Source organism: Callospermophilus lateralis, chromosome 2 (genome assembly GCF_048772815.1).
Source record: "Callospermophilus lateralis isolate mCalLat2 chromosome 2, mCalLat2.hap1, whole genome shotgun sequence".
In the NCBI taxonomy this organism is placed as follows: Eukaryota; Metazoa; Chordata; class Mammalia; order Rodentia; family Sciuridae; genus Callospermophilus; species Callospermophilus lateralis.
In genome coordinates, this window is record NC_135306.1 from 168,306,172 (window position 1) to 168,450,350 (window position 144,179).

Here is a 144,179-nt window from a genome sequence, read left to right on the forward strand (position 1 = left end):
TGACTTTCTGACACTGGCTTCTTTCTTTACCATGATATTCTCCAGTTTCATTGTTTTACCAGCAAATGCTATAATTTCATTATTCTTTATGATTGAGTAAAACTCCATATATTATATGATATATATCTCACATTTTCTTGAACCATTCATCTGTTTAGGGAAAGGCATCAGGGGCTAGTTCCATAAACTTTCTATTGTGGATTCTATCAATATTTTTAGGAAGGAATCCCACATTGTGTTTTCCCATTTCCTAAGTGCAAATGATTTTTTTAAAGAGTTGAAATCATTGACTGGTTATTCATTGTGGGGGGATATGAACTGCAGAAGGCTTTGACTGTCTTGAGAGTCATCCTAACATTCCACAGGTAGAAGGATCAATTTTGTATCCTACAATACAAAGCATACTATTGACAATTTGGAGTCACAGTTAGGCATTTGCTATGAAAATTTTAAGTCACTTCTATTTCCATATCATTTTTAGGAGATTTGTTTCCTAAAGAAAACCACTCCTTGATCCTTGCCCTGTCAGAACTGTGTGGCCTCTATAACAACTTTGGTCACAGTAGTCAAGTTTTTCTAATAATTTTGCTAATGTGCTACAAATAAAAATTTGAGTATATAGTATATATTACATAAAATTGTGCACTAGTGGGACTTCATTACAACTTATCAACACTAGAAGATAATGAGACATACGGAAAATTAGTCTCCATATTTGAAGCTGGAAAGTCACTAGAGTAATTACTGTAAAAGAATCACAATGCAAGGCTTCTTAGATTTTGGGTTTATGTGTTAAGAATTGTATACAAATTGAAAACTCTACATACTAATTAACCAAAAAATTTTCAATTATAAAAAATGCATCACTTCTATCCATTCATACAGTCATTTATTTCATTAATACAATAAACACTAATCAAGCCACAGAGATTTTCTAAACCTTGCCACAATTAAAGAAGACTGTTCTTTGGAGGTTAAACTGAAATTTAAGTTCTTAATTTTAATCAGACAAGGAACAGAAAATGAAACTTGTCCAAAATATAACCTTCATTTAGTCTCTATCAGGTACAGTAACCAAAGAAATTTAGACTTTTCTTGCTCTACTTTCTGTCTCCTTCTGAGGAAGGGATTCAACAAAAGTAAAGCAGTCCTGGACTCAGACCTGGTGAAGGCACCAAGCTAATGGGGTAAAAGTCCTAAGGCAGTTCAAGATATCCTAATCAATGTTTGTTTAACAGACCTTGTCTCACTTAAGTCTCATGAGGTTGATGATTATCTTAACTATTTTAAGATCAGAGGTCAAGGATGTGAGAAGTTAAGAAAATGTCCCAACATGGTATGGGAGAAGTTGGGTCTTAGAGCCAATCTGTCTGATCAAAGCAGAGGCTCTTCATCACCATCTCCTCTGCTGCCTGACATCTCCAGGACTTCCTGAGAATGCTGCCTCCACATTCATCTTCCTTGGGAGAGTCCTGCAAAGCCACTGGAGAATCAGCTGGAGAGTCTGCCACGGAAGAAGTCACTGCCTAAAGGAGCCAATGAGGAAGTAAATGATGAGGCTGGTGGAGCTGTTGACAGAGGACAGGAGAGATGGAAGTGGAAGAACATATGACAAGAACATACCTATGTTGGTCCCAACCCAGGTAACTAGGAAACCTTGGATCCCTAAGGGAAGACCACAAAAAAAGAAGACAACCACTGTGAGCAGGATGGTCACATACAGCCTGGTCATCAGCCTTTGCCTGGAGCTACAGAACATCCTGACCAGCAGGGCCAAGTTAGACCCAGAGAGAACAACAAATTTTAAAAAATAGCTAAGCGACTGTGAAGAAATCAAATGCCTGACACCAAACACAATCAAAATCCTTAAATAAGTAGTCACAGTGGTATCCTTCCAAGATGCTAAACAGCAGGGACATGACCCAGAGTAGGGCACACATGACAATTGGTATGTGTCTAGGGCCGTGGCAGCGCTATCATGCCATGGGACACACAGCGCTCAGTGCTAATGGCACTGAGCATGTTCAAGCCTGCAATATAGACAAAGATCCACAGAATGACAAAGAAAGTATAGATGTGGATAGATACAGAATAAAATATGATGGCAAAATACAGCAGGGTATCTATAATGTGGCAGCAAAGAAAAGAAAGTCCTGCAGCAGCCAGGTTTAGAATGAAGACAGACAAGGTGTTCCTGCGCAAGCGGAAATCCAGAAACCAAAGCACTGTCACGTTTCCTGCCAGCCCAACCTGGGTAATAATGAGCATCAGCAACTTCATAGTCAAGAGTCTTCTTGAGCAAATATAAGGGACTGTCTTCATCTTTTTTATTGATTATTGTGAAATCAGTCCCACAGGCTGTGGGAGTTGGATACATGCTCAGTAACTCTCCACCAGTGCCCCTGCAAACACAAATAAGATTTCAGAACCTGCCATGTGAACTTGGATTCTAAGGACCACCCCACTATATGGGAGATACTGGCTCTCTGTATCAGGGAAGGATACAGAAGCTTGGAGAGCTTAAGTAATTTATTGAAGTCAGAGGGTTCTGAAACTTGGATAAAACACAGTGCTTTCTGATTCTAAAACATGGCCTGTCTGTTACTGACATGGGAAAGTTCTATGATGCCAGCACTCTCACTGAATGTCCTAGACCATGTCATGACCCCAAAGCAGGAGGAAGAAAGGCTGGGACAGAATGTGTGGGACAGAAATGGAGGTAACCCGCAGAATTTCTCTGCACAGGGGTTTCCTTTCAGGAGCAAGAATTCAGAGGCCTCAGTAATGACAAATGGCCACCCACAGTGGTTTAGTGTGGTTCTTCTACCAGGCATCAAGAATGTCATTCAGAGTCATGAAGGAAATGTGACATTTTACAAGGGGAGGTAGGAACAGTTAGGTCTCTTCAGAAAGAAATATTTCAATTAATCAGTTTTATGAATACAGGAAGCACTTTATTCTTGTCCATGCTGCTTCCCAGTGCCCAGCTCCTTGTGAAAGACACAGTTGAGTAGTCAAGACGTCTGTAATCCACAAGTGAATGAACAAATAGGAAGCATAAGCATACTTAAATTTGGGTTAAATGAAACACAAATTTTTAAGTGGAATTAGTCATTGGGAAACACATATAGAATTGAATGAAGCAAATGCATTCCTTATGAACCCTTCTGTGTAAAACATAGATGTATTGGAAAGAATGCCCCATGTAAATAAAAGAGTAATAATGGTGACTGTTGTGTCTTCATCTCAAGGAAACTAATGTCTGACTTTACTGAGCATGGAGAAGGATTTAAGGCAAGAGTTTAGAGACTTGACTCAGGGATGAACTGAACTTCCAGTGCTTTTGAGAAGTAAAAAGAAAGTTTGAGAAAGGAGAGAGAGAGAGAGAAAGGGAGAGATTTGGAAATGAGGCTGAGTTTGGTCATGGAAATATCTAAGAGGGGTTAGTAAGTGACTTGCTGTGAGAAACAAAAAACCTGTTCATTACCCTCTGTTTATGGGGCAGACCGCTCAGAAAACATATCAAGTCCATTTTGTCCAAATTGGAGAGTATTTATTAAACTGGCCAAACAGCAACTGTTCCCCACAGGACCCATACCTGTCTCTGCAAGGAACAGCATGGAGCCTGAGCATTTCAGGGTCTTTAAAGGCAAAAACCACATCCAAGTTGAGGTAGCTGAAAGCAAGAAGGGGTAATGAAGCTGAATTGAGCAGTGAGCAAAACAATGGAATACATTGGTATTTCCCATGAGACTTTCCAGGTTGGCATAGCAGTAAGCAAGCAGAAGGGAAGTGGGTCAAAATGACCCTAATTGAGTACAAGCTAGAGAATGGTTACTAATGTCTAGAAAATCAAACTCTGACAGGGTACATTGTCAAAAAAAAAGGGAAACAAGGAGAGGACAATTTTACATTGTATAAGAATTGCCATTTTGTGTTGCCAAACATATTATTCTGAGCAACTATTGATAGGTATAGAGGCAGAGGGTTCCCCTGGGAGAAACATTTCTTATATGACATAGAATCTCAGGGTAAAGTGGAGTCTGTTTCAGCCTCATTGCCCAAATAGTCTGGCCCAAAACACCCTCCCCCACTTATTCTAAAGAGTTTTCTTTCTAAAGTTAAGTATTATTTTGGTAGAGTTCTTTAAGGGGGGGATTTTTTAAGGCTCACTGATGTAGGACTTTGGGTGAAAAAAAAAGATATTTACGCACAATTCAGGTGGAAAACAAGGAACTATGCGCAGACTAGTTAAAATGTAGCAGCTGGTTGATTAATATGAGATGTATCTTTTGATTCTGTAAATAACCACATGATGTATTACTATTCCCTCCTTCCATTGGAGGAAGCAGAAGCACAAGAAGGTTGAGTGTTTTGCCCCAGGTTTGATGCATAACAGTGACAGAGCCTGGATTTGAGCCCCCAGATCAGCACCAATGTTGCTGCCCTCTCCGACCCAGAAGTTCCTCTGCCATGTGAGGTACATAGGGAAAGAAATGGAAGATAAAAGCTTGTATTCTCAGAGATTGTTAAGTAGCAATTTATACTTTTTTATAACAGAATATGCAAAGTTTGAAACAACAAGGAAAACAAGTCCATGAAAAACAGAACACAGAAGAAGTAGGTAGAGGACAATGGATAACAGATTCCAGCCCAGGACCACTACCTGCCTCTGCAAAAGCACCAGTCAATGCACAAGAAATTCACACAGGAAATGAGGATCTGAGGAAAAGATTGCAGGAGGCCCTGGGCATTAAGGGCCAAATGAGCAAGTTATAGTTCTCTCTTAGCAACTGTCTAGGAACTGTCTCCTTAGGTGGCCTGACAAGGATATGGAGTAGAACCACAACCTCTATCATATTTCCTCAGTGTTCCATTATCTTTTTGGTAATGGCACTAAACACAATTTGAACTCTATTTTTAAGTCCATTTGTATTTTTTTCTTTTGTCTTCTTTATCAAACTCAAATCTCCAAAATGTCTAAACTTGCTGGGTTTTGTCATTGTTGTTCACTTTTGTATCCCCACCATCTAGCACAAGTCTTTCAGAGACCAATTGTAATCTCCACATTTATCACAGGAAGGACCTGAAACATAATGAGCACAAAAGATATTTTAATCACATGGTAAAGAGCAAGTCCAATACCTGCCCTGATCTCAAACCCTCTCCAGTTCTTTCTCACTCTTCTCTATCTCATTATTCACTATGTTAGGAACTCCCAAGAAACTATTTCTTGAATAATGGGATATTAAAATGCAAAAGAGAAGCCAGGTGCAGTGGCATATGCCTGTAATCCCAGTGGCTCGGGAGGCCTAGATGGGAGGATCAGGAGTTCAAAGCCAGCCTCAGCAAAAGTGAGGCATTAAGCAACTCAGTGAGACCCTGTCACTAAAAAAAATACAAAATAGGGCTGGGGTTGTGGCTCAGTGGCTGAGTGCCCCTGAGTTAAATCACTGATACAAAAAGAATAAATAAAATGCAAAGGAGAATCATGGTTTAGAAACTGTTATTACTCCAGTTATATTTCTCCTTTATCATATAAGTTGGATAGATTTAGATCAGAGAAAGGACCCTAATCTCAACCTTCTTTGATAATGTTGGCCCTATATGACTAGGCACTGGCCAGTGGAAGATGAGCAGAAGTGTCCCAACTCTTGGATTGTGCTCTCCCTGCTACTTTTCCTCCAGTGTAGCATGCTAGAAGCCAGGTATGATCAAGAAGTTGAAAGGACATCTCTAGGGAATGATGAGGTTACCAAACTGAAAAGATCTCTGGTGTTGAACATCTTCAAAAACCCAATCCTGCTCTAATAAACTCTCTGGTTTAAGTAACTATGATCACTGGTATCTCTTTATACTAGCAATTTTAATAAACTTAAAATATTTATAAATACCTATGGACCTTCTACTTTTTAAAACTGCATCCCATTCTTTTGTGTTTTGTTTTAGTTTATGTGTATGTTTTTCATTAGTGTATTGTAGCTATACATAATATTGGGGTTCATTTTGACAATAATAAGAGCAGGGAATACAGTTAGCTCTAGTTTGGTCCCCAGGACTTACCCTTTCCCTCCTGTCCTCCCTCCCCTATTCCTTTTCCTCTATTCCTCCTGCCTTTCTTGTATTTCTTTACAGTTTTCTTCATTAGTGCATAATAGATATGTAAAGGTGAAGTTCACTATGTGTGTTCATATACGTCCATGAGAAAGTTTCATTCTATCACTCCTCCCTTCCCATCCCTCCTCTCTCCCCCTGAACCCTCTTTCTCTTCTTCACTGATTTCTCTTTTATTTTCATTACTTCCCATTCTTAATTGTCTTATGATCTTAGTGAGAGATTATTCAAAGGATATGATACAAGATAAGGAGGTTAGAACAAACAAGAGTCAAGCAAACTGGGAGGAGATGAAATGAAAATGTATCCAATCACATTGGGATAGAGAAGGTCTTAGAAAAATACAAATAGTAGGGAGGCTACCAGAGGAAATAGATCTTTCACATTTTCCTGCAACATTGCATGTCTTCTCTTCCTCACCTCTTCTGAATCCTGGGAAGAGACATATTTATGCCTCATCAATAAGATTTCTTTTGCTCTGCCTCCTGATTACATCTGGCCAAAGGGATGTATTGACCAAAGATTGAACAGCAATGGGACAGCAAATGGGCCTATTTAATTTCCTTTCTGTCTCTTGCTAGACTCTAAGTTGGCAATGACAATATTACTGTACCTCAGGACATACCATCCATCAAGTCGCCATTTCCTACAACCACAGAAACAACAATAGCTACAGTTTCAACCAGCTCTGAATTCTGATAACGTTTTCCTCTCATTGTCTTTTAAAACCTAATCATGTTAAACTCCCCAAACCATTATTTTCCTTGCTGGTGAGAGGATTACACCATCCCATGTAATTTTCCCTAAACCCACCCAAGTATTAGATCAGGTATTTCATGCTGACATGCTGACAGATACACAAGGAAAAGAAACTTTGTAAAGTAAGCAAAACAGATGGGAGGTGTCTTCACAGCACTTTGTTTGAGGGAACATGCATGTACACTATCTTGCTTCCTAAGGTAAGGAGTGAAGCAGATTTTCCAATAAGTCAGCAATTTGAGTAATTGGAATAAAGTTTCTGCTGGGGAGAAGATTAAGGAAGAAGGAACATTCTTGATTCACAGCTGTCATATATCCCCACAGACAAGACTGCTACCAACCAAATTTGCCAGGAGGATGTCACCTATCTCTTCCTCTTGGAGCCCCTGTGGTTTCTGGATGCTCCGTCCCAAGGTGAAAGGATGTGGTTTGGGACTAAGAGAAAAAAAAAATACAATGGAGACGTTAAAAATAATCTCTTGAAAAAGTCTTACCTTTCCTCCATTCTTCTTACTGGAGGTGGTAATCTGTCCTGTGCTGAGGGAAAACCACCTGGGTTGAAAGTCTCTACAGGATACTTCTCAACCCTGCAAAGGTCACTGCAAGAGTAAAATCTGATGATCAAGTGAAGCCTATCAAGATGCTGGGCAGCCTCGTGGTTTCCTGTCCTCGGACCTACTGGCCAGCGAGAGTGTGGAGTATATATATCCAGTCAGGTCTCCTCCCATATAAATGATTTTCACCTCTTTCTTTAGTGGTCCTAAGGATCAAACCCAGGCCCTTAGCATGATAAGAAACCACTCTACCTCTGAGCCAAACCTCAACCCCTGTTTTGGAACATCATGCTGCCAGCTGGCCAGCAATGGCAACCAGCTGGATCTTGTATAACCAAGAATGAAGCACTTTTTAAAATTTATTTAAATTTTTAAAATTTATTGTTTAAGGACCTCTATGATCTTGTCTACAAATTTTCGTTAGCATAGCAGCTACAGGTTTGTTTATATGTTCTTGAAAATTCTGATATATGCTAAACTATAAGACCTCTTTCTTTTTTAATTATATGTTTAATTATTTTGTTATATATGACAGCATAATATCTTACAATTCATGTTATACATATAGATCACAGTTTTTCATATCTCTGGATGTATACAAAGTAGAGACACACCATTCATATCTTCAAGTACTTAGGGTAATGATGTCTATCTCATTCCACAGTCTTTTCGACCTCCATCCCCACCTTCCTCTCCCTCCCCTTTGCCCTATCTAGAGTTCCTTTAATCCTCCCATGCCCCCCTCCCAACCACATTATGAATCAGCCTCCTTATATCAGTGAAAACATTTGGCATTTGGTTTTGGGGGATTGGCTGCCTTCACTTAGCATTATATTCTCCAACTCCATCCATTTACCTGCAAATGCCATGATTTTATTCTCTTTTAATGCTAAATAATATTCCATTGTGTGTATATATATATATATATATATATATATATATATATATATATATCACATTTTCTTTATCCATTCATCTACTGAAGAGCATCTAGGTTGCTTCCACAGTTTAGCTATTGTGAATTGGGCTGCTATAAACATTGATGTGGCTGTGTCCCTGTATTACGCTGTTTTTAAGTCCTTTGGGTATAAACTGAGGAGTGGGATAGCTGGGTCAGATGGTAGTTCCATTCCAAGTTTTCCAAGAATTTTCCATACAGCTTTCCAAATTGACTACACCAATTTGCAGTCCCACCAGCAATGTATAAGTGTGCCTTTTTCCCCACATCCTCGCCAACACTTATTGTTGTTTGTATTCTTAATAGCTGCCATTTTGACTGGAATGAGATGAAATCTTAGTTTTGATTTACGTTTCTCTAATTGCTAGAGACATTGAACATTTTTTATATATTTATTGATTGATTGTATATCTTCTTCTGAGAGGTGTCTGTTCAGTTCCTTGGCCCATTTATTGATTGGGTTATTTGTTTGGTGTTAAGATTTTTGAGTTCTTTATATATCCTAGAGATGAGTGTTCTATCTGATGTGTGTGTGGTAAAAATTTGTTCCCAAATTGTAGACTCATTCACCTAACTGATTGTTTCTTTTGCTGAGAAGAAACTTTTTAGTTTGAATAAATCCCATTTATTGATTCTTTTTTTAATATTTATTTTTAGTTGTAATTGAACACAACATCTTTGATTTATTTATGTTTATGTGGTGCTGAGGTTCCAACCCAGGGCCTCACATGTGCAAGGCGAGTTATACCGCTGAGCCACAACCTCAGCCACCATTTATTGATTCTTGATTTTAATTCTTGTGCTATTAAGGAAGTTAGGGCCTAATCCAACATGATGGAGATTTGGACCTACTTTTTCTTCTATTAGATGCAAGGTCTGTGGTTTCATTCCTAGGCACTTGATCCACTTTGAGTTGATTTTTGTGCATGGTAAGAGATAGGGGCTTAATTTTATTTTGTTGCATATAGATTTCCAGTTTTCCCAGCACCATTCATTGAAGATAACCAGCTAAATATTAACCAAAACAAATATAATGTAGTTTTATTCATATTACATGATTATAAGATGAATATCCAGTTATTTGTTATTTTTATTATAAAATGTTCATTATGTTTCCTATATTAGAAAAATGTCAAACACAATATTAAAAAGAGGCACAACTTATAACACCAAAAATGTACCTGGAATAAATCTAAAAAGAAAAAATATGTATAACATCTTATGTATAAAAATGACAAAAAAATGATGACATTAAAGAATATCTAAATGAAGAGATAGCACATATTTATGGATAGAAAAGTTTAACATTGTAAAGATTTGAATTCTTTCTAATTTTCCCTTTATATATTTAATGTAGTTCCAGTAAAGTCTTAGCAGGATTTATTTGCAACTTGGGCTAGTTTTAAATTTTAAAAGAAACATCAAGGAAAGATAATAGGATTCTGAAAGATAAGCATGTGGAGAAAAACATGCACTTTTACCCTGAAACTATGCTATTAAGACTATCCATACCAACCTAGGGATTTTCACATTGATCAGTAGATGAGAAAAGTTTCCAGAATGACCTAAACACCAAACTTTGACATGTGATAGAGTTAGCATGAGTTAGGTGGATAAAGCAGGGATTTTTATTGAACAAAACCAACATAAAAGTGTTAATGTGGCAAAAGTGTTTAGCTATCCACAAATACCAAATAATAAAATAACTTATTCAAGGTCACACTTTCAGAAAATGATGCTCAGAATTCAAATATAAATTCCAATGCTTGACTTGTTTGTAATACTCATTGTGTGATCTTTAAGAAGTTGCTTAACTTTCCTGGGTCTCTTTCCCTCATTCCTAAAATAAGACTAACATTTACTTGTATTTAGTTCACCAAGCATGTAGTAAGAATCATTGGTACATTATACACATTTCAAATTAAGAAATTGGTGAGCCATGAGTCTCTTGCATACTAACTGTTTGACACTAAGTAAGTCATTTAACCTCTGAGAGCCCCAGTTTTGAAATCTATTAAATATGTGTAACACATTCCTCATAGAGTTATTGAATTAAAATGTAAAGCACCTGGTAACAATGGCTGACTCATATATGCTCCTAAGTTGTAGCTGTTATTGTCTCAAATTTCACTGTTAACCCTCAAGCTAAATTTAGAGCCAATGCTGAAAGTTTCACCAACATTTTGCTACTGTTATATACCTGAGTTATGAACTTCCTATCATTTGGGTTTTTTTAATTGACACATAAAAATAGTACATATTTCTGAGATACCATGTGATATTTGAAGACTGTGTCATCTTCAAAATAGTGCAAGCATGTCTATTTCCCCATTTATCATCTTTTTGTGGTAAAAACATTCAAGATTTCTTCTAGCTTTTTTGAAATGTACAGTATACAACCAATATCTGTAGTCACCCTACTGTGCAATAAATAACACACCAGAACTCACTAGAACTCACTGGCCAGCATTTCCCCAATACCAACCTCCCTGCTACTATTCTGGACCCCTCCTAACCCATATTCTACTCTCAACTTCTGGGACATCAAACATTTTTAGATTCTACAGATGAGTGAGATTGTAAAGTATTTATGTTCCTGTGCCTGACTTGTTTGAGTGAGGAATTTTTTGAGGGATACTGTAGCCAGGTGAAGCAAAGAGCATGCTTTTAACATGCTTTTAACATGCTTTGAACTAGAGCACACTTCTAGTTCTTGAAGTATCACATCTTATGACTAAGGTACAGAAAAGAGACGTGACATGAACGCATTATGCCACTAGGTGGCAGTCAATGACCTTGCAAGAACTGTGTAACCCTTCACTGGCCAGTAGGGGGCCCATGTGTCACTAGAAAAAAAGTCACTGGAAAAAAATCTGGTTTTCAAGTTGTGTGTGTGTGTGTGTGTGTGTGTGTAAGAGGATGAATCAAAGTAAGAAGAATGTATTTAAAGTCGAGGAAGAGAAACCCACTGCCCACCTACCCACTTAAATTTGAAGTAGAAGAGTGAAGGAGACCCCTATTATTTCTGCATTCATGGATCACAGTGAGTACACCAGCTCCTTCCAGTGTAGGGCAGTGTCTCTGAAATTAACTATTGAAATTCTAGTCTCAAATCCTGGATCTACTAAATCTACAAGTCCTAGTTGGAATTACTAACTTATTCTTACAGTTGAGCTACTTAACCTTAACCTTGCCTATTTCATAAGCTTCCCCACTTGAGCAATATTGTAAGGCACTGGAGCAGCACAGGGGAGGGTTTAGCACATGCAAAAGCCACATGATGTTAAGACCACGCTGCCCTTTTCCTCTTTGTTATTTTAATTCTTGCATCCTTATCAGGAATAGAAATCTCCATGGCCAGCAAGGCTGAAGCCACTCAGCACAAGTCTGCCACCAACAGGATGGGAGGCAGAGCAGCAAACTGGCACCAGTAAATAAGATAAGGGCCATGGCTCTTCCACATGCCTCTGTGTGGCTGGGGGAAGCCCAGGTTCCATCCCTGCTCCTATTCTCTCTGAGTGCAAACACCTCATGTAGATGTGGACTGGAGGCTGCAAGGGCCTACAGAGTTGAAAAGGATCATTACAGCTGGTTTAATTTTCTCAACTCTTCTGGGACATTTGTTAGGGAGCAGAAAATGGAGACTTTCTGCCCCTTAAATCTCAGCAGACAGCAGCTCTCTTCTCCCTGTCTTCTGAATTTCAGAGAGTCCAAGTATCCCCCTGTGTTACCCTCTTTTCCCCATTTCCTGCAGACCTGGCTGCAACTAGGTGAGGCCTGCCAATCTGGTTTTCCCCAGCTGCCCTTTGCCTCTGCCAGTGTTTGGCCAGGGTGGGACAGGGATAAGTGTCAAGGACTAGCTGCCAGGGAGTGGGTCTGAACTCCATGGCAGAGGGTGGGGCAACTCATCAGGAGAGCAAAGGTTCAGATGTAGACCTGGGCTCCACTTAGGCCTACCCTTCAGGAGGCTAAGGACCGACTCCTTGAGGGCTGAGTGGATCCAGGATTTGCTTGTTGGGTAGAGAAGCCTATGGAGCCTCTGTGGCAAGCCAGCTCCTTGTGTCCTGCCCAACTTAGCAAACTAGTATTAGGAAGCAAGACCATCCATTTACAGATAACTGTTTAGTTTGAAGTTATGCTTTGGAAGAATGGAGGGCAAGGACTTACTGAGCAGACTATGGCCAGAACAGAAGGATCTCTACCATCCGGGCAATCTTCTCACACCCCTTTTAGATGCCAACCTGCCTTGCCTCTCCACCCCTGCTCAGAAGGCCTCTGTCTTCTGTGTCCTTCCCTCTTCTTTTCCTCCTGGAATCCTCTTGCCCTTAGGTCCAATCAGGTTCCTCTGTGAGGAGATACCAGCCCCAGGATGCTCTCCTCAGCTTCTGCTGCCACGTCTGAGGCAGGATGTACTGCTCTTCATTGATGTCTATGGGGCTGTCCATCTCCTCCTTTGGCTGGAAACTCCCTGGGAGCAGGGACAGTGCTCTTGCATTGGCTCACTCATCCATCTGTTCCACAAATCTCTATTGAAGACCCATTATCAGGAGGCCTGTTTGGGTTGCTAGCTTTGGCACAGAGAGCCAGGCCTGAATCTAGCTCCCGGCTCTTACTCAGTGCTCTTTCCAACAGAACCCCCTGCCCTCCCACTTTACCCAGACCCCTACTGCATGTCAGGGGAGCAATGTGCAGGGCCCTGCTCTGAGCTGTGACAGGTGATCACCTGCAGCATTTGGGGCGGTTACAGGGAGCTGGGAGGCACCACTCTGCTGTCTGTCTCTTCCCACTGGACAATAACAATCAGATAATGACCAGGGACATCATCTCCCCTTTCCCACCTCTGTAGTCTCCCAGAGTGGTTACAGGGACCAGGACCACCCTCACTGGGCCAGGTTGTAGCCCTGAATCATCCACCAACACAAATTTAGGTAACTCCTGTAACTGCTCTAAGGCTTGACTTCCTTTTCTCTAAAGGGAGTTAGCAAGAGTATCTTTGTCCTGAGGTGTTGGGAGAATTCTAAGATTCTGTTCCATCAATGAGCAGTAGTTCCTATCTTCCCTGCCCCAGCTCTTTTCCACAGATCTGAGGATGAACATGGACTCCCAACCAAAGCAAGTCAGGCTCTCACATAACAGACTCTGATCTAGGAATCCTGGTCTCCCTCCTCTAGCACTCAGGCCTAGATAGTGTAAGAATAATAATAACCACTCCTATAGTGATCATCATCAACACTGCTGATCTTTTTTATATCATTGCTTTGTGCTAGGCACTGTTAGAGGCACTTTACATTTATTAACTCATATAATATTCAATACAATCACATGAAATGGGTGTCATTATCTTCCTCTTTTCAAGACAATGAAACTGAAACAGAAAGGTTAAGCAATTTGCCAAAGATCACACAGTTGAGTAGCCATCAGAAAGCAAGATATTCTGTGCAGCTTTCAGGCTTCACTTATGCACAGCTGGTTGTTCCAGCAATGGCCAAAGTGAAAAAGTGAACTGGAGCATGAAAGATGTCAACACACCTAAGAACCTTCCCAGAATGCTAGACGTGAGACCCCTGCTGACTCATCCTCCCCTGGTGCCCACTGGCTTCTTGTGTCAGGAGTGGCTGCAGCAATATCCTAGAGAAGGAAAGAGTCACATGGGAAGGGCTGGCTTGTCACTCACTGGACTTTGAAGTAAAAAAAATAAAATTTAAAAATAGAGTTTATGCACACCCAGGAGTGAATCATCGGGTTCCCAAATACATTTTCTTGTGAAATTTTTCCCTAGTTCCCATATTGTTCATGACGATGTAAATGCCATTCTCCATTCTACCTCTGTTCTATGGGTCAGAACAGGGCTGGGCTGAAGAATTCATGACAGCTCAGTCACCTGGGAGTGCAACTGGATTTCTAGCTGAAATGACAGTAACTCTGTGATGTGAGCCCAGGTCCTGCTTGTGAGGCTGACCACACTCCAGTGGGTACAGTAGTGCTGGTCATGCAGTCGGTGGTGGTAGAATGGGGCACGATTGTAACTGCTGCTAGCAAGATAGTGTGAGACCAGTGCCCCTGAAATGTGGAAGTGAAAGGGGAGCCGAGGAGTGTCTGAATGGATCACCCAAAGAAGGAAGAGAGCCTGAAGCCAGTGAGGGAGCTGGGAATCCAGGATCTGGGAGAAGTAGCACAAGAGAGGTTAGGTCAGGCAGAGGAGTGATTCTGGAAGAATATTTGTAATGACTATTTCCTGTTGTGCGAACAGTGCAGGCACAGGCAGGTTGATTTTAATAGCCAGGAGTAAAGTGAGCATTTTCTGAATTTCCTAATAGAAAGTATATCAGATTTAATAGGAAGCTAAAAAAATTATTCACCATTCGTGGGTGCTTTGATTATTTTTCAAATCATCCTGGTCTTTTTTATAGTCTTTTGCTCTTTACTCATTCTTAATTCTCCATTTTATTTCTTTAAATATATTAAACATAATTGTTTTACAGTCTGTATATATCTCAGCATCTGAGTCTTTGCTGGCCTGGTTCTGTGGTTTGCTGTTTCTGTTGCCACTTTACTCATGGTGGTCTGTTTCCTTATATGTATTGTGGGTTTTCATTATGAGCATATAGTTTAGGGGATCTACATGGTCTGGCTTAAAGGTATGTTCCTTCAGGGCGGGTTTGTGATCACTCCTGTCAGGTATCAGGACATACTGATGAAAGACCAAAGACCTCTGTAATTTTTTTTTTCAGAGACCACTGCAAATTCAATGGATCATTTTGGGATCTTTAGGCCATGCTTTAATAGAAGTTATGACAGAATGGTCAGTCAGGAGCTCTGAAATCTCAGGGGACTAATTATTTCTTCGTCTACCCCAAATCAGGGATGTCACATATTCTTTTCCTTGTTGCTTACCAGTGTTGTGCAGGTGTTTTCCTATGATGCCCTTTTTTATGAGGATATAACTCCTCCTGGGTCCTGGCTTTATTCAGAGGATTCTAATTTGACTCTCTACTCTGCCTCAATATGAGGATCAGTTCAGAGTACCTGGCCTCAATTCCCAGTAAAGTTCTAGGTCAAGAGATGATGTAGAATCCCAGAGTGGATCTTCACATTGTTTTTGCTTGGGTCTACCTTCATTCCTGCTCTTAACTTCCCTTTCCTTGAAGTCTCCCACGGATTGAAAAATGTGCTTTAAAAGGGTTTGTTGTTTTGTTTTGTTTTTATGTTTCTTATGTTCTATAGGCAGAGAGTTTCAGGACAGCCTCAGCATCACCTGGAGCTTATTAAAAATGTAGAACCTTGGGCTCCACCCCCACCCCCAAGACCCACTGAATCAGAATCTGCATTTTTATAAGCAGATTCTTGTAAGTCAACTGGGTGACTTAGTTAGGTTGGCAAGCGCACATGATCTAAAGCAGAAGTAGGACAGGCATTTTACATGGGTATTCTGGTCTCAGGAAGAATTGTCTTAGAGTTGGCACCAATGGTTCTGCATGGCTCTGTGACTCCAGAGGACAGACCTCTGGGCAATGGATAAGAATTACATGGAGATAGATGGTGGCTGGACTCACACAGCAACTTCCAGAAAGTGTCTGATGATGTGAGAGGGAGTCCACCATCACTGGGGATGTTAGACATTGATCTCCCCAGAAGGCCCAAAGAAATCCCTGCCTGGGATGACTGGCAGAGTGAATGACCTCTTAGTCAACTTTGCTCTGACAGTCTTGGGCACTGTCATTCTCTTGGGCAGCCCTGGCTGTCTCTTAAAGGGTGACTCAGCCACCCATTCTGAGCAGGGTGATTCAGAAGCACACACCCCTGGTTATTCCAGTTTCTAGGAGGTATTAGGGAAAGCCTTGGTTGATGAGGAAATTGTAAGGGATTGATTAACGACTCTCGATCAGTTTCTTCTTCCTTTTCCAGCCTCACCCAGTGGCCTTTCCCAAGGGCCTGGTACCTTCCACTCACAGAGAAGTAGAGAATGTGACATGGCAGGTTCTGGCCTTTGTTTTCAGGTGGGGTAAAAAAACAAAACCTGAAACAAATGAAGTCCATTCCTGTTTTCAATTGAATTGCAAAGGGCTGGTCTCCTAAAATTACCTCTTCCAATTAAACCATCTGAGCTCAGAGCTATGACTGCTCTGGACTGTGCTTTGAAAAGAAATGATGTGTTTTGTCTCTGACCTGCTAAGCGTGTTGAGCAAGTTTCCCTAAAGTCCACCTGGCTGGGGCTTCCAGCCACCACCCTTTTCATACTGGAAACCTCAACTCCAAATGGTGACAGTAATTATTTACACTTATACAGAGTTGCAATTGACAGAATACTTCCAGCATCACTCCCTTTGAGCCTAGGAAAACCCTAGATGAGGGATATATTTGGGAAAAGCACCCATCTTCTGCATTATGCACATGAGACAGAGGTCAAAGCACATGGTTTCTAAGAACAGAACCAAGACCTGAAAATCCAGCCAGATTCTTGATTCCAAATTCAGTTATACATAGTGACCATCCTTCTGGGAGGAGGTCATTTAACTTCCTCCATCAGTGCAGCCATATGAAATAAGAGTTTCTCAGCAACTTAACAAGACCCTGTCTCAAAAAAATAAAAAGAACTGAGGATATGACTCAATGGTAAAGCGCCCCTAGGTTCAATCCCCATTACAGAGTTTGGCATATAATATGTGCTTAACAAATATAGACTGATCACAGCTATACAAAGCAAGGACTGGAGAGCAAACCCAAGACTCTTCATTCAAGCAGCATAGGCTGAACACATGATCCATGCCAATGATTCTGTGTACGTTACCTACTGATTCCTCACAACAACCAAGTGAGCAAATATTATTATGTCCATTTTCTACATGAGGCAACTGAACTTTACTTGCCAGTTACTGTCTTTCATACATGTCAGAGCTGGGAATTGAATTTAATAGAGTGCTCTCATACCAGCACTCTGTTCTGTGGTTAAAGGTCACCAGTATGTAGAGACTGGATAGCATGCATTATTGGTTAGGAATGGTGGCCAGGGACCACAGCTTCAAAACTGTGGCTCTGCCACACTTACTGTGCAGCTTTGAGCTGCATAGCACATCACCTCTCTGGGCCTCAGTAGCTTCATCTGCCATCCACACAGTTTGGACAGATCATCTCAAGGGTGCTTTCCGGCTCTAATCTGCTGCAATGCTCCTTAATTTTCAGAAGAAAAACTCAGGAACAGAGAGATAGCTCAGGGTAGGACACCTACCTAGAATGCACAAGGCCTTGAGTTCCATCCTCAGCGTGGCAAAAAAAAAGAGCAGACCCATGATAGTGGAACAGAAGAAGCATAACGGTGGTCCCAAAATCTCAAATCCATTTTGCTTTTTGAACCCATGCATTTCTGCATGAATTCAGAATCTGACAGAAGAAAACTCTCTAATTATCCTACAAGGACTAGCCTGGCTAGTAATTACCCCTATTATTTTTAATTGTATTTTATAAGGTGCCTTTCATCCAAGATCTCAAAGGACTCTCAAACATTCATTAACTGAGCCCCACCCCCTCCCTGTGTGGATATGAAAGGCAGAGATGATTTTAATGCCAGAAAGAAGAGGTGGAAGGAGGGGGTAGAGAAAGGAGTTGAGATCCTGGAAGTAATTTCACCTCTGAGTTCAAAGAGAGAAGAGCAGAAATATGCCAGGGAAATGTTCACCTTTGGAGGGAGTTCATGGGATGCTGAGGTTTTCAGATGAATCAGAAAATATTCCTACTTTTTAAAAAATCAACTGCTTTCTGTGTCTAGGAGAAAGACATTCAGTTTGTCTCAGCTCAGTTCCTTTAGCTTTACTTCACTGTAGACTTAATCATCAGCTGTCCTTTGAGATCATCTCCATCATACAGACCTATGTAGGTGATGTTTAGGTTATAAGTGAAGCAAAGATTTTGGAGCATACCTATTGCAGATGTGGGCACATTCATGTAGGCAGCAAGGAGAGCCCTGATTGGTTGCCTTAAACACTAGCTGAAGCCAAGGCTAAGATGCTCCAGCAAGTGACCAGTGGTAGTAGGTGTAGGGAGAGTGTGTCTGATGCATACTCTTAAGTACAGGGAACTAACTGACAAATGGCATAGACCATTTTGAGCAGCTCATTATTAAGACCATCTTTCTCTTTCCCTCTTGACTTTTCTCCCAAAAGCACCTAGGTTACTGATACTAAGTAACCCTATCATCCCTTGTTTCAATGGATGGAGAGAGGGGATCACAATGGAGCCTGAGAAGTTTCACTCCCTCAGGATTGGGGCCAACAGTCTTTCCTGCTGGTGTGTAAACTCCTAGAAGTGACCTGCCTAGTTACCAGTCTTTCCCCAGCATATTTGCTGGACATAGGCTGTTGGATGCTCAGACCATATTTGTAGACTAACAAAGCAAATCACACTCTATTTCTAGACTTGTAAGATGATCTGAAGCAGACTATTCCTCATCCTGGAGACAGCTAGATCCAAAGGATACCAGGACCATGCAGCACTGATAACAAGAGCCAAAAGCAGAAGTCTTTGCTAAGCTGTGACTGAGGGTATCAATGATGGGGTGACTAAGGGTCCTGGGGTGAGGTAGCATGGAAAAGCAAGACAGGTGCTGTAAGCTAGCAAAGAAAATGACTCCATCCTGACTTCTGGGTCTTTTAGCAAGGTGGGACCTATGGAGTAGGGCTTCCACCAATTTTACTAATAGGGGTTCCCAGGGCCCTGGTTCTCTTGATCAGTGTTTGCAGAATGAAACAGCCTGGAGATATATGGGTGACATGAAAGAAGGATGAGACATGGCCTTGCTGTTGAGGAGTCTGTAGTTTTTTGTTGTTGTTGTTTGGAGATTACACTTACTCTGAGAGCAATTAGAGAACAATGCAAGAAATATATTTGTCATTAATTGTGAGTTCCTTGTGTAGAGAGAGAAGGTCTTGTTTACTGCAATATTTCTTGTTGGTTCTAACAAAGTCTGGGCACTTGGTGACTAGCTGTTAGGTTGGATGGTATTAAAGGCTGAATATCTTAGGTCAAAAAAAGGGAAGAACCTGGAGGCCAGATGATGGGGAGGAGACATGGTGGATACTGAGTGAAGGATAAGTGAAAAGAAAAGAAAAAAAAGCTCTGTCAAAGAGTTTTCACATCAGAAGAAGGCTAAGCATGATGGCATTCAGGGGAGGAATCAAGAGATTCCAATGGCAAAGGGACTGCCTTCTGGACATTAAATGAGAGGACATCTGATGTTTTCTTCCCAGCATCTCCTTTCTCTTCTGGGAATGACACCCTGCTTCACTGAAGATGACATCACCTCTGGATTTTGTGGGGTGGGCCCAGCACCCAGCCGGTAAGTACCCAGCATCCTCCTGGCCATGGGATTTGTTTAGGGATGAGCATGAGCCCAAGCTGCATGACGAGAACTCTCTTAAGGACTTTTCTCTAGAACTCCTTAGGGAAAGGACATTGTACTTTGGGGTTGCAAAACTAGAAGGACATAAGACTTGAGCTGCTGGACGTGAACTTGGCCATTGGGTGGAGAAAGTCTGTCTAAGGATGAAGCTAACATGGAAGAAACTAGAGCGGTAGGAAAGGGAGTCTTTTGCAGACTTTCCATAATTTTTCCACTCTATTATTCAAGATGATTATTTTTCCCTCATAAGTCACCTTAAGTTTCTGCCACTCATTATTGAAAAAAGTCTGATGAGTGATGTGGTGGAACAGATCCTGAATCTCCTGATATCGTCAGACTTCCTCCTTGATTTTCCTTGTCTGTCATCTCTCTATCCATCCATCATCCATCCACTCATGCATTTATCCACTCACCTACCCAACATATACCTTTAATGAATATAAAAGTTGCTCCATGCACATTTTTGATAAATGAATGAATGGCTAATTTGTCATAATACATTCAATGACAAAGATACAGTCACCTTCCATTAATCTTATATGGAGGTTGCTTGACAAAGGGAAAACCAAGTTATGAATTCAGAAGTTGGAACTCAGTCAGGAACTCAGTCCCTCAAGGCAATACTAAGTTTCATCAATGTCATCAGAACAAATTTGCACTTAAGCCTTACCTTGTGAAATGTGATTCAGACATAGTAATGCCACAGCCCAAGTGGGAGGGTCCAGAAGGTCACTGGGAAGCATGTGAGATTTCCTGTTGGACCTGATACTAGTACTGTGAGCTCTCCAGTGACATGAATGAAGTCCTCCCAGGAGGACTTCCTTGCTTAACCTTTATGAGACCTGTTTTGCCCCTTGGACCTCAATGACCACATTAATACAGAGCTGTCCCAAACCGGAAATGAATGCTGACTCTTTCAGATGACTCTGTAATGTTCAAGAATGAGAACATGTGGAAGAAACCAGTAACTTATTTCAAACTCTTATTTGTCCAAGAAAAACTGTAACTCATAGAGAAGAAAAGATATGTCCACAGGCACAATAAGAATTATAAGGAAAGGCAAGATCTGAACTCCTGTCTCCCAAGCTGGTGCTTTTCCTGCAAAGTCTCTTTCCCACCTTGGGCCATATTTCAAAATAGGTGTACTTTTTTTCTCAAAAGGCCTATTTCCTCTTTTATCAACTTTAAGTGTTAATAAGATATGCTGAAGGCTCTAGACTGTTTAAAAGATATTCTTCAGGGCTGGGGTTGTAGCTCAGTGGTAGAACACTTGCCTAGCATGTATGAGGCACCACTGGGTTCAATTCTCAGCACCACATATAAATAAATAAAATAAATAAAGATCCATTGACAATTAAAAAAAAATGTTCTTCACATTTTCTGCCATCATCACTTGCTGGTGAACCATGTGGCACAATAAGAATTCACAGACATGCTGGATTGGTGGGCAAGAACCCGAAAAGTCAACCTTTCCCAACCAATCTTCTCTAATGTATATTTCCTCTACATGTTCTGCAATATACTTGTCATATTTGCAGGTGGCAGGACTTGGGGTGGGGGGAAGCTCTGTTCTTGACCCCTTTCTCTCTTTACTCCTTCAGAACATTAATTCATCAATTGCTTCCTCTCTCTGTCTACAAAATCTTCAGCCTTTTCACACGTTTTCTCCCTCTCTTTCCTCTTGGTTAACAAATGACTCTTTTTTTTTTTTTTGTCATGTGACTAGAGGCCTCCAATTTTCTGGAACCAACTTCAGTGGAACCAAGTTTCTTGAAAACTCATTTATGCCTACTGTCCACACGTCTCCATGATGCACCCAAATTCTCAGCAGTCATTAGACAATTAATTAGAAAATCTGGTCTTTCTTTGGTCTTACATTTTCTGTTGCCTTTGCTTTGTTTGAGATGTTGGTCATCTGGTACTCGATCTCCCTTGGTGCTTCTGATTATGTCCTTGTTTTTTATTTCTTTGGCCTACACTTTTTAAAAGTTTCTCCCCCAATACCTCATCCATGCCTTAATAACTCTGATCATTGAACTCTTAATTGATGGGAGTTACTGTGCTAGGAACTGGAGATTCAGAGGTGGATCACACATAATTCTTGACCTTAGAGGGCTTGACAGACACCACCAGGTTCGTTCTAGCACCGTGTGATACTAAGTGCCTGACAATTAGTTTCAAAAAAATGCAGAATAGAGAGCTGAAAAAAACTTACAGATTTACTGGTCCAATACTCACATTTTACAGAAGAGGAAACTGAAACACAGAGAAAGGAAGTCAGTTGCCTGGGGCCTACATAGATTTGACAGAAAAGCTAATAGACCTGAAGTCTCTTCAACCCCCATTCTTCCAAGAATGGCCAAAGATGACTTTTCTAGTGAAACAAGAAGGTGTTGTGATGCAAAAAGTATGGCAGAGGGGGGGTGATCTGAGATGCAAATGTATCTTCTTCTCAGACAAAAAGTCATCAGCAGGAGTCCAAGTCTTCCTTCAGATATTCCAGCAAGAAACCATGCTGTAGAGATCCTAGAACTGGCCTTCTTTATGGAAAGGGAGGGAAAAAAATCTGCTAAACACTTAATATGAACCAGAAAGCTAAGACCAAGAGTTAAATGATTTATATAACTTTTGAAGCAATTCCAGGATTAAAATTCAGAGTCCCTGCCCCTGTCTATTGTTCTTTTCAGGATCTCTACACTAACTATATGAGCTGGAATTCTGAGTTTCCACTTGCCCAAGTCAGAGAGAGAGAGAGAAATGACTGGCTATAAGTCTTCAGGATATGACAGCCTCCTTCAGCTCCATTACATATATTTGGTTAAGAACCTGCCCTCATCTTTACTCCCAGATGGCAAGCATCAGGAGTATGCAACCAGTCATATTGCATGGGCCCCATACTTGAAGGCCACTGTGCTTGGCTTAATGTTACCATCTTGAAATTTTTAATAATTTGTGAATAAGAGGCCCTGAAAATTATGTAGTCAGTTTGCTTCCAGATTTCAAGTCTTATTGTTGCTTCTCAAAACTCTTTTCAGGTTACTTATTTGAATGACTTGCTCTTCTCTCTGTCAGTGTACCGTAAGAGTGGCTGGCTACTGAGAGCGAGCTAAGGCTATACCCCACAGATGCCTCTCTGCATTCCCTGAACCACTTCCTAGAAGGGTGTTATCCTCCCTGGAAATTACAAAGCTCTGTTCTCCTGGGACCATCAGAGTATAGGATTGATTTCCCAGGTTCACCAGACTCAGATACCACACCATCCACCATTATAATCATCTCCTTCTCAGGTTTGTGAGCACTTGGTGGCTCTCCCATCCTGTAGGAGAGTTCAGCCTCTATAATTGCTGCCTTAATATGGTTCCAGTCTATCTTTGCAGCATTCTCCTTCAATATTCACCTACATAGAGTCTCTGCTGTGAACACAGTGTCTTCTTTTCCTTTCCTAGGTCTTCCTTAGATGCTCTGATCTCTTCACCTTCATTTTCCCATCCTTGTGCTCTGTTTTTATTTTTCTCATCAGCTGATGATTCCCCTATTCTTCAAGGTCAAGTTGTGGCCCTATCTTCTATATAAAGGGCCTTCTCTGAATACCCCTTCTGTATCCTCTCTACCAATTAGGATGCAAGCTTCTAGAAGACATCCAGTGTTCCCACTTTGTGCTCTGCTCCCCACCTCCACCCCAAGTCACATACCCAACAGTGGTCAATGAATAATTGCTGATGCCTTGATTCTAACTGGAAGGTAAAATTCTGGAAATCCACTTCCTAGTGAGGCTGGGTCACATATTTCCAGATCCTTCTTCCCTGCTATTGGGGACTGAGTCAGTGAGAGCTTCGTCAAACCTATTTCCTCAGCTGAGATTCTGGGCTCAGGCCGGTCTCCCGTGCCCAATGTGGCCACTGATCTCACTGCGGGGAGATGGCTGGCCCAAATATCCACAGAAGGGAAGTAGTTTCCCTGACAAGGGAAGAAATGTGTGTGGATGATAGAGAATTCCAGGCTCCAAATGGAGAGTCCTTCTGTTGTCTGACTAATCGGACATTATCCAAAGTTTGGGTGCTACATGATTAAATTAAAAGTGATATGTGGAAAGGCTACTGGGAAGAACCAGGATCAGGAAGCCATGCCAAAAGGAAAGTGACTGTAGGAAACTGAGGGTGAGTTAAGCTGGAGAAAAGGAAGCAAGAGAGAATGTGCCCCATGTCTTCAAGACTGTGGAAGGGACACTATGGACTAGCAGAGGTGTTCCAGTTCTGTGTGGTCTCTTCAGAACAAAGTTGGACCAAAGTAGTAAAGTTACAGAGGCAGAGTTTCTCAACAGGAATGTCCAAGCAAGCATTCCAACCTCAACTGCTCCTCCTACACAGTCCTTCAGTTCCTCTGTATGACTCTCCCCCTACCCCAGTTTCTCAAAACAATCTTGAAATCCTCACCCTCCCTCTTTAAACCTCAGATGCAGCCCCAGTAAATGCATCAACTGTTCTCCATCCCCATGGCCCTCTGATTTCATCATCTCTGGCAACTCTCAGCCTGATGTCTGGATCCCCACCATTCTGCCTCTGTGTTGCCAAAGTAGGATTTCTAAAATACAAATCTGGATCTGCTAGATTCTTACTCAAAGTTTTCCAGTGGATTCTTGCTGTTCTCATGAATGGAGGTCCTTTATGGCCTGACCCACCGGATCTCACCCCTCGTCCCTTACACACCAGCAATACCAGATGTTTAGGATTCCATGTTCTATCCTGCTTGCTGTCACCCCTGGGCCTTTTCATATGTTGTTTTCCCCTAGAACTCCCACCCAGCCTTCTCCTCTACCTAGCTCTCTGTTATTTATCTATGAGGTTTCCTGTTCAGTGTCACTTCTTCTAGGAAGCTTTCCTGTATTTCCCAAGCCTGGGCTAGGCATCCCTATCATGTATTCCCTCCACATCCTATTACAGGCTTATGGGCAGATAGTATTGCATGTGTTTATGTAATGACTTGTACTCCACCTCCCTCCCCTACTGTTCTGTTCACTTTCATCTACATAGCCTAATTCCTGACGTGAAGAAACTTTTCAGCATGTATTAGTTGAATCAAAGATTGCCCTTTGCAGAGAGACTATTGGTTGCTTTCTACCTCAAGGGCCATAATTATACAAGCACGCTTTTTCCTACCCTTAAATGATATGTTATCATGTATAACAGGAATTTCCAATGTTCCCTTTCTGCTTCAAACAGAAATACCCTCAAGCTGTGATACAAGGAGCAGCAGGAGTTTCCTTAGAACCCAGTATACACAGTATTTGGTTGCCACAATATGATTCCAGAAGAAAGACTCACTGGTCTGTTTGGTTTCTATAGCATCAAGGTGTACATGTGAGGACAATTAATTCCCTACAAGGGACTGTACAGACATCCTAGCTCCTGTGACTCCTGTAAAACTGATGCTATTATCTCTCTTGCAGAAACAAAAGGATCGAAAGTCAATAATCAATGGAATGAATATTAACCTGCCCCCCACATCTTGCACATGGACTCCAAATAGATCATATATCTAAATGTAAAAGGTAAACTTTAAAATACTTAGATGAAAACATAGGACACAATGTTTGTGATCTAAATTTAAGAGAAGAGTTTTTAGATATGGCAGCAAGACACAATCCAAAAAGAAAAAATAATTAGACTTCATTAAAATTAGAACCTTTTGTTTATTCTGTGAAAGATACTAAATTAAGAAGATGAAATGAAAACTGCCAACAGAGAGAAAATATTTGCAAATGACATACCTGACAAAGGACTTGTTTTCAGAATTAAAAACTCCCTAGCCTCAACAAACGCTGCAATTTAAAAATGAGCAAAAGATTTGTACACTTGGACCAGAGAAAATATGTGGATAGCAAATAAACATGTGAAAATGTTCAACAATGCTAATTATTAGGGAAATGCAAATTAAAAAGGCACCACCACACACCTATTAAATGTCAATTTAAAAATACCAACAAAGCAAAGATGCAGAGAAACTGGATCTTATATACACTCTTGGTGGGCATGTAAGATGGTAGAATCACTATGGAAATCTGTCTGGAAATTTCTTTAAAAACTTAAAGGTAACTGGGCATAGTGGTGCTAGCTTGTAATCCCAGTGCCTTGGGAAGCTTGAGGCAGAAGAATCTCAGTGTAGGAAGGAGGTTCCTAAGTTCAAAGCCAGCCTTAGCAACTTAGAGAGGTCCTAAGCAACTTAGCAAGACCCTGTTTCAAAATAAAATATTGGGGATAGGGTTGTGGCTCAGTGGGTAGAGCGCCCGCCTAGCATGCATGGGGCACTGGGTTCAATCCTCAGCACCACATAATTGTAAAATAAAGATATTTTGTCCACCTAAAGCTAAAAAATAAACATTTGAAAGAAAGAAAGAGAAAGAAAGGAAGGAAAGAAGGAAGGAAGGAAGGAAGGAAGGAAGGAAGGAAGGAAGGAAGGAAGGAAGAAAAATGGGCTTGGGATGTGGTTTCATGGTTGAATACCCCTGGTCAAATCCTTGGTATCAAGGATATATTTACCATATGACCTATCAATCACAATCTTGGGCATTAAACTCAGAGAAAAGAAAACTGATGTTCACACAAGAACCTGAACACAGGTGTTCATAGCCACTTTCTTTGAAATAGCCAAACATTGAAACAACTTGTATGTCCCTTGATAAGTACAGTTAAAACAAACTGTGGTACATGCACACCATAGAATACCACCCCCACCCAGAAATAAAAAGGAACCAATTTTTGGTACATGAAACAACTTGGATGCATTTTAAGAGTTTTGTGATGAGTATAAAAAAGAGAATGTCAAAAGCTAGATACTGAGTGAATTCAATTATGAAACATTCTTGAAATGACAAGTTATAAATGTAGAAAAGAAATAAGTGGTTATCAGGGGTAAGGGAAGGGGGTGGATGTAAATATAAAGGGGCAACACTAGAGATCTCTTTTTGGTGGTGTCTTGATTGTGGAGTGTGAGACCAACTTATACATATGCAAAGACATACACATGCAGAAACTGATGAAACTATATTGTACCGATCAGTTGGTGATGCACTACAGATATGTAGGATATCAGCATTGCAGGTAGCTGGGTGATGGGTACATGGGAATTTTCCATACTATTTTTGTAATTTCTTGTGAATATATACTTATTTCAAAATAAAATTTTAAAAAGTAGATTTTGGGGGGAAAAAGGCTAGTGACCCCCATACTTATTAAACATCTATTTTGTGCTAAGTGCCTTAAGTTCATTCCTTTATTCAATGCATTTATTGAATGTGTTCTGAATACCAAATACTCTGCCTAAGGAAACAAATGGTTACTGCCTTTTTAATATTAAAATCCTAGTTCAGAAAGTTTAAGTAAAATGCCCAAGATCACATACTAGTAAGTAACAAAATTGGATTCAAACCTGTGGTCCCTACCCTCACAAAGTTAATGCTGCCTCAAGGATATTTTAAGTATCATGTGGTTCCACAGCTCTCTTCCCCTTTGAGCTGCTGCTAACTCCAACTCCTGAGAATGACCTTAAACAATTAGTAATCCTATTTCTAAGAGCAGGATTTCAACCCTCTCAGTAGTTTTGTTTTGATTTGTTTTTCTGCAAGATTGTCCCAAACTTCCCAGAGCTGAAGCAGAGGGTATCATAGAAATGTCACCTGGGAATGTCCATCTCTCTTTCCTGGAGTCTTAACCTGCTGAGTCCCTGCACTCTCTTCTCATAGAAATTAAGTGTATTGAAATGTCTGCACACTAAGGTCACCTGCCCTCAGGATGGGGCGGAACCAAGGAGCCAAACTATCACTATTCAAATGTTAAAAAAAAAAAAAGAAAAATTAAAAAAAATGGTGCCCTGATGGGGAAAGACAGATGGGTCTCCCCATAGCACTCTGAAAGTGTCAGCATGTCATTCCCCTAATCATGAAGTTTCTCTTTCTGTTTTCCCTTCCCTTGATGGTGTTGGTGTTGTGATATTTTCTTACAATTAAAGTAATAGACAACCTTATTTTAAAAAAAGAAAAAAGATGTGGCTGTGTCCCTGTAGTGTGCTCTTTTTAGGTCTTTTGGGTATAGTCCGAGAAGGGAAATAGCTGGGTCAAATGGTGATTCCATTCCCAGCTTTCCAAGGAATCTCCATACTGCTTTCCAAATTGGCTGCACCAATTTGCAGTGCCACCAGCAATGTATGAGTGTACCTTTTCCCCCACATCCCTCGCCAGCACTTGTTGTTGTTTGACTTCATAATGGCTGCTATTCTTACTAGAGTGAGATGGTATCTTAGAGTGGTTTTAATTTGCATTTCTCTGATTGCTAGAGATGGTGAGCATTTTTTTGTGTATTTGTAGATTGATTGTATGTCCTCCTCTGAGAAGTGTCTGTTCAGATCCTTGGCCCATTTGTTGATTGGGTTATTTGGGTTTTTTTTGTTGTTGTTGTTTGTTTGTTTGTTTAACTTTCTGAGTTCTTTGTATACTCTAGAGATTAGAGCTCCATCTGAAGTGTGAGAGGTAAAAATTTGTTCCCAGAATGTAGGCTCCCTATTTACCTCACTTATTATTTCTCTTGCTGAGAAGAAACTTTTTAGTTTGAATACGTCCCATTTGTTGATTCTTGATTTTAACTCTTGTCCTATTGGTGTCCTATTAAGGAATTTGGAGCCCAACCCCATGAGATGGAGATTAGGGCCAACTTTTTCTTCTGTTAGACGCAGAGTCTCTGGTTTCCAATGTTCATAGCAGCATAATTCACAATAGCTAGACTGTGGAACCAACCTATATGCCCTTTTACAGATGAATGGATAAAAAAAATGTGGCATTTATACACAATGGAATATTACTAGCACTAAAAAATAACAAAATAATGGCATTTGCAGGGAAATGGATGGCATTAAGCAAATTATGCTAAGTAAAGTTAGCCAATCCCTAAAAAACAAATGCCGAATGTCTTCTCTGATATAAGTGGGGTGACTCAAAATAGAGTAGGGGGGAAGAGCATGAGAAGAAGATTTCCACTAAACAGGGAAGAGAGGTGGAAGGGAACGGGAGGGAGAAGGGGAATTGCACGGAAGATGGAAGGAGACCCTCATTGTTATACAAAATACATATATGATGGTGTGAGGGGGAAGGAAAAAAGAGAGAAATGTGTCACAGTAGATTGGGTAGAGAGAGGTGATGGGAGGGGATGGGAGGGGAGGGGGGGATAGGAAGGGCAGAAGAATACAATAGACACTAGTATTGCTGTATGTATATATGTGGCCGTATAACCAATGTGATCCTGCAATCTGTTCACGTGAAAAATGAGAATTCATACCCCATTTGAATCAAATGTATGATATGTCAAGATCACTGTATTGTCATGAGCAACTAATTTAAAAAAAAAGAAAAAAATAAATGTATAAAAAAGAATAAAAATCAACCATAATTTCATTATATTCTGCGAGATAATCACTCTATCATTCCTTTTTCTAGACCTATATAATATCCTTTTTCTAAACCTATGTAATATTATTGAAACCAGTATTTAGAGGGTTAAGCAAAAAAAATTGACTGAAATATGAAATAATAATATATGTATGTGTATATTTTAAGTCTTTTAACTTAATTTACATCAATGGTTTAATGTAGCCATTTTTGTGGTTGTCAGTCAGAGAATTCACCTTTGTCTTTCTTTATAAAGGCATAATATTTTGCTTTCAAATCCTTGTTTCAGCTTCTTTAGAGAAAAAAAGAGAGAGTTTAAAAATATTTTGAAGAATTCTGAGAAGTAAATCTTGAATTTTAATGACTCCCCCCAACCCCCTTTAGAGCTGTCTTACCTACTTACCTGTAATAAAATAACTGTTGAGTTCTTTAAATCATTCAACTTCATTTTCATAACAACTTTTTTGTTTTCAGTATTTTTCAATTTGTGCAATATCTAGCTATGAAATCACAATAAAAATAAATTGATATAAAGAGAAGTACACAGACAACTACAATAGTGATTATAGCTAAGTCTAGTGGAGTGAGAATAGATGGGTCCAAAACTCAGCCTTTCATCCAGAGCCTTTAGTAGCCTAAGCATCAGTCCTAAAGGCTTTCCAGATGGAAGGGGAAGGATTGACTCACTTGGTGAGTCAACTAAGTGGTTGGTAGTTGATTAGGAAATTTCACACTGTATACAAATACACACCACCCAAATATAATTCACTTACAAAAGACAGGATCACACTATTTTTTTCTGATTTATCATATATAATAAATACAGGTCCAGAAGGGGCTAAACCTGTGTCCGTAACCCAGGACCTGTTGAGCTTCTAAGAACAAGTGCTTACTTGCTTTCATAGTTGGGGGTCTCCACTTTATACTTGACAATCACATTGTCCATACTACCAATCAGGGTGGATCCAGAAACAGAGTGAGGGAAGAGTGGGGAGAAAATTCTTCCCTGAATGTGAAGGCACAATGACATCACTTTGAATGATTGCATAATATTTCATATTGTAAGAATACACCATCTTTACCTAGTCCCTTATTAAGATCTCTCAAATCTTTTTGTTTTGTTTTGTACTTGTTCGAATATTTATAATGCTTGTTTGATTATTTCCTCCAAATAAATTCTAGTAGTGTAATTGCTGCATTAAAGCATATCCACGTTATTAAGACTTTTTTATATACATTGCTAGCAACTCTCCAGAAAATATGTCCCAATTTACATATTTCCTATTTGCCCCATATCTTCTTCCCTCCTAGCCCTGCCTTTGTGTGAGCAATAAAGACTCTTAAGAGGAAAAAGTTTGAAGGTAAGGTAAGGCTCCCCAGTAGAGACTGCAAATGAGATGAACAGTGGTATCAAAGTGGTTAATCCATTATAGACAGAATGCTGGTGGCCAGGGGGAGGGGTTGGAGTGAGACTACTTCCTTTTCTGGGATATCAGTGCAACATGATGTGGTAGATACTACTTGGACGAGGCCCCAAAAGACCTGAACACAATGGATAGCTGTCACTTACAGGCTGTACAGCCTTCAAGCAAGTTATTTAGCCTCTCTGAGCCTCAGTTTCTTCAGCTATAAAATAGCATTATCCTCTATTAGAGCATTCTGTTTTGTATCACAGCTAGACATGTTCTAGCCTGACTTCCAGCTGATTCCCAGGGAATCACTACCTCAGTGTCCAGAAGGGGCTAAACCTGTGTCTGTAACCCAGGACCTGTTGAGCTTCTAAGAACAAGTGCTGGCTTGCTTTCATAGTTGGAGTCTCCACTTTATACTTGATAATCACATTGTCCATACTACCAATCACATTGTCCATACTACCAGAAATAGAGCTGGAGACCAGGATAAAGTGAGGGAAGAGTGGGGAGAAAAATCTTCCTTGAATGTGAAGGCACAATGTTGATGTGAGGGTGGTAAACACCATGATGGAAAGACATCCAAGGAAACCAGATAAAAACAGGACTAAAGTGGAGCACTTTAAAATTGCATCTTCCTCTAAGAATTAAACTTCATTGACTATGCAGATTCAATTTGCATGCCCTTCTAGGTGCTAGACAGTTCTTCCCTGTATCAAGTGCTGGTACTCAATTATCTCACAAACCCCAATCTTATCTGTCCTTCTTGGTGTGTAACCATGAGTGGGAACCATTTTCCCTATCTCTCATAAAATTTGAGGGAGTGGTCCCTGACCCCTTTTCAAGGGCTTTCCCAGATCTCCCTAACATCCTTTTTCCAAATCTGATAACACTGGGGCAGACAAACAAGACTGGAACAAGGCAAGTGCTCACTAAGGGAATGGGATGCCATCAAACACTTCTATTGGTTCATTTGAGGTGCAACAGATATTATCCATTATCTGCCTAATAGCCTTTCCATTTCCTGTTTTAATTCACATGAGTAGTGGCTAGTGACCATTATCTGGAAGGTGGACACTTACTCCAAGGGAATGAATCTTGGGGATGAATCTTGACTGGTCAAAGTCAGTTATAGTACTCTCATGCCTCTTGGCCACTGATTGGTCTACGAGCAAGAAGTGGCCCAATACTGGCCAATGAAACATAAGAAGCAGGAGAGATAACCTCTCTTTTCAAGCCCTGCAATCTCCAGAGGTCATCTTGTCTTCATTCCCAGGGCTCCTATTGTCCATGTGTGGGGGTGGTGATGGCAGGATAGGGGATGATGCCAGTTCTGTTGCCTAGACCCTTTCAACCAACTCTGGAATGGAAGTGGGAAGTGGTTGACTTTAAACTTAGAATATGGGACAGCTGGAGTTTTTTACTCTCAATAAGGGTTTACTAGCTAATTACCAATAACTGGCACGGCTTCACTTTTTGTTTCATCTCTTGATGAAAGATGGCCAAACCATCATACTTTCAGCATGCTCACCATCTGCCATTCTGTGGAACATTCCTATCCCCAAGGTTATACCAGTGACGCTCTTGCTTTTCCATCAGGGACAGGAAGTAACAAGTGATGGACACCTGTTCTCTGGCCAATACAGTGCTAGGAACCTTATATATGCATTTTTACCTCATAGTTAAGAGCAAGGACAATGAGAGCAGACAGACTTGGGTTCAAAGCCCCGATATCTTCTGTTACCTCGTTCAAGTCACTTGACTTCTTTGAGCCTCTTTTTCCTCTCCTATAAATGAATATAATACTACTTAACCAATAAGGTTGCTGAGGGGTTAAATAAGTTTGTATATGAAAATGCTAGAACAGTTCCATCATGCATATTCATAATCATTATGATTATTCTAACACACCCTGCCTGATCTTGAGCTTCAGACTGCAAAATCTCTGTTTCCTGGGACAACTGTCCAGACTTTACACATGCCTGCTCCTTGGCTCCCCACCTGGTGCAAGTTATTTCCTTAATGACCTAAAGGTGACATGAAAATGGAATAGAGAGAGATGTATCCATAAGCTGAGGAATGCTGATAGCCGCCATAAGTTGGAAGAGCAAGGAATGAATTATCCCCTAGATTCTTTGGAGGACCTGCAGCCCAGCTGATGCCTTGATTTTATCCCAACAATGACTGATTCCAGACATTTGCCCTCTAATAATATAAAAAATAAATTTCTGTTGTTTTGTGGTAATAAATTGGTTATAGCAGTCACAGGAAACTAATACACTCATTACTTTTACCTCTTTTCACAATATCTCAGAGCTCTGTAAACACACACACAATATAACAATATGTACTTCATATTATATACACACACACATACATACATATATATTCCATTGCCAACAGGAAAGATTTCTATTAGGAACAGATATGCTTTAAGCAGAATCTAAAGTTTATTAAAGCTGTGCTTTGATGCTTACTACATAAAGATATTTATTCTAAATGGATACTAATTGAGAATTAACCAGTCTCCTGCATTTCCTATCTGTAAGTTATCTGTCTGATATTTCCTTCAGCCCATTTCAACAGCCTCAAAATAGGATAATAGCATTTTGAGCAAACATGAGCTTTTCTTTTTAACAGAAAGGTTTTTTGTTGTTTTTTGTTTTGAAGGTGTTAGGGCTACAAATTTCTCCTCTGGAAGAAGCTGGTAAAGAAGCAGAAGTTTGGAGTGCCATAAAATTAGCACACAGGAAGAACAATTCAAGGCCAGAAAACTAAAAGCAATAAATCATGTAATCTCAGCTCTTGCCCGTGGAGCCTAAGTTAGAAAAGAAAATCCATTATAAGAAATGAAATTCTTAATAATGAAATCATCTCCATGGATGGATGTGTGTTAGGGAGGCTATGAAATATGACTCAGAGAGGTTTGGAATGTTAATATCTGAGGATTCAGAAGATGGCTGTCATAGATATTTACAACACAGATATTAAACCATGAGTTGATGTGCCACAATGTTTTATTAATATTCCACACATGCCATGCTTCCTGCAATACCTGCTGCACGTTGACACAGAGAACATGGAGACTTCTAAAAAACCCATGTCAAAACAGCCTCAGTGAAGATTTCCAGCAGGCTAGACATGCTGGATGGCTGGTTGTTCTTAGTGCAGCATTTGGTATGGAAGAGATTCCAGAAGGTATTTAACCCAATGCCTCCTCATCCCATTCACAGACTACAAGCTCCGACTTAAGTTTGGTGGTCTATAGTGAATTAATGTGTGATAGAAACCCTACTCCGAGGCCTGTGCCTATCCCATTCACACCCCACCCACATACACACACACTAAGATGCACTAAGTTCCTTATCAGAGCCAGCATGAGCCTCATCTCCAGCCGACTACTGCACTGCTGAATTAAGTTCATCTATTACAGGTATTAACTGGGTGGAACTGAGAACTTGGCACTTTCCATTTGGCTAGGAAGATAAAAGTACTATTCAGGGAGGATTTATCTGGTCTATTAGGCCTTGTTGATTACCCTTGGGAAACAAGGTTCCAGTTAGAGCACCAGAATGCTGGAGAATAAGCAGGACTTCTACAGTCCTTTAGTTGAGCCATACCTTTTCCAGCATAACATAACTTCAAATAACTATTGTCTTTATGTAAAGGACCCCTAGGGAACCTTACTTGAGCATCACACAACTTCATTACCATCCCAACAAGATCAAACTTCTCCATCCCAAGCAAATAAAATATTTTATTGAACAAACTAGTGAGCATTCTGCTTTTGAGACTGGATGAATTTCTGAAAACATCAACAACTACTTTGTCAATGTGGTTATGGCGAATTCTGGGGAAGGGCAGCTAATGAAGTCCAAGTCAGGTAGGTGCAAAGCAATTGCTTAGGAAGGTTCTCAGGTAGTCAAGTTGGCAATTGAGGGGGATCTTAGCATGTAAAATCAATGCTGATGCTGTCATCCATTGTTCTCTCTAGCCAGGCCTGATGATGATGGTGATAGTGGGCACCCTCTACTCTGCCAACAGCTCCAGCCTCCACAATGAATGATCAAATGATAAAGAATGAGCAGCACTAACACTATTGATTGATTCATTCATTCACTCAGTCATTTCTGGAAGTTCTCCTTTCCCCTGACTTTGGGTTTTCTTGTAGAAAGAAGTTGAAGTAACACTTTTCTCTCCTATCTACTTCTCCCTCCTCCATTTACTACCCTTATTTCAGAGAAAGAGTGAATAGAGAATTTGAGAGACACGCTTTGAGCACTCAGCAGTCTCTTGCTCTCCGGGAACTGCCTGCCCGCAGGGAGCACTGCTTTTGCTCCATTCCATATGTTCAGATACTCAGATTCCCACAGTCATCCAGGACTACTGAGAATTATGATTGGGCAAGCACCTAATTAAGGGAGTGGAGCTTTAGAACCACTGGCTAAAAGACCTAAGCCCCTTGTTCAACAATAGTCTTCATCACTAGTAAAGTCAGCACTTTTCTCTCTGTGCATCTGGATTTTCTGTGTGTCCATCCTAATGCGTTCTGAAAAAAAAAAAAAAAAAGAGGATATTATCTCTTGACTTCCACAACACTAAAAACATTGGAGCATCTACTTTGTATAAGAACTGCTCAGCAACAATTATCTTTCTGAGTAGGATGAGATCCCATATCTCCAAGGATCCATGGTTAGTAAAAGACAAAGAGAAGTAGGGTGACCAACTGTCTCAGCTTTTTCACTGAGAATTCAGTGTCCCAGGAAGCCTCCTCAGTCCAAAGAAAACTGGGGTGTTTTTCCTAAAAGTGAAGAGTTTTTATTGGATTACTTAATAAGAAAGGGTCACTAAGAACTCTAAAGGAGCATATAGAAGGAAGTGTATCACTTCCCAGAGATCAGGGAAGCTTCCAGAGGAAGCACCACTTACCTGATCGTGAAGGTCAGGGATATGGGGGTGTTAGTGGGAGAACTGGTTTGAAAGGAACTAGTTACTGCCCTGGCTAGCCCTCTGGTATACCCAGGAAGTCAAGTTCAAAGAAGGCAAGCACTTTTTTAAAGATCACATGGTGAGTTAGCCAAGCTGGATCCTAAAACCAGATCTCCTATATCCTTAAGCCAAGCTCCATATCCATTGAGGCCTACAGCTAGTTTTCTAACTAAAGAAATATTTCCTAATTTGTCAATGGATGTTGAAGTTATTATACACTGTTCCTATTATTCCTCCCTGGAGTATATGTGACCTTCTGGAATTAAAATATGATGCCTTAAAACACACAAAGAAAAATATGTCAATCATGTGTGTACACCCATGACCTTCTCTGGAGGATTGCCTGGGGACTAACTGATACACATCTATAAAGCCCAGTTCAAGGGTGAGTTTATATCCAGAGTTGCCAGAGGCATAAGGCTGAGATTAGACCTTGACTGAAATCACATCCTCCTTCTCCTGCCAGTATTAATCAAGGTTCTCCAGAGAAACAGCCAGAAGAAAAGAGGGAGGAAGTGGGGGGGGGGGGGAGAGGGGGAGAGGGAAAGGGAGAGATAGAAAGAGACAGAAAGAGAAAGGCAGAGGGAGAGGGAGAAGGAGGGGGGAGGGGAGAGAGAGAGAGAGAGAGATTGATTTTAAGAAACTGACTCATGCAACTGTTGGGGCTAGCAAGTTTGAAAGCCAGAAAACAAGTCAGTGAACCGGGGACTAGAGATCTGGGTAAGAAGTGATGTTGCAGTCTTGAATCAGAAGGTTGTAATTTCTGTGTGCTATCTGGAAACAGAATCTGTTAGATACTTCAGTCTTTTTTCTTAAGGCCTTCAACTAATTGGGTGAGGCTTATCCATACCATTTAGGGTAAAATGCTTTACTCAAATGTTAATCACATCTTTAAAAATACCTTCTAAAAACATCTACACCATGTTTGGCCAAGCAACTGGTTACCATAGTTTAACCAAGGTGACATAAAATTAACCCTTGTTTCCCTCACTTCCTAAACATGTGTTTCTGAGATCACTCTCTTAAATCACTTATTAATCTGTAATTCATATTCAGCCTCTAGAAAACTGAGACCAATTGATAATTTGTGTCCTGCTGCATTACCTTCTTTTTTCATACACTCGCTTTTTTATTATCTATCCTTCTCCCTCCCCCCAGAAATAAGTTGCCAGAGAGTGGTATTTTTTTTAATTTGTCTGCTTATTGCTAGATGTAGAACAAAATCTAGCACATTGCACATTGGACCGCTTGATTGCTCTCCAATTTCGGGGAGGCTTGGACCCTGGAACTACATTCCCCAGACTTTCTTGTTAACTGGTTTTAAGAGAGGCTTTGCCAGAAAAGGTACTAATGGGAACAGATAAAAGAACCAGGGATGTTTAACCAGGAGGACAACACACTTAGAGGTGTCATCATTCACTCAAGTACATAATGGACTATGATATGGAAAAGAGAATTCAATGGAATTACTGCAGACCTGTGAGGCAGAAACAGGATCAATTATAAGGTTGAGTTCTGTTCAATATTATGGAAATGATAGAAAGTACTGAGTATCCCATCACTTAGGATATTCAAGGAGATAATGATAATAGCTGTTAAGGGATGTGGGAGAGTGAAGGAACCCTGACATAAGAAAAAGGTTGGATAGAGGATTTTTAAAGATCCATGACTATGAAATGACTACTTTCTCTTTCTTCCCACTCACTTCCTGAAGATATAATCCTTGTACATCTGGCCCACAATTCTGGGTCAACTAACTCGAAATGCCAAATTGACTGAAGAAGGAGGGGGTGGGGAGGAGGAGGAGGAGAAATGATACATTATTTCAAAACAAAACAAAACAAGCAACCATGTATTGATCATGTGGATAGCCATAAGGATGTTTTGCAGACTTTTATGCACCTTTAAGTGTTTGATTCTAACATAGACATTCAAGTTCTTAGTTTCATGTTTATCATCTAAATACTCCATTTCTATTCAGTTAAGATGACTCCTGCTTGTTTTTTTTTTTAATTTTTTTTTAAAGAGAGAGTGAGAGAGGAGAAAGAGAGAGAGAGAATTTTAATATTTATTTACTTATTTTTTGTTATCGGCGGACACAACATCTTTGTTTTGTATGTGGTGCTGAGGATCGAACCTGGGCCGCACACATGCCAGGTGAGCGCGCTACCGCTTGGGCCACATCCCCAGCCCGACTCCTGCTTGTTTGAAAATATTTTCACTTATTATTATATTCTGCCTCAGAATTTAAGTGAATTACCTGAAAGAAAGGACCCAAGGGGGCATGAAGGCAGAGTGTCACAGCTCTGAGAATATATCTCATAGATGCTTCCTTCTGTCTCTCTCTGCCCTACTTACTGGTTCATTACTCAAGGCTCTGCTCTAATGAAACAATGTGGAACTGCTTCTTCCTTCCAGAGACAGCAGTCCAGTTTGTCCTATACTAGGAAAACAATCTCCTATAGGTCTCCATAGATGTTTAGGACTGAGCAGACCAACTTGGATTTGGAACTAAGGATTCCCTTCTGTCTCATCTGCAGCACATCACATGAAGAACTATACAGATGGTTTTTCTGTGGCACAACAGTCCAAAGTGCTATTCAGGTGTGCTGTGTTTCAAGTTCCATTTTGCAGGTGAGGAAACTAAGACCCAGAGAGATGTACTGTTTGCCAGAGGCTATGAAGCTGTTAATAGGCTGTGTAAAGTTTTGAAGGCTCCTGAAGCACCAGCCCAGCGCCCTTTTCACTCTTTCCACAGCTCCCTAGATCAGGCAACAGCTGCTGTATCCAGCTAATGGAGGAGGATGGAGGAGGAAGCTGATCCAGGATTGTTGCCTCAGGCCCTCTGTGGGTCTGCTTCTAATCACATTTGGAAGCTTGGCCTCTGGTGTCTTATATTCAGGTCACCCAGCAATACCATGTTGTTGTTTTTTTTAATATTTTACTTTTTTTAGTTGTAGTTGAACACAAAACTTATTTCACTTATTTATTTTTATGTGGTGCTGAGAATCAAACCCAGGTCTCACACAAGGCGATCTCTTACCGCTGAGCCACAACCCCAGCCAGCAATACCATGTTTTGGTTCTTCTTTCTAATCAGCCCCACCCTGGGGACATGCCAGCCCTGTGAGATCTTTGTGGTTAGGTTATATGTACACTCCACAGCCTCAAGATGTTTGAGTTCCTGATATGGCTGGCATTGGGCTCCACCTTGTTCCCCTTGTTCCCTAAAGCAAAATGACTGGTGGGTTATTCTTCCCTTGACCCAAACTGGAGACAGGCAGGACACATGTGAAATTTGAAAATGAGTCATGAGTAGTTGGGAGCTAGTAGGCCTGGGTTAATCACCATTTTTCTCCCCTGTTCTTCAACCATGTCTTTAGAATAGGATTCCTGATCATTTTACCCCCTCACCCAACAAACATTTCTTGCTTGCCTATTATGTGTAGATTCTGTATTCTGATAATGCAGTAGTGAACAGAAAGGACTCTTGACTCACAAGTCACAGATTAGAGGAAGAGACATAAAAAAGAACAGGAAGTACAATGGAGTGAGACAAGCACTATGCCAGAATGCTATAGGGTGTAGAGGACACAAGTTACCTCAGCCCCAAGTATTGACAGATGACATCCAAATCCTCCTCCTCCTCTTCTTCTCCTCTTCCTTCTTTCTTTCTCTCCCTCCCTCCCTCTATCTCTTGCCTCTCTCCCTCATCTGCCCTGAGTATTTATTATCTACCAGACACTGTCCTAGGTGATATGAGGTGCTCGCTCTAGATTCCTGTGACTCCACTCACTGAATTCTTGACAAGCTTCAAAATAAGTAAAATCTGTCTTCTCCCATTTCCTGATGTTTTTGTTTCCCAATCCAGGAATCCAGTACCCTTCACTTCTCCTGGTTATTCAAAATTCCTCATTGTTATACCATACTCTGTCCTTTCCCTCTAGAAAATGCCTCTAGTCTCAGAATGACTTCTAGCCTGTCTCCCTACTCCCAAATCAAAACTGATATTTTCTTCAGACCTCCTGGAGAGATACACTGGAATTAAGTGAATTCTCCTTTCTTCTAACCTTTACCCTCTAATGTGAGTTGAATCCTGTCCTCCAAAAATATATGTTGAAATCCTAACCCCTGGAACCTTACTTGGAAATAAGGTTTTGCAGAAATATCACGTTAAAATTATTTCAGGCTGGATTAATACAGAACTTCATTCAATTACTTCTATCCAAACAAGAAGAGGGAAATGTGGGTATGGAGACAGACAAGAAGAATCTCATGAAAGGGGAAGAGACTGAATAATATGCCTAAAAAGCCCAGCATACAAGGATTGCCAACAGTCACCAGAAACTAAGAGGCAAGGAAGCATTCTCTCCTACAGTCTCAGAGTGATTGTGCCCTGTGACACCTTGATTTAGGATCCTTAGTCTCTATAACTATGAGGAAATAAATCCATGTTGTTTTAAGCCATTCATTTTGGCATTTTACTTTGGCAGCCCTAGGAAACTAACACACCTTCCTGAATATGTCTACTGTAAAATCAAATGAATCTCTAATCCATAGAATTTCAGATAGTGTAGGCTCCCTTCTCCAAAAACTGTCCACCTACAAAACCTCACTAAAACTTTGGAGATTGTGACAAAACCAAGATATTCCATCCACAGCTGAGTGAACGAGTGGGGACCATCTAAATCATTGAATAAGGAACTACTAAATGGACTTTCTCTTTTAACAATATGAACAAAGATATAGTTCAGTGGTATAATGTTTGCCTAGGTAGTCCCAGGTTCCATCCCAGCACCACACTACAAAAAATAAAAAAATAAGGAAGAATCCGAATGAAAGTACACAGCAATAGTAACAAGCAAGTAGTGGTCCTGGGGCTGCAAACTCCTATAGAGTCAGAGCTACTGCTAGCATCATATACAAGCAGAAGTTGTAGAAAAGCAAGAGCCATGAGGCCATGGGCCCCTCTCTACAGAAAGAACAGATGTTCAGAGGCAACAGAGGTTGAGAGATGGGGGAAGACAAAGAATGAGAAGAAAAACCAGTGAGTGTGGCTGCCTGGTTCCTGATGGTGTCTCAGTCCCACAAAGGAGTGGAGACTACGACAGGCAACAGGAAGTCACAGAAGATTTGAGGGAATGGCATGATTTCACTCTATTATTTTACTTAGTGTTCTGCCTGTCCTACCATCCCATCTATTTCCCTTGCTCACAACCCACGTATCCAGAAGTCAGATTCATCTGGGAATCAGTGACCTTTGAAATGACTCTAATGCCTTCAGTTTAGGAAATCCAGATTTTGTCATGTTCCACCATCTGTCCAATATAGAAGAATTGTATTTAGAAACTGAAATGGCAGTTAACCAACTGGGACTCATGATGCTGACTTCTATATTCCTGAACAACTCATACCATAGGCAGCCCTGTGGCAATTACTATGGACACAACTCTATATTTGGAGCAGCAGCTAACAAGACATTTAGCCAGTGCCTTGTCCTCCAGTAAAGACAGAGCTGAGAGGAATGCAGCTTTTCTCATCATCAAAATAATACAATGTGTAGGTAGGGTGGTGATAGAAAAAAAAGAACAATTATTCTTATTAGAGATCACCTGTAAAACTTAGGAATCTACCTGATTGTGTTTCTGCAGAAAATTCTAAAATCTGGCAATAGTAATGTCATGTTACAAGCTTTAAGGACAAATTGTAATAACACAGAAGACGACTAGGAACCTAGTCTTTTAGCCAATAAAACCTTGGTCATTGTATTTCCTGTGAAGTGATGAATATTCTAGAGCTTAGTTCATGATCACTGTTAAGTTCACGTTTTCCCTAAGATTTTAGTTTTTCTCAGCTGACTTTGTACCTAGCAACAGCCAAATTTATACAGAACTTACTGTATGCACATTAGATACATTCTTTCATTTAATCCTCATTTTACAGATGAGAGGATGGAGGCTCAAAGTGATGTCTTCCTAGGAGGATGAAGAAAGTGAGCTCTACAACACATATCCCACCTTGATTCCCCAAAAAGGTGTGAGATTGAAAATAGCTTTGAAAAAGCACCATTATGAAGGTTTTGTTTTTTGGGTTTTGTTGATTTGGTTTGGTTTTCTCTTTCATATATTTACATAAGTTCAAGTTTTAAAGACCCTGAACTTACAGCTAGTTCCTGGGCTCTGAACTTAGTTCTTGCCAGTGACTGTATTGACAAGGTCACAACAAGGAGGCAGCACTGACTTTATTATTGGATGTTTCTGGCCTCTGCTTTTTAACATTCACTGGTGCCGCAGTCTGGTTGGGCACAAATCACGAGCCACTGAAGCAGGAACAAACTTTATTTTTGAACTCCACCAGCAACTCCTCCCTAACGCCATGCGGCTCGTCCAGCCACCAGAAATATCTCCTCCGGAAATCCCTCCTCCTGCACTTCCCCAACCAATGGGAACTCTCGGGGAATATCCGGGAATCCCCAGGAGAACTCCAAAGTAGTGCAAGAACTCAAAAGTAGCGGCTGAGGCGGATAGTAATGCCTCGCCTGTCAACCAATACTGTTGGCAAAATGCCAGGGGCCATACCAACTTGGCTGTGGCTCTCAGCACACTGGCCTGATATACTCAGACAACTGTTTATGCTCCCTGAGCCACAGTCATTGAAGTTGACACTCATCCCTGCTCTACCTAGATCACCAGGCAGTTAAGAGTCCCAACAGTTATGAATCTCAAAGTGGAAGCTAAAGTGTTTTGCAAACTATGCAGAGCCATAAATGGGATCCTTTAATGTGTTTGTGGATTACCCCATGGTAGGAGATGTGCTAGTGTTAGGAATATACATAAAAATGATTGACAATTGTTAATTCACTCAGCAACTGAATACTGAGGGGGCTCCCATGGGCCCTGTACTGTGCTATGCATTGGGAACACATTTAGGTCTGAGAGAGGCACAGATTCTGTGCTCACAGAGCAGCTTATGGAATATGGAGAAAATAGATGCTTTAGGGGCTGGAGTTGTGGCTCAGTGGTAGAACGCTCGCCTCCCATGTGTGAAATCCTGGGTTTGATCCTCAGCACCACATAAAAATAAACAAAATAAAGATATTGTGTCCATGTATAAATTTTTTTTAAAAAAATAGATGCTCTAAATGTGAATGTAAAAATGTTCCATAGGACCTGTTGTAGAATTAGAGGGTGCTAAGGAGTCAATTAACAGGGAGGGCATCCTAATCTGGTCTAGAAATGCAACCCATATTAATGGTAGTTCTCAGAGTATCTCAGGACTAGATCTTGATAATTTGTACAGGATTTTTAACATTTCTCAGTGCTGCTTTTTTATGAGTAGAAGACAAGAGATTGCACAAGACTTAAGAATTCCTGCCCTGTCTCCTTTTCACCAGTTCTTCTTTTCATCTATTTCTCTGTCTCCATCAGAATTTGCCTTCTTCAAATTGAACTCCCAAAGAGCAGGGGCTGTGTTGTCCTCCACTTTCCTCCCATGTCTTAGCTGTAGCTGAAACATATCAGGAGCTCAACAAACATTTGTTGCCTATAGGACAGCAAACACATATCCTATCCAGACTTTCAGCTTGGTGCCCCAGAATAGTGTGATTTCCTAAGTGATGTTTCTAAGTAGCTCTATGTAGACAGATTTTTTTAAACTTGTTATGTATTTACTTATTTTTTGACATTCAAAAGGATCACTTTGGTGCACTATCAAAATAATTATATCCACAAACTTCAGTTCAAATAAATGCCACTGTCCTGTCCAGGCATGTGGAAGAAATGAGACCAGAATTAGAAGTTTAGTCAAAACAAATCAGTGGTTACACATATTATGACAGCTGGGATTATCAGACCCTTCTATGGAATTTTTAAATCAAATAATTGTTAGATATTGTAGAATCACTTCTTAGAATAATTTGTGGAATTGAGCCACCTTTAACATCACTTTACGGGCCATTTTTTCAGTTGTAATCATTTTATTTGGACATTTCTTTCTAAACTTCACCATGTGCCAGACATTGTGCAGGATGGAGATAAAAGCCCAGTAGTAGTCCATGGCCAAGGAGAAGAAAGAGAATTTTCCCAAGAACTACAAAGCTGGCTATGAGAGGAAGGTACACAGGAGACCATTTGATTAAAAAGTCTCTCTTACTACTACACAGTAAGCCCCAGAAAGCCAGAGAACCAATTTCTCTGTGTTGCTCAAGATCCCAACACTGAACAGTGCCTGGTACATATCAGGAATTTAATATATTTCTTGTAGAATGAGGATAGTGTTGCTTATAGGAAATCAAAAAGTACTGGGGGTACCAAAGAAGCAGAGCTTAGTCTCAGCTGGGAAAATTCCATTATCAAAGCTAAAAGGGATCATAGAGATTAGTGCTTCCAGCCTAATAATAATAAGAAAATGTTCACAGAGAGGGGAAGTGATTTGCCCAGGGTCACACAGTTATGAGCTGAATTCTCCCCCATGCCCCCGAAATTCATACATTGAAAGCCCAAACCCCTGCTACTTCAGAATAGACTATATTTGGAGTTAGGGTCCTTAAAAAAAAACACTTTAAAAATGAGGTCATTGGATGGACTTTAATCTAATTTAAGTGGTGTCCTTATAAGAAGAGAAAGTTAGGACTCATATGTGCAAAAGGTGAGACCATGTGAAGAAACAGGAGGAAGACAACCAGTTACAAGCCAAGGAGGGAGGCCTCAGAAGAAACCAACCCTGCCAACATTTTGATCTCAGATTTCCTGGCTTCAGAACTACAAGACAATAACTTTCTGTTGTTTAGGCTACCTAGTCTGTGGTACTTTGGAAGGTCGCCCTAGGAAACTTATATACACAGAAAGCAATATATAAGTTGGTCTAGAAGCCAGGTCTGCTGAATCCTTGGCCCTTCCCATGACAGCACTCAGCTGGGAGATTTAGTTCTCTCCTCCATACCCATTGAGGAAGGCAATGACAATGAAAAGGAAAATAGCTAACCCATATACAGAGCCTAGAATGAACCAAGTTGTCCTCTACTCTTCATTTATTAGCTCACTTAATTCTCTAGACAGCACTGTTAAGTAAGTTCTGTTATTGTCCCATTCTTACAGACGATGAAATTGAAGATCAAAGAGATTTAGCAACCCTCCTAAGCACACAGAGCTACCAAGGGCTGGAGCTGGGATTCCAGGCATGGCAGGCAGCTTCAGGAATGCGCTCCTACAATCAAGCTATTTTACTGGGGTGGGTCTGTAAGGCAGAGGCAGTCTCAAAGATGAGAGTTAATGGGGACACATAAAGGCATCACTGTGTTTATTTTCATATAACATTAGAAAAGGGTGTCCTTATTCTAATCTGAAATAGCTCATTGGAGGCATAAAAACAAAGGCAGAAGGGAATAAGGAATCTGACTAGGAAGTGGAATATTAGAATTTATTTGCACTAGAATCTTCCAATATGTTAGAATATCAATATCAAAGCATTGAAGTAGCAGCTTTCAAGCCTCCCTAAATTCAATAATATCTTCAACATAAATCCTTGAAAATGAAAGAACCAAACTATTTTGACTAAAGCACAGGAAGAGAACTGAGTTGAATCCTCTCTCTCCTCCACCTATATGCTGAGTGACTTTGGGTTTATGGAATCATTCTAAATCTCTTTCCTCTTCTGAGAGAGGAGAAAAATAACACCCATCTCCTGGATTAGACATAATTCATGGAAAACACAGGCACACATAGTAAGTGGTCAAAAAACAGCTTTGATTAGGTAAAGGAAATGACCACACCCAAAGCTTCTGTTTTCTGTGAAACCTTGCCCAATGCTTGATCCTACTCAGTTCTAATTACTTGCTCTTTCTTCTGGCTCTTAAAGGAAGGTGTTGAACTTCTATTTGTCACTCAATTTGTCCTTATTAAAAGTTGATGACACATCTGTATATCCACCCATCCACTCAATACAATTGTGCTGAGTAGTTTTCAATGCCATGAGGGAACTGGTAGTTCACAGATGAAAAAACATGGTTCCCATTTTCAGTAAACTTGGGCTTTGAGGGTAACCCAGGGCTTGTGTAACCAGTAGGCAGGTGCACTAAAATAATCATAAGAGTTTTATAATTTAATTGTATCATAGGAGTATTTTTCATGGGAAAATTCCGTACTTTGTTGGATTTCTAGACACTTATTTTACGGTTTAACATTGTTTTTATAGAATAAGAGAGTCAAAATATTTTCAGTTCTTTGGCTTCTAAATGTCTTAATCCGGTTTGGTTTGGCATCAGACACATTAAGGAATAATTCAAAAAAACTGTGCTAAGCGGGGAAAAAAGCCCCAACCTATGCTGGGTGCCCATGTAGAAGAGCTTCACGGCCCCATTGGTGCTCCCCGAAGACAGGAAGGAAGACTTATTCTTACTTCGTCGTGGACCATTAAAGCAGGAGAGGGCTTAAATGCCAGCTCTTCCAGACTATGAAAGGGAATAGGGATGGGGACATTAATCAGGACAGAGTTTAAATGCCAGCTCCTGCAGTCCAATTCCCGTCTAGCAGTCGCGGAGGAACTCAAGGATATTTTCTGTTTTCTATGAGGAAACAAGAGTCCTCACAGAATGCGACAGAAATGACTTGCCCAAGAACACACAAACGGACAGTGACAAATATGTTCGTAGCCAACACCTATTCCATCCATAATCACCTTATAAACTCTGGCTGGGAGCTTTACATGCTTTTTCTCATTTAATTCTCCAGACAATTGCCTGAAGTAGGAACTCTCGTCTTCCCTATTTTACAGACATGGAGACTTTCACAAGGACATCTGGCGTTAGGTAGCCCAGTCCAGGTTTGCTCTCCACAGACGGTAGTTGACATTGGAGTAACTTACCGACTCCTGGGGCAGGTGGCGCAGTCCGCAGCCGGGAAGAGAGCGGAGGGGCGGGGCGGGGGCGGGGCCTTCGACTCCCGGGCTCCACCCGGGTGAGGGCTGGGATTGGCTCTCCGAGGCTGATTGACAGCGCCAGGCAGGAGCCTGGACCGCGGTGGCCGAGGCGGGGGCGCGAGCAGGAAGTGGGAGTAGAGGCGGCCTGGGGCGCGCTGGCCGGCGGGCTACGGCCGCCACTTTGCCGGGGAGTCACCGCGCTGCGGGTGCCTGAAGAGATGGAGGGGCCGGGGCTGGGCTCGCAGGTGAGTGTGGCCCTACTTGGTTGTCCGGTGGCGGTCCGGCGGCGGCTGAGAGAGGGAGGCGTGGATGTGAGGCAGCTTGGTGAGGGGCCTCTCGGGGGTGGCCGGGCCTGGGCTGGGGAGGCGGGAGCTTGGAAACGCCGAGAATGAGTATGATGCTGGGACTTCTCTCAGAGACGACAGGGGAAAGGTGGGGGCCCTAGCCGTCCTTCCCCACCTCCATCCCCGGGCCGTGGCGCCCCCCTGGGACCGGTTCCCCTTGCCTGGCAGACCGCTGTGAGGCCTGGGACGGGGGTGGGGGTGGTGGGTGTCGTCTCGGGAGAGGTGTCAGGTGACAACTCCTGATTTGGATCTACCTGTCTTGACCTTGGCCCGGAGTCTGAAGGTAGTTTCTGTTCTTCAGCCCTGGCGCCCCGGCACCCGCCTTCGCCCCACCCACTTCTGTTTAGCTCTGTTCCCTTGTGCTTGCTTACTCCTTGAAAGCAGTAAGACTGTTTAGGCTGGAGGAAGGGAGATATGTGATGGCTATCTGCAAAATTCCAGACGATTCCCTTCTTTGCATGAGGTTCATATTACCAAAAGCCAGATGTAGTTCCAGAAAACGGAAGGGCCAGTAGAGGAAGTTACAGGAGGTAGTTAGCTCCAGGAGAACTAGAATTTCGACTTGCTTGCTTTGAGCCTTCCCCACCCATTAGATTACTGACTGGCATATCGTAGATGCTCACTTAATGTTTGTTGAATAAACGAAGGATTCCCAGATTCTGCCAGACAGTACTTATATAACAGATATTTTATATGTATTTTTCATTCCAGAATGGAAATATCCTTAGGAAGTTATCCCATTTACAGATGGAAAAAACAAAGCTGCCCCCGATGAGAGTTAGGTGGTAGATTTTTCAAGCAGTTTGAAATTATTGGATTAGTTGGTTGGTAAAAAACCTCGTCCAATCCTGAGAGTGTTCTTCATGCTCTCCTTTCTTTTAACAGTCTGGTGTATGTTTAAGTGAAGAACGTGTAGAAAAAATGTTAAGGTTCTTGCATTTTTAAAGAAGAAAAAATGCTTTTCAATCCACCTAGATTTTCCAAAAGCATGTAGAATCTGCACATGGAAACTGTCTCATTCTTTTTCTCATACAGCCTCAAAGAAAAGTTGGTAAGGAGTAATTATTGGGTCTTAAATACTGCCACTTATTTATAAAAGTCTTCAAGTGCTTAAAGTTCACTCCCTTCTCCTGAAGGGAAGATCACCCTGCCTCATTTCTGAAACATGGAGGGAAAGAATGATTTGGAGGTGGGAATTAGTGAGGAAAGATAGGGGCATTGTTTGGTTGTTAATAATAATTGCTGTTGTCAGTTTTTTCAATTATAATGTAAAGACCTTACCCATAAATGGTGCTTTAAAAATGCTACCTCCCCATTTTTAAACCTCACTACCATTCTGTGAGGTGGGAAGGGATGATTATCCTAATTTTAGAGTTAAGAACTGAGGCTCAAAAAATTGAAGTCACTTGCTACAAGTCAAAAAGCAGCTAAGTGAGAGTTAAGACTTTGTTCATTCATTCATTCTATAAATGTGTTTTGAATTTCTGCTAAGAGTTAAGCACCATTTTAGGTGAACAAAACAAATAAAATAATTCCTACTGTGATTGAACTTGGTTCTCTTGAATCCAAGTTCATTGCTGTTCCGATTTTGCAAAAATTTGTGTATATAGTCTGGTCACCAGTTTCCTTTTTGACCTCCTCTTTTCCTATTTTCTTGCTCAGTTAATGAACCCCAGCCACACTGCCTTAGGGCCTTTGTACTTACTATTTGCTCTGCCCTGATATGCTCTTTCCTTGTGTTTCCACAAGGATTATTGCCTCACTTCTTTCAGGTCTTGATACAAATGTCACCTCAATGTGACTTTTAATCATCATGTTTAAAATCCCAAGCCCTTCCCATCTTCACAACTACAAGCAGCACTCCCTGGCCTCCTTCATTGCTTTATATTTCTCCTTGGCATATAATATTTGACATATTAATTGGTCCTTTCCAGTGGTCTATTTGCCCTCCACTAGATATAAATGCTACAAGGGCAGTGATTTATATGCTCCCTGCATCTAGAACAGGATCTAGTACCAGTATTTAATGAATGATCTTGTGCACTTGGAAACTTAATTCTGGTACTTTTGTTAAGAAATGTCATGAGAAATTTTAATGAATATCTGTCAGATCTCAATATCTTGCCCCCTCTGTTTTATTTGATAACCAGGCAGGATAGTGACCCTCATCCGAGTTTTGAGTGTGGTTTACACATGAGAAAGTATCCTTTTTTCTCTCTTGCTGTCCTATTCTCACTCTCACTCTTGCTCTTAGCCTAGATCTTGTTTTTCTCTTAATGTCAACTATTAACTCCAGCAGTACTTATTTACTCTTTAAAAACATAATTTGATTATGATATTTTTGTGCATAAGACATTACATGATACCTTTTAGCTTAAAGATGTAGTTACCCATTGTATAATCAACCACTTCAAAACAGTGGTGTAAAACAGCCATTGTCATGGTCATGAACTCTGCTTCAGGGATTCAGACAAGCTGGTACAGGGTTGGTGTGTTTCTGTTCCACTGTGTCAAAAGCCTCACCTGGAAACACTCTTAAACTGGAGGTGGGGCTGGTATCTTCTAGGGGTGTCTACACTCACAGGTCTGGCAATTGATGCTGACTTTTAGCAGGGACAGCTACATGTGGCCTGAGCCTCAGCACAGCATGGTAGCTGGTTCTAAAAAAAAAAAAAGCATCTCAAGAGACAGGAAGAGGAAGCTGCCAGTTTCCAAGACTTGCTAACTGGCATAGCATCACTTCTGCAATATTTCATTACTGAAGCAGTCACAGAGCTTAGACTCAAGAGAAAGGAACCCAGACCCCTACCTCTTGAAGGAGGAGAGTGTGAAGGAATTTGGGGATTGTGTCGTAAAAATCACCATGAAAGCTGCACACGGTGGTGCACTCCTGTGATTCCCAACAACTAGGGAGGCTGAGGCAGGAGGATCGCAAGTTCAAAGCCAGCCTCAGCAAAGTGAGGCACTAAGCAACCCAGTGAGACTCTGTCTCTAAATAAAATACAAAACAGGACTGGGGATGTGGCTCAGTGGTTAAATGCCACTGGGTTCAATTCCTGATACCATATTAAAAAAAAAAAAAAAATCACCATGGATATAGCCAAATGTCTCTAACATAATTTTCATATTATCTTGTTTTATTCCCATCCCGTCCTGTAGAATAGGCCTCTTTTTCGCTTGCTCTCACTCTCTTACTTTTTGTCTATATATTTTAATTAAAGCAACCAGAGAAACAAAACAAAACAAAATACTTGTGTTATTTTGATTCTGGAGGCATTTATGAACTGAAATCCTCAGTGGACCAAAGGAGGTAAAAGGAAACAGAGTCATAGAATACTTGGAACTAGATGGCTTTTCAGTGTATTAGGTAGTTCAGAGGTTCTTAAATATGTTTAGGAGAAGTTTTAGGGTGTCAGTGGATATCTTGAAGTTATAACCAGCCAGCATGCTGTACTGAGGCTCAGGACATGTGTAACTGTCCCTAAACTATATTAGTTTGTGTAGTTCTGAGTATTTCTCTGATTAGAGAGACCTTAGTTATAATAACCTTTTCAAAAGGACTATGACATTAGGAAGATTTAGGAACCATTGACCTAGTCCCATCCTTGTAACTTTTCTGTAAAGTTGAGACTCCAAAATATTAGTTTATTTCTCAAAGATCCACAGCAGAATAGTAGCAGAATCTAGATATCAGGACTTCTGATTCAGTACTTTTTTTCATCACTATTCGGGTGATCCAGTCATGATAGTGATCTTGTTTGATTGGTTGCTGTCACCTGGATTCCAGCCATTATTCAATCCAAGGGCTGAAAGTAGTCTGTATTTGACTGTGTTCTGAGGCTAGGGAAGAGAATATGGGTTCCTTGAAAACCAGGGTTCTCTTCATTTGTGATCATTGCCTGTGCCTAGAATAGTGCCTAACAAATAGTAGGCATTCAGCAATTATCCAGTGAATTAAGGAAGTGTGGCAGAAATTATGTCTTACTCATCTTGTGCAATTGGCACTCGGTGTTTTTATATTTCCCTGAATGAAGATTAATGAAAACTCTTGTGAACCTTCTTGCCATCGTGAGCATTTGCTTAGACTCTTGTGTTACCTTAACATTGTAGGCGTCCATGTAGCAGGTAAGCCTCCGTATCCATAAGGGCAGTTTGCATGCAGCAAATTCTTCATCAGTGCACAAGTCAGTAGTGACAATTATAACAGCTTCTCTTATACTTTATAGGTGTATTGATTTGCCCCTTCCATTTTGCAAATGTAGAAACTGGAACCAAAAATACCATAGAGGATTGTCCACTACTATAGCCAACATGAGACTATTAGGAGGTATTAGTTGTATTAGTATTAGTTGATACCTGTCTCATCAGCACAGTGAGGACAGATGAGGCTGAGAGAATACTGTAGAAGCAGGGATTCAGTCTCATCCCTGCCTTTTGAGACTATGGATTTTCTCTTTCTCTGCATGGCCTTACCCTCCTTTTTCCTAACTTGCCTTTGACTTCACAGAAAACAAAAATTTCTACTCGCCTTCTTTTGAACATGCAAACAGAAGCCAGTTGCCAAAATCATATTGTCCTGGGTCGTGTTACAATCTTACAAAGGCAGTCCAAATAAGATTTTACTTCGATCTGAATTGAACTTACAATAAGATTGGACAATATATTTCTAAATTATGTTCATTAATTTTAATTAAATAACTTATTAATAAGTTATATGCTTATTATATGCTCATGGCAGCTTTGAATTAAAGTTAATAAATATAAATCTGCTTCAAATTAGCCTTTTTTGATAATTTTAGATTGTTTTGGAAGGGTACTTATTTGTTAGGTTGGATTAGATAATCTAGACACCTGTAATTCTCATTATAGATACTACTTGTGATATGCTGAATGTCCCACTGTCAGCCCCTTTAACTTTACTCTGTCCTAGGTTACCTTATAAACAGAATATAATGAGCGACCTGCTTGACACAGATCAGTGAGACTTCCAGCCAGTGTTAAAAACTAATAAAGCTTAGAAAACTCAAATTCTTTTTATTGTTTTCCCTTTTGTTTTTAAGATAAAAGTCATTTTTAACACTTTTTTTTTTTTTTTGGTAGTGCTGGGGATTAAATCCAGAGCTTTGTGCATGCTAGGCAAACACTCTACCAACTAAGCTACATTCCCAGCCCAAAATAAAGGTCATTATGACAGGAATTTTAGCATTTTTACCCTTTACCTAATGGATCACTACATATATTACCTTGAATACACTTGTCTCACTTTGGAGACCATTGACTTCAAATAGAACAGGCTTTGATTTTATATAGTCATTTCTAGGTTTTACTTTGATCTTAATTGAATTTAGAAAATACACCATGATTTCTGATATAAGGGGGAGATGACTCAAAGTGGGATAGGGAGGGAGAGCATGGGAGAAAGATTTTTTCTAGATAGGGAAGAGGGGTGGGTGGGAAAGGGATTAGCAAAGATGGTGGAATGTGATGGTCATCATACAAAATACATGTATGAAGATTTGAATTTGGGGTCAACATATCTTATATACAAACAGAGATATGAAAAAATTGTGGTATATATATATATAAATGTATGAAGAATTGTAATGCAAAAAAAAAAGAAAATGTATAATGGCATAATTTGGCATGAAGATACTTTATATACAGTTAGGAGAAATTGTGCAGTATATGGGTAATAATGAGTGTAATGCATTCCACTATTGTTATGTATTTAAAAATAAATAAAATTTTAAAAAGATGTATAAAATATTCATGTTAAAATTCAAAAAATAAAAAAAAGAAAGAAAATACACCATGAACAGAAAATATAGACTGTTCCATACTTTCTTTGGGGGGATGTATTAGGGATTGAACTCAGAGGCACTCGACCACTGGGCCACATCCCCACCCCTATTTTGTATTTTATTTAGAGACAGGGTCTCAATGAGTTGCTTAGTTCCTTGCTTTTGCTTGAAGTTGGCTTTGAAATCACAATCCTCCTGCCTCAGCCTCCCTAGCTGCTGGGATTACAGGCATGATCCACAGGGCCCAGCCTGCTCCATACTTTCTTATCACCCATTTTTGGCATTTAAATTATAGACTGCCTTCTATTTTTAAATTTACTCTATATTTTCCCCATTGGACCTGAGCTCCTAAAGGATAAACATTGTCTTCTGTGCTCCTAGCACAATGCTTTGAACATCATTAATACACAATAATTAATTGCTCTTAATTATAAATTATCTGTACATTGAAACATATAGTCCTACTCAACTTTATGCATGAGAAATGAAACTGATATCTTTAACACCTCAAGGGATTATAGAATCAACATATTTGTACCTATGAAAGGAGTCAGTTTTCTATGATTTCAATCTGTACATAAAAAAGGGTTAATCTTCCTGACTACAAATAGAAACAGATACTCACGATCTACTAGGAAAACAAGTAAACTATGAGAAGACAGTCCAAATATGAAGAGCCAGATACATAACAACAAAACAAAGCACTCAAATAGCAACCAGAAGTGTGCACATGAAAAACAGGATGCCATTTTTTAGCCATCAGATTGACAAGATTGTAAAATGATTGATGATTGGGAAGGTTTGTAGGGAAAAGACCATTTAACATGTCTTACTATTAGTGGTATAGATTGGGGAGGGCATGTGGCCAATATCTAGTTTAAATGCATTTTTTTTTAACTTAGTAGTCCAATTTTGGGGAGTCAGTCCTGCAGAAGTAGAATATGCTGGGTGTAAATTGTAGGATTATTTGTGGAACTGAAATCAAATTGCATCTCTTACTAGGAAAATGGTTGAATAAATTATGCTAGATATGTACAATGTAATAATTTAACTATTACCCACCATCAAGGCTGTACATGATGTACTGTAAGTGAGAACAGTAAGTTGAAGAATAATGTGTATCCTATCCTTTTCAAAATAAATATAAAAAGGAAATTATTTAAAAATGTGCAAATGCAATGTAATGTCAGGTGTGCATGTGTGTGGGAGTTATATCTACATACAGTCCACAATTCATCTGGGAAAGAGCAAATATAAAGATATAAAGAAAATGAGGAAGTATACATCAGATTTAATAATGCTTATCTCTGGTGGCATAGCATCAGAAGGGAAAGAGTTCAGGTTATTGACCCTTTATTCACTTTTATATTATTAGAGTCTAAAATTAATATATATCATTTCATAATTTTAGAATTCCAGTAAAACAATTAAGTTTAATATAAAAAAAAAACCCTGATTTTTCTATCCTTGGCTATTTTTATTCCTTTCTTACTCACTACACCAGAAATGCTGACTATAATTCAACCTTAAACCCTTTCCTTCTTCAATTTGAATATGATTATAATAATTGTGATATGAAAAGAACCCCAACGAAATGTTCTTAATTACCTTTAAATTAGCTACATGTTTATTTTTAGCTGTGTGTTTGATTATTTATCAGATAAATCAGAATTTACCTATTCAAGGGAGCATTGTAGTTCTGCTTCTGGGTAAGAGGGAGTAAGCACACTCCACCCTGTCTCACTTACTGAAAGCTGCTATGAAGCCTGGACAGAATGCAGAGAGATGCTCTTTAAGGATTCTGAAAAGTAAATAGTAGCATTTAGATTGAAGAGGAAGATCAGAATTCAAAAACCACAGAACTAATTCACCTTTTTCTCTTGTTTGCCCCTAGTAGTATGGACTTGAGCCCTTGAAGTGAGCATCAGTGCAGACAGAACTCCATGAAAAGTCATCTAACTCTGCTTAAGGAGCAGAAAAGTGTCCAGGCAGTACAGGCACTGGAAACTCTGGGGGAGAACTTTCCTGACTGAATAGAGGAATTGAGATCCCAAGGAAAGTAGTTCTTAGAAGTAACACCAGAAGCACAATTGAACAAATTGGTACATTGAATTTCATCAACATTTAAAACTTCTCTGTGAAAGACTTTTTTTTTTTAACAGAAACTTTTTTTTAAACTTTATTCTGTTTATTTATTTTTATGTGGTGCTGAGGATCAAACCTAGTGCATCACACATGCTATGCAAGCACTCTACCACTGAGCTACAACCCCAGCCCAAAGAGACTTTTTTTAAAAAAAAGGGAAAACTATAGACTAGGGGGAAATATTTGCAGGTCACATATCTTGCAAAAGACTTATATCTAGAATGTAAAACATAAGGAACTCAGAACCTAATTGTAAGAAATCAAACAGCTTTGTTTGAAAATGGGCAAAGACAGGCTGGGGTTGTGGCTCAGTAGTTGGCCACATTTGTAAATAGTACTCTTAGTTGTATATCCTATGTGGTTTTCTGTTTACTCATACTTTTAGTTTCTAAGAAAAGGTTGAAATCCCCAAATATGATTGTCATCTTTCTGTTTATCTTTTTAGTTCCATCAGTGTTTGCTTCATGAATTTTAAAGTTCCTTTGAGTGTACATACATTTAATGAATCAAGTGCTTTAATATTATGAAATGTCCTTTAACTCAGGCAATATTTCTTGTTGTGGTACGGACTTTCTTAATATAGCTACTGTGTTCTTTATGCTTAGTATTTTTGCAGGGCTTAAGTTAGTATGTTTCCATAGCCTATGTTTTTCTATTCTTACCAATCATGTATATTTTTATATTTAAATTGAGTTTCTCTAGACAGCATATAACTGGAGTTTTAAGACTGTTTGCATTTCACATATTTGTGTGGTTAATATTGAGATCATCACTTTGTAATTTTTGCTGGTTTTCTTCTCTGTACTTTGTTCATTGGTTTTTACTTTTTAAATATTTTATCTTTACAATCTGCTTATTATACTTCTTTATTTGAAAGTTGCTTTAATTTATCATAATCTATCTTCAAATACTATTATAGCATCTTTAACAACAATGTGCCTCCATATTCCTATCAGGCATTTTAAAAATGAGAAAATATCAGTTTACATACAAAATATATCTTCACATAGTTCTGGAATACTATCCCTTTGTTTCAATCCTGATTTCCATCTGGTATTTTTCTTTAATCAAAAGAACTTCCTTCATCATTTCTTGTGGAATAGTATCTGCTGACATTTTTCTCACCTTTTGTTCGTCTGAAAAAGTTATTTTACCTCCATCTTAAAAGGTTTTGTTTTGGTTTTTCTGTGTGTTTTGGGGGTTTGTTTGTTTGTTTGTTTGTGTTGATTTTCAGTACATGGCCTTGCACATGTCAGGCAATGCTCTACCACTGAGCTACATTCCAGCCCTTTTATTTTGAGACAGGGTCTCTTTTAAGTTGCACATACCAGCCTTGAATTTTTGATCCTCTTGCCTCAGCGTGCTAAGTAACTGAGATACAAGTGTGTGTCACCATGCCTCGCTTCAAAGAATATTTTGGTTAAATTTTCTAGGTTTACATTTTTCCCCCCAGCTCTTTAGTTGTGCCATTTTCTTCTGGCTTCGTCGTTTCTAATGAGAAATCTGAGTTCATTTTTTTATTTCTTTGAATATAATATAACTTTTTTCTTCAGATCACTTTTAAGATTATCCCTTATCATTGGTTTTTAGTGATTTGGTTTTAATATGCTTTGGTATAGGATTTTTGGGCTACCCTGTCTTTTTCTTTCTATGCTTCTTTTTGGATACTTTTTATCACTATGTTTTCAAATTTTAGTCATCTTCTGTACAATCTGCTAATATTATCTGGTATAATTTTCATTTCAGAAGTTGTTTTATATCTTAGATGTTCCAACCAGATCTTTTCTTATATCTTAATTTTCTCTCTTCATTTGCTATTCTCCCTTAAATATTTGTGCATAGTTATAATAGCTGTTTAATGTTCTTTTTTTTTTTTTTCACTAATTCTGTCATGGTTATAATTTCAAGGTCTGATTCTTCTGGTTATGAATCCCTATTTGTTTCCCGGCATGTTTAATGAGTTTTGACTGGATGATAGACATTGTGAATATATGTTGTTGAATCTTGGGCTTTGTTATCTTTCTTTAAAGAGCATTATATTACTGCTGCTCCTGCTCAGTTTGAGTTCTTTGAAGCTTAATCTTAAGTCTTACTAGAATACTCCTAGGATAACCTTACTTCAAGTACAGTTCAAACCTACTAGTAAGGTATAGTCCTCTGAGGCCTCCATAGAATAACCCAGATCATTAAAGGCTTTCCATTTTGGCTGGTCAGAGTTGTACCATCTTCCTGCCATGTATACATTCTGGTAGTTAAATTTTAACTTACAAATCCCCAATTTTTTGCCTCACTTTGTAGATTTTTTACTCTGGATATTACTGTCATATTTTTAATACATTTTTTAGTTGTAGATGACACAATACCTTTATTTATTTTTATTTATTTATTTTATGGGTGCTGAGGCAAGGCACTCCACCACTGAGCCACAACCCCAGCCCTACTGTCATATTTTTGAAGCCCATGTTTTTCCACTTAGCTCATTTCCCTTGAAATCACTTCTATACTTTCGAATTTCTAATTTCTGTCTCAATTTAATGAGGCTGCTGAGCTCTAAAAGCATTTTCCTTGGAGTGCCCACAGTTCTGAAATTGCTTGGACAATCAATGGTAAAGCTCACCTTGTTTTTTTTTTTTTTTTTCCTTAGGGGATCAAAGTCCTACTTTTCCTATAATCCAAAGTCTGAACAGTTTATTTCATATATTTTGCTAAGTTTTCTAAGTTGGTTTTTTTTTTTCTTCCTCCCCAGCAAGCAGCAAAAGGTTCATTTTGCTATTCTGCCTATACAGATTAGAACTAGTACAGTGTGTCTATATTTATCAGATTGGCAAAAATTACCACATTTGATGACACCAAGTGTTGGTAAGGATTAGAGTCACAAAAATTCCCATATCCTGGACTCTTTGAGAATTGTATGTGTGTGTGTGTGTGTGTGTGTGTGTGTGTGTATACACTCATATATTGTACTTATACACACATATGTATTTATATATAACTTATATGTGTGTTTTTATATATTTAAATTATATATGTATAAATATATATATATATATATATAATATATAAAATGTCCAGAGGTACATACAAGATGGCTCATAGCAGTATTGTTTATAATAACAAAAAATTGAGAATAATCCAGGTATCTAGCTATTTTTATCTATTAAAATACAAATTAATTGATTATAGTATGCTAACATTTTTGGGACATTACACAGTGATGAAAATGAACTAATTGTAGCTTTTCACAACAACATGGATGAAGTTTGTAAGTCTAATATTAAGTAAAATATTATAAAGAATACATATATGATACCATTATATAAAAATTAAAACCATACTTTCTAGGGTTGCCCATTTAAAGAAAAAAACTATAAAGAAAAACAAAACAAAAAGTAGTTCCTTTAGTGTAAGAATTTGAGCATAGTTCATGTTGGGGGCAGTCTTCCAGGTGTTAGCACCATTTTTCTTGAACCTTAGTGATAATTTCATAGGGTTCATTTTATATTTATTCTTTATGCTGTAGGAAAGAAGAAATCCATTTGTATACATGTATGTTTCATGTACTCTTTTATATTGATATATCAGTATTTTAAGTTTAAAAACATAGTGAGGTTTTTTTTTTTTTTCCTCTGAGGACAGTTTCCTTAAGGAAAGTCTGAAAACATATCGAGGCAGTGTCATTGGAATAGCTAATAATTTCCCAAGGAAACTGTTTTGAAGATATCAATTTTGTTGTTTTATTTTGTTTTGTTCTTTTAATTGGCTTTTAATATTTTAGACCAGGTACCTGTTAATTTGCTTAATAATAATTCAAGAAAGTTGTGCCGTACCTCAAATTGTCATTTCTTTAGAAAACGCAATACATTTATTGTCGTTGAATAACTTAAATCTGTTCCTTTTAGGAATTTCCATATTTTGTTAAATTAATTAGATTGATTGCAATCAATAAATGGTATGAAGTACCATGATGGAGTCACACTTTATAGTCTGAATTGTAAATGATAAGTACGTTTTATATATTTGTACTTTTAGAAAACCTTAAATATCTCTTCATCTGGAAGTATCCCACTCTCAAGTAAAACTAGGTCTGTTTCAGGGGGTGAAAATGATTCAGTGAGCCTCATTTGTGATAATAATTTTCACCTCTCCTGTCTGCTTGTCCCCCCCAAATAGTTTAACAGAATTGTTGACTAATGTCAAAATTGCTGATCTAAATTGATTATTTGCCCTAGAGGTAATAATGAACTCTAAAGGCAATGGTAATAAAAAGGAAAAACAAGACATTAACAATCTACAGAATAATTGTTCTTAAATTAGGATTTTGTGGGCTTTTTAAAGTAATATTGGAGCTCTTTTGGGTTTCTGCTAAGATCTAAGCTCAGTTTTTGATACACTCAAGCTTTTTGATAAATAAGGTTGCTGTTTGCTCCTGCTTCTAATACGTTATCTGAATGTAGCATTTGCTGATTTAGTTAATGGGACTATCTTTTAACAATGACCCTTTTTACCCTCACAGAACTCTAGTCACTTCTATGTTAGATATCTATTGAAGCATAATAAATTACTACATTTTAGTGATTTAAGTAAACATCTATTTATTATCTTTTAGTTTCTATTTGTCAGAATATTGGGGTCCTGTGCTCATGGTCTCACAAAGCCACAGTCAAGGCTGTGTCCCATTTTGGAGTTCAGGATCCTCATCCAAGGTCATGTCGGTTATTGGCATTCAGTTCTTTATAGATGTATGATAAAGGTCTCTTATTTTCTTGCTGGCTGTCAGCTAGGAACACCTTCGTTCCTATAGGCTACCTGTAATTCCTTGCCATGCAACCCTCTTAGGTTCCCTCATATCACAGCAGTGTACTTTTCTAAAACCAACAGAAGAATTTTCTAAGACAGTCTTAGATAACACTGTGGGATTAATTGTCCCATCACCTTTGCCATATTTCATTGACTAGAAACAAGTCACATGTTGTACACGGGAAGGGATAATGCAGGAGCTTGATTCTTTGGTGAGTATCGTTACGAGTTTATCTACTGCAACCTCCCAAAGTACGAGCCTGCCAACATTCTTGTGATGACATTAGCCATGATCCTTTACTCACAAGTAACAGGCCCATTTGTTCATTTTCATCTGACTTTTGTTTTATGAGAAAATATGTCATTTAGATTTTTCTAATATAAGTATGTTTTTTAGTGAACAAAATTAAGATAAAGAAAATATTCCCTAGGATACATCTATGATTCAAAAAATTTCCAATTTAGTAGTATAGATATTGTTGATAGCAAATCCTTCATTATGTAATTGAATATGACATTAATTCTTTTATATGCTTTGTCAAATTGTTCTTACTCTTCAGTGCAGGAATCACAGCCATGGCCCCCACCCTCCAGGATTTGGTCGACATGGAATCTCTGCTCATGAAAACAAAGATCTTGCCAAAGCAAGAGATGTTCTTCCTCTTATAGAGGACTCTAGTAACTGTGACATTGTCAAAGCTACTCAGTAAGTCTTCCAAATCCTTTCTTGTATTCTTATATTGTGTTGAATTATAATAATGTATGTGCACTTTATGGGTTTACCTTCTTCACTTCCTACTGGGTAGGTCACTGGTACTAGCACGAAGATAAATGTTTGTCATACCAGCTTCAGAACCCATAGTACCTTAGCTGTTTATGTACCAGGCTGTCCCCTTAAGTCACTAGCAGAATATATCTTCTTTGTCTTTGTAGCCCCAGGGCTTTTTACATGGTTCTGTCTCCTATTACATGACTAATAAATGTTTGTTGAATGAATGATTTAGAATGACACTAAAACTGAAGTGAATATAAATTTAAAATGTACTATAGCCTAAATATAGATGGGATGGAAAATATCAGCTCACATACTTATATATATTTTTAACTTTTTAATATTTATATTTTTTCCCTTCCCCTCTCACTCCTCCGCCCCATCTAGAATTCATCTATTCCTCCCATGCCCCACTCCCTATCCCACTATGAGTCAGCCTCCTTATATCAGAGAAAACATTTGGCATTTGTTTTTCTGGGATTAGCTAACTTCACGTAGCATTATCTTCTCCAATGCTTATATTTATGTATTTTTAATCTTCATTGAATATAGGTGGGATGGAAAATACCTCACACATATATGGTGTTTATTTCTTCAATAAACACCTATTTATGTAGCATTTACATTATATTAGGTATTATAATTAATCTAGAGATGAAAAAACATGACAGGATATGCATACTTACATATAAAAACTATTATTTTATATAAAGGACTTAAACATCAATGGATTTTGGTCTGAAAGGGATCCTGGAATCAATCCTTCGTGGATCCAGAGAGCCAACTGTATTGTATTTCTGTGTTGTCATAAAAATGGTTTGAATAAAAAAAGACCTGGTAAAAGAAAGAAATTTTGGTATTTGTTGATAATTTTAATTATAATCAATTATGCCTTTCTTTTTCTTATTTGAGATACGGGATTTTTGAACGCTGTAAAGAGTTGGTAGAAGCAGGATATGATGTCAGGCAACCAGACAAAGAAAATGTATCACTTCTTCACTGGGCTGCTATTAACAACAGGCTGGATCTTGTAAAGTAAGACGCGAGATATGTGTGGTTTTTGTGTACTTGTAATTTTAGACCTTTTCTTCATTTATCTTTTTTTTTAAGCCCAAGTATGAGTGTTAAGCCATCTGTAATCTTCAATTATAAATAAACACCTGAAACTTTGTTCCACACACTTCAGTTCATTATAGGGTTGAAGTGGAACTTAGAGATCATCCAATCCGGTACCCTCATGGGTCCAGAAAGGAAAGTAGAGAAAGCTAAGGAGGCTCATCAAAAAGCTAAAGTTTCCAGTGGCTGGGGAGGTTGAATCAGAAGTTTAAAGCCAGCCTCAGCAAAAGCAAGGCACTAAGCAACTCAACGAGACCCTGTCTCTAAATAAAATACAAAACAGGGCTGGGGATGTTGCTCAGTGGTGGAGTGCTCTGGAATTCAATCCCTGGTACCAAAAATTAAAAGTAAAAAAAGAGAGAGAGAGAAAGCTTAGGAAGTAAAAGCAAACATTTTTGAAAACGGAAAAAGTATAACATAACGATAAAAGAAAGTTTTATCTAGTTTAGAAGACACATTGACTTATTTTATATTATAATGTCAGGAGGAATAGATAGATAGGAAATTAAACCTTTTTAAAATTTAAATATGGGATAATTTTAGGTGAGCATGTATCAGATTGTATAAAATTTATCCCCTTCATAAAGCCCTACTACCTACCCTTTGTTTTTTGTTGTTTCAACTTTACAGTTTTCTTAACACATACTCACAGGCATACTCCTGGTATATTGTTTAGATAACATGAAGAGAGCAATTGTACTATATTTCTGTGTTGTTAGAAAGATGGTTTGAAAAAATAAAAGACATGGTAAAAGTACAAAGCACAACTTTGAAGTAATGACTTAATTGTTTTAAACCATAGAAGAAAATCACTCTCATTGCATTAGAGGTTTGTTTGCTTTATACAGTGCATCATATCTATGTTCCCCAAATAGAGTGCAAAACATATAACATGTCTAATTTTTCTGAAAGGATTAATTTTTTTTACTACGTTTAGAATATTTCCACCTGGTAATTCTAATTTTGAACTGTTAAAATTGACCTAATTTTACCTTTCTCTGAGTTAAATAGAGTATATACTGTTCCCAAAACTTTTAAATGTGAACTGATGAGTACTGTGGTAGTTTTAATCTGCAAAGAATAGTTATCATGTGTTTGGTATGTGAGTTATAAAAGAATACTAGTTACAACAGCAATGATTACTGACGTGAAGCTGAGAATATTTCACCAGGGATTTGTATGATGCTGTCTTTTAAATTTTTGAGACTTCTGTAGATTTGAGTTCTTTAGAGAGGGTTGTTATTATAATTTCTGTTTACTAATACATTTTCGCTAAGAAAAAAAAATTATGTTTTCTGTCCCAATATGAATTTTAAGTTTCAAAACATATTTTCATTTGTGTCTATTTTTAACAGGTTTTATATTTCAAAAGGTGCTGTTGTAGATCAGTTGGGTGGAGATTTAAATTCAACTCCTCTTCACTGGGCCATTCGGTGAGTTTTGTTTTTTTTTTTTTTTTTAATCCTGAAACTAAATAGTTATCTATGACTGGTAGCCACCATACTGTAAATCACAGATATAGGCAATCCAAAGGATTTTCTTTTTCCCCTTTGCTTAAAAAGAAATTACAAGGAGTTTCCAGAAAGGATAATTTTGGTGTTTAATTCAGGGCTCAATTATGATTATCAAACACAAATATGAGTGTTATACTTTATTTTTTTAAAAATAGAACAAACATCTTTTATATTTTAGTCACCCTGAATAAAAGCAATAGTTCAGTGAACTGCAAACACAGTCATTTCAGTATTCAGTTTTATAACAGATGTCCATTTGGTAACTTTTAGTTGTAATTTTATTTTAAAAAGATAAATTCCCTCTCAATATAAAGAGAGAAAATTCTCTCTTTTAGTATCAAATGTGTCAATTCAGGACAAGAAATTTTGAGTGGGTCAACTTATTAGAACATTTCTATTGACTTGTCAAAATTCCTTTTTTCTCTGGTATATATTGGCCTTCTGAAACTGAAGGAATAAATCTGAATACTTGACAGCTTCCTCTTTTATTTTATTTCTTCTCTGCTGGGAAGTTGACAAGAACCTGAAACTAAAGTGAGTAATTGTTTTTGTAAGGCAAGAAGTTGAATCTTTTCTCCATAGACTGAGTACTGAAGAACCTGATGGTAATATTATCACAGTGTATCCACAGTCTCTGAATATTATACTTCCATATATCTGGCACATGATTTTTTGCTTTTAAAACAGCAACAGTGAAGTGTAAGGGCTTTTAAAGTTTTCTTTATTAGTATTGGTCATGTAAAATTATTATTTACACATGATTGTAACTTAAGGCTTAAGTTAGACTGGGAGGCTGTCAGGTTTATCACTTGCCCTTAGGAAGGAATATCCTTATAGTTTTAAGTTTGGGGCATCCAAATAAAAGACATTTGTACAATCCAGAGTGTTTTAAAAATCTCTTAGGAAATGTTCTTTATATCTAACCATTATGTCTAAGTGATATTAGTTTCTTCCTGAATTTTTGTTGTGTCTGAATTCTTTTTCAACAGAATAAAACATAATTTTTTTGTATCTTATATTTATAGACAAGGGCATTTACCCATGGTCATATTATTACTCCAGCATGGTGCAGATCCTAGTCTCATTGATGGAGAGGGATTCAGCAGCATTCACTTAGCAGTATTATTTCAGCACATGCCTATTATAGCATATCTCATCTCAAAGGGACAGGTATGTTTTGAAATGGATATCATACTACAGCTATTATAATCTGAAGAGATTATTAGTCATAGTCTGTTCTCATTTTTAAAGCAGAAGTTATTAGGTACACTGATATTCAAAGATTAGCCTTGGTAAGTCTAACTATTGTGTACTGAGTTTTCAGCTTCATTGGAGGGTAAAGATCATATAATAGATAATTCTGAAACTTGTAAACCTGTAATAGTTTTTCTTATGAGTCCAGTAATTTGCAGAGTTTTTCAAAAACATGGCTTTAAAGCCTATATTTTGTTTCTGGTTGAATGTGAAAATGGATCACTTAATTAACCCATCATTTGCTTTCATTATTTGAGCCCAAATGGTAGCCAATTTGATTGTATGCCTCTTATTGTTCTCTAAAGTAATTCCATGAAAAATGATTCGCCTTAAGAGACAGAGGTTAAATTATAGGTTATTGGCAGTGGGGAGTTTCACTGTCAGCTGTACTTGCCTAGAATGTGCCTTTCTGGAAGCAAAGTAGTTTACGTATTAGCATTCTTGCCTGAAATAGGCAGGAAAACATGTTTGCACAAATGCTGTTGGAGTGATTGTGTTCCCTTTAAATAAGTACTTTCTTTCAGACTTAGCCAACTGAAGTAGAATAATTATAACCGTCTGAAAACCGTCTGAGTTTCATTTTGAAAAGACATGTGAGGAGGAGTCTTTACTGCTTCTCTTCCAGCTCCTTCCCAAGTTATGTTCCCGAAAACCTCTAAGAAACTTCAGTAACTCAAATTCTTTTTTTGGTTTAGTTGGAACCATTATTGTACACCTCATACATGGACCTGTTTTACAAAAAGAAATTATTCTCATGGGGATATGATTTCTTTCTTCTCTCTTTAAAATAATAAAAAGAATTTTTCCTGTTACACTGTTTGAAACTTAAAATAAGTCAAATAATACAAGTGGCCTTAGAAGATAGGTTGTGTACTATTTCTGGGAGCATTTAAACAGAGACTGGATAACTTTGCTTAAGAAATGATAGCATGTATTCATATGTCAATTAAGATCTAAATTCGTTGACTTCCAGGGCATGTACATTTATTATATTTGATGATGTTATCAACATTTTGCTTTTTTCCCTAGCTATCGTATAATGCTCTACATCACATATTTAGATTTTACTTTTATTCATATCATATAATGCGCTATATCACATATTTAGCTTTTACTTTTAAAAATATTTTGTAGAAATCCATGGATTTTACCCTATGGAAGTGAAGAAGAACATTTTTTATTTGATAAGACTTGAACTCTTTTTATAGAAACAATGGTAGTTTCTGAATGTATAAAGGAAGTATTTCTATCAAGAGAGAAAAGAGGCTTTTGACTATGTTTACAGTTTTGTTAATAGTTTCTTCTTTTTGAATAGAGTGTGAATCTGACAGATGTAAATGGGCATACACCTCTCATGTTATCAGCTCACAAAGTAATTGGGTGAGTTTAATTGAATTGCCTCAGTCTGATTCTTGGTTCCTACAATTTCTTTTCTGTGAAACTATGAGATGATAGTACAAGCTGATAAAGATACTTGCCTATCCTGGGGTTATGATATGGATTTTTGAGGTATTTGTAGTTAGAAATGCACCACTGAAGTACATTTTCTCTTTTCTGAAAGCTTTGGTGAAAAATTTAAAAAATATTAAGAAAAAAGTTTCCTTATACAACAATAGAGATTCCTTAGCATATGCTTGTTGACCATGACTGGTATTCTACAAGTTTAAATGTTTACTAGTTTAAATGTTCTCATAATTTGAAATCTAGATGATCAATTTGCTTTCCAGAAAACAATAATTTGAAGTTCTCTGACATTATTGTTGAGTCTCTGAAAATATTAATTGTAACTGACCTATGAAAAGAGTCTATTTACATTTCACATTAGACACATTTAACTTTTTCTGTATAATTTATAAACATACATAATTAATGACTAGATTGAGTCCAGCTTCTGGTATTTATCTGTGCAAATGCATACTATAGTTTTCACTTTTTCAGTTTGTTTATGTCCTTGAAGTGGATTGCCAGTTCTGCTTTTCCTTAGGACTTCTCTTGTAGGATCTGAGTTTCTTTTAATTATGTTTCCTTTTTTTTCATGGAATGATGGGATTGAGGGTGAAATTTTGATAGAAAGCATTTTCTCTCTGTGGTGGCACACACTTTTAATCCCAACTACTCTGGAAACTGAGGTAGGATTGCAAGTTTGAGGCTAGTCTGGGCAATTAAGCAAGATCCTGTCTCACACTAAAAGTAAAAAAAGGCTCAGGAAGTAGCTCAGAGGTAGATTGCTATTAGGTCAATCCTCAGTGTCAAAAAAAAAAAAAAAAATAGAAAGCATTTTCTCTTTACTGAGCTCTGAAGTCAGGTATAATATCTAAAGATCTTCATTGAATAATCATAGTAGAATATTATTTTTCTTGGGAAAAAAGTATATTCTTCATACTCTAACATATTTCATATACTTCTTTATACTCTTGAGTATAAAGGAAAGAAAGGCATTGATGTTTAACATGAAAATATTTTATTTAATTTTATCTTTCTAGTTTATACCTTTCTAACCTGTACAGATATTTTAGGGCACTTCAGTTTTGCATCCCTAATGTAAAAATCTGCAATATGGTGCAAAAGTCTGAAAATTTTTTTTGAGCCTAAACATGTTGCCACAAGTGGAAAATTCCATATCATGAAACTTGGTTTCATGTACAAAATTATTAAAAATAGAACTTCAGGCTATGTGTATAAGGTATATATGAAATATCAATGAATTTCTTGTTTAGATGTGGGTCCCATCCTGAAAATCTCTATTATATATGTGTAAACATTCCAAAATTAAAAAAAAAAATTAGAAATATCCCAAGCATTTTGGATAAGGGGTACCCAACCTATATTTTATACATGCTTTATTTAATAATTGATTAAAGTAACTTTTGGTTTATCTCCTCAGATAAAACATTTTACAGGACTAGCGTTGTAGCTCAATGGTAGAGCACTTGCCTAGCACATGTGAGGCAATGGGTTTGATCCTCAACACCACATAAAGGAAAATAAATAAAATAAGATATTGTGACCATTTCCAACTAAAAAAAATTGTTTTTAATTTTACATTTAGTTCTTAAATTGGATAAATAACAACACTTAATATTGGCTAAAGTTAAATCCACAATTTTAAAAAGTGTTAACCAATAGAGCAGCAGTATGAAAGTAAAGTTTTTCTTATTTTACTATATTGATGTTTAAAATATGTGTATAGCAGATTATTATTTAAAACGTCTTTTTTTTTTTTAATCTCTCCTGTTAGTGTTAGAATAGAACTCTGAACAAAGCAGTTCCTCACTTGTTCAGAATACTTAATGATTCCTCAAATCATCATCCCTATTAATGCCTCTTGGTTTTTTATTATTTTGAGACAGGCCAGAACCAACTGGATTTCTTTTAAAGTTTAATCCTTCTCTCAATGTTGTTGATAAAATACACCAAAACACTCCACTTCACTGGGCAGTTACAGCAGGAAATGTTAATGCAGTTGATAAACTTTTGGAAGCTGGTTCTAGTCTGGATGTCCGAAATGTTAAGGTATGACCAGGTACTTATCTCCTTTCATTTATTATATTCTCAGTTTGAGGATTAGTCATTTTAGAAAAAGATAAGCTATATGTTTATTTTCAGTTACTACGAAGATAAATATAAATAATAATAGCTAATTGCCCTTAGAGTTAATATGTTAAGTCTGTGATTCTGATGAAAAAATCTTTAACACCCATAATATGTCAAAAATATAATAGATTTTATTTTTTTTTAAGGGACAAACTCCTCTTGATATGGCTCTGCAAAACAAAAACCAGCTCGTTATTCATATGCTAAAAACAGAAGCCAAAATGAGAACTAACCAAAAGTTCCGACTTTGGAGATGGCTACAGAAAAGCGAGGTATTTTCATATGGCTGTGTTCTCTGGGATATAAGAATTTTTTTTGTTAATTTGTTTTTGGTTTTTAGGACAATAAGGAAAACCAGAGAGTTGGCTATCTTATGGATATTCTGTGGTATTCCACATTTACTTAATGAGTGAATTAAGATGAAAATGAAGCAAAATAAGACAACAAATTGTTGTAAAGAATTTTATAGAAGCTTTTTTTAATGAGATTGTTCCTTATTAATTTTTTAAAGGAAAATAATAACATTCAATTCAAATTTTCAAAATGGGATATTGGATGATTCCATAGTTTGTTGTTTTCAAATATGATAACATTATCAGATTAAAAATTAGTAATTATACTTTCAGAGTGACTGAGAATTAACAAATACCAGATTTCTATGTAGAGGATCATTATGAATTCTACACCTATTTTGCATTTAGGTATGTGAAAGAGGAGAGAAAGGCTACTACTCATTCTCCTTTGCTACTTTTTTTCTCCTCACTTTTTATTGGTAGGATGCTCCAAGATCTTGTCCTTGAACCTCTTTGTATGTTGACAACTGCCAGGCTTATCTCTCTAATCTAGAACTTTCCAGATTTATAAGTCCAGTCATCTACTTATTCAGTTTAGTGTCTAGTAGACATCTCACAATAACATCAAAAACTGAGCTCCCAAGATTACAACAAAAAGCAGTTCTAAAAGGGAAATTTATTGCTATGGGTGCTTACATTAAAAAATCAGATCTCAGATAAATAAAATGTTATAGTGTATCTCAAGGTCTTAGAGAAACAAAACAAACACAAAATCAGTAGAAGTAAAGAAATAATAAAGATCAGAGCTGAAGTAATGAACTAGAGGCTACAAGAATAATACAAAGATTAATGAAACAAAGAGTTCTTTGAAAAGATAAAGAGAATTGATAAACCCTTAGCCAAATAAACCAAAAGAAAGAGAAGATTCAAAATAATAAAATTAGAAAGAAAAAGAATTATTATATCAGATACCCCTAAAATCTAGATAATCATTAAGGACTATTTTGAAGACTTATATTCCAATAAACTAGAAAATCTATATAAAATGAATATTTTTTTGGCCTTCCAAAACTGAACCAAGAGGATTAAAAAAAACCTAAACAGATGGATAGCAGTGAAATTGAAACATTAATAAAAAAATCCTGAAACAAGGAAAAGCGTAGGATCTGATGAATTTACCTCTGAATTTTACCAAATCTTTAAACAGGAACATCAGTTGCTCAAACTATTCCGTGAAAGAAAGGGAAGGAATGTTTCCAAATTAATTCTACCAAGCTAGTAATACTGATACCAAAACAGATAAGGTTACAACAAAAAAATATCCTTGATGAACATAGACTTAAAAAATCATCAGTAAAATGATTGCAAACCAAATTCAACAGCACACTAAAAGATCACATACCATGATCAACCATGTTAGTTTTATTCCAGGGATGCAAGGATGGTTCAGCACATAAATCGGTAAATGTGATCTGTCACATAAATAGAATCAAGTATAAAGATCTCTTGATCATTTCACTAGATGGAGAAAATCTTCAACAGAATTCAAAATCCCTTCATGATAAAAAGCTCTAAAGGAACTAGGTATAGAAGAATCTTAGCCTCGATATAAAATAAAGACTATATACAAAAAGCTTGTGGCCAACATTATACTGAATGGGGAGAACATGGAAGCATCTCCTCTGAAATCAAAAATGAGACAAGGATGTCTACTTTCACCTTCCTTTTGAATATAACACTTGTTATTTTAGCCAGAGCAGTTAGGCAACAGAAAAAAATAAATGGGATATAAATGGAAAAGGACGAAATCAAATTGTCTCTATTTGTAGGTAATACAAAGCTATAATTAGAAGACCCCGAAGACTCCACCAGAAGACTTTTAGATCTGATAAACAAATTCAGCAAAGTAGCAGAATACAAAATCAACATAGAAAAATCAATAGCTTTTCTATACACGAATAATAAATCTGCTAAAAAAAATCAGGAAAATAGTTTTACCAACCAAAAACCAACATAAAAACTAAGAATAAACTGAACCAAAGGGATGAAGACATCTACAATGAAAATCGCAGAACACCGAAGAGAGAAATTGAAGAAGACACTAGAAGATGGAAAGACCTTCCATGTTCATAGATTGGCAGAATTAATATTGTTAAAATGGCCATAGTACAAAAAGTGCAGCCACCGCAGTCCCCATCAAAGTACCAATGACATAATTCATAGAACTGAAAAAAAAATCCTAAAATTCATATGAAAGCTCAGAAGATATCGAATAACAAAAAAAATCCTGAGCAAAAGGGGTGATGCTGGAGGCATCACAATACCCAGTTTGAATTATACTATAGAGTTGCATAAACAAAGATGGCATATTACTGGTATAAAAACAGATACATAGACCAATGGAATAGGATAGAGGACACAGATAAACCCATGCAGCTAAAGACACCTTTAACAGATGTTTCTGGGAAAACTGGATATCCATATATAGATTAAAACTAGATTCCTATCTGTCTTTTTGCATAAAAATCAATTCAAAATAGATAAAATGTGACCCTGGAACTTTAAAAAAATACTGCTAGAAGAAACATAGAGGAAACACTTCAAGTTATAGGCAACAACTTCCTGAAAAAGATTCCAAAAGCTCAGGAAATAATAGTCCAAGCCAGGTACAGTGATGCATGCATGTAATCCTAGTGACTGGAGTCTGCCTTAGCAATTTAGCAAGGCCCTAAGCAACTTAGCAAGATCCTGACTAAAAAATAAAATAAAGAAAGGGCTGAGAATCTGGCTCAGTGATTAAGTGCCCCTGGGTTCAATCCCTGGTACCAAAAATTAAAAAATAAATGTTTTAAAAAGGAAATAATGGTAGGAATCAACAAGTGGAAATTCATCAATTAAGAAGGAATACAAAAAATGAAACATCAGAATGAAAAAACAACTACAGAATGGGAGAAAAGCTTTGTCAGCTACTCTTGCAACAGTAGGTTAATATATAAAGAACTCAAAAAACTTAACAGCAGAAAAAAAAAAAAAAACAGAACCCAGAACACAATCAGTAAATGGGCAAATGAACTGTACAAATACTTCTAAAAAGAAGTACAAATTATATGAAAAAATAGTTCAACAGCTTTAGCCAGCAGAGAAATATAAATCCAAACTGCACTGAGATTCTATCTCACCCCAATCAGAATGGCTATCATCAAGAATACAGAAAACACTGGACTGGGATTGTGGCTCAGTGGTAGAGTGCTTGCTTACCATGCATGAGGCACTGGATTCAATCCTCAGCACCACATAAATGTGAAATAAAGATAATGTGTCCACCTAAAAATAATAAATAAATTTTTTTTAAAAAAGAATATAGCAAACAGTGCTGGCAAGAATGCAGAGGAAAAATGAACCTTATACATTATTGGTGGGAATGTAAATCAGTATAGCCACTATGGAAACCAGTAAGTTCCTAAAAAAACTAAAAATAGAACTACTATATGATCCAGCTATATCACTCCGTAGTATATACCTGAAGTAATTGAAGTCAGCATACCATAGAGCTAACCTGTGTACCCACTTTTACCTCGGTCACATTTACAGTAGGCAAATTATAGAATCATCCTAGATGCCCATCAGTGGACAAATAGGTAAAGAAAATGTGACGTATACAGACAGACACACATACACACACAATACAGTATTATTCAGCCATAAATAATGAAATCATGTCATTTACAAGAAAATGGATACAACTGGAGATTATTATGTTAAAGTAAAATAAGCCAGACTCAAAAAGACATACATCTTGTTTTCTCCGATACATGGAATCTCGACACAGACAAACAAAAGTGAAAAAATATGACCTGAAAGCAGGAGAGAGAGAGACTATTAGAAAAGAAGAAGTGGGCCAGGGGAGCGGGAGGAGAGGATAAGGAAGGGTTATAGTAGGGGAGAATATGACCAAACTATGTCATATGCACAATGAAGCCCATTATTCTTTTTAATGAAAATGCGCTAATTTAAACTGAATTCCAATCTGGGTGCCGTGATACATGCCTGTAACTCCAGCAACTTGGGTGGCTTAGGCAGAAGGATTACCAAGTTCAAGGCCAGCTATAGCAACTTAGTGAACTTGGCAAGACCCTATCTCCAAATAAAAAATAAAAAAGACTAAGGATGTGGCTCAGTGGTAGAGTGTCTCCAGGTTCAATCCTCAATTTCAAACAAACAAACTGAACTCCTGATCTCTTCCTGATTCATGACTAAGCCTTCTGCATCTCAGTCACATATTCTGCATCTCAGTCGCAACTCTATATTCCTATCATGTCTTAGTTTGTGCTCTCATACCACATACCCACTCCATTAGAAAGATGTGTCTAATTCTTCCTTCAGTCTGTATCCAGAATCTATCCCTTCTTACAATTTCAGTAATGCCATGTTTTTAACAGATGACTGTTATAAAGTTTAAGATCCTATCATTCATGTACTCATATATCTATGATGTCTTCCCGTTTCACCCAGAGTAAAAAGTCATATAATGGCTTCCAAGACTTGGGGATATAGCTTTTTATGTACTATAAAGTTAATAGATTTGTCTTCCCAGCTAGAGCTGAAGCTTTATGAGAGGAAAAACCTTGAATCCTTTTGGTTGTCTCAAATGCCTCAAACAGACCCTTACATTCAAATATTTATTAAATTAATGAATTATGTGACTCTTGAGCATTATATCTGAGATTTAGAATTGTAAAATCTTTACTTCTTATTTCTGTTCTGCTTGTAGATTCTGAAATTAACTGTTGTAAAAAAATCTAAACTTGCTTACTTTATGTCACCAAACAAATTGGGATTGTTTTAAAGATTTGATGTCATTTGAAATTACCGGTCCCTAGGTATGGCTTAGAGAAGTCAGAATAAAGAAGATAAGACAAAATACACTTTTCCTCTTTGCTGTTGCAAAAGCCATGCTTGCTTTCAAGATTTTCGTTAAGGGACTGCATTGCACAAATGTGGAGCCTAACTTCAGTGCAGACAGTTGTATAATGGAAGTTTCATTCTTTTGACTTTACCAAAATTAGCCTTAATCATTAGCATCCTGAAGATATATTTCAGTCTTTGATCTCCATATGCCCTTTGGCACTAAGAATCACTCCCTTGAAATTTTCTTTGCTATCTTTCAGCAAAGAAAGAAAAAAAATTTTTTTTTTCCATTGGAAAAAAAAAAAAAGAAGGAAAAAAAATTTCTTTTTAGACTGTCTTTCTGGTCAGACTTTCTTGGTAACCTTTAGGATCTTAGCTTTGTTCCTTGCCTTCACTGTTTGTGTTGACCAAGATACTGCCCCTTTCTACCTTTCTTTGGTATATTGTTCATTCATGGCTTTACAATCCAAATACTTGCTTTTTTAACTGTCTCCTGGATATATCCAGGTATTTTTAAATTTCACATGTCCAAAACTGAGCTCATCTTTTTTGCAGAGTTGTTTCTTGTAACCTTCTTGATTAGGGGATGGCACCACCTGGTGCCCAATTTGAAGCTCTTCTGTTCCCCTTATTTAGTCTTTATACTTTCTAATAAAGAATGTGATTTGAAAGAAGTTATTTTTAAAAATATCAGCTTGTCACTACTTATGTAAAAAAACACAATTTATTGGAGGAAAGGGGCAGCACGTTAAAGCTACATTGAATGAAATGTAAGGCTTTTTAAAAGATTATTTCCAGCATATATATATAAACTGTTCAAATTTCAAGTTTATCAGTTAGCCAATTTTTAAGAAAAACTGTTAGTTCTGCTGTTGCATTGATTGTTATTATACACTTAGGACATAGTTCTTATACTGAACTAATTAAAATGACATTATAGGAGGTAAAAATGCATAATGCTCTAAAATTCTTAATCTCTTAATAGATTTTCTTGCTGCTGATGCTTTCTGTGAGTACCATGTGGGCTGTTGGATACATATTGGACTTCAATTCAGATTCTTGGCTTTTAAAAGGATGTCTTCTGGTAACACTATTCTTTCTGACATCTTTGTTTCCAAGGTGTGTATATTAGTCTTTGCAAGGCTGGTTATTGCCTTTGCAATGTGATTGCTTTTTTCTGTTGTGGATTAGCTGGAATCCCAGATTTATACTGAGCTATAAGTATTACATAACTACATAACAACATTCTTGGGGTGGTGGGAGGAAAAGACTTTGACATATTTTCTGGCTGAAAGCAAATGGCTCAACACAGTAATTTGTTTGTATTGACAATCATTGGAAAATAAATATCCTGGGGAATTGTTTGAGTTGTTAGTTTTAGTAAAAAATGGAGATATTTTGGTAACTATTTTTTATCTAGAAGTATTTTTGCCCATTTTTCAGAATTTTTAGGGGATGATGGTTTTCCTTTTTAAAATCTAAATTCATTGTAAGCTTCAAACATCACCTTCTTATCAAGGCCATCCCTGATTAATTCTGCTGGATTACCTGTTTTACTTTCTTCATATAGTATTTAATCACTTTCCTATAATATAAGGTCCATAAAAGCAAAAAGCTTGTCTTCACTATTGAACATTTTCATTCAGTGAATAAAAGAAAGATATAATCACGATGATCCACAGAAAATAATCTAAAAGGAAATAAGCGGTGTTGGCTCTCTACAGGGCATGATTATAAGTATTCCTGAATTCTTTTGCTTGCCAGCATATTCTGGAATAAGCATGCATTGCTTTTGTCTTAAAAGAAAACAGAAAATTAGAGGAATCTTATTACTTGGTCACCCAAGAACAAGATAGTCTGGAAATGAATTTAAATTTAAATGTGACATGAAAGCACAAATGCTTAGTCCGCTGTTCAGAAAACTTGTAACTTCCTTTTCCACTAATTGATTTGACTTGATCTCTAAGTTAATTTTAAGCCAAATCATCAAGGTTCACAGTCTTTTTTTTTTTTCAGAGAGAATTTAAGGGCTGGCAATATCTACTCACCCAGAATTGGAGCCTTTGTGATCTTGGTGGCTATTTGTTTTAGCTGAAACCTCACGAATAAAAAATTTTATGTGAAAACTTGTTTTGGGTGACTGCGAGTTAAGGGCTTTCATATACTATTCTTGGTATATGAATGCAGTTCAAATTTAAGTCATATTTATATAGCAACTTTATCTTTACTGCCTTATTTTTCTCATCCTCATCAGTAGAGTTCCAATTTTATGGAAATAAGTAGCTGCAAACTTTTATTATTATTGGATTCCAGGAGCAGTTGCCTATTCATCCATGTTGCTATGTGATACATGTCAGAAATAGACAGGTAGAAGTAGTAGCCTTTTACAAATTAGGTAATTTACTACTTAATTAAATCAAATGTGATGTTTGCCACACATAGGCCATATCATGGAGTTTGTGTGGATTCCATTTGTCTTCTTCTGGCAGAATATTGGGTGCCTGAGGTTGGGCTCTTTAGGTCTTCTCAAATATAATTTTATCCTAATTATGGTTATGGACCTGATGACTTTTTTAACCCTTTATATCCACCAACAATTACTGTTCATTTCTAGTAGAATTTTAATATATATCCAGTTAAACTCTATTCATGCATAAAAAGACTATATTAAGTATTTGGTGAAAGAGAGATTTTTTTCTTTTGAAACTGCAATGTTAAACATTTTGAGTATATTATATGTGGACTTCAAGTTGCTTGTTGCCTGAAATTTTTAATGTTATGATTGTTAGTATCATTTTTAACCTTTGTATCTTCTCATATAGTGACTGTTTCTTGAGGTAGTTACAGAATGAAAATGCTTAAGGTTGTGAATGAAAGGATGTATAAATTAGAAGAACTAGAATATATACTTCTTCAGGATCATTATATTTGAGTTTTCTCACAATGAAATGGGGTGATGGTAGTGTATAACTGTGAGCACATGGAAAGTGCCAGATAACACTAGTAAACACTCAGAAAGTAAAAGGTATTGCTGTTGCTACTGTTTTTACTACTATCATTATTTGAGTGGTTTAGGACTAAAATTGACATGAATAATACTAATACTTGATTTCACTAATACCTTATGTTTGTTCTTTTTCTTTTAGGTTCTTGGTTGGGTATAAGAACCTTGTATACGTACCAGCAGTTTTTCTGCTAAGTTCCATTTTCTGGACATTTATGACTTGGTTCGTCTTATTCTTTCCTGATATCCTTCAAGCTTAAATTTAAATGCATATTTAATTTTACCTTTCAAAAAGAATAATGCCTATTGTTATAAACTTAGATATTGGGAAATATTTAGGGAATGTAGCTAACATTTGCATTCATTTATTCATTCTGCTTGAATGTTTAATGTTGAGAATGTCCTTGATTCTGAAAGTTATCTCAACATACTATGAAAATAATAGGTTTCCCATATTAATTACATATAGGAGGGGAGCAGTAGAGTAAATTATTGTTTTACTTGATCCCATAATAGTAAATTGGATTGTTTTTAAGAGTTCTTCAAGGTCACATGGTTCTTTTAATTTAGTCAGCAGTTACAGTTGATGATTTAATCTTCAGGGTACCAAGATGACCTATATGAGAGGGATATTTAGGAAAATGTGGCTTCCTCATTAATGGTAAGCATCAGTTCTAGCTATTGTCTAAGGCATTGATTCTTAGTTCGCAGAAAAAATGATATTTTTGCCTCCAAAATTAATGTAAAATGAACTCTGAAAAAAAATGCCTAATGTGTAATTCACCTTGTTTTACTTTATCCTGTATTATTATTGTTGTTTTAATTCTAGTCATAGCCCACTTAATTCTTTCATGACCTACTGATAAATGGATAGCCTGCAGTTTTAAAAGGGGAAAAAGAAACACTCAATGTGGGTTTATAACTTGAGAATCAGGGACCAGGTCCAAGTCCAGCTCAAGGGTAAGTAGTCCTCTTAGATTGGTCAGGTCCAGTCATGTAGCAGTGCAGAGAGTGGCTACTTCTTGGTGTTAGAGCTGTTTATAATACCAATTAGATGAGGCACATTTTTCATCTTCCCACCTCTTTCTAGACTTCTTTTTCCTCTCCTAAGGACACTGCTTGAGAATCCATTATAACCTTGTTCTTCTTATAGAATAAGGAAAAAAGGAATGTAGTGGCTAGAGATAATACCTTTTAGCATATTCCTTTAATTTATATTTTTCCCAGGTATAAATATGAAATGAGATAGGCATATGAGTTTTCAGAGTGCATGGATCTACCTCTATTGCAGCATGTTTTTGCTTTAATGCTACTTTTATTTCTGAGCCCTATCTAATGTTTTTCATTTCTTTAATCTAAATGAATGGCACAGCATACCATGGAAATGATTAGGCTTTTTTCAAAAGATTTAATTACCCCTACCCTTTGTCTCATAATTATTGATTTGGTAGCACCTTTGTAAGCACTGACCTTTTTGCCAACACTTAATGAAAGCTTGGAAGATACAAGATTAAAAATTACTTAATAAGCAACTAGGAGTACATTTATAAACAACACGTACATTTAATAACAGCACAGTTTAAACCAACAGCACTCGCAGAAGACCCAAAGCTCATAAACCCTTGGGTAATGGACCTGATACTGAGAAGGGATGACTGATATTTTGTTCACCAACCAGTGTAGCAATGTAATAAGCCATTTTTAAAATTATGACATTTTTGATGAATTTTAATAATTTGAGCAACTTAGAATATTTCAAAGTTTTCACAGATCATTTTTAATTCAATTTTACAGAATCAGACATTAAAAATGTAACAACTATAGTTCAAAACCTTAGTTACAGAAGTTAATATTTAATTGAATGTAACTAGAAACTTCTTTGTGAAGGAGCTATTATTACCTTAGAAGAACTGATTACCATAGTTGGAAGAATGTTAAGATGTTGGAATTGACAAGATGGAATGTTTTACTTACTTGTACAACATAAAACTATTTGATTCAGGTACTACTTGAAGTTGCTGGTGTGGAGGGCATGAGAATACTTCACTATGAGAGCAGTGTTTTTCAAGCTAAATGTTAAAAGTGATTGGAACTGCCCTGTGGATGAAATGAGGTGTTGTCCTATCCTAAGTATTTTGACTAATCTTGGCTCAGGTTGCCACAACAACCGAGTGAGGGCTTCTGCTCCCGTAGCCTCTGGTCTGCATTGGGAAGACAGTCTGGGACACTGAGGAAAACATAAAGTCTTTGAAATCAAACAGAATGATTCTAGATTTTAGCTTGTTTTTCTCACTAGTTATATACATCTGACTAGTTCATTTTACCCCATTTTTTGTTTTTCTCTAAATTGGGGACAGTGGTACCAAGCTTATGGGGTGGCTTCAAGGATCACTATGCTAAAAGATTCCCATTTAATAATTGGCACTGTATAAATATACTTAATATTTTATTATTAATTACTATAGGAAGAAAATCTGTGGAAGGCTCAGGTTGAAACTAATTTTAAGAACAATTCTAGTTTGCTCCTCAGATTATCAGTTTCTTTTGATGTCTGTTATATGTCAGACAAGTAATGCATTTTTTTTGTCTTCTGTGAGGGAGTTTGAATGAAACAGACAGGAACCTTACTGACAAGTTTGGAGTTACAGCTAAGACTTGGGAAAGAAATGGTATACCACTGAATATATGTGATACTGGTTATAACTGAGTTAAGTTTAAGAGAACTCAACACATGTAAAGTCCTGTATGATCACTGCCTCCCAGTTTCACATGGAAATATATTATTTGGAAGCCAATGTGTACTGTATAGAATGGGCACTCAATAAAAAGGATCATTAAACAAAGAAAGGAATAAGTCTATGTAGGGTAGATCTAAAAGATCCAATGAATGGAAACCGATTGGTCAAGTTATAGAAGGGCAAATTTTAGTTCTATATTGAGAGATTTTTTTAGCTGCAAGAGATGCCAATTTATAGGGGAGGCTGAGACATCTATAAATAATTATAGTCTAAGGACTATAAATAATTATAGTCCAAGTGCCATAGAAAGTTCTCCTAGGTTTGGGGATGGGAGAGAATCCTTCTTTCCGTGGAAGTAGAAAAAACAAAGAGAAGGAAATGGTATATTAAGTATTGAAGGCAGTTAGGACTTGGACATCCTAAAATTGTGGCTGCAGAAGTCAGTGAGAGGAAGTAGAAAATGTTTGTGAACACAAAACAAGGAAAGTGTTTGCCTTTTATGTTTGGAGAAAGGGGATCCACTGATTTTTCTGTGATTTGTAAGTTAATTCAGAATAGGAGCTTCAAATTCAATCAGTTCACTATGCATGATCACCACATGATTCAGCTGAATGAATTTTTGAGAATATGTTGTGTGTGTTGATCAGAACTTTGAAAAAAATAGATGCAATTTTTTAATTTTAATTGTTGATGGACACTATACCTTTATTTTTTATTTATTTATTTTTATGTGTTGCTGAGGATCAAACCCAGTGCCTCACACATGTGAGGCAAGCGCTCACAGGCAAGCGCTCTGCCACTGAGCCACAACCCCAGCCCTAGATGCAATTTTTTAACAAAAGTCATGACCAGTGTATCCTTTAATAGTGTCCATCTTAATTCATTCTAACTAAACTTTGTTAAAAATTCATCTTATCGTGACTTCTCTGGCTCCTCTTTCTTAAAACTATACCCACCTGCAAATAAACTGTATCAAACTAAGCCACCAAGATTTGTTCCTGCCTATCTAAACCAGATGTGGTTGTGCTGGTCTTTGAGGGTTAGAGCAGTGCTTCTCAAACTTCAATGTGTGGTTGAAGCCCCAGAGATTGAGTCTGGTTCTATAGGTTTGGGGTAAGGCCTGAAGTTCTGCTTTTCCAAGAAGCTGTTGTTGCAGGTCTTTGGACCACATTTTGAATACCAAGAGTTTATTTTACGGCTTCCTTTTCCACTCTTAAGTATGGCATAAGAAAGCTTGGCAATATCTTGTAAGGTAGATGTACTTACTGTCTATAATATTTTAAATTGGACGAGGACACTGGATTTACTAGAGGCTTATTGAGTTATTACTGTAACATTTATTTGTCTTTCTTTGGAGTAAAATTTGACTTTTTATATAAAGAAATTTTACAACCTTAAAAATATTTCAAAGAGGAATGTGGTTATTCTTGAAATACTTTTTTTTTCTTAATTTGTCAATAATATCAGTCTTTCCCAAATAGTATGTGATTTGTAATTATTTTGCAAGGAGAGCAATTTATTTAATTAACTCAGATTAAAACAATTACAAGAATCAGTTACTAAATTCTCCAGTAGGAAATTTTTGTAAGCATTTGTCTACCCTATAGGGCAATATTATAGTTGGAATCCCTGAACCAAGCTGCATTGTTGCCTTAAATGCTTTTGTTAAAATGATCAGAGAATTTTTTATTTATATATATATATATATGTGTGTGTGTGTGTGTGTGTATATATATATATATATATATACACACACACATATATATATATATATATATACATACTCGCAGGAAAGCCATAGTTACACCATTAGATGTTAATTTATTTGGGTCTTAAATGTTTTTTAATCTTCAGGGTGTTCATAAATGTGACTGTTTTTATCAATTAATATAGGTATCAACTAATGATGGAGCATTTGCCAACTAGGAGCAAATTCCTATTGGATTGGAACATAAGATTGAGCCATGTTTGGGAATAACACTGTATATACATAGAGAAGTAAGATGCAGTGCAGAGAAGAGAGGTTCCTAGGTACAAAAGATAAACTTTGCTTACATCATAATTAGGCTTGTGTGTGTGTGTGTGTGTGGTGCTGCGGATTGAACTCAGGGCTTTGTGCATGCAAGGCAAGCATTCTACCAACTGAGCTATATCCCCAGCCCCATAATTATGCTGTTCTTAATGGAAGTTTGATATATTCCTTAACTTTGCTTTAACATATAGCAGGTACTCCTTTCTATTTTGCTTTCATTTTCAGCGTAATAGCCTTTCTGTACTTTTTTTATAAGACTTGGGCAACTGATCCAGGCTTCACTAAAGCTTCTGAAGAAGAAAGAAAAGCGGTGAGCTCTCTTTGTAATGTTTTGTGTTTTTGTTTTAAATCAGAGGACATGTAAACTTGAGTATTTCATAGTCATATTGGTTTTTGCCATGAGTGTGTCTTTAGAGCTTGCCATAGATAACACAAATAGATATAACATATGTAAGGTAATTAATTCAGCAAAGTGAGATATCTTCACAATTACACTTTTTTTCAACTATGTATATGAAAATTTTAAAAAATACTTTTATTTTCTGTGACAATAATACCCCACCAAAACTTTTTTAGGTGTGATTTTTGTTAGCAGAAATGATTACCTACTTTCTTTTAATAATATTTAGGTAAGGGTCATTTAGCTTAAATTTCCTCACTTACTATACAAAGGCAAGGGCCAAGGGGATTCCTTCTCTATAATGACTGAGGAGATATCCCTTCTCTTCCTCACATTTGAAGTTGTCACATGACATGGCATGTTTTCCATGTACTCCTGTTTGGAACAAAGTTAGGGAGAATGTTGTTCATTGTTACCTAAAGCTAAAGTACCTGAGAGACTCAGTTATTGTGCTTGTAACCATTGATTTTGATGTATACTGATTTTTGTTTCTTTTTTAATAGATGTGTATGTATGAATTTTTATTTTTCGTTAGCATGTTATAACTGGGAGAAGATGGTGAGGGAGATCACAGAGGGTGCAGTTTTGCACAATCTAATTTCTTGGCTACTGGCTAAAAACAGCCTTGAAAAGTCACATTATTTCAAGCACAGAATGATTTGGTGGCTATATTTCAAATTGCTTTTCTAACTATTTCAGTTTGGAGTGAGTTGTAAGAATAGTACATAACCATGCATAATACTTTCTCCAATAAAAAGCAATCTGTCTTGCAGAATATCATCACTCTTGCAGAAACTGGCTGTCTGGATTTCAGAACATTTTGTACATCATGTCTTGTGAGTCTTTTCTGTATAATTTTTTATTTTCTCTAGTAAAAGCAAATTCTTGGTAACATTATTCAAATAAGCATTTGTCATATCTTCATGGTATATTACCTACCTTTGTTTTTACCCAGTTCAAATTTTGTATTAACTGCCAGAACAATTTTATACCTTAAACATATGGAAGAATATTTATAATCCCATGAAAGTTGCCTGTGGTTGAATCTCTTTGTGAATTATCCACAGTGTGTTTTGTTTACTTTTCCTGTCAGAAAGTGTATATTAGAACCACCTTCAAGTCAGAGACTCATAATGACCTAGAAACTTCTTATATTGCATTGAAGACTTAAGACATAGAGGAGGAAGTAATTTCTCATGATTATACGAAGAGCCAGAAAGGGAACTCAGCTTCCCTTTCTTTTAGTCCACTGCTTATTCTGTTATGTTGTACTTACTGCCTCAGTTCCCCTTAGCTAGTGTGAATAGGCTCTAGAATTCAAATCCATTTTAGTAGTGGCTTAATCAGAGTTGACATAACAGTAAATGTTAATAAGGCATTCTGAAGATCCTGTGCGAATTTAAAGATTATATGTGCCTATCTCTTTACAACCTATTTGCTTATGACTTGTTATCACTTTGAGACACTGTTTTTTTGCTTAGGCCTTTCTTAATTATTCACTTAGATAAGGAAGCCATTAAGGTCACTCCATTGCCATGTGTGCAACTCTTGTGTGGCTCGATATGATCAACACTGCCTGTGGACTGGACGGTGCATAGGTGAGAGATTTTATTTTTCGATTACTACTATGAAGTTAAACATGTTTAGTTGTGTATGTGATTCATAAAAAAAGGCTCCCATTTTGTAGCTCTTCCTTGTCTGTGAGTCCTCTTTATGGTATGAAGTTTGGGGGAAATTTTTGAAGTTGATAATGATAATTATTGTCATTCATACAGTATTTTGGAATTTAAAATATGGTATCCAATTTGATCATCAGAACACACGTGTGACTTCATATTATCATTTCTGTTTTGGAGCTGTAAAAGTATAAAAAGATGAAATTATTTGCTTAAGGTCACTTTAGTAGTATCCACCTTCTGCTCCAAATATCATGATGTTTTAATATGTTGAGACTTGTTTTATTCATATTCTTCATTTGCCTCCTTCGGTATTAGTAAAACCAGGAATGGCAGAAATCTAGGGATTGTCTTCCACCCAGGAAATATTAATTTTCCTGACCTGCAGCTCTAAGTTTTCTCTAAGCCAACACAGTAAAGGCAGGAGTTTATTATGAGGAACTATGATTGTATGTCTTCAGTAGAGGATATATTTTTATAATCCTGATGAATAGAAGGCTGACTTTGACTTAGTTTAGTCAGGCTTCCTTGGTGCATTTCGACCATCTTTTCCTAGAGAAAGGTGGCTAGATTATTCTTAGGGTTCTACCCTCATGGACTTCATCCCACCATAAAGATTAGGTGATTGGCATTATGCCAGGCAGCATTTAATGGCAGCTGAAAAACAATAGCAATGAGCTCATGCATAATTATCACACTGCATTTAGAAGTTTTTTTCAAATGTATCATCCTGTTTATGTTTCATAGGCCTGAGAAGTAAAAAAGATATTGTTATCTGCATATTGTAAGTAAGAATGCTGGATCAAAGAAATTAAACAGCTTAACTTACAGTGACACAACTAATAATCAATAAATCTAGGTATCCTGATTCCAGTGGATAATGCTTTTTCTGAGCTTTCCTGCTTCAGGAGAAAATGGTACAATGACGTACCTGAAAAGCATTTATGTCATTACCTCTGAAATGCTCCCATCTCTAGGATCAAGAAGGCAGGGATACAGCACATACATACATACACAGGCTGCCTGGCACCCCTCACACTTTCTTCTCCCTGCATTTATTAGTACACTGTGGGTTTCCCCTCTGTGCTATGGCTAATCTCCTGCAATATATGTATGTATTGTTGCTCCTCAGATTTATTTTTTTTCATCCCCCTGATCAAATCAGTCTTTGATATTCAGAGGATATAATTATATAAACATGTTTCATGGAAGAAAGTAAAAAAAAAAAAAAAAAAAGATAATATGATTTGCCCCAAATCTGCCTACTTTCCTCCCTCAACAGAGCCTAGGCCAGCCCAGAGCTGTTTTGGCTTAGTTAATTTTATTCAAACACATTATTTTCTTTTAGGTAAGTAGGGAATAAATAAATAAGTTGACCGTGACATATCAGACTATTTGGGTTTGATATAATAGTATTTAAAAAATAAAGCAACAACTTTATTTCTTTTAAATTTTGATAAAGCTTTTGATTGGAAATTTAAAAGGTCTTATCTGGAAACTGAGTGTTTTACTTTTTTGATTTAGGTTTTGGCAACCATCACTATTACCTGTTCTTCTTATTTTTCCTTTCCGTGGTATGTGACTGGATTATATATGGATCTTTCACCTGTAAGTATAACTTTTTCTTACAATGCACCCATACCAAAATGTACTTTTTCTTATAAATTCTCATATATCACAAGTGGTCGGATGATTGTACCTTAACCCTAATAAAATCGAAGTAGATGCCTCTAAGACTCTTTAACAGTGGCAAGCTGAAAGAAATGTTAGGTTAGTTCTAAGTACATTGGAAGAGAACCTTCATATGTTTGAAAAGTGCTCAAAAATAGAAGTTCATGCAGTCAAGTTTAGAGGTTTGGGGGTGGTGGTCACAGTAATTGAGGAACAGAGCTTTGAAAGCACATACCATGTAGTGTCAAGTTGAAATTGAGAAATGGAAGTTCTCAAAAATGAACAATTGAAAGATTGGAAATACTAACTAGGAAGAAGACATTATTGCTTTTTCTGCAGCTCTGAGAAAGGAAAATGGCTTTTAGTAGCAGTTTAATAAGGTATTCTAGGTGTAACATATGTGGAATAATAGCCAGCTGTTCTGAAGTGATTGATGAAGAACAGGGTTTAAATTGAAGCAAGAAGAATTTTGGTTAACTCTTAAGAATTGCAAGTGCCTTGTAATCCCAGCTATTCAGTTTAAAGTTTAAAGCAGGAGGATTGCAAGTTCAAAGCCAGCCTGAGCAACTCAAGAAGACCCTATCTAAATCTTGAAAAAAGGAGCACAGCTGGGAATGTAGCTCAGTGATAGAGGACTCATCTAGCATGTGCAGGAACCTGAATTCCATCTCTAGTACCACCAAAAAAACAAAATACATGACTGAACTTTTCACACATTGGAATAGGTTACCAAACTGGAAAAACCAATATAGTGCCAGTAATTTATTTTTATTTATTTGGACTTTGCTGTTTGGTTTTTATTTATTCAAAGGCTTTGGGAAAACAGTCTCCACATCTAATCTGTGCCCATAAACCTTTCTTTTATGTTGTCATTGCTTGAGCTGAAATCTATCGGAAAACTTTAGGAAGATTTTCCCTACATTGTTTTCTTTTTCCCTGAGCATGCCAAGCCATAGTACTCTTGTGGGCTCATGCTTTCTCCCCTTGTCCCCTGCCCCACACTTTCCTCAAAAGAGAATTAATTTCTTTTATGCTTTCCCCCAGCCTCCCAGTTCCCTTCCTTAGGATTATCTAGTATTGCAACTTTTCTTTAGTTTGGGGTTTCATGTTTAGAGATTGTTAGTATCTACGTGAAATGGATTTTTTTTTCCCTGACGTAGGCATGACAAGGGCTTCAGTTACCTTGTTAGACCATTTCTCATTGACATCTTCAGTGTCTGATCTCCAGGGAATGCTTTGTAGCTAAATGTAACTGTCACCTTCCCAAATAGGACTAATAGAAGTTTAAAATTCCTTCACTCAGAGCCAGACATAGTGGCACACGACTATAATTCAGGCTGCTTGGAAGGCTGAGACAGTAGGTTCACAATTTGATGCCAGCTTGGGCAATTTAGTGAGGCCCTATTTCAAAATAAAAAATTGGAAAGGCCCAGGGCTACACCTTAATGTTAGAGCACTTGCCTAGCTTGTGTGATGCCATGGGTTCATGCTCTACTACAACTTCTTGTTCAAGGTTCCCAGTAACCCTAAACACTGAAATTTTAAAACCCTACTAGATTTTGTCTTGTGACATAAGAAAGATAAGATTTCTTGTGGGTGCCTTAGAGAGGGTTGCCCTTTTAAGGCTTGCCAATAAAGCATATTCTTGGAAAACCTTTCTAGGTTGGCCTGCAGACCAGTTTCTGTCTTGGACTTGATTCTAGGGGACAGGAGCCAGATTTTACACCACTCTTGTCTCTTCTCTCTTCCCTCTCCTCACTAAAAATAGTCGTGTGTGTATGTGTGTGTGTGTGTGTGTGTCCCCAACATAAGATATTGATAAGGAGAGAAGTGATTTTCTATCACATTCATTCTTTCCTTGGTGGTTTTTTTTTTTTTTAATTACATAAATTGAGTCTTCCCTCCTTTTTGTCTTTTTTCTCTGGCTCTGAACTATTGTTTATATTTTATTTTGTTGGTAATGAACAATCCCACCTTTTGCTGACTTAAAACTCTGTGTACTACCGGTGCATACTTGGTTACTTTATTGCATTCATATTCTGACAATGTTTCTTTACACTGAATGAGGGAATTTTATCATTTATCATTACTTCACAAACAGGAAACATGAACCTATGTTCCATTTCTCTAATGAGATGTCACTGTCATTCAGCCTCCTTTGTTTACCATTAATGCTCTTGCCAGTAGAGTTCTGCTATATACTCTACTCCTATACACTTGTCATGTGATCCAGTAGCAGATACTTTTGCTTCTGCACACCTTGATCAATTCCATCTTTCTTGGAGGTCTATTTTCAGAGCGGACAGGAAGTGAATCAGAAAGTGTCAGCATCATAAAAATGACAGGGAAAAGGGTATTAGATCAATATCAGGAAGAACTATGTAACAGTCAGAGCTATCTAATGATGAAATGATAGACTTGAAATAATGTGAGTTTCCTATTATTAACCAGTGACTGCCTGATAAGAATGTATTAGCACAAATTAAAGTGTTATATTGCATAAAATAATGTTGGTGGTCATTTGTATCTTGGACACTAAATCTTAAATCAGTGCTTCAGTGTGAGAACTTCAATATAAGATCATGTTGTGTTATCAGAAAGTTCCCACAAGGGAGCAGTAGAAATCCATTAACTAAAAGCTATACCTCCAGCCCCTAAAGGTGAATTCTGATCTCTGCCACCATGTTTTGCTTTCTTTGCTCCCTAAATACAACATTAGTTTGTGTCTTTGAAAAATAGTCACTAGTTTCTTGCCATTTTTAATAATGAGTTCTTTTTTGTGAATTCACAGATTGGTCAAATCATTGTGCTACAACATTCAAGGAAGATGGCCTATGGACCTACCTCAATCAGATTGTGGCCTGTTCCCCTTGGGTTTTATATATCTTCGGGGTAGCAGTTTTCCATTTCTCATGGTCAACATTTTTATTAATAAATCAACTCTTTCAGGTATTTATTTCTCATAAATCCTTTGAGTAAAATTTCTAGTAGCCTAAAGTGAAATAAAAAGACTTGAATTTAAAATCAGCAAATTTAGATCTAAATCTGCTTCCTCTGTGGATCTAGGCATGTCATTTGACCTCTCTTAAATTTCAGTTTTCTTATCTGTAAAATGAGGGTACTAATGCCTATCTACTTTCACAAGATGGTTTAAGGGTTAGAATAATAAATAGTTTATTGGAGCTGGACCTAAGGGTGATCTAATTTTATCTCCTGATTTTACAAATAGTAGAGGTTCAGAGAGATGAATCAAGTTGTTCAAGATCACTCAATGACTGGCAAAAATTAGAATGTAAACTTAGTTCTTCTGACCACCCTCATTCCAGGGCTCTTTCCATCATACAGTTAAACCATATGATGTTTGAAAAAATGACATAAACTCTACAGCATTGTACAAATGTGAGATGATTATTTTCCCTCAGTTTTTCAACCCTTGCCAAAATTAGTGCTTAGGTGGATAAGAATGGGAAGAAATGGAAGATATACCACTGACCAACAGACGTAACGTGATAATTATATTTTCAGAGAAGGTCATGGCTATTAAAAAGTTCAAGCTCCAGGGCAGTAGTCATCTTCAGCTTTATATGATGTATCTACCCCTTCCCTGCCGCCTTCCTCTCCCATGGGCCTAACCTAATTATCATTGTTGCCATGACCTGCCCACATGGAATGGGCAGCAGTAATCAGTCCAAACCAATTACTGCAAGACCTCAGATAATTAGAACATTATTCAACAAAAGCAGAATGAATTCCACTTTATGCAGAAGTAACCAATTCCAAAATAATAAAGATAATAGAAAGAAAAAAAAAGACAAGGGGAAAGGAGAGAGGAAGGAAGGAAGAAAAATTGCTAAGGAAGGAGTTCAAACTTATTAAACTGAGGTTTCTGAGTACTCACTCTATCCTTCTGATATCAACAGTTCAGGTAGTAAGAATGGGTATTAGCCTCTGTGATTACTAATATTAATTACTGTCATTTATAATATTTATAAATGCTTTACATTTTCCAAAGCACTTACCCATTTATGTCCTCATAAGCATTTGAGACCATGCCAAAGTAGTTTATGTATTTTATGGACAAGAAAACCAACCCTAAGGTATATTGACTGCCTTGCTTACAGCCATGGTAAGAGATGGAATTAAAAGCAGAACGTAAGGATTCAGACATCAATTTTTATTTTCTTGCTTCTTTTCTCAACTCTTAGAACAAGTACTTGAGGTTATGATATTCTTAATTTTTAAAAGGAAGGCTTATATATTTGAATAAGAATTTTGAACAAACTTATCTTCTTAATGAGCAAAATAATCTAGTTCTTTGAAAATGTTCGTTTCCTGAGTGCACTGGTTAAACAGGATTTTGACTGAGTCTCCAGACTGCTGTTAGGAGCAGGGGCAGCTGTACCCTTGCTCTGAATTGCGTCAGTCCCAACTCTACCACTCTCTCAGTTGTATGGCCTTGGGTCAGTTATTTTCCCTCTCTAAGCCTTAGCACTAGGTATTTTAAATCTTTTATCTCAAATCCATAAAACTGTGTGATAAGCTGTTTGATATGGTGATATGATAAGGTCCATATTACAGATGAGAAAATTGCCATTGAGTTTTTTTGAGGATTAAACAACAATTAAATAACTCTCTTAATGGTTTTTACTAATTTGGGAATTTTTGAGTCATCTTCATTCTTCAATGTATAGGCTTTAATGTTTTTTATTAACTTTTTTCTTTGGCACCTTTTCAAAGAAGTTTCAAGAATAACACACAAATTGCAATAACTGCATTGAAATTGACCTTTTATTGTTTTATTCACCCAAAAGTTGTATCCTCGATGTGTTGAAAATCTAAACATGGCCATAAGCCATGCTTTGCATTAATGAAGCAGTTACTTCATGACTCTGAGTCACTGCCAGTGTTCTTTTGAAGATTAATAAAAATCAGACAATGAGAGAATGGTTTAGGGCTGCTGAATCTTTGCCTTCACCATGATCTTGGTTAGAAGGTTAGAGAGGGAGTGCTAAATATTTACCAGTGTCCTGTAATGTACTTCTAGGAGCAGTGGAGCCACAATGTGGTATTTTTCATGTATCTTCCAACTTTCTTTTTCAGATTGCTTTTCTGGGCCTGACCTCCCATGAGAGAATCAGCCTGCTAAAGCAAAGCAGGCATATGAAACAGACCTTGTCCCTTAGGAAGACACCTTACAAGTAAGTGAGTTCTCTTCTCACCATCTGAAGATCCCTAGCCACTGATTTCTTAACTTAGTGCCACTACCCATGGCCACTCTGCTATTCTTTAACTTGAGCCCTTCTTTATTGGAAGCCTCAGTGACAAGGGGTAGGTGGTAAGGTCATGAGCCCTGAGGTGGCAAGGAATTTAGTCTGCTGGACTTAGCACAAATAGTAAGTAACTTTGAAGTTTTGCCAAGTTGGGGAATCTCTCCAATCAAGCCACATGGTCACAAGGTTGTATGTTGCTGGCGAGGAATTGGTGTGAGATAATTAACCATGTGGCTGGCCCAGCCACAATGTTGTCTGTAGAAAGTATTAGGTTGTGTGCTTTGCCAGGAATTTTAACCTGACTTTCTATCACCAGTCATTTTTTTTTTTTAGCCCTCTGTTTAATGTGCCCATCTGTGTTAGGGAGAAGCTGGTTTTTTTTGTTTTTTTTTTTTTTTCAGATTTGAGGTGTTTTCTTTAGAGAAGTGGTTGTATAAAACCTGTCCTCAGTAGAAAATGTGAGTTGTTTATAGGAAGGGTGTCATCTTGTGATAGGAAAGATCAGGCTTTGAAGCTTATCTTCCTACCACCTACATCATCAGGGTCTTGGAGGCTCAGAGTGCTGCAGAGGTGACCCAGAGCCCTCAAAGGATTTGAGCACTCACTGCATATCTCATGAGCAGTCTATTTTAAAGCCTACTCTTGGTACAAGATGAAACTGTTAGGTGTTAGACAAGGAAATCAGAGACTGGGATGTGACTACAATGTGTATCTAGGGAGGAGAGAAGTTGACTTAATTGGGAAGAGATGGCTACAGCAATGAAAATGGAGAATAGTGCAAATCTTGTGATTATTTCAGTCCAGCAGTGATAATAGTGTCACAGTGATTTAACCAGAGGAATAAATATTTACTCCACTAAAGTATAGAAACCTTATAATAGAGGTGGAATTTTAAGCTGAACCTTGAGAGATCTGAAGCAAGGTGTGATGGGGATGGGAAGAAGGTTATTCCAAGTCCTGTAGAAGAATCTGGAAGGAGAGAGGGAGATGAGAGCTGGTGCACTTTTGCTGAATAATGGCAGCATAAACTCGAACATTCCTTGAGAACTAAGGTAAAACCTTGCAATAGCTTTGAGTCTTACTTCCAAAATCCTGCCCATATGAAACATTCTGCTTTTTTACCCTCCTCTAAGTTACTTATGCTTACAAAGTAGGTCATGAGCCAGATCCTGTACTTCTCAGACAATTCTCCCTGCTGCCACTTAATCAATCCCATGTAGTCAGCCCTCTTTCTAGGAAGCTACTTTTTGAGTAATGTTGGTCTTTTTCTCACTGCAGCACAGTCATGATTGTGCATACATGAGGATTGAGTTAGGCACTGAAAAGATTGGGCATATGCTTTAAAATAAGCATTTCTTATACTGGAATAAGGCAGTAGTAATCATAAATAAGGCAGTAAATCAGGAATTTATGGGAAAAAATGGGATGCTGAGATAGTTGTAGTCAGTAAAGCTCTAGTGGGAATGTGAGCCTTGAATGAGTCCTTGAGAGCTGGTAAGACTTAAAAGGATGGAGGTATTACCAGAGATAAATTGGGGGAATGTGATTTCCAGGCCCACACAGTTATAATCATGGGGAAAATAGAGCCAGGTAGGACTGGGAGGTCTATGGAGACGAGCTGGGCAGCTAAAACTTGAGTTCATTGTATAAGGCCTTGAATACAAAGTTGAGGATTTTGGATTTGAGCCTCTGGGCAAATGTGTATCTTGAAAGGGTTGTAATTGAGAGGTTAGTATCAGGGGTTTTGGAGGACTAGAAGTCTCTATTATGTAAAATGAACTGGAAGGAACTGAGAAAGACATCATTAGAGCTATGAGAAGGCTTAGGGGAGAAAAACCCATCTTGTTGATAATAGTTCTTCTTACCTATAGACCTTCGAGATACTCAAAAGTCTGAATTAGGGCAGTGGGAATTGAAAGATAACTTTATGATGGCAGTGACCAGTACAGTGAGGGGGAACCCAAAATGAAACAATGAAGAAAAATTCAATTGAATTGCTGGACAGAATCAGGGAATTTCAAAGTAGGGATTCAAGTCCAGAAATGGAACTAGGTTTCAGTTTTAAGGTTTTGTAAGTGCAAGAACAGTCTGATTACCTTTGGTTCTCAGTGAATGTATGCTTTGAATGAATGTTTTTCAAGAACTACACAGGAAGTATAGTGAGATGTGTTCTCTTCTCTTATTTGGCAGCCTTGGATTCACACAGAACCTGGCAGATTTCTTTCAGTGTGGCTGCTTTGGCTTGGTAAAGCCCTGCGTAGTAGATTGGACATCCCAGTACACCATGGTCTTTCACCCAGCTAAAGAGAAAGTTCTTCGCTCCGTATGAAGAAAAGCAACTCAAAACTTGGACTCAGATTTGTTTCTGTTTACTTCAGTGCCCTGTGGTCTGAAAGTGAAGTGGAATTTAGCCCAAGGAAAATAACAAGTAGTTTTAAAGCCATTTGGCAAAACAGTTCCCAGTAAATGCATATAGTCTTTCAAACTTAGAAAAATGGACTGTTCTAGAACAATTTTGGAAGACATCTTTAAAAAACATATTTTTCACAAGAAAATTAAAGTTAACTTTTTTGGAGATAATATTCACTAATTATGGATAAAATAGAGTATTTTCAGATACTGTATTGGCTGTTTCAAAATAGTACTATTCTTTAAACTTGTAATTTTTGATAAGTTATTGTCTTTGTTTTATCTATTAATGTGTAAAGAATATTTAAATATACCTGTTTTGCTTTCATGTATAATAAAAATTTTTTTGTAATTTGAGACATAGTTTCTGACACTAAACACTTTTAGAATCTTAAGTTGAGAAAAGATGTTTATATGATATAAAGAAAGTAATTCACAGTCCCAGGAATGAGATTACTGTTAACACCAATAAGCAAGAATTAATTGAGTTTCCCATCTGATTTAGAAAATCAAATATAGGAAATCTTAAAGATATTAGTGCTTTTACTAGCTACCATCAAAATATTAGACTAGTGTGATTGTTACTACTATTTTTTCTTTGTTTTGGAGGAAATGCTGGTTCAACTTCAATTCTTGGTATAGTATATGCTCCCCTGGGCATAGCACTTTCTTGCTATAAATCCTTTTATATGTTCCCATTGCTCTTGGTAAAAGTTAAATTCTCATGACCATCAAGGCCCCAAGTGATACAACCATGTTTTGTTTAACTAGTGTTACTCTGCACCACATTTTGTACCTTAATCCCTTTGAACTTTCAGTTCTTCACGAATCCATTCACCTGTCTTCTACAGAATCTTTGCAGAAACTAAGCCAAAAGAAATTTGTGTCTTTTCCAAGGTCCCATAGATACTTAGTGGGATTGCCACTCTACAGTACCAGTCACCTAGAATATGGCCCATAGCGTTCATTCAATAAATATTTGAATTAATTTGTTGAATGAAATAAAGGTGTTTTTTTTTGTTTTTTTAAGGAACACATGGCATAATCAAAATTGTATTTTAAGAATCTGATTCTCAACTGATGGATGGAAGGATTTTTCTCAAGGAGTTATTCTCTTCTCCCTTTTTTAGCAACCTCTACCAAGTTAAGTATTTTCAAGTTGTGGTCTATTGACCATTTAGATCAGAATCACAGGGACTAGGTGGGAATCCAGATCTTACTTTTTTAAAACTTCAAATTCCCCACCTCAGACCTTCTAAATTAGTTCAAAACACTATATATATTCCACTGCTTCTAACTGATGTATGCCAGAAAAGATGGATTTAATTTTTTATTATTCTACAAATATTTATTGAGCACATGGTAAGTCTTTCAGGCCATTAAAAACTTAATCGGGTATATTAATCATGGAGCTTGCAGTCTAGAAGGAAAACTAATATAAATGAAAACTATAGTATAAGGTAGAAAATATTAAAAGCCATTAAGAGGGTGCAAATAAAATATTGTTGGAATTTAGAGATTTGGAAGAGCCTCAGTAAGAAAGTGTTTGTGAAAGATTTTTAAAAGGAAAGGATGGTGGGCTGGGGATATAGCTCAGTGGTAGAGTGCTCTCCTAGCACGCTCAAGACTGGGTTAAATCCGCCACCACACATACACACCTGTTTAGAACAAGGTAGCCCCCAAATCAGTGGAAATTGGAATAATTTGGTTGTGGCACATTGGATATTTTAGATGTATATTAATCAAGTATTAATTATTATTAATAAGTATCCCCTCAGGATGGGGATATAGCTCAGTGGCAGAGTTGTTGTCTAGCATGTTTGAGGCCCTCAGTTTAATCCTCAGCACCAAAAAAAACCCCAAAACAAAAAACTCACCTTAGTGACTAAACATTCTCTCAGTGGCTACACACAAAACAAAGCTAATTTTTTTTTTCTTTGTGTCACAGTCTATTTAGCTGTTAGCAGATGTCCTTCCATTCAGAGACCTAAGCTTCTTCCCAGCTACTGGCTCCACCATTTCCTAGGGCCTCAGGGTCTACTGAACCCTCTCTTGAGACCAGTAGAGAGAATGTAGACTTCCAGAGATTTTGGCCAAACCTAGTTGCATGGCCGAGATTAAGAAAAGTAATAGATCAGTGTGTTCAGGAAAAATTCTAATATTACTGGACACAGGTTTTTCCTTGCTATTGTTTACTTTTGAAGTTCCTTCATTGTAGCATATAATCTTTTCTTTAAAATTTTGGCAGAATTTGTGTTTAGTCTGGCTTATGTTCTCCCACTTCATTCACTCAACAAATGTTTATTAAGTGCCCACTATTTGTTGAGCACTATGAATGCACCTCTGTCACATTCTAGTAAGGAGACAGATGGAATTAAAAATTCAGTGCCGTGAGACAGGCTGTTATATACCGCTGTGGAAGTACACAGTGAACTCTTTCTCGGGTACTACAGAAATGATTTGCCAAAAGAGATGATATTTGATCTGTGACTTGCTTAACTGTAGTTTATCAAGCTAAGGAGTTGAGTTACATATGAAGATGGAGGTGTTCATCCGTCTTTCAGGAATTCCAAGCAAAAAAAAAAAAAAAACGACATTAGCAAAAGCATGATGTCGTAAGGATACTAGGAGTATTAAGAAAGCTTCAAGTCTTTTGAATGTAGCTGGAGCTTATAGAGAAGAGATTTGTCTGAAACTAAGTTGAAGGGGTGAGGCTTAAGTAAATTTATGAAAGTCCTGGTACGTACTGTTACGGATTGAATTGTGTCTCCACATAATACACAATGTGAACTCCTAACCACCACCCCCCGCCACACACACACACACACACATAACTCAGAATGTGACTATTTGGAGTTAGGGCCTTTAAAGAGGCAATTAAAAGTTAAAGGAGGTTATGGAAGGGCCTTTATCCAAAATGACTATTGTCCTTATTAAAAGAGGAATTTAGTACACAGACGCACAAAGGGAAGACCATGTGAACAAAGAAGACAGATATCTACAAGCCAAGAAGCTTCAGAAGAAAGATCCTGCCGACCTCTTGATCATGAACTTCCAGCCCACAGCATTGTGAGAAAACTTCTTTTATCTAAGCTACCCAATATGAGGTTCTTTGTTATATCACCCCTGACAAACTAATATACATACCAAAGAGTGGAAATTGAGGGGATGCATTCTAGAGGTAATTTGGAGTCAGAACCAAGGAGGCTTGGGGAGTGAAGCCAGGGGGAGGGCAAAGTTAAGGACAACTGAAAGTTTTAGCTTCACATGTGTCTTACCCCCTCAGCAAGCTGGAAATCCCTAGCATAGAACCAAGGTAGTATATGGCTTTTAAAATCCACACAGGGCATTGTCCAAGATACCACTTAAGCAAAACTGAATAAATGCTTATTTTGAAAACAGGCTTTCTTGGGATTTGGAGCATAGAAAAACCCATGGTTTAGCCTAGATTTTTTTCTTTTCTTTGTGGTTCTGGGGATCCAACCCATGGTCTTGTGCATGCTAGGCCAGTGCTTTACCACTGAACTACCCCCCCAGCCCATAAATGAATTTTTATTTACTCCAAATAATTCAGAATTACACGGAAGCAGGAGAAATAGTGTGATTATTAAAAGAAGGGGCCCAAGAGATACAAATGCTGGAGCTGCTGAAATTCGCTGAAGAGGCAGAGATAGACATCTCTAATTGGCTGTGCTTCATTTGTGAGGCTGGCAATTTGATGAAGGAGAAGTTTTAAGAAAATTGCTAAACCCCAGGGAATTGTCCTAGAATAAAAGAAAATCATCTTCATGTTGTTTATAATACAGAAGCAAATGCCATGCTTTGTTGTCACTTTTTAGTTTTCACAAGTGTGTAATATTGCAAAGCCCAGGATAGGACAAAAGGATCAACTCTTCAGCAATTTCATTAGTTTTGATTTTCCTTTTAGAATATGTTATCCTATTCTCTATTTCCTCCCCAACCACCTATTTCTTCTTCACTAGCAATAACTAGAAAACACTCAGCGGACAGGTTCTGGAAGACTGTCTTCCTTGGCCCTTTGTTTCTTCTTTCTCAGTCTTTTCCCAGTTGACATCCAGATTCATTTGCTGCAGCTAGTTTTTTGAACTAGCTCTTAGCTCTGTCTTTTTGAAAATTCCCCTCTATCCAAAAAATAAATAAATAAATAAATAAATCCAAAGACATACAAGGTACCACTAAAATGTTTATTTATTGTTTTTTCCCATCCCAAGAATCGTAAATAATAAAGCATTTATTGCAAATTTAATTTTACATAATTTTTTTCCAGAGGTCCTTTCTCACTTTGGGTAAAGCCTATGGTTATTTCAGAAGAGACACACTGTCCAGCTTCAAATGAGGCTGTCCAGGAAAAGTTTTCCAACCCTGCAGGATTGCTTGGCAATGCTTTCTGCTGATGAAAGATCTGAGAAAGAGTGCATCTTTTCATTCTTTCTTTTCCACTTGTTGTGTAAGGCCTCCAAACCCAATGCCTGTGGGGCCAAAATTTTTGGCATAGCAAACTGTGAATGAGAAAGGGATGAGGGAAGAGAGTGCATTAGTTACCAACATTATTCCAGGTTCTACTGTCTGGGCAGTGTTTTTACTTGAATCAACCTTTTGATAAATTTGTGCATGAGTTAACTTATAAATATACTATACTTCTATCTGCTAATAAAAAATCTTGCTTAGACCTTTTTGCACATTGTATTCATGGATATATTCTTATTGGAATTGGCATAATCTGTCTCTGATTGCCTGCCCAGCCTTGAGCCCTGCCACTTCCTGCCTCTGCCTTCTTCCCTAAACTCCAGGTGCATAGCACTACTTGCAATCCCTGGGTTATACCATGATGTCCAGGCTTAAGTCTCAATACTCCCTGTTCCTGGAATGCCCCTTCCCAAACCCACATTCACCCTTCAGGCCCCAGAGAAACATGTCTTTCAAGAAGACTCCCATTACCCTAAACTGACTGCTTTTTTCTATATAGGCTACTACACTATGAAGATTTTAGAGGGCTAAGATTTAGGGGGCTATGGCCTATAAATGTTGAAGACCCTCTGTCTCCTACAACCCAGAGAAAGCAACTGCCTATAGTTCCCAACCTGTCTCATTGTGGGAAAAGCTTGGGTAACCTAGGTCTTGGTTAACAATGCCCCCTTGACCCCCTACCCATCACTCCTCCCACTCCCAAAACATGTGGAGATTATTAAGACATTGTTAAGAGATGATGTACCACTGGAGCAACACAAGAGACCTTGGAGAGGCTCTGAGGTTGAAAACACATTGTCCTGGCCCTAGGGCATCTCCTTATAGTGTCAGGAAGGGCTGAGCCTCTCTATCCCCTACAGAAGACCAAAGGTTGTGGAGGAAGCTAAAGGCAGAGCTGCAAGGGCCAGGAGGAAAGCCAGTTCTATCCCTGTAATCACTAAGTGACATGCAGCATCAGAAATGTCAGAAGGGAGGTGGGAGAGAGGAAGAGAAAGGACAAAAGGTAATGATGGAAGAAAGGAAGGAGGGAGGCTTATACGAAGGAGAGAGAGAGATGTCTTGATAAATTCAAGTGAGACCAGACTGAGTTTCTTCTTCCCCAGTCACCCCTATGTGCCACTCAGGTTGACAGTGTTTTTAGAAGAGACTGAAACTGTCCAGGCCTGAGACCTTTTCCAAGACCAGACACAGGACACAGTTTCCTCCTCTTTCTCTCTCCTCACAGGTACCAGCTGTCCTGAATCACTGAGCATCTACAAGCCTGTGCTTCAATGGAGAGGACCAGAGATGAATACATTTTACTCTCCATTCTGAAAGCCCCAAACCTGACAAGCCTGAGCTTCTCTGCTCCTGACAGACACAGGCAGGCCTCTATTCATGAGCACAGTTCCCTCCCAAGGGCCCTTAGGAAGACAAGTCTAAAGTAAGTCTCCAGGACCACTCACCTTTGCAATAAAGTTCCCCGTCTTTGTCAGTGACATTTGTAGACTCTAGACTCTTCCCACAGATGGCACAGCGGAAACAGGTCTTGTGCCAAGGCTGAAGGGCACAGAAGAGTTGCATATGAGGAAAGTGAGCAATGCAGTTTATTCCATTTTGAGTCCCCTGGCCAGCAGCTTACAAAGGAATGCCCTTTCCCTTCCTGAATGAAACCCCAGAATAATCTTTCCAGAGGTTTGAAAAAAATGAGATGCAATGGCTATAGCTAGCAGTTCTCAGAATCCTGTAAATGGATTTATCATGAGGATTTGCATGTATTCCTTAAGAATGGAGTGTTGCTCTAGGGTAAAAAAAAAAAAAAAAAAAAAAATTTCCAGGGAACAAACTGGTCAAGAAAGGACTCAGGCTTGGGGCAGTGTGTAATGTTTATATTTAATATAAAGTTAGAGAAGAAAATGGGTGAAGAAATTGGCAATTATCTAGGCCATTCAGTCCTTTTCCTTTTGTTTGTTTGTTTGTTTTGTTTTGTTGCAGATGGACAGAATATTTTATTTGTTTACTTACATGTGGTGCTGAAGATCGAACCCAGTGTCTCACACCTGTTAGGCAAGTGCTCTACCACTGAACCACAACCCCAGCCCTCATTCAGCCTTTTTTTTTTTTTTTTTTTTAGTTTTAGTTTTAGGTGGACACAATATCTTTATTTCTTTTATGTGGTGCTAAGTATCGAACCCAGTGCCTCACGCATGCCAGGTGAGTGCACTACTATTTGAGCCACATCCCGAGCCCTCAACCTTTTTTGTTAACTCTATAATTCTGATGGCAGAGAGCAGCAGACTGTACATTGCTTATCTACCAGGTATCACCCATTGGTCCTCATGTGTCTATAAAGGGCTGGTCTTTGTGTGGAGACAGCCCCTGTGTTTGAAGCCAGGTTCTCTCCGTATCCCTTCTTCTCTGCATTTAGTATTAACAGGATTTTTTTCTTAGGTCCACCTCCTTTGGTGAATTACTTGGCTTTGGGCCTGAAACTAGAGCTTATAGAACAGTGTGCATTACTGTCTTGTATATTTAATGACTTTCTTGAGAGCCAGGACATTTGTAAGTGAGGATGCTTTTCACCGATGTGAGGCAGTGGTTGTGTGATGGCAGCAGCAGGTTGAGTTACATGGTGGTTACAGGTTCTCAGGGCTCACAACTTTCTGGAAGGATTGTGAACACTGATGGGCAGGGGCTGTGTGCCTTTGTATTCCCCAGATCTTTTAACTGGGTGCCTTCTCCTTAGTAGGGTAATTCTTGTCGTAGCAAACTGCACCAGTTCTAGCTTTCCAAGGCAACTATCAGGTGACAGTCACAGCCCCGTACAGTGGGCAAGGATGTGTAGCATCTAAAGAGGTTGTGGGATCTAAGGAATGAAGAGTCTGGCCCCCATCTTCCCAAAGTTCCCACTCTGTCTCTCATTCCCCACAACTGATCTGATGGAGACAAAACCCATGTGCGTCACACAGAAGGCCTTACCTTGCCACCTCCCATGACCTTCTCAGCAGCATAGACTGACTTTCCACAGCGAGGGCACTTCTCAGACTCCCCAAACTTTGCAGTGAACTTGGAAGGATTGCTGGTGGTAGCTGAGCGTGCTGGCTTTGGGGATCTAGTAGAAATAGCAAGTTAATGAAATGTAAACATCCCTTGGCACACAGCATGTGCCATGTGATCTTAAGTGAATGGCCTCACTTCTCTGAGCCTCTGTCTCCTCATCTGGAAAGTGGCACCTTACTCATAGAGTTGTTATAAGAGTTAAATGACCTGTAAAAGGACTGATAACAGTACCTACCTGGAGCATATGGACTAATAAATGTTAGCTATAACGGGTTTAAATCCATCCTTTCTGTTGTAAAGCACTTAGCAAGTGTTCCGTGTATGTCTGTGTATGCTATTATCATTGTTGTTATTATTACTGTGATTATGTGTAACAGATTATTAACTGTGCTTGTTTAAGTTTTTCTGTACATTCCAGAAATCCACCAGTCTGCTCTCTACCTGAGTTGTGACAATTCGAGGTCAAGGACTCAGGTGTAGCTCAGTGGCAGAGTGCTTGCCTGGTATGCACAAAGCCTTGGGTCAATCAGCACCGCAAAAGAAAAAGAGAAAGAGAAAGTCAAATGGGGTCTTGACTGTTGGTGCTGATTCATACAAACACATTCCATGGACTAATGAGGCATTTCTTATTACCATTAAAGCTGTAGGTCTACATCCAAAGGGTACCTGTCCCCATGAGGACAATGTCCAAATTAGAGGCACAATAATAGCCCCTTGTGTTTGGCTTCTGTTTTTGTTATTGTTGTAGTAATTGTTGTTGTTATTGTTTTAATATTTTAGTGTTCCCTTGTATATTATGTCACTTGAGCCTCACCAGCCCTCTAAAAAGACAAAGCTATCTGCAGGAGAGCAAGGATCTGAGAGAAACTGCCCAACTGGTGGGGCTGGGATGACCCCTGGTCTTTAGATTCTTGTCATTCTTTGGGCAGCATTGCAAAAAAGCCTAATGCCAAAAAGTGAGCTGTAGATAACCCATGGCAGAGAATGCCCTTAGTTTCATTTTCTTTAAGAACAGTCTCTAGCTGGGATAGAGAAATAACGTTAGAATGAGTAATCACACATTTCCACAATTTTCCTGGCTCTATGGGTGGTTACTTTCTTCTAAAGGGACCAACAACTCCTCAGATGGCTTACCTGCTTTCTGGGGGAGCCTTCCAGAGAACATTTCCTCTTTGGTCTGTGTCTTTTGGGACCACCCACCACCCCACGCTACCACCACAGAACTGAGCAGGGACACCAGCTGACTGGAGAGCAACAATTCTGGGCAAGGGGATCAGTGTGATCATTAAGAATGTGGACCCAGAGGAGCCTTTGTTAGACTGACTTGGGGGAAAATCAGGCAGTATATGGACAACCGGCAGCCAGGCAGACCCACAAACAGTCATAATAGGTTATTTATTTCTGAAAGGCTCATCCCATCTCTGTTGCCCCCTCCTCCTACTGTGACATTTGTCATCTTACACCCAAAGGAAAGAAATCTTTTTAGTGACAAGCACACAGAGAATGGCCATTGGCTTCCCTGCCATATTTATGTGATTTACACAGAAACTCTCAAAGGGGAAGAAAAGAGACTCCATGCAGTTTTGCAAAGGTCAAACAATCGAACATCTGTACATTCTGGTTTTTCTCTTGACATGCAAACCAAGAGCCATGGTGTAAAACTAATTGCCCTTTAGAAAGGCAGATAATTTAAAGAAAGACTTTGGAGAGATGACACATTGTTAGAACTTGGTCAGACTGAGTATTCCTATTGTTGGCAAGTCAACAATAGAGTCCATTCTCCCACTTCCAGAAAACGTTGCCATGGGAACAGAATGAACTGTCCTGGTAATTGGAGACTCTAAGGGGCGGAAAGAAACTGGGCAGTAACTCACTGTTGGAACTGCAGGCCGAGGTGCTCGCCCGTGTCAGTGCTGAGACAGCCGGCGCCTTGTCCATAACCGATTCCTTTGGGGCCATACCTGCGCCCATAGCAGACCTTACAATAGATCTCAGATTCATGAGCTGCTACTGTGGTGCTGTCCAGAGCCTTCCTGCAGGCCACTGCCAAAGAAAGGGAGGATCAGAGAAGGATCTAGAGTTGAGATCCTTCTCCCCTTTCCTGTACCCACAGTCCAAGAACACGACTTTGATTCCTGACCAGAGCATCTGTCCTAAACTGTAGACTTCAAGAGGGTCCCAGTTTCACAGATGAGGAAATTATTGGTACACAGAAAAGGGAAGTGACATGTGTTTAATCTACTATGTAGAAAAAGGCAGAGGCCAGCAGTGGAGGCAAGTGTGTGGTCTTAAACTGGCTAAGAAAATGTCCCAGGACAAGAAATCATGTTAGATGATACCAAGAAGTGAGTGAGCTTGTGGGAGTGGGAGAATTTTGGGGCAGAAGAACTTATTTTTCCCTAATCATGTAGGAATCAGGACTGAGCAGTTTCTGTACTTACCCTGGCCTATGAAAGGCACTGTGAGATTCAAGGAGATAGTCAACATTGAGATCAATTTAGGTCCAATTCTAGAAGCCAGGGAGGGGCAGAAAGAACAGACCTGGTCCATAGACTCCTTAGTTTTACATTGGCTCAAGTCTACTGGTCACTATATATTACCTCCTATGAGTGTCCCCAAATTACAAGGCCACCAGTGCCCTTTTTTTTAAGGAGAAGATTTATAGATCTTTTTTTAAACAAATCTGAAGGCAAAAACTTCTAAAGATTTAAATTAAAATGTCAAATATCTTATTTAATTTACATTGTACATCAATAATACATTGATTTGGAAATGTAACTTTTTTCTCATCTCACACAAATTCAGGAAACAATTGCATCCAGTTCTTTCTCTGCATCCTACTTACAGCCAGAATCACTTTGGGGGCAGCTGCTCTAGTGTCCCTAAGCAGCTCCCCTTCACTTCTGTCACTTCCTTTGCAAGGCAGTCCTATTTTGTACCTAACTATGAGCTGTCACCTGGAAATTGTATCTTACAAAGGCCTATTAGCATAACATTCTGGCAATTTTAAAATAAATGAAGGATTTCTCAGCTTAACAATTTTCTGTATTGCTCTGCAACAATGATCCTTAAAGTGCTTATAATAAGAAGGTCATATCCCCAGTAACGATAAAACGTGCATTAAATTTGTTTTTTTTTTTAACCTTTTTCCATTGAGTAATATCTGTAATCAATTCCCAGTAGGAATGAGGTTGTTTCAGGCTAACATCCTTCCTCAAATGCCATTTTGTTGTTTAAAAAAGATAAAGTAATTGAATGCAGACATAGAAGAAGTGAGGTAGGATTGGCTGGGAGTTGATTGAAGGTCTAGGAAGATAGGCAGTTGATGGGAGGGAGTTCATCCAACTAGTCTGTCAATATTGTGTAGGTTAAATTTTCTCAGTTAAAATAAAAAGGTTTTAAATATATAAGGCTTTGAATATAAGGCAAATCTTTTTATAAAGAATAATTTTGGGGGGAGAAAATGCTGTATATTGGGGCATAGAAGACCTGTCTCTGCCTTTCTTGCTGTCACTTACCACCCTCCATGGCAAAAACTGCTCACATGTTTGCTGATATTCTAGCTACTGAGGTCTTGGAGGGCAAAGCTGTTTTACCTTAATATCTCCAGAACATGGCTGAGGGCCTGGGCCAGAGTTAATCCTGTGTATGTATTTTAAATGAATGAATGAATGAATGAATGCATGTGTCAGTGAAGATCAGCCACTTATCTCAACTATACAAGAGTAAATTGCAGAACCGTAGCTGACCTCAAATTCTCTGATTCCTAGTGCTGTGCTTTTTCCCAGTCTATACCCTATATGACCTGGCCACTTCTGTAGTGACTTCTTAGTATCCAACTAGCTTTTGTACACAGATAGAGGAGAGCTGTACTGTCCAGTACCATAGCCACATGGTATGCTGTAAGCAAAAGATGCATACCTGATTTCAAACACTTAGTAAAAATACAGAAAGAATGTAAGACACCCCATTAATAGCTCATATGATTAGAATTATAGTATTTTCAATATATTAGGTGAAATGAAATGTTTCAAAATTAATTTTACCTTTTTTGTATACTTTCAAAATAATGGTTACTAGAACATTTATATATTAGTTATATTATATCTCTTTTGGACAGCACTGGTATAGAAGATTAGTCTGGAAACTAATTATGAAGATTTATCTAGAAGTCAGGAGAACACTGGCCAAGGTGCAAGATAAGATGACTCTGCCTGTTTCAATTCTATTTTCAGCAACTGGAGGTTTGCCTGTGGACAGGTAAGTCTTATGAAGATAGAAAAGTATGCCCCTCTCTGGAGCCCTTCTGTTCACCACTACTGAATGAACTCTCTTGACAATGAATGGATCCTGGATAATTGTAATAATAATAATGAATAATAATGATGAATCTGAGGAATATATAAGATGAATTAAAAATAATTAACCATCATTAAAACCCAAAGTATCAATCAGTAATTCCTCCAACCCAAACACTCAGAGAAGTGCTTCCCCTTTGCTTCCCTGGTAATTATATTTGCTGTGGGAGCTAATTGATCATTAAACTCCTATATCTGATAAAATATTACTATTTCTAGCGATTTGAGATTGGAGTATCTCCCTGCCCTAACAGATGCTGCCCAGCCCTTGAAGTTCTGTTTCAAACTGTATGGACACTTTGCAGCCACTGGGCTGAGGTATGGGGGTGAGATGGGGATGGGGGATGATGTAGGGAGGGAGTCTGCCAAATATGCAGCAAAGCCACCTCTTAAGTCAGACCTACAGGAGGAAAGCAGAGAAGATAAGTGGCCATTTCAAAGCCTTGGTGTTTTCTCCCAGAACACGACTAGCTACTAGGAAATTGTAGAATGCAATGGTGTCAGAGAGCACTGGCTCTGTGGCAAATGTGTGTGACCAAATGTGTGTTACAGATGGGAAATGACTTGTCCAAAGTCACAAGAGTTTGGCCGTGGACCTCAGGGGCTCCAAGCTACCCCTGGCTTTGACATTTGTGCATCTATGCTGGATTTCCTTCATGAAGTCACTGGTTCCCAGGCCCTGAATTTACAGAAATAGCATGTGTTGCCTCCTACCTTACATAGGTTCTCTCTTAGGAAAAACTAGTCACAGTTGGCTTCAGTGACAGCTGGCTAGAGTTGGTGGGGGTGTGGGAGGAGGGGAGTGGTGGTGGGGTGTGCGGGGAGGGGAGCAGGGGTAACAAAACAGAAAGCCAAATCCACCCTGGCTTTAGATAAGTGCTGGCTTCCTATCTCTGCCAAGTCACATTTTGTAAATGTCACCACTGGGTCAAGGGTTTTGCTACAGAGAGCAGAGGCAGGCCAGCTTGTCCTGTCTGTGAGCTGCAGGAAAACGACCTCTGAGTTGGGAGCGTGGTTGGAGAGAGGGTGCTGGGTACTCAGGAGAGCACTGTTCCTTCTAGGTGGGACCCATGGGTTATATTCCTCACATGTTCCTGGGCTAGGCTCCTACATACTGACATCAACCTACAGTACCAGTGGTTTAGGGAGAATTTTGAAATGCCCTCTGGATGTGGAAGGCCCTCCCGAGGTATCCACCCAACTCACTGCAGTGGAAACAGGTCTTATGGAAACTCCTTCCATTGCACTGGATTTCTTCCGCATGGTAGACAGTCTTTTCACAGGCTCCGCATTTTGCTCCTCCACCCCAGTTTGGCATCTTGAAGACTCTCTGATCAAGGTCAAGTCTAAAGAGGTTATAAAGCAAATACTATTAATTTAGGAGGCCCCAAAAGTGAATCAATCCCAAGTAGTGCAGCCATCTGAGAACCAGGATCCAGCCCCATTTGTTTGGTGGTTCATTCATTCATTAAGCAAATAGCTAGTATGTGCGAGATTTTGAATAAGCTCAGAAACCCAGGAGGCTTTGAGTGGTCATTTTATCACTTTGGGACTCAGTTTCCTCTTCTTTTAAATTTCAATAGCATCTTTCCCTATTTGTCTCACAGTGTTCCTAGAAGGGATGGATGCTAATTTTGATTATATAAAATATGTACCAATATAAATACTATTTTCCATATAAAATGTTTTTTTTTTAAAAAAAGTTATTCCATCAGGAAAGAGAGTTACCTATGAAAATAGTATTATTTTCTTGTCTAGCTCAGCTCTTCCCCTGTCATGCTGCCCGTACTGGGGATTAAACCCAGGAACACTCTACCACTGAGCTATATCCCCAGTCCTTTTTTAAATTATTTAAAAAAAATTTTGAGACAGTCTCTCACTAACTTGTCCAGGCTGGCCTTAACTGCCAATCCTCCTGCTTCAGTTTCCCAAGGGACTAGGATTATAGGCATGCACAATCACACTGAGTTTAGCTCAGGGTTCCTTTAATGACCCCAAATCTTGCTAAAATGCAGATTCTAATTTGGTGAGTCTAGTAACAGGCAAAGTTGATGCTGCTAATAGTGAACTACCCTTTGGATAACCAGGCCTTACTTAGCTTATTTTGCTGATAAAAATACACGTTTTATTCAGATTTATTCCATATATACATATACACTATATTTATTCCATACACACACACACACACACACACACACACACACACACACATACACCACTCCTTTTTAAGAATATCATTTCCCAGACAAGGAAATGATGTCAGTGGTCTGGAATCTACCTTATGTTTTCAGGTCCCCTTAACTAGCTGTGTGTATATGGAAGAACCAAAGCTTCTCTTTACCTCCTCCTACCTGCATAGTAAAGATAGCCATGCTTTTCCCTGCTGCTTCCCAGTGTTGTTTTAAGGAACAAATGACACCATACACGAGAAGGGATGTGACAGAGTTCATAGCACTTGACAGGAGCCTGACAACGATACTGACTTGCCCCCTGCACCCTTGAAGCTCATTATGTTGCGAGAAGCTGGTTATAAGCACAGCCAAGGCTGTCCTTGTCTTCTCTCCAGAGGATTATGTTTATGAGACATTAACCAAAGAAGAGGATTTTAAAAAATAATTTTCATATATCATATCTTTAAGTATAACTCCAAGTTTTCAGTTCTCCAAAAGCAGAACTGAAATAAGCTGTCAATATTTAATGAAATTTCTGAAATCCTGCCAGTCACCCAGAGGGCTGAATTTTTACTGGGATCCTTTGGTTTTTAAGAAGGTAGGTGTGTCATCTTGTCATTGTCACTAAGCACTATCAGGTCATTCCAAGTGGCTTCTCTGACCTTCACTTTCCCTTCTGGGAATCCAGTCACCTTCTTATAATAGTTGGCGATTAATGCTAAGCCCTCCTGGGTCAACTGCTCGGGATTGTAACTCACAGTCTCCCAACAAAGACAGTTTTTGCTAAGAAACAGAAAGTAAATAGCAAACAGACTACTGAGCCTGACACTAGGACTGAAGGGAATGTTCCTCTCTAAATATCCTTCTGAAGAGCTTTTCCTGCTCAGAATAACTGAGGTTAGCTGGGAACATCCTATCCTTCCTTTGATAGAAGCAGGTTCTTCTGTTTAGTTAGTAAAATTTTAGAAAATAGTGTTAAAAACAGGAAATGGGGGCTGGGGTTGTAGCTCAGTGGTAGAGTTCTTGCCTAGAACAGGTGAGGCCCTGGGTTCAATCCTTAGCACCACATAAAAACAAGTAAATGACAACAAACAAATAAATAAAATAAAGGTTAAATTCTTAAAAAAATAAAAACAGGAAATATGGTATTCCTATTTCTTTAGAGCAGTTTGTTTAGTATAAGAGAAAGAGTAATGGATTTTGAATGGAAAAGCTTGGAATCAAGCCTATAGTCCTTCCCTCCCTCCCTCCCTCCTCCATACATTTGCTACCTGCCTATCATGTGTCAAGCATTGTACTAGGTCTTGAGTAGCAGATCAAGGAGGTGAAGAACTTGTAAAAATGAGTATTTTACCAGGCATAGTAGCACATTCCTGTAAACCCAGCTACTCAGGAGACTGAATCCGGAGGATCACACTTTCAAGACTTTCCTAGGCAACTTAGTGAGACCCTGTCTCAAAATAAGACTTTAAAAAGGGCTGAGTATATCTCAGTGGTAGAGCACTTGTCTTGTATGTGCAATAACTTGGATTTAATTCCCAGTATAGAGAGGAAGGAAGGGAGGAAAGGAGGGAGGAGGGAGGGAAGGAGGAACAAGAGAGTAATTTGTGTCCTTTGGCATTGAGAAGCTTATGTTCTAGTGACAAACAGAGGCAGGAGCCATTTTACTCTGGACCAGAGAAGAGTCTTGTGAGATCACAGAGGAGATTACATTCAATTAGGGGTTTGAAGGTTGAACAGGAATTCAGCAGATAGAGAAAGGGGGAAGGAAATTTCAGGGAAAGAAAAAAATCTTGATATACTTAAAAGAGCCTAAATTGTTTACTTTAGATTCCATTTTAACCATAGATTTTCAGAGTTGGAATAGATTTTTAAGATTGTCTCATCTCCTCATTTTTTTAATTATTTTTTTATTTATATATGACAGCATAATGCATTATGATTCTTATTACACATATAGAGCACAACTTTTCATTTTTCTGGTTGTATGCAAAGTGCGTTCACACCAATTTGTGTCTTCATACATGTACTTTGGATAATAATGTCTGTCACATTCCACCATCATTTCTAATCCCATGCCCCCTATAACCAAGGTGTGACAAAAAAGTAAACATTTGGAGGTATTTTCTTAACTAATTTATTTTTCCCAGATGCCTCCTCTCAAGAAAGATAATACATGTTCTAAAAAGAACAGAATCAAATAGAGGATAAAGTTAATATATGTCATCCAGGAACATGACAGTGACACTTATAAAATTAAGGATGTAGAAATTTTCAGTGAAAACAATTCTAGGTCAAATTTCTCATTCCATATCTTCAGAGATATCATTGGTATGTCCTATAAGTTAATGGGAGACATATTTGCCTTTTGGGATATATATTTTTTCAGTAATTGCCTAGGCATACTTTTCAAAATGAGGGTAAGATTACAGATAATACCTTCTTCACAAGCTAATGTGTCTTTGCAAGCTTGTTTTTAAGTGATCATAAATATCTGACATACACACATCAGAACTGGAAACCAAAAATAGAAATCTGTGAGTATTCTATTAACAGATGCTATTAGTGGTTCCATTTCTAAAGACGGGAGCGTAGCAATGCAGGCTAAATGCAGAAAATGTCACATTTCTTCTCCCAGTGTTCACAGGGCAAAAGTCAGAGGCTATTTTAAAGAATCCTATATCCAAAGATGTGGTTCTAACCATGACCTTATGACCTTGAACTTGAGTGGAAAACGTGGATAATATTATCTCTTGCACAGGATTGTTGTGAAGATCATGAAAAAGGATGAAATCAAAATCAGTATTGAGAAGCCAAAACAGCAAGGCACCATTACCCACTTTATTTCAGGTTATTCAAACAGCACCAATGTGCTAATTAAGTCCCAATGATTTGAAAGTACATTTAGGTCCTGGCTCACAAACATAACCTTTTCATCTTCCACATTGCTTCGGAATTCCTGTGTCTCAACACTCTCCTAGCCAGGCTTGGAATGTAAATTTATCCTGGCAAGGTGCCAAGAGAAGGGCCATTTGTTTACCACTGTTGCCTGGAACTGGTGAGGGTCATTGAAGGTGGGACACCAAATATAGGTTTGCCCGTCACTCAGCCCCATTTGTCACCTGTGTCACAATCTCCATCACACCACCTGGCACTACCCTTGGGGCCCACCCTGAGATGGCTGTTTGGTCACAGACAAGCCATGGATCACAACTGAAATGAGGCAGTTGGATTTTTATGAGGATGACAAAGCAGGGTCCCTGTGTCAGCTTGGGACAGGCTGGAGTGCAGTCTTGGATACCCAGGGCTCAGTGAGAGACAGCCTTGTGTAGACTTCTTAGCCAGTAATGAGGTAGAAGAGAGTGCCTGGAAATGTGCAGTGGTGGGGGTGAGGGACAGGCATAGGCCAGAGTTCTGTGCCTTCTTGCTGCTTTAAAGCTGTATAATCTGGGAAAACCTTTCAACCTCTCTGAACTGGAACAGTAGTTCAAAGACAGGACAATAGTCCTTGCCATCACTATTATTTGGAGAATTGCTTAAGTTCTGTTAAACCACTTTATAAACTGTATTATAAAATATAAGAGTTAATGAGTTCTGCTACAATGTGAAATTGTCATGTATTGATCTGAAAAAAAATATTTTATGCTAGGGTTTAAACTCAGGGGTATTTAACCCCTGAGCCACTCCCCAACCCCTTTTTAGTTTTTGAGACAGGGTCTTGCTAAATTGCTTAGGGCCTCATTAAGTTGCTGAGGCTGGTTTTGAGCTTCAGATCCTCCTGCTTCAGTCTCCCAAGTCTCTGGGGTCATAGGTATGCACCACTGTACTCAGCTCCATCTGAATTTTTGAAAGAATAACCAATCTTGAGCACATTCTTTCTAATCCAACTTCTTCCTTCCCTTCTCCAACTATGATATCTTAGATATCTTAGATCAAAAGTGGAAATGGTACATAAAATGGCCACTTAGTGGTTCAGTTTCTTCTTCTAAGGATCAATTGAAGAATTTTGGAGGGAACCTTAGACCAAGATTTTGAGCACAGATCTCAAATGACAGTGCCACAATGTTTTCAGCTCAGCATTGGATCTCTTGGTCACCCTATTGACTCTACACAGTGTGTTTTGTTTGTTTACACTGGCTGAGATAAAGATCTTGGATCATAGGAATGCATATCTGGAATTTAGGAGATACTCATATCATTACTAACATGCTCACATTACTGAAGCTGACAGGTCTGGGTCACAGCCCTTGGGCCAGACACTGAGCACCTCTCATGAGCTGCCACATACTGCTGAAACATAGACTTCTCAGAGAAAGTAAATGGGGTCTTAGGGAAATTAGATCACATTACTGGGATGTATTTCAAGACTAGATTGGAGCTCAGATCTCTTGACTCCAAAGCTGTATTCCCACATTAACATTAGCTACTATTTGTTTACTACTCATAAGTTGTTTCACATATATTATCTTTAGTACTTAAAACAGCTCCACACAGCCAATTTTGTTATCCCCATTTTGCAACTGAACACTGAGCTGCAATTCAAACCCCAGTTAGGCTGGTTCTGTATCCAACAAACTGGAGAGGGGAAAGAGCTGGCATCTCCGTTAACCAAACTTCTAGTTGATTGGAATTGAGTCCTGACAGCTCCATCCTCTCCCTATGGGACACAGCACTCATGGGAGAAGTAGCAGAGAGTTTGACTCAATAAAGGACTTTCTAAGAGTCAGTGCTATTCAAACATGGAAAGGGCTCCTTTGGGACTGGAGAGGTCTTTCTAGCTATTGATTTTCAGCTCTTTAGGTAATAGATGTCCAAGTGGCCATGATGCCGTGAGGCCCTTTCAAAGGTTCTTGACAGCTCTGAGACAGATTTAAGGATCTGAACAGTGAATGAAGCCTTTCCCTGTAGAAATCCTGCCTAGTGGTGTCCCCTCTCAAACACTCCCTCTTAGTTCAGGTAACAAAGATGACATAGTGTCATGGAGGACCTTAGCAACTACTCAAATTCTTGAGCCCTGTCCTCATGCATGTAAAGGCAGAATGAGACAGCATATATGGGAAGACTGTTTCAGGTTGAATAAGATAATAATATCTAAGATGCTATATATAAATTCTTAATACCCAACAGGTATTTGATCATTTTAGTCACTTTCATTATTTCTACTGTTGATGGTGGTATTATTACTTGATCTCTAGTTTTCAAACCTATTTTCATAAAGCAAGCAAATCTCTCTCTGCTTTTTCTACATGGTCCTTCTGGTGCAGATCATGAACCAACTATTTCTCAGCCTCTGGAGTGTGTCACACACATGTGGCCAGACCAGAAGTGAGGCAGTCCCCTCAGGGTAGAGCAGGTTGCCTGACACCATTGGCTACAAGTCAGACAAGGTCCTGAGTCTCTGCCCCAGACATCCCCTGCCTCTTTGGCAGCTCTGGTTGAGCTCACCTTGCTGGTGATCTGCAGTTTGAAGGGAAGCAGTTTTTCCCTGTGGCCCAGGGAAAATATATTCATCTGCCCTGGAGTAGGACACTCAAGGTCAGCGGCTTCCTCCTAAGCTGCTGAACCCAGATACATATACAAATTCTCGGGCTGGGGGTGTGGCTCAAGCGGTAGCGCGCTCGCCTGGCATGCGTGCGGCCCGGGTTCGATCCTCAGCACCACATACAAACAAAGATGTTGTGTCCGCCAAAAACTAAAAAATAAATATTAAAAAAAAAAAATTCTGTCTGTCTCTCTCTCTCACCTCTCTCTTTAAAAAAAAAAAAAATTCTCCCAGCATTGGCCCTTTCACAAAGCCTAAGAAGCATAAATCATATTATTTCCTAGCATGGAAATAACCCAAAACATAGGCTCTCGCTCAATTAAAATGCAGGCAAGGTAGTCACACCCTCAGACTAAGGTGGAAACACATGGTCATGTTACACCTTTTCTGAAATTATCTCCAAGTCATGACCCACTGTTACTGTCAGAAACTCCCTCTTTGTTCTAAGTTGACCTTGATGCTTTATTTTTTAAAGATAACATGGTATCCTATTTTATATTCTGGCTCTGTTGCTTTGTGGACATGTGACCCTGTTCCATTACTATGCTTTGAACTTTAGTTTCGTCCTTGAGAGGATGACATTTTCAGGACTTTGCATGATAGTTAAATAAGTTAATACTTGTTCTGAGACTTCCTAGTACAATTAACCAAACACCAAAGTACAATTAGCCCTTGCCCAGGAAGACATTGCTCATGGAGGCTCAGAAATAGCTTCCATCCTTCCTGACCCTTCAGAATATTGCTGTTTCCCTTTCTGCTTTCCTTCCCTGAAAAACATATGCACATATTTTCACATTTGCAGGCATCACATCTCCCTCTGATTGTGAAGCCTAACAGTCCAAATCCTATTCTCAGATATCTGAGCAGCACGCTTGTAATTAGAAGGCTGCACGCCTAGTTGTGCTTCCTGTGTTATATCCCTAGGCCTGTGTCCTTCCTCTTGTAAACAAATTAATCACCTTCCGATGCCTAATCAGTGTCTTACCCACTCTGACCCCTGGACTTTTATCTTCTCCCTTGTACTAAGCAGGAAACCCTCCACACCCCATCAGGCGTGGCCCTGGGCTGTTTCTAAAAGGCCTTGGGTATTGGTATAATTTAATTAAATGTTCCAAAGTACTGTCTATACTTTATCTCATTCAATTCTGACAAATTCTGGAAAGATAGGTGGCCTTACCTTAATTTTACTGTTCAGACAATGGAAACTGAGAAGCTAAATGATATTCAGAGTTAGAATTCAAACTGATTCTTTGGTGGTGCTCTTTGTTCTCTTCCCTTCTCAAAGTTTCTAGGATTTCTGAATTTGTTTTCTACCTCTTTTGAGAGGATTTTCGTTGATTACCTGTTGAATGCTGCTGATCACCAGCCCTCCTTCTTCCCCACCTTCTCTCTCACTCCGTGTCCTGCCTCCCCATCTCTGATGGATGGCTTGTACGTGGGGTTATAGAATATTTGTCTTTCCAGGCCCTGGGGAACACTCACCAAATCCTGGGTTGCTGTACCTCCTGCCTAACAGCCAGGGCTTATTTCCACTGACCACAGATGACTAGGTTGTTCAGAAAGGAACCAAAGCCACATCAGAAAAATCTCCCACATTTTCTGGGTCATAAAGCAGTTTCACATACATTGGATATACCCAATCCCAAAAGTAAGATGAGGGTACCAGCTGTCTCCATTTCCCTTCCTCCTTGCTGTTCTTGCCTTCCTTTGGTGCCTAGTGCTGCCTCTACCTGTCCCAACCTTGAAACAGGAGGTGGTCAAAACCTGCTCATTCCATTGCTTTCAGTTGCATTTAAACAAAGCTTTCTTTCTGGTCACCAACTCCTCCTTTTTGGAGGAGTCACTGCCCTGGCTCAGGGAAGGAGCAGAAATTAGAAGCAGCAGCTTTGATCTTTTGGCAGCATTTCCACTCAGGCCATTAGTTAAAACCACTTCTCAATCACAGCTATGCCTGTCACTCACATATTAAAAAGAAATTCTTGACAAAACCTAGAGGAAACACTGGGAATCACCCCTTGCCCCTAGCTGGGAATTATCATCTGATTAAATAAGAGCTTTTAATGGATTTTCAACTTGGCAGTTTCTTTTTTGGGATCAGTTTTGATTAATTTTAAATGATTAAAAGTAAGCTGAACATCCTTGAGATATAAAAGCTATTTTTAAACCAACAAACCTGAAATCTCAATCATTCACTCACACCTTTTGAGTAGCAGAATTCCACGTACTTTGAGCATGGAAAATCTGTCTTCAATGATGCTGCATCTATTAAAACTGCCTTGAACTCTAGAGTACTTCATAGTTTAGAAAAATGTCACCACATTTCTATGGATCTTTGAAGAAGAGGAGACCAAGACCATGAGTGGGAACTTCCTTAGAGTTCATCTACTAGTTATGTGGTGGGTTTGAGACTAGAATGCAGATCTATTTTCTTCTGCTTCCTGCCACTCCAACTAAGACAATAGGAAAAATTCCTTCATGAAAGTGGTTTTAGAAAAAATAATTCCTTACTCATTTCTTTGTGTTAAACATTTCTTTGTCTTAAACACCCTTGGTGTTTTAGTGCATGTGTGGTAGTGCTGAGGATTGAACCCAGGGCCTTCTGCATGCTAGGCAAATGCTCTATCAATGAGGTACCTCTTCAGTGCCTGAACCGAATATTAATCTTGCTTCTTGAATTTTTAACAACTGTACAATCTGAATGTCCCTGTACACAATCAGAGTCCCAACCGCCACCCAGCCAGCCCACCCCCAGATCAAATGCCGGCTTCACTCCACTTACCTGCCCGTGTGGTCTCTGTCAGTTCAACTGAGTGAGGGGGGCTCTCATCCTCTTTAAATATATGGAGGCTGTCACCAGCTTGGCCTGTGGAGGGAAGAGTAGGAGGGAGGCTGAGGGGAGAGGATGAATGAGACATGAGTAACACAACTGCTATCAGAGGCTGAAAATAGCCTGTGACCACAGCCCTGAGTTTTGTTCCCCTCACGCCAGCTGGGAGGCTCTTGGAGAACAATATCACTGGGGGTCTGTTTCAATTGTAAATTGCCTATGGAACCAAGAGATCAATTTGTGGAATGTTTATCTTCTGATCAATTGGTTAGAATGGAAAGAGCTAAGAATTTATATCTAAAGTCGTTTCGCCAGGCCCCACACCACTGAATGTCCTGGAAATGGACACAAAGTACCTGCAATGACTCATGAGCCATGTCTGGGAATCCTCTGGAATTCTGAGATACAGGTCACTGTGCTCGTGAGGAGAACTCAGAGCTAAAAATAAGAGTGATGGGGGTCTGAATCGACACTGAGCTAATCACTTCAAGGAAGCATGGTGGGGAAAGCCAGCTGATCATCAGAGGCCTGTCACTCTGTCTTACAAAGAAAAGTTCTCTCTCAAGTTTTGAGCTACTTTGTTCATCATCTTTTTCTGTTTAAGAATTTGATCCATCAGTTCATCATTTTTATCATCAAAACATTGTATTTATGACAAGTTAGAGATAGACCCACATTTTCCTTGGAGGTTGAATTTCTCTTTGTCTGGAATGCACAGTTTGGTTTTGGCCAAGCATCATGGATCCACACGAATCAGAATTTAACAGCTGGCAAGAAGATCAGAGACTTAAAGACCAATTTTTTATGTTACAGATGGGGAAACTGAGGCACCTAACCCAGAGCATGGCAGGGTCTAGATTGGAACTCAGGTCATTTGTTCCTTATCACTTTTTACTCATGTAGACTTGGATGTCAAGGTTGGGTATAGCTGGACTCAAACAGGAGGTTCCTGAAATATAGCCCTTCAATCATCTTAGCTCTTTAGTTACCTCTCCACAAAGCAATTGGTTGAGGGATGGGAGATTTCACTGTCACTTTGTGATTTCACAAAGATAGCATCCATGGCACTCTTCACATGAGCCATCCTTGGTTAGTGTTCTCATAGAACAGCATGTGTCCATCTTAGAAATGAGGCAATGATAATTGCCTTGTAAAGTTAAAGCTAGAAAGGACTTCAAAAGTCTTCTTGAATAGTGGCTTTCAAAATTGTGCATGTGTATGTTTATGTTATCAACATTTTATCCATAGATAAATAAACATCAATGTATAAAAAGTTAAAAGACAGAGGAGCCCATAGTTGGCACCATCATTGCCATGTCCCCTTCCCACACCCTGACTTGCCTTTATACCCCTGCCCACAGCAAGATATGTAGATCATCTGGGTTTCAGTTTCAGATTGTAATTAGCTGTTGTCATCATACGTTAGTAGCTATTTAAATATAATAAATTTTACTATTTTCTTCATTCAAGTGCTTCTTGTATGTTTTTTGTATCTTACATTTTAAATTCTCTGTGTATGATAGAATGCATTATTGATGAACTCGTTGAGTCTGTTAGAAACTTACTAACATCTCTCATAATTGAAAAGGTCTTAGTATTGGTTTTCTAAAGTTGCTGGAACTAATATCACAAACTGGGTGGCTTAAATACAGAAATTTATTCTAGACAGGGTGGTACATGTCTGTAATCCCAGCTCTTTGGGAAACCAAGCAAGAGGTTTGCAAGTTTGAGACAAACCGAGACCAAGTCTCAAAATAAAAAGGGCTAGTCATGCAGCTCAGTAATAGAGCACTTGCCTAGCATGTGTGAGGCCTGGAATTTTTTCCCTGGTACCAAAAATTTAAAGCATTTTTTAAATAAAGATTTTACTTTCTCACAATTCTGAAGGCTAAAAGTCTAAGATCAAGGGGCTATTGGTGTTATTTTCTTCTGCTTGGCTTATAGATATTCTCCTTGTGTCTTTATGTGGTCTTCACTCTATGCTATGTCCTAATCAATCTGTCTCTCTCTATCACTGGAGAATGACCCAGGAACACTCCACCACTGAGTCACCCTTTTTATTTTGAAATAGAATAAAATTTAGGTTCTTGCTAAACTGCTGAGGCTGGCCTCAAATTTTCAATCCCCCTGCCTCAGCCTCTTGAATGGCTGGGATTGCAGGTGTGGGTCACTGCACCTAGCTCCTAATCTCTTCTTATTAAAGACACCATTCATACAGGTTCAGGGCCCATCCATATGATTTCATTTTATCTTAATTACTTCTTTGAAAGCCATTTCTCCAAATACAGTATCATATTCTGAGGTACTTGGGGTTTGGACCAAACATGTGAATTTGAAGGAGACCCAATTCAGTTTTAATTTTGCCTTCCATTTGAATGCTAGTATGGTTAAATTTGGAAGTTGTCCTTGATATTTATCCAAAGAACTCAGATCAGCATACTATATTGATACAGCCACGTTAATATTTATAGCAGTGCAATTCACAATAGTTAAGATATGGAACCAGCCTAGGTGCCCATCAGTAGATGAATGGATTAAGAAAATGTGGTATATAGATACAATGGAATTTTACTCATTCATAAGGAATGAAATCATGGTATTTGCTTGAAAATGGATAGAACCAGAGAACATTATGTTACGTGATATAAGCCAGAATCAGAAAATCAAGAATCAAATGTTCTGTTTCATATGAGCAAGCTAGAACAAATCAGGGGGTAAGGGTGGGGGTCAGATATCATAAAGACAGAGGAAGACCAGCAGAGTAGAGAAGATTGAGGGGGAGGGAAAAGGGAGGAAATACAGAATAAATTGACAAAATTACACTGTGTGCATGTATAAATATACCACAGTGAGTTCCACTTTTATGTATAAGTATAAAGCACAATTTAAAATAAACAAATGAGTGAAAGGTAGAACAGTAGAGTAGGAAAAGGAAGATAGGGAAAGAAGAAGGGGAGAGAAAGGGAGAGGGAGGGCACCTGGGACTAAAACGGAGTAAATTAAATTACATGCATGAATGACTTGGTCAAAATGAACCCAACTATTATGTTCAACTATAATGCACCAGTGATAGCAAAAAGAAAAATTAAGAATCACACACACACACACACACACACACACACACAAATTTAGGAGTATAGATTCAAAATAATTTTTGTTAAGAACTTGAAAGAACTGTTTTTATTTCTTCTAGTAATGTAGATAATGGTTCTAGTTCCAGTCTTGTTCATGTTCCTATTCCATTTTACAATCTTCTATGTTAGGATTTTTTTCTTAAATTTCACGAAAATTTTCTCAGGGTCTTTGAGATTTATTTTGCTTAAAATTTAGTGGGTCATTTCAACTTGAAAACTTATATTTTTTGAGTTTGGAAGAACTTTTTGGTTAATTCTTTCAGTCATTCCTGTATTTAACTCCTATTAAAAGTTAGAATTTCTTTTTCCTTTTTTTGTGTATTCAAGAATTTCTACTGGGTACAGTGGTACATGACTGTAATCCCAGCAACTTGGGAGGCTGAGGCAGGAGGATCACAAGTCCAAGGCCAGCCTCAACAGTTTTGCAAGACACTGCCTCAAAAAATAAAAAATAAAAAAATAAAAAGAACTGGGATGTAGCTCAGTGGTGAAGAAACTTTGGGTTCAATCTCCAGTATCAAAACATAATTCCTTAGATCAATCTTACATAGAATTAATTTGCATTTCATCCAAATGTATTCTTCTACTCAAATTCACCTTTTAATTTTTAAATAATTCCACTTATAATTTAAAAATTTTTTTTTCATAAGGTGATCCTTATTTTATGAATGATATATTATCTTGAGTCTCTTTGAGGATATTAATTATATGAATTCAGGAAAAGTCTTGTTGCCTATATTAATTCTGTTTTCTTGGAGTTGGTTCTTTCATTGAATTTGGTGTTTCTCTTTTGGGGTGCTTGCTTGTCAAATATATTTCAGATTCTTAGTTATATGATTATCATTTTATTTGAGAATTCCTGTTCATCTCTTGGTGGGTTAAAGGAGCTTTCCCACAGTGATTGTGGGGTGGATAGAGAAGGCTGTCAAGTGTTCTGCTGTGGTGGATTGTCATCTCCAGTGGAATCTTTCAGTCCCTCTGGAGGTCACTGGTTCTCCCGAAAGCTTCACAGGCTTTTCAGTGCCTTAGCCTGGACCACACTGGGAAGAGAGGGAGGCTAATAGCCCAGGATCATATTTTTAAATGCATCATTTGGTGATTGCCCAGAGCCCTCTCCCACATATGTCCACCAATTTCAAGTTTGGAATGTCACAGAAACAGCTCTAAGCTCACCACAGTGCTCTGCTGCATGTGATCAGAGCTCTTTCTGGTAATCTGTGTCTTTCTGCTTTCTCTCTGGAATCCTTCAAAGCTTCTCACTTGTTGATGGCCACTCCTCTTTTGTTCTTCAGTGTTATTTCCAATTTATTTTCTATTAAAGTTATTTCTGGATTCCTGTGGTCTGCTGGCAATTTCTAGGTTATGTTATTCAACACAGTAGCCAATAGCCACATGAGGCTACTCAAATTGAAATTGAATAAAATTAGATAAAACTTGTCTCAGTCACCCCATTCCAAGTGCTTCATGACCATATGTGGCTAGTGCCTGCACAGTGGACAGCATAGACAGAGAAAAGTGTGTCGTATAGAAAGTTCTATGGACAGCACTGCTCTTGAGTTTCTTCCTCTGAAAAAAATGGGAAGAAGTCCCCAAATTCATTTTGAAATGATAAAAGAATAGCGTATACTAAGCATGCTTTGAACACATAGGAGGGGTCTCACTTGATACTAGCTGATCATTCATCCCACAGTAAGTGAATGGATGCTAAGATTCAACTGACTGCTCCTGCCTCACTCCCCTAGGAAAGCCAGAAATGAGTAAAGCATTGAGGAACAGGTCACGAAGGAGACCAGGCAAGAGAGTAAGGGGGCACAGTGAGGGAAATCGAAACATGCATGCCTTGAAACATTGCCTTTATATCCAAAATCAGAAAGAAGTGGGACCTAAACTATAAACCGTGTTTATTTACTCCTCACAATAACTTTGTCAAGAAAACATTATTATCCTTCCCCCCATTGCACTCATTGCATCAGTGAGTAATGAAATAAGTGGAACTCATGAAAACCAAGTAAATGCCACAAGGCCACATAGTTGAGTCCACAGCAAGTCAGTGGCAATGTTAGATTAAAATCCACTCCTCCTCTTCTTCATTCCCCTAGAATAACTAAAAATTAGAAAGTCTTTGGGAATTACACATCACAAAGGTGACAAAGAAATGTAAACCCAGATTTAACTCCAAAGCCCTTCTACAACATTGGTTATAAATTTGATCACAGACCTCACGGTAAACATTTTTGGGCAATACACACACATGTTTGCATGTATATATTTATATATGACTTACTTATAAATTATAAGGATAATTCTGTAGTTTTATGTACATTACGGAACATTCTAAACTATGCACTAAAAAGGTTAAAAATAAATATAATAAAAGTCCTGATTTTTTTCCCTTATGCTTTATTATCTTGCATATTCCCTAAGATGCTGCTCACCCTCTCCCCAACTTTGGAAACCACTGCTCTAACTCATGCTGAATAAAAGAAGGAATATTTTATAGAAGAACTTGCAAGCTGAGGAAGCTCAGCTTCCATCTGCTCATCCAAACCACTCTTAAAAGAAACATAATTGGACTATAATATATTCAATGTCGGCCACATTCTCAGAGTTACTAGGGCCTTTCACTGTTTCTATGCACCAGTGGTCTGACATTTGTCATTGGTTCTTATTTCAAAAAGAGAACTAACTCTACCCTACCATTCAAAGGTTGCTCCTGGCTATGTGTCTCATCTGGGAAAGGCACAGAAATGGGCAAAGCTACTCCTAACCCCATCAAGATAGTTCTTTTATTTATTTATTTATTCACAAGAAATAAAAACAAATATCATCATCTTTACTGAAATAAAGTGAGGCTTAATGAACCAAATATCTTACCTATTCACATCAGCCAGATTTTTAAAATTGGTGTTCTTGTTTCTGTGGCCATTTGTCACTTTCTAGGATAACAGCATTCCTTACATAATGCTTCTCAGCTTAACTGTCCCAGGTTTAATTCTCTCTTGGGTTTGAGATCTTGCTTCTCTTTTAGTCCCTTTATCTCAGTTTTTCTCTCTCTCCTGACCAGAGAGAGGAGAAAGATAAAGAACCTGGCTCAAGAGGGTTGGTCACACAACTAGTAAATGATAAAGCCAGGACGTGAACCCAGGTTCTGTACTCCAGAGCCCATGCTTTGATGGAAATTTTAGCTCATCTAGTGTTATTATGTAAATGGCAAAGAGTATGCTTTGGTCTGAGCATCTGCACAGCCAAAGCACCAACTCAACTTCATCTTGCTCTGAGAGATTAGCAGGGCTTTACAGAAATAGTCCCTTGGGTTCAGGAGAGGCTGTTCTTTTGCTACTCAAAACAGTACAAACATTTAGAATCCCAGAGCAGTACAAGCTCCTGAGGTGGCTATCACAGGCCAGCAAAGTAATAAATACAAATCAACTCACAGAGGTTTGGAGGTGAACCAGCGGGACCAATTTAGGAGATACTTCCATGGGTCAAGTAGAGACTTTATATTGGTCACCTGTGTCAACAACAGATGTTAAACATCTTTTGAGTTCATCCCTTTTTATTCCTGCTCCTCCTCTTGCCTTGGTTCAAATGTCTTGCTAGACTTTTCCAGAAGCCCCCTACCCAGTTTCCCTACCTCTCTCTAATCTGGCACCGCTACCAGAATCTTTTGAAATAGCTGATGACCTTTGTTGGTACCCATTAGATTGATATCGTGCTCAAATTTTGACATGGCATTCAAGTTTCTTCATCTTACTCCAAATTAACTTTCCAACTTCTTCTCCCCTTCTCCTTTCTTTTATCCTATCTTCCAAGCTCTTCAGTCTAATCTCTCTTCTCCAAAAATAGCCAGCACTTTCATGCCTCTCTGCTTTGCTCATGTTCCGTCCTCTTCCTGGAATGTTCTCCACCTCCTTGACCTCCTCCCTCTCGTGAAATCTTCCTCATCCTTCAATAGGCAGCTCACATGCTGCCTCTTTAGTGAGGGCCTCCACCCCTGCTCTTTCCAGGTAGGATGTGCCACTGTCTGCCCTGGGTTCCCAAAACATTCTCTTTACACTTATTATAGGGAACTTCAGCTGGTTGTTCACAGGTTTCTTGGGCTCATTAAATGATAAATTACCTAGAGACAATGAGAATCTTATTTATGTGTGAGTCCTCTGGTTTGACACCTGATGGCATTTGAAATTTTTTGTTTGAAATTATTTTCATATCTGAGTGATTTGGGGAGAGCAAAATTCCTATTATATATAAGAGTATCAGAAGATAAAGCACAACCTCAGTAAAAAAAAAATAACATTATTGATTTAAAAATATAGTCATTTCATTTTTAAAATATTGAAATAAAGATAGATGCCTTTTTATTATGGTTGGAAGTCTTTTATTAACTTTACCAAGAAGTCCATTCTGTGCTGATAGTAGAAATAATACTGGATTAGAATGGACAGTGAGAGGTATCTGGTCTTAGCTTTCCTATTAACTACCTGTGCCTTTTCTAGTTTCTTTGCTTATGGAATAGTCATGCTATGTGAAATGACTTCTAAGGTGTCTTCTAATTTCATGATTCTTGTTTTCCAATTAGGCATACTAAATTTTTATTACCCTTTGAGTATGAATGGCCCTTTTTCAACAAGAGCAGATAGTCTATTACAAAAATACTTGTGGCCCATTATGGCCCTATTACATAAAATCTGGGCATAGGAAGGGTACAAGATAAATTAGGAAATAAGAGCTCTTGACACATGGAAAACAAAAACAAACAAAACAGCCAACCAACAAACCTCTCCTTAATGATAAAACCTCAGGGCTCTGCTCCTTTGAAATTGGAAAGCCACAGACCAGGAGAAAAGGTTTCAGAAAGATTAGTTGATCTACTGGGTTCATGAAGATGGAAAAGAGAGTAAAGTGGTCAGGTCACACCTGAAGATAGTTTCAATTGTAAGAACATGATGCTTGGATGTTGAATTTAAAACTTAGGTCTTGTCTGGTACAGTGGTGCATGCCTGTAATCTCACAACTGGGGAGACTGAGGCAGGAGGATCGCAAATTTGAGGCCAGTTTCAGCAACTTAGTGAGGCCCTAAGCAACTTTGTGAGATTCTGTCTCAAAAATAAAATCAAAGGGCCTGGATATGTGACTCAGTAGTAATTGAGTTCCCAGCACTGAATGAATGAATAAATGCCAGGTCTTTAGGGAAAGCAGAATCCAAACTGACATGGGTCCAAAGAGTATTAGAATCTTCAAAGTGATGTGTGACATCACTTTGTCAGTGACTGTGTCACTGACTGTGTCACAGCCACTGTGTCACTGACTCCTACCAGATACCATGACAATCCCCTTCATATAAGAAGTAAACAGAAAGCCCTCCAACATTCCAAAAAGATGTTCTCTTTTCTTAAAGATAGTCTTTTTTTTTTTCAGGAAAATTTTAGATTCACAGCAAAATTGAGTGGAAGATATAGAATTCTCATGTATCCCTTACCCTCTCCCACACACACACATATCCTCCCTCAGTATCAGCATTCAGTGCCAGAGGGGTCCATTTGTTACAGTCAGTGAACCCACAGTGATACATCATACCACCCAAAGTTCGTAGTTTATATTAGACTTCACTCATTTTCTCTTCCCACCCTTGTATGGAGGATGGAACACAGGGTCTCACACATGCTAAGCAAGCATCTACCACTGAGGTGTATCCTCAGCCCTTTTTGTTTTATTTTTAAAACAAGAGTCTTGCTAAGTTGCTAAGATTGGGCTTGACATGTGGTTCTCCTGTCTCAGCTTCCCAAATAACTGAGATTGCAGACATGTGCCTCTGCACCTGGTTTAGAGTTCACTCTTTCTGTTGTTTATTCTGTGGGTTTGGACAAGCATATAAGAACATGTATCCACCACTGCAATATCATACAGACTAGTTTCTTTGACTTAAAAAATCCTTTGTGCTCTATCTATTCATTTCTTCCTCTCCACTAACGCCTGGCAACCATTCATCTTTTTACCTTCTTCAAAAATATTGTTCCTTTTCCAGAATGTCTTGTAGTTGGAGTCATATAGTATGTAGCTATTCCAGATTGCCTTCCCCCACTTAGTAGGTCTTCTCCTGGCTTGATAGTTCATTTCTTTTTAGTGCTTAAAATTTTTCCATTGTCTGGATGCGCCATAAATCATTTATCCATTCCACTATTGAAGGACATCTTAGTTGCTTTCAAGCTTGGGAAATTAGAAATAAAACTGCTATAAATATTTATGTACACATTTTATTTGGACATAACTCACTTGTGTAAATACAAAATAGCTCAAATACGGGATCATATGGTAAGAGTAGACTAATTTTGCAAGAAACTGTCTTCCTGTTGACAATACCATTTTGTATTTCTGTCATCAGTAAATGAAACTTCTTGTTGCACTGTATCCTCATCAGCTTTTGATGTTGTCAGTGTTTTAGATTTTGTCCATTTTAATGCATTTGTAGTGTTATCTCCTTGCTATTTGAATTTGCAGTTTCCTAATGACATATAATATTGAGCATCTTTTTATTTTCTAATTTGTTATCTGTATATCTTTGTTGAACTATTTGGTCAGATGTCTTTTTTTAAAATATTTTTTAGTTGTACATAGACACAATGCCTTTATTTTTACTTATTTTATTTTTATTTGGTGCTGAGAATCAAACCCAGTGCCTCACCTGCACTAGGCAAGCACTCTACCACTGGGCAACAACCCCAGCCCCTAGTCAGGTATCTTTTGTCCACTTTTTTAACTGGGTCTTTTTTGTTTTATGATTGTTAAGTTTGAAGAGTTGTGTATTTTGAATCACAGACGTTTACCAGATAGGTGTTCTACAAACATTTTATCCAATTTGTGGGTTGACTTATCATTCTCTTGACCATTGTTTTTCTCTTTATTATGTTTTTATTAGTAAATTATAGTTATATATAATTGTGGAATTCATTTTGACATAATCATACATGCATGGAATATAATTTGCTCCATTTGAGTCTCCAGTACTTCCTCTTTCCCTCCCCTTCTCCCAGCCTCTGAACCCCTACCTCTAATCTGCTATTCTTTCTATGTATTCCTTGCCTTTTAAAATTTTGTACTGAAGATTGAACCCAGAAGCACTTTACCATTGAGCTACATCCTCAACAGGATCTTTCTAAGTTGTTTAGGGCCTCATTAAGTTGCCAAGGGTGGCCTCAAACTTGTGACCTTTCTGCATCAGCCTCCCAAAACGTGGGATATTTATTCTTTTTAAAGTGGTGCTTTATAAAGATACATAGAGGCAGAATTCACCATGGTATATTCATATGTGTATATAGCATAATTTGATCAGTTTCATTCCTCAGTTCCTCCCTTTTTTCATCCCTCCTCCTTTTACCTCAATTCCCTTCCTCTACTCCACTGATCTCCCTTCTATCTTCATGGGGTTACCCCCACACCACCTTTTGTTCTCTTATTTTTTTCTAGCTTCTGCATATGAGAGAAAACATTCAACCCTTGACTTTCTGAGTGTGGCTTATTTTACTTAGCATGAAGTTCTCCAGTTCCTTCCATTTACCAGCAACCATAATTTCATTCTTCTTTATGGCTGTCTAGAAAAAAATTCCATTGTGTATATAGACCATATTTTCTTTTTCCCTTCATTTGTTGATGGGACCCTGGACTTGTTTCATAACTTGACTCTTGTGAATTGCACTTCTATAAACATTAATGTGCCTATTAAGGAGCCTTGTTAAAAAAGCCAATATGTTGGAGTATCAGCTCTGTGTTTTTTTCTAGAAGTTACAAAGTTTCTGGTCTAATTCCTAGGTCTTTGATGGATTTGAAGTTGACTTTTGTACAAGATGAAAGATAAGGCTCTCTTTTCATTCTTCTGCATATGGACATCCAGTTTTTCCTGCTTCATTTCTTTAAAAGGCTATCTTTTTTTCAACATATTTTTGACATCTTTGTTGAGTATCAGATTACTGTTAACTATGTGTGTTTTTCTATCTTCTATTCCATTGGTTTATATGTCATTTATTTGTTTGTTTGTTTGTTTGTTTATATGCCAGGATCATGCTGGTTTCTCTACTATAGCTCTGTAGTACAATTTGGGGTCCTATATTGTGATGCTTTCAGCATTGATCTTCTTGCTCAATATTGCTTTGGCTATTCTAATCTTTTTTTGTTGTTCTAAATAAATTTTAGGACTGTTTTAGTTTTGTAAAGAATGTCATTGGTATTTTAATTGAATATGTGCAATACTTTTGATAAAATGATCATTTTGACAGTATTGATTCTGCCTATTCAAGAACATGGGAGGTTTTTTTATCTTTTAAAGTCCTCTTCATTTTCTTCCTTAAAGTGTTCTATAGTTTTCATTTACTCCTTTAGTTAGAGACTCCCAAATATTTTGTTTTTTTTCCCTTTGAGATTACAATGAATAGAATAGTTTTCCTGATTTCTTTGTCAGCAGGTTCATTATTGGTATATAGAAAAGCTATTGATCATTGTATGTTGATCCTATATTCTGTTACTTTACTGAAATCTTTTATCAGTGCTTAAAGTCTTCTTGTGGTGGTTTCGGATCTAGATATAGGATCATGTCATTAACAAACAGACTAGTTTAACTCTTTTCCTATTTATGTTCTTTTAATTTTCTTCTCTTGTCTGATTAACTCTGGCTATTTTCAAGAGTGGTAAGAGTAGACATTTTTGTCTAGTTCCTGATTTTGAAAAAGGAAATGCTTTCAGGTTTTCTCCCTAATTCAGTATGAAGTTGGCGCTAGGATTTTTTTTATTTTTTATTTTTTTTGTATACAGCTTTGTAATGTTGACTTAAGTTTATGCTATACCTAGTTTCTCCATCATAAATATAAATATATATATACACATATATATGTGTGTGTATATATACATATATATGTGTGTGTGTGTATATATATATATATATATATAGAGAGAGAGAGAGAGAGAGAGCGCGAGCGAGCACTGGGAATTGAACCCAGGGCCTTGTGCATGCAAGGGAAGCACTTTATCAACTGAGCTATATCCCCAGCCCTTCTCCAACATTTTTATCATGCATAGGTGCTGAATTTTTTCAAAGGATCTTTCTGATAATTTGGAAAGTGTCTGCTGATAGGTCCTCAAGTTCACTGATTGTTTTCTCAGCTGTATCCAGTCTACTAAGGGGCCATCAAAGGATTCTTATCCTTAGTTCTATTTATGTGGTAAATTACATTTATTGGTTTGCATATGTTGAATCAACCTTTCATCCATGGGATGAAGACCACTTGATCATGGTATACCATCTTTTTAATGTGTTTTGAATGTAGTTTGATAATATTTTATTAAGGATTTTTGCACCTACATTCATCAGGGATATTGGTCTTTTTCCTTGATGTGTCTTTGTCTGGTTCGTGTATCAGAGTGATACTGGCTTCATAAAATGAATTTGGGAATGTTCCTTCTCTATTTTATTAAATAATTTAAGAAAGATTGGCATTAATTATTCTTTAAAAGTTAGGTAGAACTCAGCTGAGAATCCTTCTGATCCTGGACTTTTCTTTTTTGGAAGGCTTTTAATTGCTGTTTCAAACTTTCATTGCTTGAAACTGGTCTTTTTAGGTTTTCTATATACTCATGATTCAATTAGGGTAGGTCCTGTATGTCTATAAGTTTGTCAGTATATTCTAGATGTTTCTGCTTTTTGAAGTATAAATTTCAAAACAGTTTCTGTTGGGAGTCGCCCCGGCTCCAAAGACTAACTTCCCCATCCCCCCAGAAGAGCCGTCCAATGGTGAGCCCTGCTGGCTCACATGATCCTTACCCACCAATCAGAAAGCACCCCAGGCCAACTGTCAAACCCTTCAACCATTAAACTGTCATAACTGTCAAACCACCCCCGGCTCTATAAATACGCAGAGCTGTTTCTCAATAAACGGGCATTTTCTCCAACTACGACGACGATGACGACAAGCCTTGTTAGTTCTTTCAGGTACAGTGATGCCACCTGCTTCACTCTTCTTGCTAAGGATTGGTTTAGCTATTTGGGTCTCTTAGATCCTGCAATTCTCAGAGATCTGTTTAACTTCGGCAAGTGCTCAAAAAAGTGGAAGGAGATCCCCTGTGTTGAGGCTTTTTCTCTTCTTTGTTCTCACCCCGACCTATCCGGCAGATGAACTCCCTCTCTACCGACCTCCCCCATTGGCTCCATCCAGCCCCTCAGGTGCTCCCTCTGACTCAGACGACACCTTTAGTTCCTCCCAAAACTAGGTCCCGAGAGTTTCAATGGGTCCTCTAGGCTTATAGCCTCACTTATATGTTATTGGCTAATACTCTCCTTCTTGAGGAATGTACCAGAGTCTGGGAATGTGCCAGAGCCTATGCAGATGAAACTCACTGAGTTAATCCCAATTACCCTCTGGGGCCACTTGCTGTCCCAGATCAAAATCCTGACTGGGATTATACACAAGCTGGCACACAGAGTAGGGACCCATTCTCCACATGTATTATTGCTGGGCTTAAAAAAAGTGGCACATAAGGCCATCAATTTCCAAAAATTACAAGAGACCTCATCAGAATTTCTGGATCGGCTTACGAGAGTCCTTCAGCAGTAACCTAGATCCTGAAACCCCAGATGGCCGTCATGTCTATGACATATTTCCTCTCGCAGAGCTACTCCGACATCTGGGCAAACTAAAAAAGCTTGAACAAGGCCCTGCCACCCCCCAGACTGAGATCTTGGCAGTAGCCATTAAGATTTTTATGCTCTCCCAGGCCCTGCAGGATGCTTCCTCGGGTCGCCGCCCATGACCGCAGGTCAAAACCACCCTGGGTTCCTGCTTCAAGTGTGGCAAGGAGGGACATTGGGCCAGGGCATGCCCCGCACCACACACCCGTGTACCCCATGCCCTAAATGTCAACAACAAGGTCATTGTGGCTCTGACTGTCCTAGATCCCGTAGGAGGCTTATGGCCAGGGAACCCTCTGACCTTCTGGGCATGGCAATCAATTGACGGAGCCTTGGGTCCTTGTCCCCGGCCGTAATGAGACAGGAACCCAGGGTGTGGATTCAGGTGGACAGGCGCAAGGTTGATTTTCTCCTTGACACCGGGGCTACCTTCTCAGTTCTGACAGAATTCTGGGGGCAAACAGTACCATCCACCTCTCCTATTGTCAGGGTAGGAGAAAAGACCATCTATCCAAGAAAGACTCCCCTATTACTCTGTTCCATAGACAACTTCCCATTCTTTCAGACGTTCCTAGTTATGCCGCAATGTCCAGTTCCTTTGCTACCCCAAGATATTCTCTCTAAATTCAGAACAACAATCAACATCCACTCCTGGCTTTACTCAGGCCCCAGAATTGACCTGTTCATCTTTTCTGGCCCTTTTGGCAGAAGACTGGCCATTCTGCTCCACTTGTGAGGCTGACATGAAATACCATACTAACCTGGTTGACCCGATTGTATGGGATACCCACACCCCCTCCACCATTTCCTGCCCACCAGTTAACATTCATCTCAAAGATCCTAACACCTTCCCCAATCAGGCTCAATACCCTCTGTCCACAAAAGCTCTTCCAAGCCTACAACCTATTATTCAGGACCTTCTTAGCAAGGGGTATCTCCATTCTGCTCATTCCCCTTACTCTCATACTAGCGGTAAAAAAGCCCAACAGGTCCTATGGCTTAGTTCAGGACCTACGACTCATCAACACCTCCGTTAGGCCCATACATCCTTTGGTTCCCAACCCTTACACCCTGCTGTCTCAGATCCCCCACACTGCCACCCACTTCTCGGTCATAGATTTAAAGGATATCTTTATCTTTTTGCCTTTAACCTGGACTGTCCTTCCTCAGGGATCTTGAGATAGTCCACACCTCTTTGGAAAAACCTTGGCCTTCAATCTCCAATCTTTTCACCCCCAGTGCCCCGAATCCACCCTCTTGCAATATGTTGATTATCGTCTGGCAAATCTCTTTGCCCACCTGCAGGGAGGAAAGCACCCCTTTAAGGCTGTGGTGACCTTCAGGGACTCCTTCCTTGGGCAGATTCGAAAGTCCTACTCCTCTCACCTTTAAGACTCGGCCGCTAGAAAGACGCTTACCCTCCCCTTCCTCTCTCTTGCCCTGCCTCTCTCCTCTTTCCGGCCCTGGGATTATCCAGCCTCTTCAGGAGGGATCCCGAAAAGCCTTGACCAAGGTCTCCCATGGCTCAGGCTCTGTCCAGGACTAGAGCTTCGACTGTCAAGATTCAGTGATGACCAATCTCTGCAGCTAGAACCTGCCACTTAGGCACTCCTGATTTTTGGCTCTAGCGGGACGCACCTTTTGCCAATAAATCAGTTTCCTCCTCTCTTACCACATTTGCGTCCTCTTCCCTCCTCACATGGGTAATGTGTCCTCTCTGCCGGTCGACTCTCCCCTACAATGCCTCTTGGATCAAATATAGCACCCAGGCCTGGCCCACTTATCCCTTAGTCAACCAAAGCAGATGGCCCCTTTTTGGGTCCCTGGTTCCCTCCATTCTAAGAGATCTCTTCCAGGCTTTCTTCTTGCTCCAATCCAATCCTACTCTCTGCACCTCTTGCAAACCTCTACAAATTCTTCTAGCCCGTCAAAGGGCGCTCAACAGATGGCACAGTTCTCCTACTTAATTTCTTGGCCTTAAAGGGATATCGGGCCTCTCCACAAAAGGCCCAAATAGCATGTAAAGAGGTCACATATCTAGGGTTCTCTATCTCTCAAGGGGAAAAGGCCATTACAGTAGACAGAAAACAGTGTATCCTTCTTGGGTTTGGTACTTCAGGGCCTGGAATTTCTCCCTCCTCACCAGGCCACTATATAATCTGGCCAAGGGCCCCCAAGATGAACCCCTACCCTCAGCGGCAGGGAAGCTCTTTACAATCCTTAAAAAGGCCCTCCTCTGGGTACCCGCCCTGCATCTCCCTGACCTCTGCTGACCCTTCACCCTCTATGTAAAAACAGAGACAAAGTCTGGGTGTTCTGGGTCAGGATGGCTCCACATTTGCACCAGTGGCCTACCTATCCAATCCCACCGTCAGGGGCTGGCCCCCATGCCTCAGAGCCCTAGCAGCAGCCCATGACTTCCAGAAGGAAGCACGCAAGCTTACCTTTGGCTCCCTGCTAACCATCTCATCTCCTCACCATCTAAAGGATTTCCTCACTTACAAGGGGCTACAGTCACTTCCTCCTTCCAGGATTCTATCCCTCCTTGTCTCTCCTTGAAAATCCCTCCATCTTTTTTCAGCCCTGCTCTCCATTAAACCCTTCCTCCCTCCTCCCATCTTCTCCCTCACAAGATTCCATCCACAAATTCCTGCAGGTATTAGAGACAATTTTACCCTGCCATACCACAATTTCTGAGGGACCCCTGCCCTCTTGGGACCTCGTCTGGTTCTCAGATGGTAGCTCCTTTATACACAAAAGGGTTAGAGTGGCGGGGTATGCTGTCGTTTCCCTCTCATCCATCACAGAGGGAAAACCTCTCCCGCGCAATACCACCAACCACCAAGCTGAACTCATAGCTGCCACAAGGGCATGCGAGCTAGTGGAGGGAAAAACCCTCTCCCTATATACAGATCTCCCATGCAGCCATTTGGAAGAAAGGGGGGCTATTGACCACCAGAGGGATGGCAGTCATTAATTTCACACTTATTTCTGGCCTACTACAAGCCTCCAGGCTGCCTTCCCAACTGGGAATAATCCATTGCAAGGCCCACCAAACTGACTCCTCCCTTACTACTATGGGAAATTCCAAGGCCGATCAAGCAGTTTGATCAGCTGCCCTACAGAGCTTTACCTCCTCTTCGCTACTCTTCATTACCACTGGGGATCGACCAAAAGATTCCCAAAAACTCTTCCAGTTTCTTCACTACTTTCCTTCACTCCTTTTTCACCCTTTCCCCACACGATAAGACCCTCCTACAACAGATCACTTCTGCTTGTCAGATCTGCCAGAGAACCAATATCAATACTCCATTAAAACCTAAACATTTCCTTTCTCATCAGGCCTATGGTCATACCCCAGCTGCAGACTGGCAGACTGATTTCACCAACATGCCCCAGTAAAAAACATAAAATGCCTTTCCCACTTCTAACAAGCGGGCCTCTAGGGTAGTTGATCTGTTGCTTACAATGGCCCAGAATTCACCTCTCAGATAACTCAGGGACTGGCTCACACGCTATCACTCCTTTGGCATTTCCACTGCCCTTACTGCCTGCCCCCATCTGGAAAGGTTGAAAGGACCAATTGGTCCCTTAAAGAGACCCTCACCAAGCTCACCATGGAATTAAGCCTGGTCTGGGTAAAGGTGCTCCCCTTGGCTTTATTGTGCATTAGGGCCTTGCCAAAGAAGCCTTCTAATCTCTCACCTACGAAGTCATGTATGGCTGTCCCCTTGTTCCTCCCAGACTGCCTACAGAATCCATACCTATCTCTGAAACCTATGCCCTGCCCCTCCTCTTTCATCTATGCTCTGAACTCTGGTGCTATCAAGACTGTCTCCTTCCTGATCCCAGTCTCTTTCAAAACCCTACCTCCTTAACACCTGGCCAACTTGTTTACTATTGCCCACTGGGGGAAAAGCCCCCTTTAAAACCAAAATGGAAGGGCCCTGCTCAAGTAATTATGTGCACACCCTCAGCGGCCAAACTCAAACTACCTAATAACCAACTTGCCCCAAGGATTCATATTTCCAGGCTTAAGCCCAGCGCTCCTACACCTTCATCAGAAGAGCCAACGATCATCACCTGTCATTAAGTACTCTTGTCATCCCTCCCCACAAGATCCCCTCAAGCTCCACCTCTCCCGTGTCTCCGTTCTTAGCCCAATACCTGAGGATGTTCCATAAATGGGTTCTCCTAATACTCCCCCTCATTTATGGCCCCTCTTGGGTCCTCTCTTCACCCTATATCTGGAGATTCAAAGAAAGTGACCCTAAGGGCCCCCTCCAGCTAGACACCCTTCTCCTCCTTACAGATCCCCTACTTGCATGTAGTGGAACCATTGTGTGTTGTCCTTCTGACAAACCACTTAGGTGTCTGGAGCATGGTGACCCCTGAATAAGTGTGAACAACCTTTATCATAAGAGAGCACTTTACCAGTTGCCTTCTGGGCCTAAAGAGGAACATGTGTGTTTTGTTGGCCCTCCCAGTTTCATAAGAATTTCAAGTATCAGTATCTAAGGTTGAGGTGTTTCACATAAAACCTGGAGAGATCTGACTGCTCTCAAAGGAAAATCTGGTAACAATGGGCCAGTGTCCTCCCTTGGCCGCCTTCGTTCAGAGCATGGGAGAACTGCCTTCTTTATTACAAAGCCCAGGCTTTTTTTGTGTGACTAGGGAAAGCTGGAAACAGAGATAAGTGAGAGAAACAAGCTGGTTTGGAAAGCTGGGATATTTCAAGAAAGGTAAAGAGAGAAGCAAGCTGGTTTCTGAGACACCCAGATAGAAGAGAGTTTGAAGAGCAGCCTTAATAGAGAGGGGAGGGAGCTAGATTGGACTAGGAATAAGAGTGGAATTGAGGGTATTAGTTGCAGGACAGGCTGGTCTGCAGGGCATGCCAAACAAAGTTAGCTGCAGGATGACCTGGCTTGTCAAACCCTCTTTCTAGTTCTTTATCACCTGTTTGCTTCAAGCCCAAATGCCCAAGCCCCCCGCTCAAGGCTGAACACTTAACCCCCCTTGTGCCAACAAGGCGGGTTGCAGACCCAGAGACCCCACTAGATTTGGGCTATAAAAACTCCCTGTGCCTGTTTCTTCCCTTTATCATAAAGCTCATTCAGACTCAGGTGGGTAAAAAATTTCTAATCTAAGCTTGATTAGAAATTTTTTAACCAGATTCCCCTCAGAAATTACCATCTCCTGGCTACTGATGATACCTCGATTGAGACTTATGCCGAATGGACTGACATCATCATAGATCTGTGGTGGCAAGGAACCTTCGTTGATCTGGTTCCTGAAGTTATACCAGTCCTCTCTGCCCTCCTGTGGTATGTCCCTACTTCCCTCCTATTCTCCCATGATACCCCATCTCGGCAGGAAGCAACCAGAATGAATCACCCACTCTCATTTAATAACAAAGACGGGGGGAATGTTGGGAGTCGCCCTGGCTCCAAAGACTAACTTCCCCATCCTCTCAAGATGAGCCGTCCAATGGTGAGCCCTGCTGGCTCACATGATCCTTACCCACCAATCAGACTAGCCCTGCTGGTTCACATGATGCTTACCCACCAATCAGACTAGCCCTGCTGACTCATATGATCCTTACCCACCAATCAGAAAGCACCCCATGCCAACTGTCAAACCCTTCAACCATTAAACTGTCATAACTGTCAAACCACCCCCGGCTCTATAAATATGCAGAGCTGTTCCTCAATAAATGGACATTTTCTCAGAGGACAATGAGCCTTGTTAGTTCTTTCAGTTTCACCTTGGATCTCAGAAGTATTGGTGGTGATATATTCTTTTTCATCTCTGATTTTGTTAATTTGGGTCTTTTCTCTCTTTTGGTTAGTTTGACTACGTGGTTATCAATCTTGTTTTTATCTTTTTAAAGAACCAAATCTTTGTTATATCGATCCTTTGTATTTTTTTTATTCTAAATTTCATTAATTTTAGCTTTGATCATAATTATTTACTGTCTTCTACTAATTTTGGAATTAGTTTGTTCTTCCTTTTCTAGAACTTTGAAATGTAATTATATTATTTATTTAGGATCTTTCTATTTTTTAAATGTAGGTATTCAATGCTATAAACTTTCCTCCTACAACTGCCTTCATAATGTCCTAGAGATTTTGGTATGTTGTATCTCTGTTCTCATTTGTTTCTAAGAATTTTATTTTTCCACAATTTTCTCTCTAATCCATTCCTCATTCAAAAATGTATTTTAATCTCCAGGTTTAATATTATTTCTGTTTTTTATCTTATTATTGATTTCTTTTTTTTAATGAATTTTTATTGTTGGTTGTTCAAAACATTACATAGTTCTTGATATATCATATTTCACACTTTGATTCAAGTGGGATATGATCTCCCATTTTTTACCCCATATACACATTGCAGAATCACATCAGTTGCACATCCATTGATTTACATATTGCCATACTAGTGTCTGTTGTATTCTGCTGCCTTTCCTATCCTCTACTATCCCCCTCCCCTCCTCCCCTCCCCTCTTCTCTCTCTACCCCCTCTACTGTAATTCATTTCTCCCCCTTATATTTTTCCCCCTTTCCTCTCACTTCCTCTTGTATGTAATTTTGTATACCCCTGAGGGTCTCCTTCCATTTCCATGCAATTTCCCTTCTCTCTCCCTTTCCCTCCCACCTCTCATCCCTGTTTAATGTTAATCTTCTTCTCATGCTCTTCGTCCCTACTCTGTTCTTAGTTACTCTCCTTATATCAAAGAAGACATTTGGCATTTGTTTTTAAGGGATTGGTTAGCTTCACTTAGCATAATCTGCTCTAATGCCATCCATTTCCCTGCAAATTCTATGATTTTGTCATTTTTTAATGCAGAGTAATACTCCATTGTGTATAAATGCCACATTTTTTTTTTATCCATTTGTCTATTGAAGGGCATCTAGGTTGGTTCCACAGTCTTGCTATTGTGAATTGTGCTGCTATGAACATGGATGTAGCAGTGTCCCTATAGTGTGCTCTTTTTAGGTCTTTAGGGAATAGACCGAGTAGGGGAATAGCTGGGTCAAATGGTGGTTCCATTCCGAGCTTTCCAAGAAATCTCCATACTGCTTTCCAAATTGGCCGCACCAATTTGCAGTCCCACCAGCAATGTACAAGTGAACCCTTTTCCCCACATCCTCACCAGCACTTGTTGTTGTTTGACTTCCTAATGGCTGCCAATCTTACTGGAGTGAGATGGTATCTTAGGGTGGTTTTGATTTGCATTTCTCCGACTGCTAGAGATGGTGAGCATTTTTTCATATACTTGTTGATTGATTGTATGTCCTCCTCTGAGAAATTTCTGTTCAGGTCCTTGGCCCATTTGTTGATTGGGTTATTTGTTATCTTATTGTCTAATTTTTTTAGTTCTTTGTATATTCTGGATATTAGGGCTCTGTCTGAAGTGTGAGGAGTAAAGATTTGTTCCCAGGACGTAGGCTCCCTATTTACCTCTCTTATTGTTTCTTTTGCTGAGAAAAAGCTTTTTAGTTTGAGTAAGTCCCATTTGTTGATTCCAGTTATTAACTCTTGTGCTATGGGTGTCCTATTGAGGAATTTCAAGCCCGACCCCACAGTATGTAGATCATAGCCAACTTTTTCTTCTATCAGACGCCATGTCTCTGATTTGATATCAAGTTCCTTGATCCACTTTGAGTTAACTTTTGTGCATGGCGAGAGAAAGGGATTCAGTTCATTTTGTTGCATATGGATTTCCAGTTTTCCCAGCACCATTTGTTGAAGATGCTATCCTTCCTCCATTGCATGTTTTTAGCCCCTTTATCAAATATAAGATAGTTGTAATTTTGTGGATTGGTTTCTGTGTCCTCTATTCTGTACCATTGGTCCACCCGCCTGTTTTGGTACCAGTACCATGCTGTTTTTGTTACTATTGCTCTGTAGTATAGTTTGAAGTCTGGTATAGCTATACCGCCTGATTCACACTTCCTGCTTAGCATTGTTTTTGCTATTCTGGGTCTTTTATTTTTTCATATGAATTTCATGATTGCTTTCTCTATTTCTACAAGAAATGCCGTTGGGATTTTGATTGGCATTGCATTAAACCTATAGAGAACTTTTGGTAATATCGCCATTTTGATGATGTTAGTTCTACCTATCCATGAACAGGGTATATTTTTCCATCTTCTAAGATCTTCTTCTATTTCTCTCTTTAGGTTTCTGTAGTTTTCATTGTATAAGTCTTTCACCTCTTTTGTTAGGTTAATTCCCAAGTATTTTATTTTTTTTGAGGATATTGTGAATGGGGTGGTTGTCCTCATTTCCATTTCAGAGGATTTGTCACTGATATACAGGAATGCCTTTGATTTATGCGTGTTGATTTTATATTCTGCCACTTTGCTGAATTCATTAGTTAGCTCTAATAGTTTCTTTGTAGACCCTTTTGGGTCTGCTAGGTATAGAATCATGTCATCTGCAAATAGTGATAATTTGAGTTCTTCTTTTCCTATTTTTATGCCTTTAATTTCTTTCGTCTGTCTAATTGCTCTGGCCAGTGATTCAAGAACTATGTTGAACAGAAGTGGTGAGAGAGGGCATCCCTGTCTTGTTCCAGATTTTAGAGGGAATGCCTTCAGTTTTTCTCCATCCAGAATGATGCTAGCCTGAGGCTTAGCATAGATTGCTTTTACAATATTGAGGTATGTGTGTTCCTGTTATCCCTAGTTTTTCTAGAGTTTTGAACATAAAGGAATGCTGTACTTTGTCGAATGCTTGTTCCACATCTATCGAGATGATCATATGGTCCTTATTTTTAAGCCTATTGATGTGGTGAATAACATTTATTGATTTCCGTATATTGAACCAACCTTGCATCCCAGGGATAAATCCTACCTGATCATGGTGCACAATTTTTTTGATATGTTTTTGTATCCGATTCGCCAGAATTTTATTGAGGATTTTTGCATCTAGGTTCATTAGAGATATTGGTCTGTAGTTTTCTTTCTTTGAAGTGTCTTTGTCTGGTTTAGGAATCAGGGTGATATTGGCCTCGTAGAATGAGTTTGGAAGATCTCCCTCTTTTTCTATTTCCTGAAATAACTTGAAAAGTATTGGTATTAGTTCCTCTTTAAAGGTTTTGTAAAACTCTGCTGTATACCCATCCGGTCCTGGGCTTTTCTTAGTTGGTAGTCTTTTGATGGTTTCTTCTATTTCCCCAATTGATATTGGTCTGTTTAGGTTGTCAATATCCTCCTGACTCAATCTGGGCAGATCATATGACTTAAGAAATTTATCGATGCCTTCACTATCTTCTATTTTATTGGAGTATAAGGATTCAAAATAATTTCTGATAATCTTCTGTATTTCTGAAGTGTCTGTTGTGATATTGCCTTTTTCATCCCGTATGCTAGTAATTTGAGTTCTCTCTCTTCTTCTCTTCATTAGCGTGGCTAAGGGTCTGTCGATTTTATTTATTTTTTCAAAGAACCAACTTTTAGTTTTGTCAATTTTTTCAATTGTTTCTTTTGTTTCGATTTCATTAATTTCAGCTCTGATTTTAATTATTTCTTGCCTTCTACTTCTTTTGCTGTTGTTTTGCTCTTCTTTTTCTAGGATTTTGAGTTGAAGTATTAGATCATTTATTTGTTGGTTTTTTCTTTTTTTAAGGAATGAACTCCAAGCAATAAATTTTCCTCTTAGAACTGCTTTCAATGTGTCCCACAGATTCCGATATGTGTGTCTGTGTTTTCATTTATCTCTAAGAATTTTATAATTTTCTCCTTGATGTCTTCTATAACCCATTGATCATTCAGTAACCTATTGTTCATTCTCCAAGTGATGCATGATTTTTTCTTACTTCTTTTATCGTTGATTTTCAATTTCATTCCATTATGATCAGATAAGATGCATGGTATTATCTCTACTCCTTTATATTGTCTAAGAGTTGCCCTGTGACATAATATATGATCTATGTTTGAGAAGGATCCATGTGCTGCTGAGAAAAAAGTGTAACTGCTTGATGTTGGGTGTTATATTCTATATATGTTAATTAAGTCTAGGTTATTATTTATGTTATTGAGTTCTATAGTTTCCTTATTCAATTTTTGTTTGGAAGATCTGTCCAGTGGTGAGAGAGGTGTGTTGAAGTCTCCCATGATTATTGTATGGTGGTCTATTAGAATCTTGAACTTGAGAAGAGTTTGTTTGATGAACATAGCTGCACCATTGTTTGGGGCATATATATTTATGATTGTTATGTCTTATTGGTGTATGGTTCCCTTGAGCAGTATGTAGTGTCCCTCTTTATCCCTTTTGATTAACTTTGGCTTGAAATCTATTTTATTTGATATGAGTATGGACACTCCTGCTTGTTTCCGAAGTCCATATGAGTGATATGATTTTTCCCAACCTTTCACCTTCAGTCTATGTATGTCTTTTCCTATCAAATGCATCTCCTGAAGGCAGCATATTGTTGGGTCTTATTTTGTGATCCATTCTACTAGCCTGTGTCTCTTGATTGGTGAGTTTAAGCCATTAACATTTAGGGTTATTATTAAGATATGGGTTGTTCTTCCAGCTATATTTGTTTATTTATGTTACTAAACATGGTTTGTTTTCCTCTTTGATTATTCCCCCACCTTTACTGTACTACCTCCCGCTGTTGGTTTTCATTGATATTTTCCATTTCCTCTTCCTGTAATATTTTGCCGAGGATGTTTCGAAGAGATGGTTTTCTAGCTGCAAATTCTTTTAACTTTTGTTTATCATGGAAGGTTTTAATTTCATCTTCCATCCTGAAGCTTAATTTCGCTGGATACACAATTCTTGGTTGGAACCCATTTTCTTTCAGTGTTTGAAATATGTTATTCCAGGATCTTCTAGCTTTCAGAGTCTGTGTTGAAAGATCAGCTGTTATCCTGATTGGTTTACCCCTAAATGTAATCTGCTTCCTTTCTCTTGTAGCTTTTAAAATTCTCTCCTTATTCTGTATGTTGGGCATCTTCATTATAATGTGTCTAGGTGTGGATCTCTTATGATTTTGCACATTCGGCGTCCTATAGGCTTCTAGGATTTGGGATTCTGTCTCATTCTTCAAGTCTGGGAAGTTTTCTCGTATTATTTCGTTGAATAGATTGCTCATTCCTTTGGTTTGGACCTCTATACCTTCCTGTATCCCAATGACTCTTAAGTTTGGTCTCTTTATGTTATCCCATATTTCTTGAATGTTCTGCTCATGGTTTCTTAACAGTTTTGCTGAGCTGTCTATGTTCTTCTCCAGTTGAAATACTTTGTCTTCATTGTCTGATGTTCTATCTTCTAAGTGTTCTACTCTGCTGGTCGTATTCTCAATTGAGTTTTTAAGTTGGTTTATTGCTTCCTGCATTTCTAGGATTTCTGTTTGTTTTTTATAACCTCTATCTCCCTGTATAATTGATCTTTTGCTTCTTGGATTTGTTTATGTAATTCATTGTCGAAGTGGTCGAAGTGGTCTTTCATTGTCTGATTTTGATGTTTAATGTCTTCCTTGAGACTCCAGATCATCTGAAGCATGTATATCCTGAATTCTTCATCTGACATTCTATCTGCTGCAGATATTACCTCTTCTAAAGTTGAGTTGACCTGCATTGCTTGTGGTCCTTTCTTTCCTTGTCTTTTCATACTGATCGCGTTTCTTTCTGCTTGGTGAAACTGTTGTGTTATTGATTTTTCCCCCTATATATTTATATTGCTCTTGTATAGTTGCAAAGTCTCCCTCCCAGGCTTTGGTGGTGGTTCTGCCCCTCCTCCAATTGGGGCAATGTGCCTACCATGCCAGCAGGCCCCTGGGCCTGTACTTTCGGTGGGCCTGTTCTTTTGGTGGTCGCAGGTCCGCCTACCTTGCAGGCGTGAGCAGCGGCTCTGCCCCTCCACTGGCCGCTAGGCCTGTTCTGTCTGTCGGTTGCAGGTCTGTCTACCTAGCAGGCGCTGATGGCGTCTCTGCCCCTCCCCCAATCGGGGCAATGGCGGGCCACTGGGCCTGTTTGGCTGGTGGGTCGCAGGTCTGCCTACCTTGCAGACGCAGGGGGCAGCTCTGCCCCTCCTCGTGTTGCTGGGCCTGACCTGCTGGTGTGTCTCAGGTCCGCCTACCTTGCAGGCTCGTTGGGCGGCTCTGCCCCTCCGCGGGTTGCTGGGCCTGTTCTGTTGGTGGGCCGCAGGTCCACCTACCTTGCAGGCATTGGGGGGTGGGGAGGTGGCTCTGCCGCTCTGCGGATTTCTGGGCCTGTTCTGCTGGTGGGTTGCAGGTCCGCCTACCTTGCAGGCGCCCGGAGGCTCTGCCCCTCCCCCAACGGGGGCGATGTGTCTGGCGGGCCACTGGGCCTGTTCTGTCAGTGGTCACCGCTCCGCCTACCTTGCAGGCGCGTGGAGCAGCTCTGCCCCTCTGCGGGTTGCTGGGCCTGACCTGCCGGTGGGTGGCAGGTCCACCTACCTTGCAGGTGCGGGGGGGTGTGGCTCTGCCACTAGGTGGGTTGCTGGGCCTGATCTGCTGGTGAGTCGCAGGTCTGCCTACCTTGCAGGCTCGTGGTGGCTCTGCCCCTCCCGCAACCGGGGCGATGTGTCTGGCGGGCCACTGGGCCTGTTCTGTCGGTGGTCAGGGTTCCGCCTACATTGCAGGCGCGTGGAGCAGCTGTGCCCCTCCGCGGGTTGCTGGGCCTGACCTCTTATTATTGATTTCTAAGTTCATTCTATTATGATCTAAGAGAATACAAGGAATTATCTCTATGTTTTTAATTTGATAAGACTTTTTGTGTTCTAAAATATGGTCTATTTTAGAGAAGGTTCCATGTGCTGCTGAGTAGAGAGGGAATTCTGTGGTTAATGAATGAGATATCCTATAGGTATTTATTAGGCCCATATGATTAAGAGTATTTTTTAGTTTTTTACTTAGTTTATGTCTGGATGACTTATCTATTGGTGAGAGAGATGTGTTAAAATCACCCTGTGTTATTGTATTGGTGTCTATTTGATTCTTTACATTTAGCAGAGTTTGTTTTTTGTACCTAGACACACCAAGATTAGGGTCATAAATATTTACTATCTACAATTATTATATCTTGTTGGATAATTCCTTTAACCAGTATTGTCTCTTCTGATTAATTTTGGTTTTCTCTCTACTTTATCAGATATTAGAATGGCTACTCTTACTTCTTTTCAGCCTCCATTTGCATGTTTTTTTTTTATTTTTTCACCTTCAGTCTGGGGATGTCTATACCTGTAAGGAGAGTCTCATAATCAGCATATGGTTGGGCCCTGTTTTTTAGTCCATTCTGCCAATCATTTTTTTTTTTATTAAAGAGTTGGAACCATTTACATTTCATGTTGTTATAGATATGATTTTTTCCCTGTCATTTTGGCATATTTTCAATGCTTACTTCAGATGTGATTCTCCTTTATTTGACTATTATTCTAGTTAGATTCATCTATATATTGACTCTGATATCTATTTTTTACAGTTTCTTTTGAAGAAACTTTACAGTTTCTTTTTCAGAACACTATATAGCAGTTCTTACAATTTTTAGTAGACCTGCTCAAATAAAATTCTACTTTTCTGTTGCTTTTGTGGAAATCTCACTTACCCAGAAATTTCTTTCCATCCAATAATAGGCTTTGTTTTATAGATATTTCATTCACTTAGGAATTAGTAGGAATAGAATTTAAGAAATCAAATTTGTTATAATTTGTATTCATTGAGGGAGTATGTTGGGGTTAGCAATTTTCAGCCATATTTCTGAAACCTACTTTTGTGTTGTCATAGACTGAAAGATTTCAACTAATGTCCCATAAACCCCCAGAAGACAAAATTCATTTTTTACTGAGTATACCCACTGTTATGGCATGGTCTATCAAATGGAATGTGGACTACATAGATGATGAGACACTGATGTGAGGAACAGTTTCTTAAGACGATTAACTGGAACATAAGAAATATCTCCTGTTTCCTAAAAGATGGGAAGACTTTACCTCATGACTGTTTGAGAGAAAGTATTCAGGGTAATAAGGAGCTCTGGTCACAGGATAACATAGTGCTGCAAAGGAGCCAAGTGTGTGTGACAGCTGTGGATCTTTTTATAGATGTAGATCCTTTTATAGATGCTGAGATATGATGCTAAGAGTTGTGGTATGGTTATTGTTGACTTATTTGGTGAAGTTTCAAGTCTATTAATTCCTTCTAGTGAATAATCCCCCCAGTGCTAGAATTTGAGCAATAGTTTAAGAACTCTCAGACATTATGGAACCAGTAGAGGTAGACCACAAAATTTTATGGCCATGAGACCTTGTAATATTTTTAGTTTGCAGAGAAAGTCTACATTATGTATATACTTTGCTGAATGTGTAAAGACAGGAATAAAAGTGAGCTCCAGTTTCTTTTAAAGAACTTTCCTTGTAGATTCTAAGCTAAAATTAAATTACATGCTCTATTGTAGTAATTGGGAAGAAATATTGAAAATGAAAGTCAAATTCTACAGAGAGATAATCTTAAATATATGCTATGTGAGACACAGCTCAAGGAACCAAACATAGGAACTCAGAGAAGAATTAATGATGGTTGGAAAGTGAAAAATTATAGAAAATCTCCAAATATCTGATGAACTGTCTTTCATAAAGAGGGAGTAAATTTGTTCCAAGATAAAGAAGAACTAAGATTAGTGAGGGTAGAATGGCAGACAGACTGATATTGTATCAATGTAAAAGAAAATCTTTGAGCTGTATTAATAAGGTATATCATTTTTCATTTTATGGTGATGATAGAAAATGAAATAATTTTTACAGTCTGCTATAAATAAAGGAAATCTAATGGCTCCCACCTGCCTTAAGGCTGAGATGATTAATATCTTGGCAACCTATATCCCATTCTCAGTACAGTGATTGGTGTCAGTGATCTCCAAAAAAAAAGTAAAGCCCCCACCACAGGAAACTTTTAAATATAATCTGTATACAACCTGGTGAGGCATTGTAATGGAAAAAAAACACTTTAATATATACATATAATTTTACACATGCACACACACACACACACACACACACACATATTTTCTCTCTCTCTCTCTCTCTCTCTCTCTCTCTCATTGTACAGTTAATGCAACTTAACAAATGCGTGGACTTGCATAACTACCAGCACAATCAAGGTACAGAGCAAGCTCCACCACCACTCAAAATTCTGTTGTGCTGTCTGTTGAAGTCACATCCACTCCCATTTGTAACCTCGAGCAACCAGTGATCTGTTCTCCATCCCAACTGCTTTGCCTTTTCTAGAATCTCATATCAACAGAAACATAGTATTCAGCTTTTTGAATCAGTTTTCTTTCACTTAACATAAGAGTATTCCAGATTTATCCATGTTGTTGACTCATCCATTGTGTGTTTACTTTTGTTGCTGAGCAGTATTTGATTTATGCATCTACCACAGTATCCATTCATTCACCAGTTGTAGAATATTTAGGGGACTCGTGGCTTCTAGCGAGGGATTTAAAGAGTTTGGAAGTTATCACTTCATCCAACAATAAGTAAAAAGCTGAACAAACTAAAATCAATAACTCCTCCTGGTTCCATCTGAGAATGATATCACAGGAAAAGCTGCTGCACTCCAATTGTAAAGACAGGAAGGTGGGTTAAAAGAACCACGCTTTACTGGAGCAGAAACTAATGAGAGAAAACTCTGGGAACCAGTAATGAGTTAATTT

General features: G+C 38.7%; 2 protein-coding genes across 4 annotated transcripts; one reads left to right on the forward strand and one right to left on the reverse strand.

Annotated features, from left to right (window-relative positions):
• Window positions 1-46,662: 46,662 nt before the first annotated feature.
• Zdhhc13 (zDHHC palmitoyltransferase 13) lies at window positions 46,663-92,474 on the forward strand. Of its 3 annotated transcripts, none has more exons than XM_076844259.2 (17): window positions 46,663-46,766; window positions 60,169-60,314; window positions 61,293-61,415; window positions 62,852-62,929; window positions 64,036-64,180; window positions 65,580-65,644; window positions 67,615-67,777; window positions 68,005-68,130; window positions 74,045-74,178; window positions 76,206-76,306; window positions 81,019-81,143; window positions 82,007-82,069; window positions 82,738-82,831; window positions 84,434-84,517; window positions 87,372-87,529; window positions 89,681-89,778; window positions 92,041-92,474. In XM_076844259.2, the coding sequence occupies exons 1-17, from the start codon at window positions 46,740-46,742 to the stop codon at window positions 92,177-92,179; spliced, it is 1,869 nt and encodes a 622-aa protein (XP_076700374.2). In that variant the 5' UTR covers window positions 46,663-46,739; the 3' UTR covers window positions 92,180-92,474. The 3 variants fall into 3 exon arrangements, with proteins under 3 accessions (XP_076700374.2, XP_076700376.2, XP_076700375.2); XM_076844261.2 differs by lacking the exon at window positions 46,663-46,766 and adding an exon at window positions 54,743-54,768; XM_076844260.2 differs by lacking the exons at window positions 46,663-46,766; window positions 60,169-60,314 and having other exon boundaries at window positions 61,368-61,415; window positions 62,869-62,929.
• Window positions 92,475-96,443: 3,969 nt separating this feature from the next.
• Window positions 96,444-114,744, reverse strand: Csrp3 (cysteine and glycine rich protein 3). Its single transcript, XM_076844263.2, has 6 exons — window positions 114,637-114,744; window positions 105,351-105,490; window positions 101,661-101,829; window positions 99,706-99,838; window positions 98,193-98,286; window positions 96,444-96,779 (listed from the first exon to the last, which is right to left on the reverse strand). The coding sequence occupies exons 2-6, from the start codon at window positions 105,460-105,462 to the stop codon at window positions 96,703-96,705; spliced, it is 585 nt and encodes a 194-aa protein (XP_076700378.1). The 5' UTR covers window positions 105,463-105,490; window positions 114,637-114,744; the 3' UTR covers window positions 96,444-96,702.
• Window positions 114,745-144,179: the final 29,435 nt, after the last annotated feature.

Bases quoted from the DNA above. Each gene is read 5' to 3' on its own strand.
- Csrp3 (XM_076844263.2), bottom strand. From the start codon at position 105,462: ATGCCAAACTGGGGTGGAGGAGCAAAATGCGGAGCCTGTGAAAAGACT. The intron at 101,830-105,350 runs GTGAGTTGGGTG...TTTCTTTGGCAG, and splicing joins TAAGACCTGTTTCCACTGCA to TGGCCTGCAGGAAGGCTCTG. The intron at 98,287-99,705 runs GTAAGGCCTTCT...TGTGCCCTTCAG, and splicing joins AGGTCATGGGAGGTGGCAAG to CCTTGGCACAAGACCTGTTT.
- Zdhhc13 (XM_076844259.2), top strand. From the start codon at position 46,740: ATGGAGGGGCCGGGGCTGGGCTCGCAG. The intron at 60,315-61,292 runs GTAAGTCTTCCA...TTCTTATTTGAG, and splicing joins GACATTGTCAAAGCTACTCA to ATACGGGATTTTTGAACGCT. The intron at 84,518-87,371 runs GTAAGTATAACT...GTGAATTCACAG, and splicing joins TATATATGGATCTTTCACCT to ATTGGTCAAATCATTGTGCT.